At 41.4% G+C, this 144,179-nt stretch overlaps 2 protein-coding genes and 1 long non-coding RNA gene across 6 annotated transcripts; 2 read left to right on the forward strand and 1 right to left on the reverse strand.

The window, feature by feature from the left end:
* The first annotated feature begins 6,421 nt into the window (after nucleotides 1–6,421).
* ACSL3 (acyl-CoA synthetase long chain family member 3) lies at nucleotides 6,422–60,165 on the forward strand. Of its 4 annotated transcripts, none has more exons than XM_055817078.1 (15): nucleotides 6,422–6,627; nucleotides 26,054–26,475; nucleotides 32,850–33,027; nucleotides 39,127–39,236; nucleotides 40,522–40,660; nucleotides 42,446–42,596; nucleotides 43,193–43,316; nucleotides 43,571–43,642; nucleotides 44,072–44,211; nucleotides 44,927–45,099; nucleotides 46,190–46,264; nucleotides 47,258–47,449; nucleotides 48,708–48,822; nucleotides 53,142–53,335; nucleotides 53,534–53,671. In XM_055817078.1, exons 2-14 carry the CDS (start codon nucleotides 26,125–26,127, stop codon nucleotides 53,332–53,334), a joined length of 2,013 nt encoding a protein of 670 aa, XP_055673053.1. In that variant the 5' UTR covers nucleotides 6,422–6,627; nucleotides 26,054–26,124; the 3' UTR covers nucleotide 53,335; nucleotides 53,534–53,671. The 4 variants fall into 4 exon arrangements, with proteins under 4 accessions (XP_055673053.1, XP_055673051.1, XP_055673052.1 ...); XM_055817076.1 differs by lacking the exon at nucleotides 53,142–53,335 and adding an exon at nucleotides 55,927–60,165 and having other exon boundaries at nucleotides 6,433–6,627; nucleotides 53,534–53,691; XM_055817077.1 differs by lacking the exons at nucleotides 6,422–6,627; nucleotides 53,142–53,335 and adding exons at nucleotides 7,020–7,039; nucleotides 55,927–60,165 and having other exon boundaries at nucleotides 53,534–53,691.
* A 24,860-nt stretch (nucleotides 60,166–85,025) lies between these two features.
* KCNE4 (potassium voltage-gated channel subfamily E regulatory subunit 4) lies at nucleotides 85,026–86,783 on the forward strand. Its single transcript, XM_027779472.2, has 2 exons — nucleotides 85,026–85,240; nucleotides 85,661–86,783. The coding sequence occupies exon 2, from the start codon at nucleotides 85,687–85,689 to the stop codon at nucleotides 86,176–86,178; it is 492 nt and encodes a 163-aa protein (XP_027635273.1). The 5' UTR covers nucleotides 85,026–85,240; nucleotides 85,661–85,686; the 3' UTR covers nucleotides 86,179–86,783.
* A 24,194-nt stretch (nucleotides 86,784–110,977) lies between these two features.
* On the reverse strand, nucleotides 110,978–113,359 carry LOC114010729 (uncharacterized). Its single transcript, XR_003552331.2, has 4 exons — nucleotides 113,273–113,359; nucleotides 113,060–113,161; nucleotides 112,825–112,963; nucleotides 110,978–111,062 (listed from the first exon to the last, which is right to left on the reverse strand). It is a non-coding gene; the product is annotated as an uncharacterized LOC114010729 (long non-coding RNA).
* Between the last annotated feature and the right edge of the window lie 30,820 nt (nucleotides 113,360–144,179).

Consider the following 144,179-nt stretch of genomic DNA (forward strand, 5'->3'; position numbering starts at 1 on the left):
TGTACAAGCAGTGTGGAAAGCTCAGACATGGGCTCAGACCTGGACTCAAATGTTTTTATGGTCTATTTGATTATTAAATTGTTGTAAGACACTGCTCACTCAGGACATTACTGTCTTTGGACCCCATAGACAACCACCTTTTTTTCTGCAAGCTCGCGTTAGTGTTTATTGATGCTTTTGATTCCTCTTGGCTGCCTTTGACACTGTCAGCTCCACTGTTAGGTTCCGTTGGCCTAGAAAACAACAGGCAGCTTTTCAGCAAGAAAGTTCAAGAGCAGAAATAAAGTCTATTTTTAATCCTTTCTCTGATTTTCCATGGGTGACACAGTTTCTCATAGCATGGCAGTTCCAGGGTGCAGCAGTGTTGCAGAGCATGCCTTGCAGCTTGTCTGACAGATCCTAACTCACTTACATGCTTTCCCCTAGTTGGAAATTTCAGGTTTGGGGGGTTATCATGCTATTAATACCTGATTGCACGCTGATATATCGCACTGGGTTGGTAACATATTTGTGTTATGAGAAAATACAAGCGAGGAATTTAAAGAAGTACTCAAGTGTTAACAAACTGAACTGTGTCAAGTGGTGATAAATTTTATACTATACCCTTGATCACCTTATTATTAATGTCATCAATCTCTCTCTGCAAAAAGTGGCTCTGGGCATGGCCATATTATCAAATGTTCTACTAAATAATTAATCATTTAGGGCATGTTGCCAGTTTGCTGCTTTCCAATTTAATCGTAGCAACTTACTCATTTGTTCCTTTATTTAGAAACAAAAATTTTCAAAGATATAAAGATGAGTCAGATGTATTAATATGTACATGGAGACTATTTAGCATTGAAACCTCACGCTGCTTGCTCTAGAAATGTTTCTCCATCTTTTAAAACAACAGCCCAAAATTAACAGTTCTGACAATGATCACTTCAGGAACACAAGCTGTTTCTGCTGCCAGAACTCGCATCGCAGCTGGCTCTACCCACCCATTCAGTATTAGCTCAGCCTTCTCTGCGTCTTAAGAGGGCATCCAAAATGCCACACTAAGGATAACTTCAGAAATAGAACATTAAAATGCCAGTTTGATTGCTTAATTAAAAATGTCCAGGGATATGAGTCTGTCTTCTTGTTTGTAGCTAAAACAAACTAAGTTCTAAGCAAACCATTTAAAAATGTTATCTTTTTTTAAATTAATTTAATTTAGAGCAATACTTTATTAATTTGTAGCATTCAGTTATTTAATGAGTCATGGAGAAAGTTATCTAATTATAGTCATTTATTTTTCACAAATTTGAAGGTGTACAATGGAGTATGTTCTATCCAGACCACGACCTTTGTCCTACCCAAGCCCTTCTTTAATTGCCTCTATTATTTCACATCAGAAGTCAATTTGGGTTTAATTTAACCATATGTACCTTCCTGAAATACTTGATTTTGTTTGTGTCCCTCTAGGGATTTTTACCTAAAAGATCTCACATCTGTTATATCTGTGACACTGTTGTTTTTCTTCCCCCTCTAGCTTCTTGCTGAGTATCAGTAGGCAGCAGCCTGCTCATCAAAGATTAATGCCAACCTTCCACACTTATTTACCCATTCATAGGCTCTCCTCTTTCAGTGCATCTCGTGGTTTTGTTTTTATTAATTCCCCATGGATATTAGTTAGAATTGGCCAAATATAACATTGGCTTTCTGTTCTCCTTCCTGATGAGTCAGTTGATTGTACTTCCAAATCAGTATTTTCATAAGATCACTTGCAATCTTCCCTGCTATTTACTACTTGCTATTCATTCTCTGCTGTTGATCAAAACATATGGCAGTGGGTTTTTTTTCCCCTTGACTGCATGCCTGAAACTTTTTAAAAGGGAAAGTGAGAATAGTTAATGAGCTTTTCCTGCTGGAAATTAAAAAAAGAAACCCAACCAAACTCAAGTATTTGTGAATATATGGATGTTGTTAGTAGGAGCCATGAATGTTTTCACAGATACTCCTTCTCTGCCTGAATGCTTTAGAGTGATACAACTTCTTTCCTGCCTTTAATTGTGCTATTGTGCCTTTTTATTTAACATATAAATCAGGTACTATTTTAACTTGTCATTTCCTATCATTGTGTGTAGCTTGTATAGGAAAGGTCACTGTCTCCCACAGTCGCTAGTGTGTCTTGTGCAGTTTAAATTCCCAATTATAAACATACATTATCAATCATTTTATAGGTGACTATTGTGTCTACTGTAAATCCCCAAATTCTTTGGTTTCCTTACGGGATACTCAGCGTGGACTCGTACAAGAAAAGTGTTACACTGTGAATGGCACATTACTCCAGTATCTTCCAAACCCCTGCTCTGCAAAAAACCTACATTTAAGCAAAAAGGTGTGGTAAAATCTCTGATATCATGAAAAGCTTTGCCTATGCTATATGGAAACATCAGGAATCTATAAAGAAGGTCGAGAAATACTGAATACATGTAGGAATCTGTTTAAATCAGTATGTTGTTGTTTGTGTACATATGTACGTATTTTTAAACCTTAGGTGTCTCTAAATTTGAAGCTGCTTAATCAATGTGGGCTGCAGATGATGTTTCTTTCACCTCTGATGCTGAGCTGAATGAGAAGCTGCAGGGATTGCCAGGAATCAGGCTATCCAGCCTGCAGTACTGTCTCCAGCAGCTGCCAGCACCGAACAGTACAGGGGAAAGTTTAAGAAATGTCACCGTAGGCTAATGGATTGGACACAGTTCAGCCTTTTTAATCTAACTCCTTGGAAATTGGTTTAAACATGAATGAATGAAAGCTTCATAACCTGTTAGGATTTACTGGTTAGTTCTAAGATTTTTGTTGTTATTTGAATGGCTTACTGCTGTCTAAATTGTCTTCAGATATGGAATGCACTGCACAGCTTTTCGGGATGTAACAAATGCTCTGTGATGAATATCTGACACTCGGTCCTGCACTGTCACGTCCCACCAAGAGGGAGGGAGAAGCGACTCAGATTCGCTAATTCTCTTGGTTGGAATAGAGTATACACAATACCAGAGGTCTGTAGGTAAACAAAGACTTTTCTTCCATAGTCAGGCTCATGGGTAAATAATTGGGTAGCAGAAATGCTTATCACTTGCCATGCTTATGAAGTTTTATGCTTTACATTACTTACTAGAAAAAGGTAAAATAACAAGAGAAATAAAGAGGGCAGGGGGAGAGAGACTCCTGGATCCAACATCGGGCCTGCTGATGGGGGTGTGTGTGTGTTTGTGTTTGTGTTTGTGTAGGAGCACTTGTCCAGAAGGCCTTTCTTTTTAATTTTCATTCTTATTCCCTCCTAAAATGACACTTGCCTTCCTCTTTTATACTTATCCTTCAGTCTGGACCGCCTCTTATTAAAATCAGCCTCGCTTGGCATGTAAATTAGCATGCATGCTCCTCATAGGCATGGAGGGGCAAGTCTTTTTAGTCTTGAATTGTCAGTGGTCACGATCTTCCCCTGCCGCATTTACCTTTCCCCCGGTTGGTGCAGAAATCTGCTGACTCTGCTGCTTCTTGGGCCATTATTCACCCTTTGGCAGGCTGTTCCCTCTTATCAGTCTTCAGTGCATACAAAGTAACCTTTCCTTTGATCTTGCCAGTGTTTGAGGCATTCCTCCAACAGGCTCAGGGGATCTCCACCCCCTATTCCCTTAACGAGTTTTGTCTCCTGCTGTTGTTTGCACCCTTCTGAACTTTCCTTGGTGTTAGATTGTTTGTTTTCCCAGTTGGTCTCCTACACTGCACACAGGAAGATCCTGCTGGATTTGGAGGGTTGGTATTTGCAGGGCAACGAAAGTACTTGGGCTGCTTTGGTGTCTGTAAAATGCTTGCACGCTCTTCAGTTAGAGGCATGGAGTACTAGTTTGGGTAACATAGCTGTTACCTCGATCCAGACAAAAGTCAGTAAGAACTGGGGGACATAAACACCAAAGGCCTTACAATTTTTCAAAAACCTTCTTGCTGGGGTGGTATGTCATCATCAGCTCCTCATTTACCCTGAAGACCTGGGGATACAGCCAATAGCTGTGTCTGTCTGGAATAAATATGGCTAGTTACGCAATTAGCTTTTGGATTTCAAAGAACTCAGAATTTCAGGCAAACTTAAAACACACACATCGATGCACCCTGTAATAGACATAAGGCTGAAATACAAAGTTTACAACAAATCCATGTTTGGAGTTAAAGTTTCTTCGGAATCTCCTGCTCGTAAAACTTGATAGTATTCAGATCTAGCAGTTTAATAAGGGTGACATGTAATTTCAAGTTGTGGATTCCATGCATTTCTCAAAGTGAGGCTTTTGCCAAAGTATTTTACTGCTCAGTCGCTGGTGACTACGCAGGAGCAAACAAGAGCAGGGAGTTCAGCATGAGATCTGGTGCTGAGCAAATGAGCTCTGCACTGTCCGGTGCTTTCTCTCCCACCTCCTTTTATGTAAAATCACTTTTGTATTTTTATCCTGAACCTTCCTTGCCTTGAATGAAATGTGGAAGATTGCATGACACAAATCTAGGGCTGCTTTCCTTGTGCTAATATTCACATTGTACTTACTAAGTTTATTCTGCCTCTACCAATGTAAGTAAATCCTCTGGAAGAATGCCACCTGAATTCCCTCCTGTTGCAGAAATACCTACATTTTCCATCTTTGAAAAATGAGTCTCTTCTCCTTCCAAGTCTGCTTATCCTTTCCCACTTTTTCCACTGAGTGAGAAACTGTTTTAAATATAACCTCTCCATACTCCTACCCGTATTTCAGTTAGCATCACTTTTGCTTGTGTAGTTCATGATCTTTACAGCTCAGATAACTCCTGTAGATAATGTTTTCCTGCTTTTCAGAACTGTCAGTGACTGTCTCTTCTGTTCCAGTTCTAAGCATGTGGAAGCAATTTTTCCAGTAACTGAGGTGACTGACTTGGTTGATCTTTGGATTAGAAATACAAATGTATTTGTAAATATACATTTATAACAGTGTATCTTGTTAATCTGCTTTTAGTAAGAGTGATTATATTCCATGCCTCTTGAAGACCCTGCAGAGATAACCATAGGTACCAACAATGCTTCTTCCTCTGAAACGTAGTATCTGTGAGGGGAGAGGAGGAAAGACTGTTTGTAGGACACATGGTATGGTTAGCTGCATAGTTTCTGAATGGTATGTAGGACCTCAGTGCCTGACGATCTGTAGGTAAGGGTGTGTTCAGACTGGTGCCCTCAGCGTTGCAGTCCTGCTCTCCTCTTTGTCGTGCTGTGCCGCTCAGATTGCTGGGTTGTTCAGCCCGAAGGGCTGCGTGACAGGAGCACTTTACCTGCAGAACAGAGGAAAACAAGCCTAACCCTTGCGGCAATGGTGGCTGCCACCACTGCAGGCACAACCCGCTGTAATTCAGTCTTCTGGGCTTTGAAACCTTCTTCCCATTTGTTGTTTTTATTTTGCTTATCTTTGGCAGGTGCTCATTTATTTTGTTCTTCAGCATTGTATTAGGCCGCCAGTTAAATTAAAACCTTTAATTTGGAGGAATATTTTCAGGATCTGGATGAGTCAATACTGATAAAAGATGTCCTCGGTAACTGCTAAATAGGAAGGAACCAAGTCTCAAGCAAAGCAAAGCTTGCTCCAAGTGCCGCCAGCTTTGAAGGCAGTCAGCTGAGATGATCTTCGTTCCATTCTGTCAGCAGAGATCCACGTCACAAACCTCTGCAGCAACCACCGCTAATGACACCTCTATTTACAACCTCAGACTCCATAAAATCTTGAGGGCAACCTCAAACGCTGAAGCCCTTGCTGCAGCCCTGGATTTTGGGCAGAGGGCCGAGGCAGCCCGGCAGGCGGAGGCCAGCGGGAGGCCAGCGTGCCTCACCAACTCCTCTGAAGGAGCTATAGAAGGTCAACTTTCTACCCAAGTTACTTTGATCTGGAGTTCTGTACCCCTCCCCCCAAAAATATAAAACTTAACATGCACGAGGGCTCCTGCCAGGATCGGGTAACTGCGTATTCCTGCACCCAAGGCAAAATTAACGTTTGACACCACCCACGCGTTTACGCCGTCACCCGTCACTGCGGGAGCTCCTGTCAAAGTAATGAAATTAACGGCGGACCAGAGGTAATTAACAAGGGTTTTAATAGAGATGGATGACACCCCGGTCCGGGTAGGAGGAGACCAGTGGTTGGCAATGGCGGTGCCCCGCCCCACGGCCGCCCCTCGCCTCAGCGCGGCGGGGTAGCGGGGCGGCGGGCGCGCAGGCGCGGCGAGTCTGACGCGCGGCAGGGAGCCCTCCCGCCCGCCCTCCCTCCCCTCGCCCCGCCCCCCGCCCCGCCCCCTGCCGCGGGTGACCTGTAGTAACCCCTGTCCGGCCGGGCCCGCCTCCCCGCCATTCCTCGGGAGCCCGGCCCCGCGCGCCACCCTGCTCCGGCCAACCAGGAGGCGCCGTGCCGCATACGGAATGAGGGCGCCCGGCGGCGGCGGGCTGCCCAGCCGCGGCTGAGCCCAGCCACTGGCGCGGCGCGGCCGGGCGCGCGCACTCGGGCCGCGGCGGCGGGAGCGGCCGCGCCGGGGCGGGTAGCGGGCGGCCCGCAGCGTGCGGACGCCGGCCGCGGGCGTCCTCTGGGCCGGGGCCCGGTAAGTGCGGGGCGGCGGGGAGGCCGGCGCGGGGGTGGCTGCGTGGCCCTGCGCCCGCCGGCAGCGAGCCCGGCCCCGCCGTGCTGCGGGGCCGCCCGAACAGGCGGCGCCCCGCAGGGGCCTCCTGGGGCCGCGGCCCGGCCCGGGGCGGGGCGGGCTCCCGCCCCCGCAGGGGCGAGCGCGGGCGCGGCGGCCATCCGGGCCGCGGTGGTGCTGAAGCGGCCCGGCGGGGTGGGAGCCGCCGCCAGAGCCGCCCTGGGCCCGGCCGGCGGCGAGGGGCGGCCGGCCGCGCGGCGTCGAGCACCCAGCGGCGGCCGGCCGGCCTCCACGCCGCTGCGAGGCGGCTGCCGCGTTCGCGGGGCGCCGGGGCGCGGGGGAGCGGCTTGCCGGCTCCTCGGCGCGATCGCGGGCGGTAACGGGCGCTCTTTGCTGCTTTTCTTTGTGTTTCGGCTCTTACGGCCCGGGAGGAGGGGGAAGCGCGATGTAAGGCACCGAGCGGGCCGGGGGCCGCCCCCCCCCCCCCCCCCCGCAGGTAGCCGCCGCTAGCCGCCGCCGGGCCCCGGCCGCCGCGCCTGGGGTAACGGCCCCGACGGGGGGGCCGGTCCCGGCAGTGCGTTTGCGCGGCCTCGGCGTGCGGCTGGCGGCGGGTGGGTGCGTGTAACGTGAGACCGGCGGAGCGGGCGGGGGCACCGATCCGGATTGACCGGTCGCGTTGTACCGTTGTCTCTCCGGTTTGTGGGGCTGAGGGGCGGCCCCTTGGTGCTGGCTGGCGCGGGGCGGCGGAGGGGCGAGCGTGGAGGGGTCGGTTCGGATCGCTCCGTGAACGGCGTGAGGGGCACCTGGAGAGACCCCGCCGCAATCCTTGCGAAGTGAGCAAACGGTGAACTTCAGGAAGAAATTAAAGTGGTGGCTTGAATAAAAATAGCTTTAAGGTTGTTTGAGCGCTGCTAGGTATATTTTTTTATTTAACTTGTTGAAGAAATAACCCCCACAAAACATGTTATAATTAGGTACGACAACTGGTAGGTACTTTTTTTAAAATGAGAAAATGAGAAGTACTGCATTTTGTTTAGAACTACCAGATCCTAGAACATAGCTTTTTTTCTAGATCCTAGAACATAGGAGGGTTTTTTTTTTTGTTTTGTTTTTTGCCTATGAAAAGGGCTTGATAACACCAAGTGTGAAATTTCGATGTTTAAAGAGCCTCACTCTCTAACTTTGATAGTGCTATTACAAATACAGACTCTGTGGAAAAAGAGCAAAACCAACAGTAAATGACTTTGAGTACTTTAAAAAGTCTGTTAAGGGTAAGGGCACGAGTTTTTACTTGGGATGTTTTAGAATATTATGGAGGTCCTAAGGAATATTTGAGTTGACATAAAGCATTTTGAGTTATATTGTTCGAAGTATCGTGTAAAGAAAAAAGCACAAAGTGAAACCAAAATGACTTAATAGGATTTTTGTCCGGTTACATTCTGCTGTAGAAATAATCTTTCTTTAGAGTGGACTCAGCATCTCATTGCACAGATACTCACTATGGCATATGACCTCCCCCCCCCCTCCCCCCCGGATAAAAAGTAAAAGTCAGAAATGGTAGATAGGTTATCAGGTCTTAATTATGTCCTAAGAGCAAGATTATCATCTGGGTGCACTCATAAGACTTAATACTCATAACCATCTGTACCACTGAGAGAGCAAGCACATCTCCTAGTATTTGCTTGCTGCGTGCTTTGAAAAGTTAAGGGAAGACATTGTTAAGCCCGGTAATTCCTCCTCGTCCTGTGGATTTATGCCTCAGGAATGGTTGAAGTTGGACATTGTGGCTGAAAGACTTGATTTTCTTTGTAGTTGTTCAGTGTGTTTGTTAGTCCCTAGAAATAGGAGATAGGTCCAGATCTCGCGGTTTGTATTTTCAGTTTTGGTGACTGGCAGACAGATTTGAGTGGACATGCTGATCTATGTGGTCAAAAATTATGAAGCACATAACATGCGCAGCCTGTGGTATGGATCCAGTCCCTGTTGGCTGGTCAAGGAAGCAAGCTTCTGACTAATGGAAACAGAATCCCTTGGAGAAGCAGACCTAATGAATTTATGTTAAAATAGCCTGTTTGATCCTCAGTAGCCTGTCAGCTCAGAAGCCTTTCAGCCTTCTGAAAGTTGTGCCATCCCTAGCTGTCCAGTTCCACTCAAAGTAATCATGAAGATGACAAACCTCAGCCTCAGTAGTATTCTGCATATTTTACAATCTTGTATCTGTTGGTGTACTGCGATATTTTGAGAGAGAGAGCACTTACAGCTGTGGACGATGGTAGGTTGTCCATACCTGTGCATCTGGAGCACTCTGAGGCTTTGACAGAAGCGCTGTTCATGTCCTAAAAAAAAGGTGTCAGGACTGTGGTGTGTTGAATCTTGTTCCTCTTTGCAGAAGTGTTGATGGGTGGTTCCTGTCTTCCCTGCCCCATCTCTCTTGCTTGGAGGATTCTGATTACGCAGGACCACTAAGCAGAGCATGTTGGGCTGAGTATGCTGGTATGTGTAACTTCTTGATTTATGACACTGTTATAAAACCATAATGTCTATGAGAAATAAGTTCTTAGATCCAAGAGATGTGGTTCAGCCTGGAGCCTAAGAAAATCAGAATGGTATTCGCTGGAAAACTGATAGCCTTTGAAGAACTAGAGGAAATGTCTTCACGCTTGACTTAAAGCATGGTGTGCTCTTGCCAAACTAGTGAGCAATTAAGCCATTGATTCCCCCAGCCCACATTTGGTGCTAATGTAGAGCGTTAATTCCTGCTTTTTGTAGACCAGTGAATGGTAAAAATTAGGTCTTCAGTATGATTATGGCTCAAACCAGTGAATTGTCAAGACATCTGGAACAAAGCATAACACAGAGCTCGGGACAAAATGTGAGCGCGCAACGGATAAAGCGTTCTTGTTCAAAGAGATCCAGCTAGGGAGTAAATTTCCAGAAGGTAGTGGTAAGAACTGAATCCTGAATTGTTTAGAAATCTACATTTTCTTTGAAAATACATCTTCCAATGAAAGAGTAACTAAACTAAAACCTGTTCTGACAAAGAAGCTGCTGGTTACTGCCACGGTGACAAAACTGAAGGAATAATGCAGTCCGCTGCAGTGTTACCAGACCTTAAAGACCAAATCCAGGTGGCCTGAATTCCACTCAAGCCCCTTTTCTCAGCCAATGGAGAAATCTAGTTGGTTTTGGAGAGCAGTTTGGATAATTTATGTAAGATGCTGAATGGGTACTGCCTGAAAGCCAGCTAATAAGAAATAGGAGACAGAAGGATTTATGTGGAATTTAGGCCATCTGAATATGGCCCTAAGATGCGATTTAGTGCTACTAAGTAAGGTGTATTAACACTAAGACGACTTGGCTTCAATTTCTATCCATTTCATCTGCTGCTGATTACTAAGCAAATTTACCCTTTAAACAGCTATTTAGGGGTGGGGGCTGCCTGGCCCTGTTCCCTGGCAGCAGCAGGGCCTGGGACTGGCCAGGCGGGGGGCAGCCGTGTGCGGAAGGCCCTGGGGGCCATGGTGGACAGCAAGCTGAGTGCGGGGCAGCCGTGTGCCCTCGGTTACAGGAGCACAGGCAGTAGGTCAAGGGAAGCGATTATCTTCTTCCACTCAGTGCTTGTTAGTTAGACCATATCCAGAATACAGCATCCAGCTGTGCTGCCTGCCCCCCCCCCCCCCCCCCCCCCCCCCCGGACGAGAGATGTTGATAAACTATGCTGAGCTCAGTGGAGAGCTACCAAGATGGTGTAGAGGTGTGAGCTTTTGCCATGTGAGGTGAGCAGGGGAACTGTGCCTGTTGTTGAGCCTGGAGAGGAGGCGGCTTGGGGGGCCCTTCCAGCACCGATGGGGAGGCTTTCAAGAGAGTGAAGCCAGGTTCTTGACAATGGTGGGAGGACAAGAGTCAGCAGGTGTGAACTGAAGTTGAAGGGGTCTGTGTCTATAAGGTATTTCTCACCATGAGGTCAGACAGGCAGTGGGACTTCCTACCCAGAGAGGTTTTGCAGTCTCCTTCCCATGTGATTTTCAAAATCCGACTGGATAAAGCCCTGAGAAAGCAGGTATGATCCCATGGGTGCCCCTGCTTCGAGCTGGAGGTTGACCCAGAGGCCCCCTGAGGTCCCAAATTATCCTATGGCTCTGTTTAGTTTCTGCCCACAGAGCAGTTGCAGTGGAAGTTGGTGAGCCAGCTTATTTAGGACTGCATGTGGTCTGGCAGGGCAGGTTTACTCAATATACTTGGAGGATTATAGCAGGCACTCAAGCCAGTCTTAAGCAGCTCTCAAGTGGTGGGACTTCACTTGTTTAATTGTGCAGTTAGAGTTGGAAGAACTGCTCTTCATCCTGAGATCCTGATCTGTATCAAGGTTTGCCATGTAGTAAGGCCTGAAGGGCTTTCGGAGGTTTCGGTGTTCTGAGATACAGTTTGGGATCTAACGGTTTTGAGGATGTTGAAGGAAATCATCTGGACAATGCCATATATATCATAATTGTACCTCCTGAATGGCTGTTACTAAATCCAGGACTATAGGGGGGGGGAAATGTACATCTCTCTGAAGGAAGCTCAAACCTTAGTATGTTTTACCTTCCAAATCAATTAGAGAAAAGCTGTTCAAAACTCAAAATGGTTTTAGCATCAGCCCGTTTCAAAACTTGCAGCAGTCTTTACTGGTATTCCCTTAGGAGGGAATTACTCGAGTGAGCCTGCAGCTTGTGGGAAGTCATGGGGCTGGCTTGGTGTCTGTAATCTGGGAGGAGGAAGAGGAGGTGGCAGCAATTTGTCAACACGTGTGTTGGGAAGTCTTTTCCCTTGGCATTTGTGAGTCTTGTTAATTACGGAGGTGTGTGAGTTAGTTACAGCATCTGAAGTGGGACAAGCTGGCTTCTTAGTTTTCTAAGTTTCCTGAAAAGCAGGGAAGATAGGATTATTGCAAATTACCGACTTGCAGTTTTTCACTGTTGATAGTGGAAAACAGCAATAACAAGCTGCAAGCCTTTTCCAATTTCACTTACAATTGGAAGCCTAGTGCTGTGGGTATCATCCTTATCCTGAGTGCTTGTATCTACAAGGGGAAACCAGTATGAGACCTGGAAGGGGGAAATACATAATGAACGTTAGAAGTGACTTGGTGAAGATTAAGCACCAGAATAGAAGTAGTACTGCTCTGCCAGATCCAGTTCCCCATCTATTTGCTGTGTGACGTTACTGTCTGTGTAGAGCAGTCCTGTGATAAACTCATAAGGGTGCTGTGAACTGAAAACCATAAAATCAGGTTTTCTGCATCTTTGTAGGAAAGGCTTTTCTGCCTTTCCCTTACTGCTGGCCAGGACAGCGTACGGAGTGTGCCTCATTTTGTTTAGATTGACTACATGTGAGAAACCTTGACCATCTGCAGGATGGTTTTGCATGGGTCTGGGTTCTTTGCTTCTTGACCAGAAGACTTCAGAGCAATTAGTGCAGTGTTACACATCAGTGTGCGTGGTGACATAAGCTGCGACATACAGTATGATTTCTACCAACCAAAGTTTTAAGACAGTATCTGATGTGGTCTGTGAAACAGTGGAGCATGATCAGTGGTTGTTCCACCAAACTATTACCAAAATCAAAGTTTATTGGATCATTCTGTGAAAACCTATGAAAAATGTGGAAGGAGGAGCATCGGTGGTTAGTTTTTAAAAGTTAGGTGTGTATGTAATTTGTGTTTAGTAAAGAGGGTGTCTGTCTAGTTTGTGTTTTAAGTATGTGGGTATGGAGAAAGGCAGAAGGGAACAGGAAGAGCAGGAGTTGATGGCTTTGCAGGAGGATTTAAGTGGTTGTGTGGAGCGATGTGTCTGCAGATTTTATATGTTTGGTGAGTGTTGAAGAGTAGAGAGGTAAGGTGACAGGTATAGGAGGGAGACTGGTCCCAGTAATGTTCAGGCAGGCCCTGACTATGTGACAGAATGTGTGTTCAGTATGTTCCGCAGCAATGAGGTCACAAACAACTTGGAAAGTTCTGTCACCGGGGCTTGTCAGTCATTTATAGCTGCAGTTAGGTTGATCTGATGGAGTACTGCTGTACTGTATTGTTTCAGGGAAGCTGTGAATAGAAAATGATTTTTCCTAATGAACAGCTTTGAGTTGTCTAGAAAATATTTTACAGTTCTGCAGTGCTGATAACTGTGTACATTTTATTTCTTTTTTCCCCCCGCATTGTGGGGGCCGGGGAGGAGATGCTTATGGAGATTTTTATCTAGTTCTCTTACAACCTGCACAAATAGCCTAACCTGATAACATCCAGTACTTTCAAGAACAAGGTACAAATCTACTTCCTAGTCAAGCATGGCAGGGCTGTGTCGTGTGTGGCTGTCCTAGCCACAAAGCCAAGGCTGTTAGTGGGTGCTGGAAGGTGGTGTGAGGGTTTTTGATCAGGCATGCTAACTAAAGTAGACATTCATAAAGAAACTTGTGACAAATTTTGTTTTAAAAAAATCATTTACCAATAAAATAAGTTTTATTAAAAAAAAAAAAGATAAAATGCTCTGTCAACATCCTGTGTTACACATTCATTTATGCAGTTCTGGTCAGGTCCAGGGAGTGAAAGAACAGAGAGATCTGCTAGCCTGACTTTTCTTCTATACTCTGTACATCTAAGATAACGATAGTCTGAGTACAGTGGTTGAAATTGTATGTATTTTAATTATGTTACTAACTTAATCTTTCGTGATTCTTTTGGGGATTATTTTTTTAAAATGCAAGATGTGATTCTTCGGGTTTTGAAATGTTAGTGGCTTGTGAAACATGAAATATTTTGTTTATATTCTTCTAGAAATATTTAATAGTTTATTTTGAACTTCCAGCTTGTCAGTTTGTATTAATCTAATCTGACCATCTGTATAACGCATGCAAAATAATTTTGCTGGAGAATATTCACAAAATTCCTGGAAATGCTGTTGGTACTATGGTACCTTTCTTTTTAAGAAATGTTCTTATTATAAAAACCTAGCATTGAAGGCTCTACCCAGCCAGGTGCTTCAATAATTTGGTCAAATTTACATAATCGGAGTGTAAGGTTGTGTTTGTTTTCCCTGAATAGAAATACAGGATTCCCTTCTGCCAAAAATCCCATCTATCTGTAATACTTGTATACTGATTCTGAACTATTGACTTGAATTATCTCCTGTGAGGACTTAGTTACCTCTTCACCTTCATCCCCTCCAGTCCATATCTGTGGGCACTGGATGTTGTCCTCTGGTTTTCAACACCTGCATTTGTAAGTTTTGGTTTTAAGGGTGACACATAAGGACTTGGATCTGAGGACCACGCTCCTTTAACGCTTCTTCACATAGAATGAAATGGCCTCTAACTTAATGAGTCCTTGTTTTGTGTTTGTTTCATGTTATGCAATTGTTGGGCATGTTCATAACTGATCCTGTCTTGCTTTGCTTACAAAAAAGAGAGAATAATAAAAAGAGAAAAAAACATTACTCATTCTAGTGTGATGGAGGAGAGAGGTTGTCCTGATACTCTTCTAACTAAGGTTAGAAAACAGGTTGATAACTCAAACGAGCAGGGTAGGCATCCTTGTGCCACGCTTAAATAAATTCCGGTGCTGGATTTTGAACAAGGGAGCCATTTCCCCAAGCAGTGGAGATGTAAAACCTACATAAAGCAAATCTTTAGGAAAACACTGCATTTGAAATACATTTTTTTCCTTTGCTGTTTCTTTTTTTTGGGGTAATATTGTATTCCCCGCTGTCCCTAGAATTTCAGAGCAGCCAAGAGAAATAAAAACCTTTATAAAGTGGTTTGCAGTAAAACAGCCTGCTTGCTAGTCTTTCTGTAACTTAAGCTTTTGAGTGATTCCCCATGGGTCACCCGTCATTTTTTGAGCGCAAAGAAAGAGTGCTATCTGCCCATAAATACATGGGGGAACGAGGTGGAAGCAGCAACAGCTGAAACCTGCTTCTGTGGTAGCCTTCCTTGGACCTCATAAAGCGCCTAATTCAGGAACTGTTTTTGGCCAGCTTTGATGTTGCAGAGAACAGGACTGTGCATCTGTGACAAAAGTGGAGACGTTCCTAAGTAGCTTCCAGGTGACATTCCTTTTGGGAACTTGGCATTTATGGTGTCATGCTTGTATCCATAGGAGACATTTGCTTAAGTCCTATTTCTACTGATTGACTTATGTGTGCAGCATTCCTAGTGTCTTATAAATTGGTTTGGTTTAGTTTGAGCCTTTCTGAAATCTAGAGTTAAGTAAGCCAAGTAATTTTTTGACATTAGATTCTGAAAAATACTAGGAAAGGCAATTTCTGTGCATTGCAGTATAGTTGGGATGTATGTTCAAATATAAATAATCTTAGAGTATTTATGTTATACAGCTTTAGGAGTCTAGAATAATCATCTAAACCTGTGTGTTTAGGAAGTGGGATTTCACAGATACTAATGTAGGCACTGTAAGAAACAAAGACAATGCTTTTGACAAGAGATTTATAACTTTTGGTAGAGGTAGGATTACTAAAAGTGGACTTAAAAATTGCATATTCACAGAACTTTGAGTGAATTTCATTTCTCCTTTTCTGTTTGTGCTCAGGAAAAGCTCCACAAGTTATCTTCTGCATATATATATAGTTGCTGGGGTGAAGTACTGCTTTCGGTATGTCTCGCTTAGTCCTTGCAGAGAGGTTCACTTCATGAGGTATGAAAAACCCATTGAGTCTTGTGCAAGGGTTGGCTTGAGGCAATGCTTCCTGGGTCTGGGACTTCTACAAATCGTGTTCATGTTGCTTCTCTGCTGTGTGGCTTGCAGGGGGGATCTCCTCATTATATTGAAAGTGAATGTTAACAAAGCACAGTGTGAAGCACGCATGTGAGCTTGGGAGTGTTAATCTTTCCCTGAGAAGGCAGTGGTCCCCTCTGAGGGAATTGTAACTTCTGCGGCTGGCTGGAGGGAGAGGGTTTGCTCCTGTTCTGGAGATGCGGTCACCCCAGTGGAAAGTTGCAGGGGGTTTGTGGTGGTGGTGGTAGAGAAAAGCAGATGCTACCCTGGGAGCTTGTTCATCAAACTTTTTTTTTTAGTAAATCCTGGTAGATGATTGGACACGGTGGTGTTTAAAAAACTAACAAACCCAAACACACCAAACCCCAAGCAATTAGAACCTGAAAATGTATTTATCCTTCAAAATAGAAAGTGTATTGACAGAAAGTGTATTGAAAGAGCTGTTGACAGATTAATTGGTGATATATCCCGCTCTATCAGTTTGATAGCTTTCATCAAGCTGTGGATGTCTTTATTATTTTGAAATGTATTGTAAAATTCCCCTGGAGAGTGTTGCTCGTCTGGCTGATGTTTTTCTTGTGAGGAAGTTCTCTAAAAACTTGGAATAAATACTTTACTTTTTCTTTTGAAGCCTGTATCATAATTTTTGTTTTCTCAGATTTGTGTTGTTGCTTGAGTGTATTCGTTTGCCACTTGCTCTTTAAAGAGGTTCCAGCTTAAAGTTGTCCCTAACAAAAGCACATCAAGTAAAGAAGAAATGTTGCAGAAAGAAGGTGAAGACAATATAAATACATGGGCTTACCAGATTTTGGAGCTGGCCCCCTGGTAATTTAAAAAAATGAATATAGGATAATGGGTAATAAATTTTTACTGTCACGCTACATGAACTCTTAATTAATCTAAAAGTAAATGTGAATTTGTATGCATGTATAGCCTCTGCTAGAGAAAAAAAACCAGAAGCACCTTTACTGCTAAAAAATTTCTGCTGTTGTTACATAAGTTTTTTGTTCTGATGTGCCGAATGCCTAACTAGAATACAGCACACAACCAGACAGTATATGGCAGCAGAACGTCTACTACTGTTTTGATTTCGAAGAAACAAACAAGCCAGACCTGTTCACTTCTTAGCATTTCAGATTTCCCAGAATTTACAAAACTGATTTGAGGCTGTGTTTTGTGGTAGAAAATGTCATATCAAACCATGGTCCTTCCTTGCATTCAAGTGGAAAGCAGAGTCTGCCTCCCAGTGGAGGTACTTGGGAGGATTGTCTTGAACAATTGGAAAATGATAGGAGTTTGGAGAGTGATAAACTGACAGCAGTAACTGCGCTGTTACTCCATTTTTCCAGTAGCCAAAGGCTGAGGGTAATGATGGAACCTCTAGTTTATTTTTATGCAGTCATTTTTCATACTGTGTGTGGAGCAGTATTGGTTTATTTTGTATCTGTGGTTTAAAAATCTAGCGGTATACTTGGGAAACTGGTGTTTTTGTCTCTGACAGTTAATTTGCAGATACCAAAGTTACTCAGAGGTCTTCTCCAGTAGTAAGGTACTTTATCCATTGACACAATTGTGAAAACATTTAGTTTAGTTTGGCATTAAATAAATCTCTTAAATGCTCTAATAAATGCTTATGAGAAGGAATAGAAGCAGTGTATTGGCAGTATCTGATAAATCAAAGTGCCTGAAACGAGAAAGGCACTTGTTTCCCATGAAGCAGTATTGTGTAGTGGGAGGAAAAGGAGACAAAAGATGTAGGAGCACTGGATTATGTTCCTGGCATAGCTGGTACTTTGTTGAGTGACTTTGAATAAATGTTTTTATCATGCCATGTTCTTGTCCGTATTAGTAGTAACAGTGATGTTAACTTCTTGGGAAGTGCTTTTGAGTTTGCTGACAGTAATATTACTCTTATTAATGGAAGATGTATTAAATCATTAAATATTTAATCTGTCTTGTATAAGTTAATTTTTAAACTTAAGGAAAATAAATTTTAGAATGTTTTTAATAGGAAAATTCCTAAGATGCAGAGTTGCAATGGGGTTCGCATTTTCAGCTGATTTTGTTGTCTTGGAAGGGTATTTGTGTTGTAGGTAACAGTAGCTTTAAGGAGTGCCTGTTAAATGTCGCTCCTGAATTAGTGCTGAATCCGTTTTGATTTAGTTTTACTTCCCTTTACCTGTAACAGAGGTTTAAACTTCAGTTTGTAGCCCTTGCATTCAGACTGTGTATTGGAAGTCCCATAGTTTTTAGGAAAATAAAGCTGGCTGGCTGCTTTGCGATTGTCACTTTAGCTTTCAGGTCCTCATGCATATTACTGTCCTTTTGTTGAAAGCAGAGGATACATTTACAGGTGGGAGCCTCTCACTCTCCTGCAAGGTGCAGTGATATTTCATACAAGTGGGGCATGGAGGTACCTAGAAGAGGTTGATGGCAAATGGATGTTTTGAATACCCACTTACCATTACCTTTTTATCAATAACTGGATATACCAAGGATCCATTTAAGAGGAGGTGCAGTCTTTGCCCTCAGGAAGTGTCAGCTGCTTCTGTCTAATTTATTTCTGTGCTACCATCTTTGTCTCCCCGTTGTCTGTCACCACGAGGTGTGATTCCTCGCCTCTTGGTGTAAATGGGCCTACTAAGAGGAAAAGAAAATAATAATGTTTTGCAAACCTTTCTAGATAACTAAACCAAGAGAAATAGTTTTATTAATATAGTAGAAAGTTTCTCTTTAGGGTAAATGACTTCTTTGGTTCACGTAATTCCTACCCTTAGAGTATGTTGATGTCTGACAAGTACATAATAATGTTTTTGTCCTAATAACACGCTTTATGGCTCCCTTCGAAGGAAATAGGGGTATCATTTTATAAACATAGCATTGAGATGTGAAGGACATAAATTAAACCCCTTTGTATTTATAGGAATTCTTAATAGCCCACATCCAAAGTTTAAAGGTATTCAGGCTGTAGCACTTGAAACCACCAAGGGTGAGCTCCAAAAAAAGTACGTAATGAGATCATTAGTAGTGAGAGCAGAAGGTTAATCCTCCAGACCACAGCTCTTCTCTGATCTCACAGTACCAGTGAGGACCAAGTCACAAAGCGTTTTGCCTGTGGGTCTGTGCTGGTCTTCCTTCTGCAGTGAGTGGAGGTTTGACTTGGAGCATGACTGCCAGGCGCCTTCCCTCTCCTCCTCCAGCTGTGTGTTCCCCCTTCGGGCTGGCATTAACGTCTGTCTATTCATGGTTACCCAGTTTGAGATGGCGGAAGAATAACTTCTTTTGTAGTGCTAATTTTCTGTTGATTTAGCTGCCTGCAGTGACTCACCCTAGGCTCAAGTAAGTTCCAAAGTTGATACAAATGAAAATCCACCCTTCTGCCCCGAGAAGGAGAGGGTTTAAACTGGATCAGCAAGCTAATCTGATTCCTTTCTAGCCACACAGGCACTTGTGTGTTGGTACAATGGAGGGAAAGAGCTGGATTACATTTTGGAGATGAACAGTCTGTTTTTATTAGCAGCCCAGCGTTAAATCTGCTTGAGCCAAACCGAAACCATACCCTTCGGCTGGGGACTTCATGAGCAGCCTTGCCTGCCCCAGCAGCCTCTGGGATGCTGATCTGCGGAACCGGGGCGCTCCAGGTCGTGATCAGTCTTTCCTGACGGTCTGTGTGTGCCCTTGTGCACTTTTTGGAAACACTTGTGCACAGAAGCTCCCGAGGTGCCATCAGGGCTGGAGTTCAGTTGTGGGTTTCATTACGCAGGAGCCTTGTGGGGGGGTGAGCGGTGGGAGCGGGAGTGCGGCGGTGGCCCCGGCAGCCCCCCCCCACCGCTGCAGAGCGGCTGGGGGTGTTGGAGGAGCCCGAGAGTTCACCCAGGGTTGTTGGAGAGCTGGGTCACAGCTGGGGGCTGCAGGGCAGTATGAACAAGGTAGCTCGGAATTACCCTAGGTGTGCTTGCCTAGGTAGTTATTCTCCCCACGTCCTGAAAATCTGTGTCCTTTTGAGAGAAAAGCCTCCCACTATGCCCTGTTCTGTGGAAGCGAGCAGCAGTTTGCAACATGGGTAGCAGCGAGGAGGGGGGAGTCCAGGGAGAGACCGGTTATCTCGTGTTCAGCCCTTGGAGTGAGGAATCAAGGACTGGAGAGGATGTGGGAATTAATTTCATTGTGGTCTGCCTGCTTGAAAACGTTTAGTGAAGGCCTCCGGTGGAGTATAGGTCAGGCTGTTACAGCTATGCAATCCTGTTCTTCTAGATCTTTCTTTAGCAAAGGCTGTTTAATAAACTATAACAAGCCCTGCGTGGTCAGGTGGAGCTGCTGAGGACAGTTGGGCTGCTAGGTTTGTTTCCAATGGGTGGTGGTAAACCACAGCATTCGTGCACCAAATCTTATTTCTTTTTTTCCCCTCCCTGTTGCAGGCAGATGTCCTTTTGGGCAGAGCTGCGGATCTGTTCCCAGCTTGACTCAGCAGAGGCAGTCCATTTTGGAGCAGGACTGCTTCGTGGAGTGTGTTGTGGATGTTGGAGAGGTGTGGGGAAGGGCTCCCTTGCTCCAGAAGCGATGCTGAGACCCAGGCAGCAGCCTGGCAAAGGGTGGCATGAAGGGGTAGGGAGCCTGGAAGTTAATCATCCAGGGGACAAGGATGGTGTTTGCACTTGTGTGGAAACTCCTGGGCCTTGGAGAGACGGGACCACCAGGATGGGCTGGAGGGGAGCTGGGCCCTGGCGAGCAGCACTGGGGAAGGTGGTGGGGAGGGGAGGCGTGCTGCGGTGAGCTGTGGGGGCAGCTGAAGTGGGTCCTTGTGCCTGCTTAGCTGTTGCTTCACATTTGGGAAAATGTGCTGAGCACTCCTCTAGGGACCCGAGACATCAGTTTCCACTGTTCTCTAGGGCTGGTTGGGATTTCTGTCCTCTCTGGTTCAAATGTGTGAAAACACTTGTGCTGTAGCTGTGAGGAACATCTGTTTTCAAATACAGCTGTCTCTTAAATCCGTATTGCAAAACGGATCTTCTGCTTAGATGGGTATATGTTTAGGATTCTTTCATCAGCACTGTTCATTACCTCAGGCGCTACCTTTACCTCACCTCATAGTTGGGGGAGTTTCCTTGTGAAGCCTAGGCTATTGCTTCTGTGTACATTTGGTTTTCTTTTTCCATTTTTTATATAGATGAGTACATGAGTATTTATAAATGAATAATAGTAATTCGGGTTTTTTTGAGATTTTTTTTTTTTTTGTGAAAGAAGAGCTCACTTGCTGAGTGCTAGCAAATAAATGTTTTTACTGGCAGCTTTGATAGCAAATTCCAGATGTAGTAAGAAACCTGCTTCCAAGGGCTGTTAATGTTGCTTTTTAAGTCCTGGTGTAAACTAGTAGAGGCTAATTTCTGATCTAGTTAAAATTCTGTGTTATGGTCTTTATTATATTGTCTTGAGTACTTGGATTGTTGGTTTTTATAATGAAGATACTAGGCAATACACAAAGATACCAAGTTACTTTGTCTGAGAAAGGCTAACCCTGTAAATAACCTTTTTATCCTTTCTGTGAATGTCAACAAATCAGTTTCTTTTTGCAGGGTTTGCTGCTAAGTCCAGTGTGTGTTCCTGCAGCTGGAAGTTGTTGACAGAAATGTGTGTTTTTTTGCAAGGGTATGTTGGAATCTCTGGGTCTTAGTTTGATTTTTATTAAATTAGTATGTGTGAAATTGTGAAAGTAAGTAATGGGGCAGTGAGCACCCTGGGTACTTACCTCAAGCAGCAAATAGTCCATGCACTGAAACTTCTCTGGAAAAGATTATCAGCATGAGAACTGCATAGCTGTTTAAATAATCTCTACAGACAGCTAATAGGTACAAACGGTTACATTTGCTGTGTTTTTTAAATGTGAATTGTTAGTGCGTTTTTTTAAGTATGACTTTTTTTCTGCAAGGAGCATTAAATAAAACCTTGATGTATCATAGAGCAAGGTCAATAAATGTAACTGTTACTGTCTCATGTAGTCTTTTAGTAAAGTGTCCAGGAATATTTCTTACTCTGCAGAAATGTATTTTCTGCATAGCTAGATACATGAAGATAGGTACGTGTTTTTCACCCCAAATGGTAGAACTGGAAGGCACTGGGGAGTCCAGGAATGTCAGGAAGGCAAGTAGCATGAGCTGCTGAATTTGACTAATGCTTTCCAGCTACGTTGGTTATACTGGATGTAAGTATGAGCCATAACTTGAACTTTGTTGTGTGTTACAGTTGGCTTTATTTTAACTTAGATGTAGTGGGCCTAGACTCTGTGAGGTGACACAGTGCAGTATTAGATGACCAACAGGTTTTATTTATTTTAAAAGGCAAGTGAAAGAACGGAGGGAGTGTTTTATAATTGACATTTAATGGGGATTTTCCATTTTTAGATTTCACGCAGCTGCCTGTGACAGGTCTTGTTGAGTAAACCTAGACAGGAACATCTTGTATCGGCTGTTGTACCTGTACTTGCTGCGATGAGAAGTTGCATAAGGTTTCTTCTTCTTGTTAATTCATGCTTTTATTGTAGTGTAATTATTATAAGCAGGTCAATTAGTAAACACATTCCTTCAAGGATTTTTTTTCTCCTCATTTAACAAAAGTTTTCTTCTAAAACTAAAGGTTTATAACAGTATTAGTGTGTCAGGCCAAATCACTGATTATGTATTAAGCAGGATCAGTCCTGAAAACTGCCGGTTTATTTTTCCAGACTCATGAATGAGTGTGCTGGTTGCTTCTTCCCTTTGCTGTTGAAAGAAGTGTGTACCTTTTTACTTGTGGTCTTACTCTTTCCCATTTGGTGACACTTCATGAAACACAATTACATGTAAACTGAACAGCTATTAATGTGTGTGCAGAAAGGTTCACTTGCACAGTTTTTCTCTAAGTTATATTCTTGCATATATTAGCAGCGTTCTCCTCCAGGATTTAACCTGCCAGCCTTTCCTGCATCACTAGTCAGGGTTTGAGCACTGATTCCTCAAAAGCCCCAGCAGGATTATGTGAAAGCAGAATGGATGTGTGTTCTATGAGAACCTGAGTGTTTACAGCTAATCTGTAGACCGAACCACTAAATTAAAATACTTTCACGTGTCACGTGTTTTTATTTGTCAGGGACTAAGCAGGGGTTACCTAACAACAAAATTCCAGTATTGTTAAAGGCAGTGGACTTTTCTCACAATGTCATAGTCTGTCTAATACTTAAGAAAATTTCTTAGAATCCTGTTGTCCTCTGCTTTCCATTCCCTGGGCCAAAATGTTGGGTTTACTTACCCTTTTTTTATGGTAACAAGCAGTCATATGCTTCCAAAATAGATGAGGTGCCCACAAATTATATTTCAATGAAATTTTAAAGCCCCAGTGTAGTATTTCACTAAGGCTTTCAGAGTTGTGTGTGTGTGTGTTTGTTTTTTTTTTTTTTTTTTGTCTGGTACTCTTTTAAAAAGCAGAATATTAAAGAGCAAACAGTGCATCCCTTTCAAATTTGATGTGACCTTGAAAATTTCTGTATAACTTCTCAGGAAAGAGGTGGAGCCTTTACATTGCCACCAAGGAACTTTCTTTGTGTCCTGGCTCAGTCCTCTTTAGAACCATACAAAGATATTGGAATTTACCTTTCTAATGAGGATGCTGGAATATGTATTTCTTGCTTTTATAAAAAGGGACTGCATTTTTTACATCCCGATTACAATTGTAATTGCAATTACTTACAAGCATAGGTGCTTTGCAAATATCATGGTGTGAATTGCCAAATTCTTAGACATTAGCACAGGAATACTCTGTCTTGCTAAAGTTTGCTACCTGCTAATTATAAGATTTTAAAGAAAGAAAAGTGGAATCTTATTTGGCCCTTAAGGCAAAAAACCACATTTACAAAAAAAATACTTTTTTATCCTTAAAAAAAACCACATTTGAAGAGAAAAAAATATCTTTTAACTGTTAATTTTTAAAAGAAACGTTGAAATAGATGACTTGTAATAGCCTCACTTTGCTGAAGGAGAAAGTGAAATAATTAGCAGTTTACTCAGGGTAACGGGTTGTACATCCAAGTTCTAGAGCTGGATGCCTGCTTTTCTGAACCAGAATGACATTGCAAAATACTTCCCCTTCGTCTGTTCTGTTGGAGTGTTCTTAGACCCTTGCTTGTGATGCAGCCTTTATGCAATGGTGGGCATAGCACAACTGGTAATTAGCAAGTATTTCCAGGTTTGGGGGCTATGTGCAAGGCTTCAGGTGAGCCAGAAGAGGGAGCGTGGTGTGAGACCTTAACGTGGTTATTTTGGAAATAGTGGGAAAGGTTCCTTTCTCCTTCTGAGGTAGGAATAAAGCTGTTGGGGTAACTGCAAAATCAAATGGGAAGTTGCTATTCTAGAAGGGCTCAGTGCATCGCTAACCAAGGAAAGTTTTGAAACCCAGAGAGAATATTTTTTGGGACAGGCTCAGCTGTTTGTCAGACAGGGAAAACAATTTTTCCAAAAGGTATTAGATCAGTTGCCTTAATTTCTGCTTGTAGCAGTATTTGGTTAGATTCTGTTTCTACTTTGTAGGCACAGAGAAGTTCACCAGCTTTTTCAGGAGAAAAAAATGTGCCCTCCCTGAACTGGGCCAGACAAAATTAAAGTAGATTGTATAACTTCTTGAAAATGAGTATACTTGTTGCATGAACACAGGGTTCACCTTTAAAACACCATGTTCTATGCTGCTATCAACAAGAGCATATTTTTTCTGGAGTGCAGTAGTGTATTGGCTGGCACATGTTTATTTCCGTTAAGTATCCTTCAGTGACAGCCTAAGAACATAAGTCTCCTCAAATGATTAACGAATTTTCCCTTTAGCCTATTTAAGTTTTTTTATGTCATTGCTTTTTGTCTTTGATCTGAAAATTAAAATACATACAATTCATTATTTTTTTTTAGGTGTTAAATCCCTTGCCCCCCCCGGCCTCCGCCCCCCCCCCCCCCCCCCCCCCCCCCCAGCTGCTTGATCCAGCAAGTCCTACCACTGAAGAGCTCCTGTGCTGTATTTGAATGTGTTTCTCTGCGTGCTTTGCAGAATAGACCTTGACGTTGCTTGGTTCCTTCAAACTGTCTATAACCATGTTAACAATGAGGTTATGGCAGCTTGTTAGGGAAAAAGTTGATAGTGAAATCTTTTTGCTTCAAGTTTTAAGAAATTGTATGGTTTAGAGAAAGGTAGAATTAATTTCATCAGTCTTACAGATGAAGGATATTGGACTGATCTGTTCCTAAAAGGACCTGCAAAGCCAAGATTCGTGAAGCAAGGTTTCTTTCCATTACTACTGAAGGATCTTGCATGATTTGAATACTACTTTTTCAACTAAAATATCTTTTCATTAGTATTTTCAAAGAGTCAGTGAATGTAAGACATCAGCAAAGAATAATATGGTATTGGCACTGTATCTTATGAGGGAAAACTCAGTTTAGAAAGAATTACCAAAGTTGTGCATCTGATGTACACATCATTATTAGTTGCTTGATTTATGTTACTGCTTTTAATACAGTTGTATCGATACATCTGAAAAGTTAACTGGGTGAAGTGTATTTATAGTTCATCTTGCTTTTATGTGTAGAACACTGATTTTTGTAACTGGTGGCTTATTCACCATTGTGGAAGTTAATCTTCAGCTGTTATGACAAGTGTCCCTGTTTTCCATAATGATTTAGATTAATTTACTGATTATTGTTTTTTCCCTTCTAGACAGATGGCATGATTTCTTGACTGCACAGTAGAATACATTAGAAAGTTGCATCATTGCGTTCTTCAGATATGATGAGGGACACTTTTAAATGTCAAAGTGAATATCCTGGCATCATTAGGGACCTTGGAAAAATTACATATCTTCATAGTACTGTTGCTAGGATTTGGGGGGATGTTTCTATGCTATTTTCCAGTATTTTCCAAATATTAGTTAACTTACTGTCATGTTTGTTTGTATAACAAGTGTGCCCATTGCATACTGGCACTGACACTGAAATCATAGGACTGATGTAAAGTCCCTGGGAATAAAGGAACTGGCAAAGTTCTGTGGCATACAGGGCCTGCATGGGGGAAGGCGACAGTTTTCTTCTTATGTAGGTGTCCCGCTTGTTAAAATGCTTTCCAAACATTATACCATACTTAGTGGTGGGGGTTCCGATGTGCAGAGTGGTGGCATTACATGTGTACTTAGGGCTTGTATGGAAGCTGATGATTTACACTCAAAGCTGTAAAGATTCCTGGTGAAGGTACACGCATAGATATTCTGATGTGGTTGGAGAGAATCTTTTAAATTGTGTAACCATATAATATTTTCAGATAAACACATGCCATTTGCGTGTCACTTATTTCAAAACCCATGTCCCAAATCCCTTAGGTTCTGTGTTCGTGTTGTGTAGTATCCAAAGTAATCCAAAATATTAGTAAGTACTGAGGGCTGGTAAATGGGAATGGAGGGGTTTTTCCTCGTCTGTCAGCATCTTGTTTCATTTGTGTCAAAAGATTTCTAGCTGAATTTCTGTATAAGACGACCGACTGGGACATGGATTGGAGTAATCTGTTTGAAAATACCCTCCCCTGCCAGCTGCTGTAGAGTTTACCACTAACCTTTTCTTCTCTTTTCAGATCTTACTGGATCTCTGTCTAATTGATCCATGTTTCCGAACCCTTCCTTGTAACCTTCGCAAGCAGCCAGAATGAAGTTGAAGCATAACATCAACCCTGTTCTTCTACAGCTTATAAACTTTATGATCTTTGTGTACACCTTTGTAACATACATTCCATGGTACATATTTTCAGGATCAAGGCAGGCTATAGCAAAAGCCAAGCAGGTTAAAGCTAAACCTGTGAATAACAAGCCTGGGGGTGCGTACAGATCTGTTAACAGTCTACACTGCTTAGCTTCTGTTTTGTATCCTGGGTGTGATACACTCGACAAAGTTTTTAAATACGCTAAAACTAAATTTAAGGACAAAAAACTCTTGGGAACACGTGACATCCTAAAAGAGGAAGATGAAATCCAGCCATCAGGAAAAGTTTTTAAAAAGGTAAGTCTCTTTGCAGTCTGCCTTCAAGAGTCTTATTTTAAAAGTACGTTTACTATTTTGCAACATTTTTAGTCTAGTAAAGCAAATTGAGGGGGGGAAAAGTTTATCTACGTAGATTAAGTAGTCATGAGAAGAGTTAAATTACCTGATTCGCAATGTTTCATTACTTAGCATTTAAAACAAATCTAAACCTTCTTTTTGCATTCTTGAGTAGATAGCCTTTTTTATGGTTTCAGCCAAAGAAAAATGCACATTTGTTTTTAATATTCAGCTGATGATGTAACTGGCTTTCAAGTTTTCCTTTTAGGTGAATTTAAAAAAGAAGTCTCCCTCTGTGTTGTTTTGAACTATAATCAGATAAATATAGAAAAATTGCTAGGTGCCTGTACTCAGATGTGCCTTTCCAGTAAACTTAATCATAACTTAATGATTTATTGTTCTGCCCTGTGAATTCAGGGCTTAAATGAAATTTTTTTTTTTTGAAAAATATTGTGCAGGCTTTAATTGGAAGAGTTTTTTTTCCTCTTTCAATTTCCTTTAAGGTGAGCTACAGCTCTGCTACTCTGTGATGATGGGGTGTGCACGAGATGTAATTTCAATATAAAACTCCATTAATGGGTTTCAAGGGACTGACTTTACAGTCTTTTCAGTTCAGGCCCGTATTGTCAGTTGCAACTTTGTATTTGTTCAGAGGCATTTAATAATGCAGCTTTACCTGAAGAAGCAAGTCAAGATACCATTGACAGGTTGTGTGTGGATGTGTTAAAGGTCTGTGCTTCCGTCTTAGAAGTTGTTAACGATACGCTATGAAGGCAGTTAAGATCAGTTTTCCTGCAGAAGAAAAAAATTACCTGTTTTTATAATAAAGGATTCCTTAAATACTATGAGTTTTAATTCTGATGTTTTAGTGTTTAAAGTAGAATTTGGTTAATATCAATACATGGCAAAGTTTAGTTCTGTTAAGAACCTCTAATTGTTGCAAAACTCCCTCCCAGCTATAGAGTTATTTTTCAGTATGGATGAAGTGCTGGGAGAAATGGTGACATACAGTCCCTCTTGATGCACATTTTGCTGCCTCGTTGCCCTAAAAAGAAACAGAAAGTTCATGTCATACAAAGTGGGCTTCTGAGCATAAATCAGAATTTTGGCACTGTGGTCAGTGCTTTGTTTTTTAAACATAATTGGTAACGTAGGGCTTAAGCAACTTAGGAGGTTTAGCCTTTTCCATTATGCAAGCAAAGTGTTCTGAATATTGGAAAGCTGAAGAATGTTGGTGTTGACCTACTTAAATTACTTGTTTCTAAGTATTTAGACTTGGAAATTGCCCAAGTTAGGTAATTTTGTCTAAGCTTGACACAACAGTTCATTATGGTCATTGCCATACTTATCCTGGTGTTACTTTGTTCCAAGCTGTGGCATTATCACGTAAGTCTGCTTTTAATTTTCTTTTCTTTTTTTCCATTAAGGAATACAGTGTTTCTTAATACCTCATAGCATGTTTTAGCTAGTGAGGAAAATCGGAAAATTTCACAAGACACCTTGTTGATTATAAAGGTTCTTTTCCTTTGATTTTTGTCTTTCATACCATGCATCTTTTTATCGCTTGGTTCTATTTAGTGAAGGCAACTTGTTAAAGCTTGTTCGATGCAACTTTTCAAAGAGATGCCTGACAACTTTAAATCTTCGATATAATGCATATAACTTCTGTACTTCACGGGAGTTGCAAAACTTGTTAGGTTTTTTTTTTCCCCTTTCATAAATTGAACAGAGTAGTGGGAATGATTGATGCATTTTTGAGGTAATCTGCAAGTGACAGGCAGATTGGAATATAGATCGTGGGCCTGTGTACTGAGTTGCACTACCTATTTAGATTTCTCTCTATGCAAATTGTAATGGGCTAGATTAGCATAATTAATGATTTATTAATGGAGCATAATGTATATAATTTATGATATATATTAATTGAGTAAATATCTCAAAGTAAAATACTGAGCTTCTGATTCTTAGGAGAACTAAGTGTGTTCACACTTATAGCTAAAATTAATTAAAGCTAGATATCTAACATTAAGTTATTCTGAGAGCAGCGATATCCTAGGTAATCTGTAATTTCTTGAATCTTTATGTTATTATATTGTTAAAAAGATTAATTCGTTCCTGTGTAGTTGCCAGAGTAGCAGAAATTTATGGATGTTAATGAAATACAAATACTTGCTTTTGCTCACTTTGTTGCATCTTGCAGTATTTCTCGTATGTAGTTGCTTTTTCTGTTTTCTTCTGTAGTGTCCTTGAATACATGGATTGGAGAGCGTACCTATTATTTAAGTCAGGATAAAACACTGTTGAAAATACTTGAGAAATTGAGATGTAATTAATTGGAAAAAATAATTAATTTAAGCAGAGCTTAAATTTTATGATGCCAGAAAGATTAACTTCATTCTGCTGGTTGATCATTTTATGTTGTCTTATTTATAGGTTATATTGTCACGTGCTTGCTTTTATATATGTTGGTATGTGGATTTTGCTTTGGTTGTGTGTGTGTGTTCTGGTTTTGGTTGTTGTTTTTTTTTTGTTGGAAGGGGGATGTATTTGTTTTGGGGGTTGGTTGCTTGTTTTGTTTTGAAAAGAGCTTGTAACAAAGAACAGAATTAATGGAAGCTTAATAAGTAAGACATAGTGGGGGAAAGTAAACACCTTTTGGTAGGGGAAAGTGATGTGTCTAAAGCCTGTGAGACTTAAGGTGAAAGAGTAAGCAAGTGGGCAAGCACCTGGGAATTCAGAACGTTACTAATTATAACTGAAACTTGATGTGAAGTTGCAGGAAGGTTCTTGCCAAGTTACTGAGCAGTAAAAGGATAGCTTATGATACCGAAAAACCCAGGGTGCTATGTAAATAATGTTTGAAGGTGGGGGGGTTCAGAAGTGTTCACCTTCAGTCCATGTTTTCATATGAGAAAAGCCAAAAATAGATATTTCAACTTCCTTTTGTATTAATACGGTTTCAACTTCTTTTGTATTAATACAGTTTCTACAGGGAGATGTATTTAATTTGTGATCGCTGGTTCCCACATTGTAGTCAAGGTTCTTCAAGCCTTATAAGCCACTTGAAAGGTAACTGAGGTCAGGTAGTTTAACGACTCCACGTGTGCCTGCAGCTTTTTTGAGAACATTTAATGACACCTTCACACTAAAAATTTGTATTTGGTTGCCCTAAAATACAGACTAAAGAAATGTTCGCTGTGCGGCAAGTTTTTAGTCTGTATACTTTGCTGGATTTCCAGTACGGATACAGTATTGATATTTACTAGTATTTTCCAATGCAATTAAATATAACCGGACTTATTTTTAGTAGCTTTAAGTGCGTTTAAGAGCTGGGGCGCTAGGGGGCAGTGTTCTTCTACGTAACGTGGTGCTTCCCAGCAGGCGTTCAGAGGCGCTGGCTGCTCTGAGATGCAGCTTTGGGTTTGTGTGTCCATTTAATCAGTTCTCAATAATCTTGACTTGCCCTTTGCTTGCAAGCTCTTGGGCGCTTACTTTCTGCACGTGTGTAAGTAGTTATCTAGCAGAAATAACTTCTGAAAGTTGTAAAATTAAATGCGTGTGAACATGTAAAAGGTTATGGCGCTTCACGTCAGTCTTAACAGCTGTTGAACGTAGAAACTATCTGTACATTGGAAAATACTAGCGAAGGCTACTGAGGGGAGGGCCGAAATGGAGATGGATTTGGAGACATACTCAAACATAAGGAAGGATGGGAGAAACCGTAACCTGCTCTGTGTCCTGCAGAAGAAGCATATAGGAAAATGCAGAAGAAAGGGACATATGGACAGAGGCAGTATATTAATATGTCATAGGGAGGGAATAGAGAGGAAACAGTGGGCATGAGGAGGAAGGGAACATGGGAATTTAAATACATGGAAGGCAGTAAGAAAAGTAAAGCTCAGAATAGCTGCATTGGAAAAGGTCTTCTCATCTGTTTTAACACATCTGTGTTAATAACACATATTTCTTTCTATATAAAAATAACTACAATAGTGCTGTACTTCCTTTCTATGGATTTTCTAACCCTCTAGGAAAGGAAAGCACCGATAAGGCCGCCTTTCGCTGTTTTATATCAAACTTGTTTAAGCAATGAGGATAAATTATTTAAGATAATAAAAAAAGGGAAAAAAAAGCAGAATCACAAGTGTTATTCAGAAAGATTGAGTTTTGACCCTTTAATGATATATTATTCCAACTTCAGTGAGGTATGTAGTGAATGGTGGAAATGACCCTGTTCACTTACGCACTGGCAGATTTACCAGAAACAGTAAGAAGAATCTGCTTGTGTTTCTTGGCCTAATTATTTGGGAGCAGTATCCCTGAGGCCGTGCTCTAGGTAGAGTATAATGATGGAAGGGGTGTCACCCGATTTACTGCTATAAATTATTTTCAACTGATGAACTTGTCAAGAATTCACAAGTCTGCCAAAAATACTGTTTTGGGGGAAAATGCTCCAAATTTGAATTAAAATTCCAAATTACTGAAGTTTGGATGGACAGGAAGAGATGCAGTATTTTCTTTGGAAGCAGTAAAATTTTTCCACACTAGAAATATCTTGGTGTGTTGAAACCGAAAGGAACTCCCAGGTCCTTCTCCTTGGGGGGCTGTGGCTGTGAGCGCCAGCAGCGTGTGAGCCCTCCGCACACGAGGGCAGGCAGCAGTTCTGCTGGGGTTCTCTCACCGGTGCCAGCAGAGAAATTCACCGTGATCTTTCTTCTCCAGTAAAGTTTTTCGCTCTGAAACAGCTGATTTGCCAACGGAGCTGAGTTTCTGTAAAGAAAACAGGAAAACCTGAGCAGATGCTGGTGTGAGGAAATGTTTATTTTCTGGTGAAATTGCTAAGTATTGCTATTGTTGGCAGGTATTTTTGTTTTGTTTTGTGAAATAATATTTTCCCTTAAAAACATTTCTGAAATTTCCAAGCACAGTTGCACATGTACCTGTCCAGAGTTAAAAGATTTGTCCTGCTAAACAAGTAGGTTAATGAGCAATATGCCGCCAATATGCAGCAAGGCTGTAGTAGGTACAACTCAATTACCCAATAGTTTACTATATATAGCAGTTTAAAAAGCGTGTTTTGATTAAAAAAACTATTACATTTTATTTTTCTTTAATTATTCATTTTATTCAGGAAGTGGATGTAGAATTACAGAATTGTTAGAAATGTAGTTACATGCCAAAGAGTTGTTAGGTTTTACAGCCCACAAGTTTGAAATTTAGTAAAAGATGAAAAATGAAATGTGGAAATCGGAATGGGGGAGGAGGGAGAAGTTTGCTTTTCTAGCTTTTGTTTTTAGTGTTTGCTTGCATGTGTTACTAATGCTGTGTAGTCAAAGGAAATGTCTGAAATACTTGACTAATAAAAATCGCATTTTTTAAAAAATTGTCAAGGTGCTTGTACAAAACAAGATGGATAAGGTATAATAACTTAGTCTGGATTTTCAATTTAAGACATGTTCATACTACATCTGTATATGAAAATATCTAGGATATACTCAGAGATACCCTATTTCTCTCTCAGTAAGAAAGTGGTACTGCAAGGTGTACGTGCACACACAGAAATCTGATAAATAGTGACTTGCAAAATTGGATTTGAATTTACTGTGCACCAGCTTTCCCATATAAAAGAGAAGTGAGATTGCTTAATGTTTTCCATGACTTTTCAGTACTGAGACTTGCCAGCAATTTCAAGTCTGGTCTTCTGTCCCACTTCTGTTTGACAGTAAAAAAGGGCAAAAAGATTACTCTTCTTCCCCCTGAGCATTTGTTTTGGAACAAACAAAGGAAAAGGGATCTCTCAATTTCAGACTGAGGACTCAATGATACACTGCTTTCTGGATTCCAGTTTCACTGATTTTTTTTATTTTATTACTATCTTTGAAGTAAGAATAAACACTTAAATATCATATGTGTGTAGGAGAATTGTAGCCCAAATCTCCCAGAAGCAAATAGAGATATGTACTAGCTAGTGCTTGTCAGCCTTTACTTAAAACACAACAAATCTTTGTAAAAATTAAAGGCATATGGGTCAGATAACCACGGCTGTTCAGAGGGCTTCTGAAGCTACAAAATACGGTGGGAGCTGTGTGCTTTCCTAATGTGAAAATAGAAACTGAGGTGATAACATGTGTGGAGATATTGCAGTATTTGTGTTGGAACTTCCACAGTCCCTGTAGTTTTTGGCAAGAAGATTATTCATTATCTTGAGTAAACTGCTGTCATAATTCAAGCAAATATTACTTCAAACATCTGTGGTTTCTTGATGTGGATGAAGATGTAGTAGGACATGTGTTAAGAATTTTCGTTTTCTAAATTGAATTTATTATTCTTATTAGGTCATCCTTGGCAAGTACACCTGGCTTTCATATGAAGATGTATACATTAAAGCTGTTAATTTTGGAAAGGGCTTAGCAGTATTGGGTCAGCAACCAAAGACTAACATTGCTATCTTCTGTGAGACTAGAGCCGAGTGGATGATTGCAGCGCAGGCCTGCTTTATGTGCAACTACCAGCGTAAGTATGCGTCTTTCCTAGAATTTTTGTCTTTTGATCTTACAATGCAATCTGAAAATAAACCTTTTGCTTACTTTACATACTAAGAAAACTTTATACAGAATGTTTAAAATTACAAATAAAAAATGCCATGTAAGGTAGAGACTGCACTTTGTAATGTTTTGCTTTATCGAATAGAGAAACCCGTATGTGTTTGCAGTTGCAGTATGGTTTTGGCGAGTGTAGCTTGCTCAATGGAATTCGTGAGAGGTTTATTTTCTTTCAATCTCAAATCGGTACAGATTCCCAAGTTCCTAAAAACAAACAAACAAAAATCACACATGAATTCATTAAATCAGTTTCAGGAGCTGATGTCAAACCTTCATCTGTGCTTATAAGTTTTAACTGGATATTTTATCAGTTCTTCAATTTTGGTTTTGGTTAGAGTTTATTGTATTGTTATCTCTAAAAGTGAAAAGGCATGAGTAAGTCCTGACCTTACTTTGGAGACCTTTTTCAATTAAAAAGTTGCTAAGCAACCTCTTTACCAACCCGTAAGTCTTTCCTTAACTCAAACCTTAGACTGAGCTGACTTTTTTTTTTAGTATTTTTCTTTCTTCTTTCTGCCTCTTGACTTTCTCATAGTCCATTGCATGCCATTTAATACATCCTAATCTAACCTGAGTGCTGACTTGAGGTTAGGCTCGAGGGCAAGCTTCAGTCCTAGTTATTGCTTCAGAAACTTTTAGTTTTGATGAGCTGTTTAAAGTCAGTCTCTGTCTCATTCATAGTATCCATTTTAATCATACGCTAACTGGATTCTTAACTGTGGCAGTGGACTGAGACTAGATTCTCTGACCTGGATGACACTTCTGACTTTCTCATGGAGTGAGCGTAAGAGAAGTCTTTTGGGCTTTTCTGTCTGATGACAGTTGTAGTCCCATTCGTAAGTTCCAGTTAAATATCCTTTAGGTTTCTGCTGTTTTACTGTGGAGACCACTACTCCTGGGCCAGGGCTGAACCTGCTGACAGAGAAGGTGCTTTCTTGGCAGGATGTGTGCACTGGCGGTGGCAGGCTGTGCTGGAGGTGCCTTTGAGGAGTGGAGAACAGGGCAGGCTGGCTGGAGGTGTCATTGCACAGCTTCACAGCACAGGGCAGACACAGATGCGAAGCCAGGTCAGCTCCCCTTTCACTTGAGCCACAGCTGTGTCCGAGGCACATCTGCATGGTGGAAAACCGCTATGTACCCAGCGTAGTGTGAACCTGGGCACAAGGATATGTGTAGGAGCTCTAGGCCTATTTTTCTTGCTGAGAAACCTATTGAGTGCTGATCTCAACTTGGTATAGGAATTGTTTTCCGATGTCAGTTTCATCATCACTCCCTAAATATGTCATTCGTGTCACTGGAAGCTCAACCTGGCTGGGTTCTGTGATGCACCAAGGGGGATGTTTCTCGTTTTCCCACAGGGCACTCTAGGGGCTGCTGTTCCTCACAGGCTTTGGCCTCTTCTCTTGCATGCCCCATATACATATACATCTGCCAATAAGAGATGGACTGTAAAAGCCAGATGTGCAGAAATTCCCGATTTACTACCTACCCACACTAAAGATGTGTATCAGTTAAACTTTTTTCAGATTTTGGAAGCAAGCCTAACAAGAAAATTGTATCTGAGTGGTCCCTCTCTGCTCTAAGCATGAGTCTGTTTCAATTTGAGAAGCCATATGTTCATGAGAATATAGCAATTTTAATTTAAATAAGTCTTTACTGCAGGTTTGTGTGAATTTTTTTTTTTTTTGGTTTATACCCTTACGCTGTAGTATTCCCTCAGTTTTAAAGGTGGAATTGGTTGCAAGATGGTAGTGCCGCATCCCACATGGTTTCACAGTCGGGCTGTTTGCCTGGTGCGATAACAGGCTCTGTGGACAAGGACAGGTGGATGCTGCGTACTGACTTCAGCCAGGCCTTTGACATGGTCCCTGTAATATCTGTACAACCACACTATTAAGATAAAGAATGGATAAATAGGTAAGACGGATGGAAAATTCATTGGACCATTGGCAGAAAGGATTGTAATCAGAGGGCAAAGTTATTTGCCAGCCCTCAGGGACTGGTGTTGAGCCCAGTACTGTTTAATGTCTTTATGGAAGGCCTGGGCAGTGGGGCAGGTGCAAACATGGGAGGTCACAGCCCGTGGCAAGTTGTGGGGAGCAGCCAGTAGGCTGGAGGGCAGGGCTTGTGTCCAGAGGGGTCTGTCAGCTGGAAAAGTGGGCTGTCTGGAACCTTGTGGAGTTTAGTGAAAGCAATTACGAGTTCCTCTGTGTGTGCTGGAATGCCTTATGCACCAGTATAGGCTGGGGGACAGCTGGGGAGAGAGAGAGCAGCAGCTTTGCAGAAAAGGACCTGTGGGTGCTGGTGGACAGTGAGTCAACCATGAGTATGCAGTGCCACCTTGCAGCGAAGGCCAACAGCATCGTGGGTGGTAGTAGCATGAGTGTAGCAGGTAGGTGCAGGGAAGCAGTCCTCCTCCTTTCGTGATGTGAGACCACATCTAGGGTTCTGCGGCCAGTTTGGGGCTTCCCAGTAGGAAAGAGACATTGACGTACTGGAGTGAGTCCTGCAGAGGGCTGCCAAGATGCTGAACGGGTGGGAGAATGTGACATACGAGGAGAGGCTGACAGAGCGGGGGCTGTTCATCATTAAGATGAAGGAATTGATATCTTGTTGCTGTCTACAACTATCTAATGGGAACATACAGAGAAGACGAAGCCAGACTCTGCTTAAAGGTGTGTTTTGGTAAGGCTGGAGGCAACAGGCTCAAGTTAAAACACGGGAAAATTTGATTACATATTAAAGATGAACTTCATTGTGAGAGTGGTTAAATCTAAATCTCTAAATCTAAAACTCTAGAACAGGAGTCTAGAATGGTTGTGAAATCTCCATCATTGGAGATACTTAAAACCAGACTGGCCATGGCTCTGAGCACTCTGCTGTAATGAACTGTTTTGTGCAGGTTATCTTCCCAGGTGCCTTCCAGCCTAAACTCGGTGGTATTTCTTGTTCGTTCTTCAGTGAGTGGCTGCTGCTGAGGTCTGCTCAGGCTGCTGTTGGATGAGATGCCTGTGTTGCTTTTAAACTACGTGTCTTCTAACACACTGTATCAGTTCAGTTTTATCACTTTTGGGATGTGTTAGATCCCTAGTGACTATCCTGGGAATAAAATGCAAAGGCTTGTATCAGTTATTTTTCCTTTGGAAGTGAAGTACACTTAGAAATCCTAGGAAGATTTTATAGTTTGGGTGAGGGGGGGGGAATACATCTGAGATAGTGGATGGATGTTGTATGCAGAATAGTGTGCATATGTTTTTGATTTTGTTGGATTAATGTTTTCAATTCCCTTATTGAGACGTGCTTCAGCACACTGTTTGACAGGGTATTTAGCATCTAAGCTGTACGTCATCTTACGTGAATTTGGCTGACTTGTGTATTGGCAGATGATGGTGATATGCTGTATTTACAGTTAGTTTGCTGAATGAATTATAAAATTGTGTGGCAAGACATTGCTGAAGTTCTTCAGTTTACGACTTTCACAACAACTAACTGCTGTGGTACTGTTGTAAAATTCTTTCTGGTTGTGAAGTGCATTAAATCTGATGGTATGTGCCCAGAACTGATGTCAAGAGAGCCAGGTTCATCTGCTTTGTACATACATAGTGTTGGAGAGAATGCCTTTTGCACTACAGAATTAAAATGGGGAAAGTAATTTTTGTTACTGATTACTTGCACAAAGAAGTGGGTTTGTGATTAGAAATGTTTGCCTGATTGTAAATTTTACATTGTTTGGAGCTGTCTTGTGTTTGCAGGAGGTAGTGTAGGATTGCTAGTTCAAAAATGGAAAAAAAAAAAAGTACTAACATGAAAACAGGTTTTTCTTCCAAAGTATCTGCTCTTAATCTGTGTGAAGAGCTCTTCATCAGTGTAGGCAGATAAAACATCTATGTGTATTACCAAATAATGAAATAAATAGGAAAGGTTGTTTTGTTTTTCAGTCATGCTTTCCTGAAGCTTGAGCAGAAGTGATTTTGTCAGTTTATTTGGCTGAAGCCTTCAGAGGTAGATTTTGCTTTTTGTTGATGTACGATGGATGCTGAAATAGTGTAGCATTTTAGTTAACTTTTGCCATTTTTTTCAAATTATGTTTGTTTCTTTAGGGCAAGGCTTTGTTCTTGTGGATTAGCTGGCAAATTCAGTGGTGTTGAGATCTTTCTTGTTGTCAGACTTTTAGAGCAGTATTCCTAGCAGAAATTCAGGTATCAAAGACTTGCTTGTACTATTGCATGTATAAAGATGAACACACAAGGTAATCCCTTGTCAGTATGTTTTTAAGAGAACGAGGAGAGGAAAATGACCTAAACTTTCAGATTTGCCTGCAAAAGGTTGAGGTGACAGTGTGGAGAAGTGAGAATTTCACAGATCAGAGTCATTGCTCAGGTTTTTTTCTCTCTGTGACATCCGTCCACCATCATATAAATGGTATCTCCCTCTTTCTCTTCAGCTCTGTCATATACCTCTACGTTATCCTCGACGTATTTATTTATAGCTGAGTAATTAACTGCATAAATGGTTATTTCAGAGATTATGCTTTTCTTTCCAGGCAGTGTGTTGTCTTGGTTGTGCTTGTTGGCTTGGGGAAACTAAATTTCTGCTAGATGTTTATATAACAGGGGTCACTGCAGTAAGGAGGGAGAGCTCGTGGGAACTAGTAGAGGCACTCTTCTGGACTTTGCTCCCACCAAATTAAAGAAAACACAGTGCATGTGCATTTGCCCTGCAACAGTTCTGAACTATGATGGACTGTTTTAACAAGGAAAAAATAAGTAGAGGTCAACTATTTACTTTTCTGTGTAAGAAAACTGCTTTTGAGTCCTTAATATGCTGCACTGGATTAGTAACTCCCTGGATTTCAAATCTTAGAACACAACAGAGTTTGACTTTTATTTTATTTTTATTTTTGCTGCAGTGAACATCGTATAGGTACAGCCCTAACATATGAGGGAGTGTCTTGTTTTAATAATTATGTTGTTTAAATATTCAGTTAAATCCAGACTAAAATACAAATACATTCAGATACCTAATGTGACAAAACTTCCAGCTCTGATGTTGTAATTGCTGTGGTGATTGACCTTACAACTTTTTTGTGATGCCCCTGTTCAGCATTCTGCTTGGAAAATAGGAAATCACTACTTTTTTGAGAGCAACACCTCTCTTCCTTTTTTGAGCTGCCTTTTTCTTCCCCCATCTCTTCCTGCCTTTTCTCATGCAGTTCCCATAAAAACGGCAGGGAATTAAATATGACTTTAAAATCGTTTATACGAAGTAATTGTGGCGTACACTCTATTGCTAACAAGCTGCCCTTAAATGCAGGAAACAGTGTTTCAAATAGTGAATTTCCTGAATATTTTCCTTCCTTGCTATTCTGTATTGATGTCAGTTCAATGTCTAATGATTGTGATGATTAAACCTCTACTATGTTGTTTTAAAAAGATGGGAGAATGTAGTAGTTACAGATTTATTGAGTGTGAGAATTAATCCGCTGATGACAAGTATTACAGTAGTGTTCTATTAGCAGTCAGTTGTAAAAGGCTAGTAACAGAGCACGTGAATTCTGAAAAGAGAAGTCATAAATGAAAGCTGTTTCTTTCCTGTGTACAAGAGGACAGTTAACAGTGTATTAAACTGAGAACAGATGCCTACTTTTAAAATGGTAAAAGCCATGAAGGTATGAGAGCAGATCTAGAAGGGAGCGATATGAGGTTCCAAAACCACATTACCTTTAGTTAGACAATTTTACTGCTTTTCAGGGTCTAACTAAAACGGTCACATAGACAGTGGTTGTTCTCAGTGGTTGTTCTTTATTCTTTCTGGGAGTAAATGAAAATTATGCTGTATTTAAATTCACATAATATGGGTTTTTTTGTAAAGCACAAAACTATACCACCTTTGTTAGCTGACAAATATTTTTACTGTTACCCAACCCAGATTAATCTCAGCCCCTTATTGTAAACTATACTTGAAAATGGAACATGGAGATTCACCATTTTACCCCCATTTTCTGTTTTAGTTGTTACTCTATATGCTACTCTGGGAGGCCCAGCAATAGTACATGGCCTAAACGAAACGGAGGTGACCACCATCATTACCAGTAAAGAACTGATGCAAACAAAATTGAAGGTCAGAAAACTGTTCTTTGTCTGTCTCTTTCCAGTGTATCTGTTCATTATTGTTAAATGGCCTGGTTCCACTGTACGGAACAATGATTTACTGCCTTTCTATAGGGCAGGCACTTCTTCTAGAATAAGATTTATGTATCTGTCTTAATGTACAGAAAAAATGGTAGTTGGTCTTCAGTGGGAATTAGGCTCCTCAAAGACTGGAGAACAGGGCAAGCACTTTGCACTGTTGAAGAGCTCAGTGCCACCTGGAACACCTTTACAAGAAACTAGGTGGACTTAGTGCCTAAATTTAACAGTTGAAGCAAATGGGAAGAACAGAAAAAAAAAAAGTGTGAACTGTATATGAATAGCTAAATGTGATCAACCTCCTGATTGATTGATGGATGTTTTCCCAGCAGAGAATGGCTCTTAAATCTAAAGATGGATGCTTGGAGAGTTAGAACTGGTTTCCAGTACAGGGAGGAAACCTACTAAACATTAGAACAGTCAAAAAACTTTTCCCATTACTGACACAGATTGAATACACAGATGGAACAACTAATCTGCATGAATTTCATCGTCATGTGTTTTGGGGGAACTAGACCTTTCACATAAGAGAATCGTTTTAATGAAAAACTAAAACTATTGCTGAATTTTGAATGAGAACTTCCCAAACTTTAAAGTTGCTAGAATGACAGTATGTATACAATGCACATTTATTTCAGTTTGCAGTAAGAGTATGAGAATCTTCTGCTATAGGTGGTAATAATCTCTTCTAAAAAATTTACCAATGTTTAGTGGAAGAATTCACATTTTGCCTGAAATGTTTAACTAGTGCTCAACTGATAATTTTCTGTAGTTTTGTTAGTTGTTGCTTATTTGAAATAGCATAGTAATCAAGGAGCAACATAAAAATTGTTGAGAGCTCAGTATCACCATTTTCTCTGTGTTCTATGAGTGGAAAGTAAATTACCTCTACAAATCATTGCAGTCTTATTTGTGGGCTTTTCTTGAAATAAGACCCAGATCAGTAAATTGTTGGAAAAGTTTTTGGACTTCTAAGTGGAAGGTTCAATCTGTCCTGCAAATCTCGATATGAGAAGTTTCAAGCTTTGGAGCTGTTTGAGCTAGACAAGTTTCTCCTCTAATATTTTAAAACCTCAGATACATTGCCAGTACTTTTTTTTTTTTTTTTAAAATGTATACAGTAGATAGTGGGTGGGGTTTTTTTTGGTGGTTGTGTTTTTTGCTTTTTTTGGCACAAACCTCATGTTTAATTTCTGAACACATGTTCGTGTCCACAGGAAATTGTTTCTCAGGTTCCACTGCTGCGACATATTATTACAGTGGATGGCAAACCGACAACGTGGTCAGAGTTTCCCAAGGGTGTCATTGTTCACACTATGGCTTCTGTGCAAGCAATGGGGGCCAAGGCAGATATGGGTAGGTTATCTCTTCTTTTTATTTGGATCATCTAATTTGTTGTCCTGCTTTGACCCTGTTGACATAACCTGGGATAATTGCATATCCCCAAAAATTATGCAGTGATTAACCTTTTATCATCTGCTTTTTCTTTAAATAAAATCTGTGGAGGTTTTTTAGTTTGGTTGCGGTTGGAAGTGGGGTGGGGTGTATTTTTGTTTTGTTCTTTCAATGGAGTCAGATGCTTTTATTAAAAAGTCTTCTCAACAGCCGTGTGTCACAGGTTGAAGAATATGATCAGACGTATTAGAACCAGGTTATTCAGAACACACAGAAAATTGTTGTGTATTTTATAGCAAAAGACATCAGTCATCAGCTACCATTAAGTTTTGTTAAATTCACAAATAACAATGTAAAATAGCCATTTAAATCTGATAGAACTTGGCCTCTTGTATTGCATTTCTGAAAGTATCAATAGATTTCAAGACATTTTCTAGTAGATTTCCAATCTGTGTGAAATTTTTAGAATTCAGAATTTCAGAAGATGTTTTGACTGTTATGATAATTTTTTTTTCTTGGCTCTGAAGAGCTGCTAAACCTAGTATCTTAAGATTTCATTATATTCAGTAGTTGCTTTCTTCTGTTTTTATTCTTTGCACTTTCATTTAACCACTGAAGGCACATTAATGTTGGATTGAATTTTCTTTTAGGACTAGGTTAGGTAGTTAATCCATGTGCTGTTGATCAGGGCAATGGCAAGTTTGCTCCCAATGTTGTGACCTCTCAATTTCTTTAAAAGATCGTTTTCCCTTTTTGATGTATGAGTTTTATGCACTATTAAAACTGGTTCAGACAACGCCAGCGTAATATTTTATGGCTGTTATTAATTAGGTCATTGAGATCTGTTTGTGGTATGTAAAAAGGTGTCTAATGCTCCTTTCTTCAGTCTAAATACCACATCCTATATGCTGTAATAAAGGAATGTTATCTTTGTCAAGTTAACCATTCATAAATTGTGGAATACCACAATGAATTGTTTATGGTCAAGCCTTTTAATATTATATTAAGTACTTGAGTTGGTGCTGATGCTTTTTTCCTCCATGGTGTTTATCATGTAGAATGGACAGGCTTCAGTGAGTGGGACGTTACTAAATACGCTTTCACTCTTCTCATTCAGCATGTATGTTGTGCCGCATGTGTCTGTGCATTATGCAGTTTTCCCTAAGCATAAACACAATTGTTTTTGTATTTTCTTTTTGTCAGTGCAAATATTTGACAAACACTCTAATTCTTTTAAAGCTGTTTAATTTCCTCTAAATATTTATGGAAACTGGGTCTCATGTTGGCTCAGCAGTGCCTTGCTGCAGGTGTTGCAAATGAGGCAGCGTGTTGTTGCCCTGCCAGGGAGCACATGAGAAAGTAGCTTTGCCAGTGGGGATTGACCGTGTGGCAGCATGGAACCAGTGTGGCATGGCTGCCGAAGGATGCGAATCTCAGCCGCATTGTGGAGAAGCCGAAGCTCTGGCCATTTCTCTCTCGTCTGCAGAAATATGGGAAACAATAGAAGTGTTGCTGTGGTAGACTGGAACGATCGCCGAAAGAATTGCTCAGCTAATACAAAGAAATGCCTACTCTTTGTGAAGGCAATTAAGCTTGACCACAATCTTTTTAACTGAAAGCGAAATGTAATAGCAGTAGTCATGTAGCGTTGCATTGCAGTGACTGCTGAAACATGAGTGTATCGGATCTCCCAGCACAATAGGCTCTTCACATGTTATGCCTTCTCTTCTGTAACACAAACTACAGGTAACAAACAGCAGGCTAGGCCTGTGCCCTCAGATATTGCGGTGATCATGTACACAAGTGGATCCACAGGAGTTCCCAAAGGAGTTATGATCTCCCATTGCAACATCATTGCTGGGATAACTGGAATGGCTGAGAGGATTCCAAATCTGGGGTATGTACCAGCAGTTGCTTACCAGCAAATAAAGAAATCATATAGTTGCATATAACTTTAATTACTGTGTAAAATATGAATTGTTTTATATTGCTTTGTCTGTGACACATCGTACTATGCACTGGTGTCTGAGCATCTTCCAGTACTGCATTAAATGACTACTTCAGGTGCTGCTTGCTCTCTTGTCTTCTGTATGTGGGCAAGACTGGGACACAGAAGCCCGTGAGGCTGCCTTGCATGAGAGAGGTTGAAAGCTCCCCTAGGCAGTACTTCTGTGGTTAGTGTTAAATCCTGTGGTTTGTTTCTCTTTGGTGCAGTTTTTTATCTTGTCTGCAGACTTGCCTTTGCAACCGTAACACATGGTTAACTGTCTTGGCATGAGTAGACATCACACTTTGGTCATGCCTTAAACCTATAGTACGTGTATGCAACTTTTGAAACAAACCCCCATATTATTTGAAGTACGTTCTCAAGCTCAAAGGCACTTTTCCACTTTCTGTAGCTCTTCAGTAAGCTCTGTGTAGATTTAGCTTAATGACTCATCTGAGGACCCAGGTTTACGTTGTACCACTAATCTGTTAAAAAATTCTTTACAGGGAAAAAGACATCTATATTGGCTATTTGCCTCTGGCCCATGTTCTGGAGCTGAGTGCTGAACTTGTGTGTTTGTCTCATGGATGCCGCATTGGTTACTCTTCGCCTCAGACATTAGCTGACCAGGTATGTTGTAGATGTAAGCCCTTATGGTTAAAAAAAAACAACCATCAGATCTTCGTAATATTTCTTAAAAAATATAACCACAAAACTTTTCTGCAGTTCGTGAAACAGGGTTGGTGGTTGACTGGGACTCTGGACTAGTTTTAATTGTTACAGTATAATTTAAATGAATGTAATGGAAAGATGTGCTATGTTGTTCTGTTTCTTATGTTAAAAACCTTGAATGTGTCTGCTAGTAAACTTGTTCTTTCCTTTAGTCCTCTAAAATAAAGAAAGGAAGCAAAGGTGATGTTACCACACTTAAGCCAACCTTAATGGCAGCTGTTCCGGTAAGTAACTGAAGGATAAATAATTTTAAAAATTATTTAAAAAACATAATTCAAGTTCTTAACAACAAAATCAATGCAATCATAGTTTAAATAAAAAAGGTTGGGGATAAACATTCATCATTTGAGTGTCAGCAGTTTTTCAAAGTTAAAATAGCTATGGGGATTAGATTGCAGTTTTAATTAATCATCTAGTAAATGAGTGGAATAAAGATAGTTGGCAGCAGGCAGCTTGGGGTTAACTGGTGCTTCTGCTCTGGTGTCTGGCTTCCTCATTTCTGTGAACACCTTGCTATCTCTTAGCAAGTGAAGAGGAAGCAACCTGGGAGTGGGTTGTCATCTGAAATGTACTGGAATTTGTAAGTCACGTTTCCTTTTTGTTGTACTGAATTTAGGATTTGTTTCTTTGAGTTAATCTTTTTATGTAACTAGGAAATTATGGATCGGATCTACAAAAATGTCATGAATAAAGTGAATGAAATGACTAGTTTCCAGCGGAATCTATTTATATTGGCCTACAACTACAAAATGGAACAGATTTCAAAAGGTTACACTACCCCACTCTGCGATAGGTAATTTTATTTTTAATGGTGCCAAAAAAATGTTTATCAGTCTTGCCACAAGAGCAGTATCTGATTTTTTTGTGCTTTTCTTTGTTTCAATGTTGACATTTTGAACTTGAACAAGTCTGTAATTAAGTGTAAATTGAAACAACGTGTCAGTAGTCTGTGATGGTTTTAAATATTTACTGACATAATTTAAATAAGTGTTACTTCAAACTGTTTGGAGGTTTGTATTCATTGCATTATTTTCATGAAACTTTAATAATGGATTTATACAATTCTGGGGTAAGGTGGGAAGTCTGTTCCTCTAGGTAACTGTAGACTTCACATTTTCACAGAAGTGAATCATAAAATATCTCAGGTTGGGAGGAACCCATAAGGATCATCTAGTCCAACTCCCAACTGTAGTGACACTAAAGGATAATATAATTTCAAGATTTATACAGCTTGTTTAAATTATTTTCGAGGAGAAAATCACAGAATTCTGCTGTCTTATAAATCTGCATTCTCAAAACATTTAACTCGTCTTCAAATCAGAAAATGTGGAAACAAGCTTAGAAATCTGTGCCTGTGTTTTCAAAAACTTAAATGTACTCCTTCAAAGTTTACCTTGAATGCCTTAAAAGTTTATTTGAAGATGGTGGAAACTTTCAGTTCAGATATAAAATTAGGTACTCTTTTTGTTTTTAAGCAACAAATACATACTCTTATCTTTGCATTTTAGCCTTATTTTCCGGAAAGTACGAATGCTGCTAGGTGGAAAAATTCGCATCCTGCTTTGTGGAGGAGCTCCACTCTCCGCAGCAACTCAGCGGTTTATGAACATTTGTTTCTGTTGCCCTGTAGGACAGGGGTATGGACTGACTGAATCAGCTGGAGCTGGAACAATCACGGAAGGTTGGTGTCGGTGCCTCCCACTGAGCGCCGTGATCCGTGATGAGTGCTCAGCGTGTATCATTTTTGACAGTCTATTTCTTCGGTGCATGCCACCAAACATAACTGGGGAATCCTGGGAATTACTTGTAATCATAAATGTGTAAAACAGTAGGAGTACTAATTCTGACACATTGTGCTGAAGCTGCTGAACTACCCGTCATGTGAATGTTCTCGTTTGTGGTAGAGAAACCTGTAGTAGTGTGAATGGGATCTTGGCATTATTGCACTTAGCAGGTGAACTGAAAAAAAACGATTTCTAATTTTGGTGAGTGTGTCAAGATGTTAGGAAAATAAAAAATGGAATGCAAAAGCCTGCACCGGATTTTAATTTCATGTCACAGAACTTAGTGGTTTCAGTTGCCTTTTAGTCCTAAAATTTCACTCCTATTCAGTGGTGGCAGAAACTGTCAGACCTGCTGTTTTTTCCTACCTAAGGATCGCATAAGAAGTGTCTAAGGCTCATTGCTAGATTATGCCGGATTGTAGAACCTGTGTTAGGTTCCTTGGTGATCCACACACTGCTATGATGTGGGTTTTATGCATGAGGTCTGTGGGAATGGCTTCTTCGGTAGCTTGGAAAAAAAAAAAGTGGAATTGCAATACAAATGATGTAGTCTCCAGTTATACTCTTCTGGGAAGGTGTTCAGATGCAGAAGTATTTGGGATTGGGACTTTAGGAACATGCATCAAAACACAGACTCCTTGAATTGTTATGAAATATTGCTGCTTATTTCAGAGTCCTGCAAACACTAAAGTTCTTGTGCTGCTTCTGAAATATGATCCGCATGGACAGCTTGCTATCAAAGCTGTATTGATATGACTGGAGGTATCTGTAAATACAGCCATCTGTTCTCCTTGCAGGATAAGGATTTTATCTGCATTACCTTTATAGATCCATTGCTTTTTCTTGGAAGTTCTGTTCCATGCATTAAATCTCAGAAATAAACAGCAGTTACTTTTCACTAAATAAGATGCATGACAACCAAGGTTTTTTTTCTAATCTGTTTTGGTAAAAAACTTTTCTGAAAAGTGCTCTTTTTTTAAATTCTAGTTTGGGACTACACTACAGGGAGAGTGGGAGCACCTTTGGTCTGTTGTGAAATCAAGTTACTGAACTGGGAAGAAGGTGAGAATTTCTGTATGTGATTAAATTACAGTGTGTTTGTAGGAACTTTAGCTGTTTTTATGTTGGACTTTACTCAGTAGTAGTAATTAGACAATTTCTTGGCTTTTTAAATTTTAAATGCTACTTTTACCTATAAAAGTTTGAACTTGGGGGAGAAAACAGGTAAAATAAATTCCTTGGTAGCTTTTAAACTTACAAATACCTAGACAGAAGCTATCAAGGAAAGTAGCATTTTGACTGGGCTGTGTTATGACACTTTCTGGCTACATCATTTCTTTTATTCCAGTCACTATAAATATATGTGTATATTGTCTAAATATATACAGCGTTGTACCTGTTTCTCATTTAGATCAATATTCTTGCAGGAGAGTGTGCGGGTTGTGTATGTCGTGTCTTGAGAGGTGCTGGATTCAGGAGACTTAAGTGCGTGCGTGGTACCTGCTGCTGCCATTAAGAAATTAATATAGTCTTCATAATGTTATTAAATAATTAAAAAATAGGCATATGGAATGGAAGCTTAATGGATGCCATACAAAATATGTTTAATGGGGTTTGAAATGTGTTTAGGTGATTTCCTTTCACTGTAGGCTTTTACGTATTGTAGAATAGAAATAATACTTAAGTGTGTTTTAGGCTAATGTGAAACCTTAGGGATTTTTTTCTTTCTTAAAATGTGAGGTGAAATTTATCTTTTTCTATTTGAGCCTGTATGAAACTGATAGCGCATGTTAGTCCAGGCAGAAAGACCGTGTAGAGATGGCATTTGCCCTCTGCATGTGTCTGAATTTCACTGTTTGTAAACACGTGTTAAATAACTTTTATATGCTGAAAAGAATTGGAACCACCTCTTCTTTTACCGAACTACTTAGGCAAGTGGTAACTTTGGCTAAGGACTGACTTAAGTGTTTAGGCCTATCTTTAAATATTAAAAATGATAGCAATTCTTACTTTGGAATGTATTATAATTCTTGTATGTTAATAAAAAACTTTTAGGTGGATATTACAACACTGACAAACCATATCCTAGAGGTGAGATACTTATTGGAGGGCAAAATGTGACTGTGGGCTACTACAAAAATGAAGTACGAACCAAGAAAGATTTCACTGTTGATGAGAATGGACAGAGGTGGCTGCATACTGGAGACATTGGAGAATTTCATCAAGATGGATGTCTAAAAATTATTGGTGAGTTAATAAATTCAGGTGAACACCTATATACATTTTTCAGGGCTGCTAAATACTGTAATGAACAAAAAAATCCCCCAAACACATTCTCCATGTCTTGACAAGAGGTCTAAAGCCCTAACATGTATCCCAGGGAAATTCTGGTATGTTAACATAAACTTGCTTGTGTTATTAAAAGCTAATTTTTAAAACAATTGCTTCCTTTTAAAACAGTCTTAACATTGACTCCACGCTGTTAGTGTGACTGGGTAGTAATTAAAGAGTTAAATATGGGCTAATTGAGCTAGGTAAGCTGCCTTAAGTTTTATAATTTTGTAAATAATGCAGTTTGATTCAGTGAAAGGGCTCTTTTGGTCATAAGTGCTCAGGGATTAAATAAGACTTTTTTAAAATCTTTCCAGTCTTTATAACAATATCTCCTTTTCATAAAGGAGCTAGGGGGAAAATATACTAAGGTAAAGGTGTTACACATAAGCCTGTGATAGGCTCATCATTCTTTGACACCTGTAGGCACAAAAATAGGTGCCCTATAAACTACCAGATGTGTCTCTTGAAGTCAGTGGGTGATTCAGGCAGCTCCTGAAAACTAGGCTTTCTTGGTTTATTGTATGAGAAAAATCATAGGTCCCATTGCAGCAGCCTTGCAATGGTCAAAAGGCCATACAGCTGCAAAACTATTGCCGGCTTGCACAAAGCAGTGTGAAAGTATATAGCAAAGGAGAGTATATAGCTGCCCTGACAACCAGGTGAGTAAACCTTGTGGTCACCTTCGCCCTCTCTGGGCTACGCACAATAAGCCTCAGTAATTTGGGCTTAATTTTCAGTTCCTATGGTTTTTGTTTCAAATAACAGGTGAATGGTTGCTCTTGAAATACGGATTTAGCCTGGGAATAAATAACAAAATGTCACTAAATGGTGCATCCTGTGCCTTAAACTCCTAGACCAGACAGCACAAAATGTGTGCTTCTAGCCAAACTGGCTTCTGTATATTTCTAGTTGTCTTCCATTCACATGACGGTGCCGTCACGTAGGAAATGCTGTTCTGAAGGCAGAAAATGCGTGGAATTGAAATCTGTCTCATATTTACATGAGGGACAGATTGATAAAATGAATAGTCTGGAAACCTGATTTTAAATATTTCCAGACATGAGTCAGTTTACCTTTTAGCATTTATACGTATATTTCAGAAAAGTATAAAATCCATGTCTAAAGTTTTGTGTTCTGTAATCTAACATTTAATTCCTTTTTTCCTCAATAGATCGTAAAAAAGATCTTGTAAAACTCCAGGCAGGAGAATATGTTTCTCTTGGCAAAGTAGAAGCAGCTCTAAAGAATCTTCCACTGGTAGATAATATTTGTGCGTATGCAAGCAGGTAAGAGGCAGCTGATACTTTGCTATTCCTGTATTCTTTGTCTGTCCTGCTGAAGCTGTAAGCAAGATTTTTTGCCACTCAATGTGTGGAATTTTTTAAAACCAGTTGAAAAAGGATTGTGCTTATAATACAATGGAATAACTTCATCAAAACTAAAACATCTGAAGCTTTTTATTTTTCTTCTCCTGTGTTTTTGTCACTTGTAAGAAAATGCCAAGAATGAGTCTTTCATTCCCTTTTCCCCAACCTGAAAAGCAGCTAGGCAATGACTGCATTCATAGTGGACACCACTTAAGCACTTCAGCGAATATTACCTACAGAAGCCCTAGGACACCTTGTTCCTTGCTGTGTTTAGCTGTGATCTGTTCTTCAGAGGAAGTACTGTTGTCTTTCAGAGGAAGGCAGGGGGGGGAAAAACCGCCAACAGCCCAGAAGCTGGCTTGTGCATTAAAAATACTTTTATTTAACCCCTGCACTACACCAGCAGAAGCCTTGAAGCTTGAGAGAAAACGCTTTGCAAATACTATGCAAATGCACAATTAATAAATGATGATCAAATGTCCTTTCTACTTGCTTTCTACGTGTACTAATCAATTAGGCATATAAGGGCTCAAACACATCTTAAGTTTATATTTTTGGAATTTCTTACCTGTGCATAATATAGACGTACACATATAAATATTCTTAAGATGATCTTTGTTTCCTGTTGTCATTTTGATGTTTGGAAAGTAATTTTGGAGCTTCCGAATGATCAGAAATACTCTTATTGCCAGTATGGCCAGAAAAAGCCCCATTTGATAAGTGTGATTGAAAGAGGCCAGGACAAGCGTACCAGAGAATTGCTCAGTGGTAATAAATAGAGAATTAACTTTTGGTTTGTTCACCTGGTTCTCTGTGGTATTTTCTTTGTGTTAAACTAATGGTAGTCACCCTGTAGCTTCAGTTTTGACAGTTTAGGATCAATAGACTAATGCTCACGTGGCATGCCACTGCTGAGAAAACTTCCATTATATGAAGTTTTATTTGTGGTTTTGACTTGCTGCGTGAGTCTCGTGTTTGCTTGTTTGACTGCCTGAGATTATGTGCCTGTTCTGAGCACCTTTGCAGTCTGTGGATAAGAAGGTTCCTACAGATGGCAACTTCTGCTTTCTAGGATTGAAGTACACTGTTGGAATTGTACTATCAAATGTTGTGTTAATTTCGCTGGGTCAACATAACATTGGAGGCTAAAATGCACTTGTCAGACAGGCACATGACTCTGATAGTCTGTGTCTTGCCTATTACTTAAAAATAGGAAAACCAATGAGCAATTTTTAAAGGTAATTTACAAACAGAGTCTAGGTATCTTCCACATGGGTTTTTCTGCTGCTGCTGTATTTCTTCTTAATACTTTCACGTGTGTAATTTGGTGTAAGTAGCCATGTAATACAGATTCTCTGAATGATTGTCCATATACACACTACACTGGGGTTATACACTCACCTCAGCAGTGTGAGCTCAGAGACTTTTGTTAGCAGTGCCTATGCCCTCTCTTATCCATCCTGCCTCTCCTTGTACTTTGCCTGGGTGATCTTTGTATGCAAGAGGAGTCCTTCATTTGTAGCTCTTCTGTCTTCCACATGCAAAAGGATAAGGAGGGCAGACTTCTACAAATGGGTTAAATCTGTGATTTGACCTTAGATCTTGGGGCGCAAAGCTCCTCTGAACGTGTTAGTAGGGAATCAAAAGTGATTACACGGTGGCACTGCTTCAAAAGCTGTATTAATAGACCACTTCAGATAAAATATTAATAGACCACTTCAGATAAAATACTTGGTGAGATAAGGAATAAAATGTTTGCTGAAAGAAATCACGATTAGAGCTCCTTCAGAGGTGAGTCCTACTGCTTTTTAAGCACTTCACCCATCCAAGACTCATTCAGTGGGTCTCAAGCATCACGCCAGGAAAATGAGTAGCTCAGTTGCCTGAGGAATGAGCAAACTTGGCAAAAAACCCCAAGGGAGTTCTCAGCAGGATGCTCCAGGAGAGCTGATAAGGACCAGACTTCACAGGACAGAAACGATGCTGTTGACTTGTAGTATAGGTCTCTTACCACAGGTCTGAGGGCTGTACTGGTAGGATCTCCAGCACAGCAAGGGAATGAGGATACCTAGTGTAGGAGAGATGTTTCAGCAAAATCTGTTAGCGTGGAGGAGATGACTAAGGAGGTCCTGGGGGCTGAATTCTGAAAATGTCTTTCTTTGTGCTGTTATGACCTCCAAGGCCGAAGAATCTAGCAAATTCAAAAGATCTGCAAAAAGACCAGTAGTGGAGAGGGAGGTAGCAGCGCCAGAGGGAAGATGTAGTCTTCAGGATATTTCGCAAGACAAACAGTGCTTTGGCATTTGAACTGCAACAAGGGAAGATTTCACTTAGTGGTACTGTGAAAAGCTGTGAGGAGGAGTTGTGAGCTCCAAGGTGCTCTTCCTAGGAAAAAGCGTAGTTGGATGAACCTGTTTGTCCAGAGGAAGTATGCTTCTACTCAGAAGGCTGAATTTTAGATGAACTGAAAGTTTGAGGCTTGGCTGGCCAACTGCGAACTCCTGTACGCTGTTTCTCCCTGGAGACACTGGTGGTATTGCTGGACATGACCTTAAGCGTGTCAAAAAACTACAGGAACCAGGGATGAAAGTGCCAGAGTCCTTTGTGTTCTGGATGCCTTCTCGTACATAATGCATACACATTACAGAGCAAACTCTAGACAAGGTTACAGTGATTCAGTACAGAGTATCTCATGAGTATGTGTGTGTGTTGCGGGGGGAAATCGGAGAGGCAAAGACAGAAGGCGAGATGCAAGCAGTAAGCGGTACTGAGGCTAATCTGATGTCTTCCTGTAAGTACTTTCTTAGAAAAATGAGAACAGTTTTGAGTCAGTCAACAGGCAGAGCTTGTTGAGAGATGATGCCAGAAAATCCTGTATTTGTAATGGACTTCAATGTAGTCTTCGCAGCTGTTGTCAGATGCCAGTTATAGTGCATACCAGTAACAAAGGAGAAAGTTGCAATGTACAGTAATCAAAAGGGCATTTGGAGTTAGTATTTGTAAATTATCTTGGAGACCTTAAAGGACAAGCTAAAGTAATTTCCATACCAGGGTTAAAATTCTGTTTTGCATCAGTGGTCTGTCTTGCGAGAACCTTTATTAAATAATAATAAATTTAATTAATAAAAAGTTGAAAAGATTTCATAAATCTCTAGATGATTAAGGTGGGACAGGAGCAAAGGTACAGTGGATCACAGGATTAGAATTCAGAGCAAGCTTGATTAGGTGGAGATCTGCTTCAAAACAGCAGTCAGTTTAAAGAGAGGAAATGTAAATTATACCTAAATAAACTGTAAAAATACAAGACTAGGACCACCAGCTGGTAGCAGTTCTGTAGGAGCTGATGTGAGTCAACAAGTATCAGAAGAAGGTAAATAACATGGCATAATCAGGTGCCTGCAAGTTGTACAATGATCTTTTGCTCTACCAAGCATTAAAGGGTCTGAGTTCCACACGCAACGCTTGGGAAAAGGTGTCCCTCTTGACAAGAGTCCAGGAGAAAAATGAGAGCGTCTAGGCAGCGATCTGTGATGTATGACTTGGGAGGAAAGGACATGGCTTAAATTCCTAAAGAAACTTGAAATCTGGAAGACTAGAAATGTGAGAAGGGGGAAAAAATAGTAGCAGCCTGTGAATGAATAGAGAGCTTCTGAGGAAAGGAGGGGAACATCTGACCATCAAGCTGTATGAAAATACAACTGATATAAACCGCAGAGAGTGAGCGAGTCAGGAATAGCCATCATGAACAGTTTACTGATGCTAAGAATAATGAAGCGTTGACTTTAGCATTTGCCTTATGTTTAAGAACGGGTTAGACAAATACTTGTTAGGTGTAGCTGACCTTGCTTGGTGGCAAGTGAATGAATTAAATGAACTGAGATCGCCTTCAGCTCTCGGATTCTGTGATCTGCTTTGTTAGAGTCTCTTTGCTCTGTGAGGTTCTGTTCACATTTTCCATAAGCTTTGCACCATCTGAAAAATCTTGAATACCTGTTTCAGGGTGAACGGTGCTTCAGTGTTTTCCAAGACTTTGATATCACAGCTCTGTATGTTCTAGGCATATCAGGAGCAGGCAGAGATTGCCAGCAGTAGAGTGAGTGTATGGCCAATCACTTGAAAGAGAAAGAGAAGTCACTTCCCTTACAGAAGCAGGCGTTCTTTGAGATGTGTTGCACATATGCTCATTCCACAACCTGCTCTCCAACCCCTCTTCACTGCAGTCCTCTACTCCTCTACAGTAACTGGATTCTGCAGTTGAGAGGAAACTGGGGTAGGGAAGCCGCACACCAGTCTTCATACCGGGATGCAAAACATGAGCAGAGGCAGGGCGCATTGACATCGTATGGGTACTGCTTCCCCAAAGCTTTGAGCATGAGACACAGTGGAATATGCATATGGACAGCACACCTTGAAGCAGTCCAGTTGCTGTAAGGTAAGTAGCTTCTCTTTCTACTTATTTTTAAGCAGGCAAAGGTAACGTGTGTGCTGTTTCAGAAAGATTATCAGGTGAACAAAAGCCAACTGTTAAGAGCAATATCTCTGTGTAAAGTACAAACCCCCCAACTCGAAATGTTATTTTTGAAGACTTGTTAACTTTACAATTTATACTAAAGTACACTATACTTCTCAGTTTCCATTCTTATGTCATTGGATTTGTTGTGCCAAATCAAAAGGAGCTCGCAGAACTAGCTCGAAAGAAAGGATTTAAAGGAACCTGGGAAGAGATCTGCAACAGTCCTGAGATGGAAAAAGAGGTACTGAAGGTGCTAGCTGAGGCTGCCATGGCAGGTGAGTAGCTGGGTAAAGAGTATGAACCTTGTGGACCATATTACAGATAAGCATAGACTCTAAAAATACTTCCCTTGAGCAATGTATATTTCATAGAACATATATGAAGTGAATTTTTCATACAGAAAACCAACAACAAAACATGAGATATGTCAGTCCTCCTGGTTTAGGTAACCATTTTTTTACCGTGGTCATTAGCTGAGGAAAGAATATAAAAACAGGTCAAACTTAACAAGTTCAGTTCCGTATATGTAGAGATGTGTGTGTCTGGTGCTCTTTAAGATGTCCTGTAGCGCCTTTTTGGCCTTAGCTGCTGGCCCAAAAGGGGGCGAGTCATCTGTAGATCCATGATATGTGTGTTGGGCATCATACAGTCCCACCTGCTACACACCTGTGCATAGCTGAAATGATGACAGGTGACAGGGCTCTCCTAGCTTCCAGTGACTTGCATCTGAGGGATTTCCTAAGCCAAAAGCAGTGTCTTTGTAGTTAATAATTTTCCATAGACTTTTCTTCCATTAACTCTTCTAGTCACATTTTAAAGTCTCTGTATCAGTACCCGTACTGTCTTGTGGCGGAGTTGCACAGCTCAGCCAAGTTTGTGTGAAGAACTCTCTGAAGAACCTGCCATCTGCTAGTTCAGCCTGATTCTGCTGAGCTCTTGTATGAGAAGTGGACAGTCACAATAGCAGTTGTCATTTTTTTTCCCATGTCTGTTATACTTGCCCTCAGCTGTATTTTTTTCCATGCTGATTGGTTGTAGTCTGTTTAGGTATTCTGGTGCAGAATGAAACAGTAGCACAGTGATGCTTTGTTTACTCTTTCATAAGAATTTCTGCCTTGTTTTGGCTTTTGACTATTATGAAGCACTGAGCTTTTTTTCAGTCATTTATGACCACAGAATGTTTTTTTAAATGGTCACTGTGGATGTTAACTCTGTTTTTCATATGCATTCTCTTCTAAGTTTTTCTGCAATGAATTGCAATCACTTGGTATCGTAATGTTCTTCTGCACCTGTTTGCAGTTTGTCCTCATCTCTCCTACAGATAACTTTGTGCTTCCAACAGTCTTTGTCTTGTTAACCTTCACTTCTCCACATTACTTGTGATTATATGAAACTCTTATGATGTATACTTGCATACTTCTGTTGCAGGAGCATGCTGTTACAATGAGTACAGTCTCAATACTGCAGCAGACTTTTTTTTTTTTTTTCCTTGCCCCACATCTCCATTTTTTTTTTTTTCATCTGCATGGAACATACAGGCAAAGTCATTCTAAGAAGTGCTGTGGTGGAGAGTGCTTGCTTTCCTTCTGGTTTTTTTTGTGCAGCACTATTTTAAAGAGAATTAAATATGTTGTTAAAATGGATAAAACTAATACTTGATTTGATCCTGAGGCACTTCTACACATTTTGTTGTTATCATATATTTGCTTTTGTTTTTCACTTTAGTATCATAGCCTTTACTTTCAAAGTAATATTATGATTTTTAGTACTAAATTGCAAAAAAACCCCCACAACCCAAACCCAGTGATTTAATATCAAGGGGAGTAAAAGGCATAGGAAGCTCTAAAAATTGCCCAGGGTAATTATACATTTGTGGATTTGAAAATTTTTATCTAACCTGAAAGTAGATATTTGTGTTAATATTGCCCATCTATTGATTAGCTTTTAGGGTTTTTTTTCTTCTTGCATCTGAAACCATAGGAGGAGCTCCTGCAAGTGGTACAGCATTTTGTGCTCAAGGTGTCACATGCAGAGCACCGTGCTGTTTCAGTAAGGAGAACAGCCACTGTATGAGCTTGCTTTCCTTGAACAGTTTAGGGCTATCAGGAAAAAACACAACACACCCCCACCCTCGTTTTTTCAGGCTTACAGAATATGAATTTTAAGATTCTATCTCAGAAGATGAGTATCATAACAGGGCTACAACAGTGTGTATTTTGGGGATGTCACTTCCATGCACTGAGGCTTTCCTGAAGTTGGGTACCTAACTTTAACTGTTCCTAAAAAGCTGGGAGTGATTTCAGGATTTCTGTGTAGACTGGAGCACAGTTACTGGTGGATGCTGTCCCTCTGCTCGTGACCACACAGGTTTTCAAAGCTAACCGTGGGGGTTTTGGGGTGCATTTCTTGGTTCACACTTTTCTGTGTGAGAATACAGTTTGTACTTGTATGCTTAATTGTAGAAAACCGGTTATGTTTAAGTTTTGTATTAAAAATGTTTATTTTTACAGCTAATCTGGAGAAGTTTGAAATACCAGTAAAAATTCGTTTGAGCCCTGATCCTTGGACCCCTGAGACTGGTCTTGTGACAGATGCGTTCAAACTAAAACGCAAAGAGCTTACGGCATACTATCAAATGGACATTGATCGAATGTATGGAAAAAACGTAAAATAATTCTTTTTTTCTGCACCACTTTGCTACAATGAGCTTGGATCAAATAGGAAATACTTGAATTGCCTGTCTCGACACTTGAGATCAACACAGAAAACCACCATTCCTCATTTGCAGCTTAAACTGTTATTTCTGATAACATCACCATGATGACTGGCAAGTTTAGTAAAATGTTATGGCAGCAAACTTGTGTCTGTCTCCTTTTTTCCAGTTTTCTTTGCTACCTTGTCAGTCTGTGGATTTTCCCGGGTCTTTTTGGGAAGCCATGATTCTGAAGCCTCAAGTTTTTAAACATTTATAAATCCTGTATAATGTTTTATTTGTATCTTTAAAATTTGGATGTATATAGAGAGAACTTGGCTATATAAGAAATGGTTATACTGGGGCCTTTTTTTACCTAATTATTTAAAGTTAAGAAGGTATTGATGTTGTGACATTATGTACATTGAAAATGCTTGTAACGAGATCGTTGTTGAACGGAGCACCAGGTTATTTGCTGCTGTGCTATTTTTCCTGTGTAAATCTGAGGGAAAAAAAATGTTTTGACATTCCAGGTCGTGTAACACACCTTCAATATGTGCCTAATGGTTACTTTTTGTTTTTATCTGAAAGTGAAAAGATGGTCGTGGCACAGCTCTGCATAAAGGCAGGTACATTTGCAGGTGTTAGTTAAAGCTTGTTTAATACATAAGATGCTATTGACACAGCAAAAGCTAAATGTAAGAAGAATCTTTCAAATACAGAAACTCCTTTTTTAAATAGCTCATGACAGTTTTATCCATTAGAATTGTATAGAGCTAGTAAGAGCTCTCAGCATTAATTTCACTTAAAACTTTGTACATTTAACAGTGTCCTTTTAGCAGAGGGACTGCAACAACTTCAGTGTTTTCTCATTAGGTTTGGACATTACACTGGGTTTCCTCTTTCATTGCTTGTGAAAGTCTGGTGAGACCCCTCTTCTGCCCTAGCTACAACCCAAATCTTACTTGGGGGGATTTTTAAAGACATAATGACAGTTATGTTCTCAGCTCACTTGGTGCCTAGCTGCCCTTTGTGCCGTTAAAAATCTCCCTTTAATTCTGTGGGTTTTTTTGTTTAGCATTTTTTGGTTTAAAAAACAGATATTTGAAGTATTTGTCGGCCAGAGTTAAAGTTGCTTGGTTTGTTACACCCAGTTCTTACTTTTTGGGAAGGAGTCTCAATTTCTGATCTACTATAGATATGTGAATATTGTTTGAAGAGCTATGGGGGATCTTTTCTTCAGTGAGAGTGTTTTGATCTTTCAGATGTGAAATCTATTTTCAAAATATTTCTGGAAAGACTGTTTTAACCAGTTACATGAGAATGTGAAAATGCATACATCAGTCAACTTTGTGATGGAGCAAATATTTTAATAGCTTTAGTTTAGAGATTATTCCCTCATGTGTATCACAGTACTACAAAAATTGAGGTCTGATGCTTGCTGTAGTACCCTACTGTGGTAGCGTCTAGCAATTCTGAATGGCAGAAGTGTTTGGGGCAGAGTTCCTGCTGTTAGCGTTTGTGACGTGGGAGTTTTGGGAGATGATACACAAATTCTCAAATAATATTTTGGAGGGTTTTTTAAACTAAGTTAACACTTCCCTGTTTGTGAAAAGCAGTTTCATAGGAGTTGAAACTTATCAAGTAGGTTCCCTGTACTTTAGCTTTGATGAAATGGTGAGAAGGTTTGTGCTGTATTTTGTGACGTTACCATCTCTCGCACTATTGGTGGATTTCCCCCACTGCTGCCTATGAAAAACTGTTACCTTTTTGGAGAATTTGGTGTAACTAGTCAAATGGAAATGTAAGCAACAAAAAGAAATCAAACCACTTTTATGAGATTAATGCCTATAGATATCTAGATCATAAATTAAAACCTTCTGGCCAGTAGAGATAAGACTAATGTTGGAAAATGAAGAATCTGAATGTGGAAATTGCCAAGTCTGTAGGAAAATGTCAGATCATATATTAGACATTACTAATACTTAATCTGTGCTCCATCAACATGTTCTTAAATAGCTGGCAGTCAGCACAGGATGTACTTTGTTCAAGTATTTGTGTGATTTTCAGTGAAAACTAACTAGTTGCTGAAGTACTATGTATATCACTTGGTGCATTGTGCAGCAGATTTAAGAAAATCTGCTTTTGGTTAATTCAGGAGAAATCTGAAGTTATTATTCTGCTAAGGGTCTAAACCCACTTCTGGATAAGTTGCACAAATTTAAACTTCTGAAATGGTTTGGAAACAGTAGTTCTGATTTTTCCTCTAATCCAGTCACAGGATTGCGTTACAGTCTAACTGTACGTTTCATTTTGCAGTTCGGTTTTTATATTTAAAATGGAAGTTGATAAATATATAGTTCCTCCTACTTCAGCAGTCATATTCATTGTGGACATTTATTTCTTCTTCCAAATGTGAAAATACAGCAGTTCATTAATTTTAATCTCAGCATTGGAGATAGACATTTACAATACTTGTATGGGCTTAAAATATTTGTGATGAGTATGTGTTTTCTTTTGATTTATAACAAAAGACAGACTTTTAATACTGCTAGGTTGAGTGCTTCCGCATCCCGTTGAGGCCGCTTGTCCCATGGGTGCCCGTGCTTCTCGTTAATTGCCCAGGGCTGTTATGGGATGGTAAGTCACAGCTGCTGCTCAGATGTAGGGCTTCCTTGCTCCGGCAGTCGTACTCCTGTGGGCTGCTATGCCTGTCAGATACTTTTGGCTGCCACCGTCTTCTCACCTTGTGTTCTTGCATTGCTGAGCAGAAAAACAGCATCAGGGAGGTTTGAAACCCTGTGTAGATGTGCTACATGCCAGCCAGGAATGTACCTAGTCTCGCTCCTTTTTTGTTTTCTTTTTTTTTGTGTGTGTCTTCCCATGCCCAGTGTAACAAGAACAACAGAAGTACCTGCTGGAATGTATTGCGTGTGTCCCAGAGGCTGTGGGCAGCTGTAGGGTAAATTAGGAAGAGTGCATGGTTGGAAGTAATGGTCTCTGTCACGTGGGGGATTTTGTAATGTAAAAAGCCGGAACTTTTAAATAGTCTTTCTGAGTTCAAACTAAGAACAAGGGGCATATATCTCATCTGAGGGGCCCCCCAAAAGAGGGGATTTTTAACAAAGCTTTTGTAAATATAAATTTCCCAGGACTGAATCATCAGAAATTGTAACTATGTATTCCGTTGTGAAAATTTACATATTTCGTTATATAAACAGCGACTGACCGAGAAATTCCAAGGATGCTGTGAATCTCCTTTAAATTTCCACAGTTATTTAAAAATATTTCAGGACTTCAGGCTAAGTTCAATCTAGATGATGTAAGTGTTCTTTGCAGAGAGCAGTGTTTCTGGAGCAGGTGGGGACATTTAAAAATCACATGTCAGAAAAGACCTTGCAGGTTTACTGCTGCTGCTACTGCAGTTCGCACACAAGCAGGACCATGCCTCAAGGGGAAGCTGTATCTTAGCAGTAAAATATTTCTCCCTGAAACAAAAGCAAAAAACAACGTACAGCTGAAACTAAGAACATAATGCATACACCTATGGCCTACTGGTTTTATAGATAGGATGCGGACAAGGGTATGGAATTGAAACCATACATCAAAAACGTCCTATAAAACTTGTAACTTTATACAGAAATTACTACGGGACGCAAGAGTCCTTTGTAATAACCTTTATCCAGCTAAAAATCACAAGCTTTTATTCTGTACTGAAACTACATTAAGGTGATGCAACGCAGCGTTTTTAATTTTTATTAATGTGATGTATTAACTACTTTGGACTGGGTATAAAACAGTGAACATCTATTTCTTTACTGGTAAGAGAAACAATCTCCAACTTGCATACACCGTGGACCAGGCTGAAACGTTAATTGAATGACCAGTTGTATATTATTGTAATTGGTTATTTAATGTAAACTCATTTTCGATGTGATCTTGGTTGTTGCTATGAACTGCCTGAACATTGTATATCCTAATTGAGTTTTATTGTATGAATTATTTATTTGTAATTGGATATCATATTTCAAAAATAAAATTAATTTCACAAATTGGGCCCCATGCGTCCAGTTTTTTTAAGCAGCGTTTTATTTTTATCTGAGTTCTAGATCAGTTGCCATTGTAAATTAGTGCACGTAAATCCCACTGTTCAAGGAGGGTAGAGGGTTAGGGTAGTTCAAATTGCTGCATTGCCAGGGAAACCTGTTTGGTGCTAGGCGTATCCTTTTGTTTTGCTCCCTGCCTCACCTCGCTGGTAACCTTTTGCAGAAGGTTCCATTCTCCTGCTGCTGGTGTTTGGCATCTTGTCAGTGCCCTGTGTCAGTAGCCATGTGTTTGTGCTTTGCAGGTGGTGAACATTCTGGGGGGCTACTCGGCCGTTTGTGCGGTAAAAATGTCACTGGTGTCTTTTTCTGTAGGTAATATTGTTGGTAGTGAGTTTGTGTATCTGGACTGGGTAGTAATCGCCCTTCTGTGCAAGGCTCACTGATGCAGGAGTAGAAATGTTACGGAAGACAGTGGGAATTCAGCCAGCTCGTGTTTTTTGAAACTATTCTTCCAGTCTTGTCAAATAGTCAAAATAAATGTAACGGTTCCAAGATGAATGCAGGAGCGTTGGTTGTCAGGTCAGCCTGGTTTTCCACTACAGGAAGGTTACCATCCTGCTTTATCTTTTATTTGCATATGATTTGTCATTTACCCGTTAAGAGCACCAGCTATGATAATGCCATATGTAAAGCTATAAGCTTCTGCCATGTTTTTTTACTGTCCAGGTGCACTAGGACTTACATTTGGTGTTTAATTTTTTTTTTAAGTTTATGGGCTTGAAGGGTCAGATCCCAAAGACAAGTTAGATGCTGGCAACTTAAAAGATCTTGGGTGCTTCAAGGTTTTGACTACAAGCTTGCAACCCCCTTGCTGGTAACCAGCCATCCTGGAGGCATCTCAACAGATCTATTGAGATCCTCTTTTTGTGTTTTTGAGGGTCTTTATTGCCAGGTCCCCAGATGCCTGGGGTCAGTAGTGCTGGCTAAATGTCAAGCCTTCCCCGCTGTATAGCTGATCTTGATTTTTAACCCTTTCATCAGCCATGAGAAAGCTCCAGCTTCCTCCTGATTTTCAGCTACGTTCAAAGTAGTTTTTTGTTTCTTCCCTTCAAAAATACTGGGTGTTTCTAAGACTGAAAACTTTCTATTTCAAATTCATTTAGGATAATATGACACGCTTTAATTGATTTTTTTTTTTGTCTGTTCGTGGAGTTTTTTCCCCTTAGGCATCCACAGCTTCTAAAATGCCTTTAGGTGTCTCCTTAGTAAAATAAAGAGAAGTAAACAAGTTCCGAGCTATTGTAGTAGGTAATTTATTATAGCAACTAATTTCAGAAAGGATAAACATGTAACCATTTTAGGAGCCTTAGTTTTCAGAAAATGTTATGTTAAGAAAGCCATCAGAGAGGCATAGGATCCAGAATAATAGATACAATAAAATTACAAATAAAAACATTGAAGTGATGAGTTGCTATCGTTGTCTACACCAGAAAAATCTAGGGGACAGCAGGGAAAGGGAATATGCAAGTAGCTGGAAAAGTGAGTGGTTTGTAAAAAATTATAAAATTTTAATACTTAAGAATAATATTTTTAAAAATTTAATATTTTTGTGTATACACAATTTCTGCCTTGGCAGTAAGAGGTAAACCAAGAACGATGCCTGTGCTACGCTGGCACGGCTGGACTTGGTCTTGGGTGCCATCGCAGGGCAACGGTTCAGAAACAGCCTCGCTCTTCCCGGGGTGGGGGGCTGTAGCTGGGGGTCCCGGGCAGCTGCGGCAGGTGAGGCAACGCTGCCTGCCCTCCCGTGTCAACAGTTCTGCAGGCGAGAGCAGATGGTGAATGGCGTGGAAAATTACCACTGTCTTTCCCTGGAAATCGTACGTATAGAATGGATGTCTGCACTTGGCAAGCTAGGGGAACAGATGATGGATATGCCTTTTCTTTGTGCTGGGGAGCCAGCGGTGGAAATGCTGCTTTTTCAGGATGAAAGGGTTGAGTAGTTTTCCATCTGCCTTTTGAGGTGCCAGCGAGAATTGGGAAATTACTAAAAGTTCCCAGGAGGGACAGCTTTTGCATATCCCAAGCCAAACTTCAGGGCCAGAGCTGACGGTGGTGGGCACGTGCCCATGCCTGTCCGGGTGGGATCCAGCTGCTGTGGCTGGAGGGACAGCAGGTGCGGGTAGATCACATTTCAGAGAGTTAGTTATAAATGCTTTCTCTGTTGAAGCTACTAAGTTAACTTTCAGCAAGTAGCGTCTGTAAGATTGGAATCCCTAATCTCATCATAGAATGCTTTAAACCAAGTATTTCAGCGCTTCATTCCTGCTTTACATGGAAACCACTGCTTGGCTTTAACTGCCTACCTAATGTAAAGACCTTCCCGCAGGGTTGGGCGTTGGACCGCCTGTATGTGCATGTATGTGGTCCCAGAAGGGCATCCCCAGGCTGCTGTGTGTCGCCCAGTACGAGCTGACTGGTAGGAAAGCAAACACTGTTTTGTTGCTGGGCGGGTGGGTTAAGTTTTGCTGTGAACACGCGTACCTGAAGGAGTGGTGCATTCCTCTATAACAAAATATTCTGTGCATGTGATACCAAAAAGGTGGTTTATTTCAGATTTCAGGGTTATGCAGCACTGCCAAGTGCAATAGCAGGAAAAAGCCACATGCCACACTTTAATCCCTGGCCCCTGAATACCCATGTATTGCGATATGCCCTTTCCCACTTTATGGCAAGTGTGTGCTCAGTTTTATTTTTTTCATCTAAGACTGTAATACTTCCTATTAGTGGTGGGCTTGGATTTTATTTTTTAAATTATTTCCAGATAATTGAGAGACAACTTTATGAACATAAATGGTTTTAATGGAAAAATTCATATGGGTTTCATCGATACGCAATCACAGTAACAGTGTTTGGCAACAGGCCTGGTGGGTAGTGTCCTTAATCCTTCTGAAATGGCAAGATCTCGACAGATCCTTATGTTTCTGTAGGGTTTCTGCTACTTCTGGCTCCTAGAGAGGGTGGTGGAGAAAGTAGCATAATTTTGAAATATGAAAATATTAATAGCCAAAGAGAGTGTCTATTGTATCAAGTTGCCATAAAACTCCCTGTATCCCAACCTGGTAAAAATTCCTGGATGCTTAGCTGCTTAGTGCAGACTTTGATTCAGAGATTTCTCTGTGCGGATCAGGTGCACTTCAGTTTTTTCTAAGACTTGCATCATGGATCTTGCTGCAAACTCGCAAATTTTGTTACCTTTCCTAGTACCATATGTATCTATAGTTGTTTTTAAAGGTTAAATGCGTTAAGGATGACTTGGAAAGTAGAGGTTTCCATTCTTCAGGGTAGCTGGAAGGGTCTGGATGCTTAACAAGCTGTAAGGAAACCAGTTGCTAAAACTCGGTAAGAATTTCATGTCTCATCAGTTCTCTTCTCTGGATCTCACCCATGTTTACTGGGTATTTTTGCCAGGCTTCTCGGAAATGAAACTGTTTTGCTTAATTTTGTTGCAATTCAGGACTTAGTCTGTTCCAGCTAAAGCAGCATAACAAAATTGCCAGGCAGACTGAGAATGCCAATGAGCAATCTGGCCCATTCAGCATCACATCCTCTTTCCTCCTCCTTGCCAAAGTTGCACAAGAGCCACATAACAAGGTGGGGGAAGGGAGGAGGTAGGCTTTCAAGAATAACTTTATCAAAAAGAGCTGATAAATTTGTGGCGTAGTGTGACTCTGCTGGGATATCTGCAGGCACGCGTGCACTCATGCTCATTGACACGCACAGGCAGATGTTATGTAGGTGGCCTGCAACAGGGTAGGATCGAGGGCCAGAAGATTTTTGGATTGTCCCTTCCTGGTGTAGACCAGGATGGGCCTTCTGGAGGATGGTGCTTTCTGCTTGCTTTACATCTCACCGAGGATGGTATAAGCAAAATGTGCTAATACTTCTTTCAGAGATTTTTTTATTATTATGATTTTTATTTGAAGTCTTCATAAGCTTAACAAATCTTTCCTTGAAAATATTTCCCATGTAGTTATTTCTCCACGTGGCTAGTAATGGATTATCGGATGTTTTCCAGAAATGGCAGGTGAGGGGTCTTGTCACAGGCAGGGTGTTGCTGATGGGCAGTGCCTCCCCAGGGCTGGCTTCCTTCTGACGCTGAACCCACGGGGCTGCTGTGGGCTCCGGATAGGTGGCTTCGGTCTGCTCAGGTGGAGTTGTCCTTCCAGTCGCAATGACGGTGTTTCCACTGAGCATGCAGAAAAGTTTCCCTGGCCTAACATGCTCTCCAGTACCCCAGTCTGCTTGTTTTGTATTTGTTTCTGTCTATATTCATCAATGTGCCATTGATAATGTGTTTTGCAGTGGTTTTCCTAATGTTTTCATAAAATGAGAGTTGGGACTTTCTCCAGGATTTTTCCCAGTGGTACAAAGGGATACTTGCTTTTAAATAATTTTTTCCATTTACTATTTTCTGCCTGTAACTTTTCATTATACCACGCACCAATCAGATCTTTGTGGTACAGTCTTTTCCATAACAGATGTTTTGACTCTGTTAATTGTTTTACAAAATTTGGATTATATTTGATGTAGACGCGATGGATTGCTTCCAAAGGAGGCATGATACTTTCTGGAAATCTTGACTGGCAAGTATTTCTAGAAATGGGGTTTTTTTGGGTGTTTCCCCCCCCCGCCAAGGTCTGAAGGAGTGAGCCTGTGTCTGCTGCCTGCCTGGAGCAGCCGGTGCTGAGGGCGGTGGGCAGGTGTGAGCCCACCTGCCTTCGCTGCTCCTTGTGGAAGGGTGGGTGGAGACAAAGGAGATCCCGCTGGGAAGTGCCTGCCCAGGAAGCCAAGGCCGGCTTACCCTCTGGCTCGGGGATATGGGGACAGCCAGTGCTGCTGGGCCAGGGGGAAAGGGAAAGCCTGATTAAAAAATAATAAAAAAAAAAATCCCTGACACCTTCCTTTTTGTCTTGCTTGACTATGGAATATTTAGACTAATGCAATGAATTGGCATGTGACGGCTTATAGTTCAATGGGTGCCGAGGCAGGCTGCTGGTGAGCAGGTGCTGCGCCCTGGCCGCTGTGCTCTGCGCTGAGGGGGCACCAGCTGCTGGAGGGGTGGGTGTGCAGGCCCTTGGGGGCCAGTGCGGGCCCTTGGGGGCCAGTGCGGGCCCTTGGCCCCTTGTGTGCCTGGCCCTGAGGTGCCCCCCGGAAGCTGGTGGCTGCCGCAGGCCTGTCCCATGTCCCTGCAAAGTGCTGTTACCCCCGCTCCGTCCTGGCAGGGTGCACGGGGAAAGCTGCCGCATCCCGGCCCGATGGAATTTCAGGAGCGTGGCAGGCTCGTGGGCAAACTGGGAAATGGCAGGCAAGAAACGTTAAATCACTAAATTGTAACAAGTGGCTGATATCGAGTGGTAAACCAGGTGCCACCACCCCCTCCCCTTCCTTCAGAGCTGCCCTGCCTTTTCCACAAGGGAAAATACACTTAAATAAACCTTTCGTTATTTATAATTAGATTAGCTACACGTTATTTGTTTATTTATTTATTTAAAATAAGGGGGAGAATTTGCAGAAAACAAGAGTTATCCAATCTTAAGCAGCCTGGAAGTTACCCAGCCATATGGAGATCCTTGGAGGGAAGGCTTGGCCAAGGTGCAAGAAGAAATCTATTTTATTTACACCAACTCTCTTTTCCTTGGGGAAAAGATAAAAAAGCTGAGATAATTTGAATAACAGAGAAATCTGTCTAATCCCACCTGCTGGGCCGTGTCACGGTACACCTGGAGCACCCTGGCCCTGGGCTGCCAGGGGTTGGCCCGGCTGGTGCTGTCCTGCGGGGTGCTGAGCGTCAGGGACACCCCGAGGCCTCAGGTGCAGGGACCCATTGGTCTGGTACTGCTGGTCAGCCCGTGGAGTGCTGAGCTGTGCCCATCTGGTGCTGCCCACGGCTTCTAATTTCTGGGGAAACAACAAACCCTTAGCCCAACGGTGGTGGCCAGCGAGCCCTTAGCCACCAGGCATGCGTCTGCTTCTCTCTGTATTGCAGAGCCACTCACCACCTGACGGCACCTGTGACTTTGTGGAAAAGCCACGTGAAAACGCTGATGTCTTGGGTACTTTTTGGAACCGGTGTCATCAACAGCAGCAGCCACGGCGATGGGTACCGTGAGGGGGATGGTTTGGGTGAGGAATCTGCAACGTGGCTTTTTCTCCTTGCATGTGGAAAGAAGTTTCAAGGTGTTTCTTGAAAACTTTTATTATTAGCAGTTTACTTTTAATTTTTAGTTTTCAAAGTGTGACGTAACTGGAGGAGATGCAGGTAGGTAGCTTCTCAGCCCTGCGCCAGGGATGACCAGCAGGCAGGAGGAAGGGAGCAGCTTTGCGGGGTGTTTGCCAGAACTTCTGTGGCACCTGGCACGGCTTCCCTGGGTTTGACTTCATCCCTGGTGCAGGCAGCAGCATTCTGCTCCGTGGGCTTGGCACTGTTCAGGGGTGGGGGTTGCAGGGGTCCCGGGCTGTGCCACAAGGGCTCCTCGGCAGCCCCACACGTGCCGGGACGGTGCCCGTGCAGAAGCCCTGCCTGTGCGCTCACTGGGTTTTGCCGCTGATGGCAGCTGAGGGCCAGAGGCTCCACTGGTGTCTGAGAGCCCAGGAGCCTCCCACCTGCTTCTGCCAGGAGTGAATTTTTTCCCCTTTCATAGCTTGGGGTAGGTTTTAAGGGCTAATCTAGGATAAGTGCAAACTGCACTCCAACAATTCCAAGCATTTGGATTACAGTTATTTCCATCTGTCTGTGTTTATTTACTTCTTCAAGAAAGCTCCAGTAGTACTCAGAACAGCTTTATTGTGCTAGAAATTTCTAACCCACTGTGATATGTAGATTCCTGTGCTGATTCAGTGCAGCAAAGCCTTAGAACGGCTATTCAAGACCACTGACTGACACTGTTTCACGTTTCCTTTCCCACCATGAGCTGAGGCTACAGCATACTCCCCCTCTTTGAAAGAAGTGTATGGCTTCTTTCAACTTTTATTTAATTAACTATTATTCCCCAAAGTGTTTCATTGTTTCTCTTGTATGCTCTTATTTTTTTCATTGCGTCTGTCTGTGTCTCGAGGTTTCCTACTGTATCCCCTTCCCCTTCCTGCTCTGACCAGAGCTGGCTGCGTTGGCATCGTCACATGGAACGCCAGCGGTGGATGGACTCCTGATCCTCTCTTTTTAAGGAATTTGTCCATGTGTTTGCCTCCATCACCGCTGAAAGCGGCTGCGTGGGGTGATGCCGGCCCTCTGGCAGGGAGAGCAGAGCTGTGACATGCTTTCCCATCTGAAGTGCCACAGCCCACGTCACCAGTGCAGCCAGCTGCTGAGTCAGGACTTGCATCAAAGCCCAGCAAGGCGAAGGGAGCTTTTCCTCCTAACATCAGGAGCCTTGGGATTAAGCTCTGTAAGGACTTGTTCCTTATAAACAGTGACTTTATGCAGTAAAGGTTGCTGCTGTGGTAACCTTTAGCAGAGGCTTCTGGCAATTATACCCAGTTTCCACTGTTAAATAGTCCCATTTTGGTTTTTATCCCAGCTCCACGTAAGAAACCCATCAGTGACTTGTTCGCCCTACATTTTTCTTGCTATGATTTTTTGATTTTATTGCCAAGACCTTTCTCATAGCTTTTGGAGGCAAATAGCTTTAAAGATTGATACATCTAAAACGCTTGTAGCATCTCCGTGTCTGGTATTTACCTATAATTTATAAATATTTTGAGATTAGGAAGCACGTGTTGACTGCAGGAAAAGACTTTCTATATTAACCAAGCAGACAGAACTCTTGTCAATTTTTTCTCATAAGTACAGTGAAACTTAATTCTCTTTGTTATCCCCTCTATTCATCTGTTGGCCTGTTTTATTCTGGAGCTGATACCTTAAGCCATCTCTGAGAGATTTGTACCTTAAGCCATCTCTGAGAGATTTTTGATGTGACCAGGCATCACTTCTGGAGGTGGCTGCAGAGGTGGGAGCTGTGGGCCGGAGCATCCCAGCTCCTCTGCAGCTGCAAAGGCTTATTTGTAGTGAGGTCCCCAACCAGTGTGTGATGCTGGAGAGATGAGCAAATAAGTATCACAGAGCCCCTTGTCATTGCAGCTCCTCTGGGAGTGAATACTCCTGTAGTGCTGGAGGGAACAAATAACTCAGCCCATGTGAGCCTGGCATAATTAACTTGAATTTTGTTTTTTTAATTAATTTTCTAGGCTAATAAACTGAGGCACTGGTAGCTTCAAAGCAAAAAATCTCTACTGATTTTTCTCTGCTGGTCCATGTGATGATCTTAAATGGGAGCTGTATGAATATCTTGGGGTGCATACCCCATGCGTTCATACCCTGCAAATGCACTGTAAGAAAATACAGCTGACAGTAGGCATGAAGGATGGCAATAGATATTTATACTATTTAGATATAATTTAAGTGATAGTTAAAATGTTACTCAGGGTAATTTTTATGCTGCTTTCTTCACAGCTTTATCTTGATTTTTAGCCTTGGCTGTGTGAGCGGAGGTGTGTGTGCAGTGGGATGTGCCAGTGTCCCCCTGCCAGGGGCTGGCAGCCCCAGGGAGCTGCTCACCGTGGTGCTTGGCAAGCAGTGACTGGCTTTGCCCCGCTCCCATGCACAGCATAATGCCTAGCGTCTATCGCCCACTTTGGTATGGTTCGTTTTACTTCGAAGAGCAGCATTTGTCCTGCTCTCACCTTGCAGCGCAGTCCCACGGAGCGTGGCGGGTGCGTGGCAGAGTGGGGTCCGCGCCCTGGCCCCAGCCCACGCCATGGCTGCAGCCCCGCTGCATGTCCTGCCACCCCTCCTGCCCACCTCCGCAGAGCCCTGCTGCTGGGTACAAAGGCTCCTGCTTTGGTTGTTGACCTGTTCAAACAGCGTTTGCTTTTCTCCTGGGTAAGATCTCAGTTTCTCTGCTGGTGTTGCTTTGGGGTAGGATCTTTGCAAGTTGCCCATAGATTAATGTGTTGACGTACACCATTTAGGATCCTTAACAGCTTATACTGTGTTGCAAGGTTGAGGGGGGCTTATGCATGCATAAATGAGAATAAGTTTTTTTTGTATTCACCTTTAGCTTAAAATGCCTGTAAACTGAATACTCCGATAGCTGCGAGTTGCCCATGAGACAGAGCCCTCAGGGCTCGGCGATGGTCCTCGGAGCACCTCCAGGAAGACCCCCGGGCATGGAGCATAACCAGCGTGCCTGCAGGTGGGACCACTGCTGCAGGAAGGGGGCCTGGGGGGCACAGGCTTCGAGAAGGGCATGTTTGTCTGGGGGCAAAGGAAAATGGTTGTGTTACCCACACCAGGTGCTCAGGGGACTGGCTAGTGGGGTTGCATAAACTGGGATGTGGCAGTTACTTTGAACCAGCGATGCCTGAGAGTGCAGGAGAATCCATGTGGGAGGATGAGTCATAACCGTGATGAGGAAGGGAAAGGGTGGGCAAGGCTGGTGAGCTGATGCTCCCCAGACGTAAAAAACATTCCCAGGTGCCTAACTCCTTCAAACCAGGCATCCTCCTACAACCTCACCAAGCATGTTCTTGAGGGTGGAGGAACATATCTAAATATTAAATGTACATTAACATCCAAAAAAATGAAATATCTTGACAAATTCTGAATGATACTGAGTCTCATGAGGAGACAGCTGAGCAAGAAAGGCTGCGAGCTATACAGGCAACAACTTAATTGCTTCTAGAAAAACTAGCTTTAAGAATTGCCGTCAAAGCAAGCAGAATGTATCAAGGGAGGAAGGAGATTTGAATCTGTGGAGCGTGATTCCCTCTCCACTGCCGGTGGAAGAAGGCGGTGAGGATGTCCCAGCACTCTGAGCCTGTTGTAAGAAAGGGGAAGGCTCAAGCGCGACCAACATGGATCTTCTCACCCAGACCTGGTAGGTCCCACTTAACATGGCTCTGCTTAGGAGAGCAGGCGAGTGACTCTCCTGCAGAGGAAGGATGCTTTATGCTGCTGCAGCCCTGTCCGTAAAACCTAATCGTCTGCAGTTTGGGTGAGCAGAGAGAAGCAAAACAAATGCTGCGCAGACGGATGCAGGCAGCTCTGTTCTTTCTCCAGCCAAATTTGTGAGTGCATCACCAATGTGAAGCTGCACCCAGCCAGTGCCGGCAGCCCAACTGGCAAAGGGACCGTGGTCGTTGGCACCTGCCTTTGCAGAGCTGCAGACCTACTTCCTCAGGGTAAATAAAAAAACCCCACAAGGGCCGACGTCTCATCCTGTTCACTAGCATTTGATTTTTGTGCTGGAGCTGACTCAGGTTTATTCTTTTCAGCCACAAGAGAAAAAACCCAGAACCTTCCAGGATTAATACATTGTGGCAAATGTTTGTAATTTGTCAGTGATTCAGTTACAATCATGCTTGCGTGCAAAAGATGACTCGGTGAAGAACAGTGACATTTGTTTTCCTGTGAATTTGAGAAGCTCGTGCAAGAGCAAAAACCCACGGTTCTGACCCGATTCCCTCACATTTTGTATCTAGAAAAAAGCAATACCCCTAAGCGTTGTAAAGAATTATCTCTCCAGTCCTATTTTATTTTGAAAATATTTTTAGTGTCTTCACAATAGCAAAACAAAGTTTTAAATAAATTATCTTTCTTTCTTTTTAATCTGTCCTTTATAGTTTTCCTGCTGTAGGGAGGAACTCCTGACCTCTCTCGGAGGCCATCTCCCCCCTGGGCAGTGACTCAGTCGTGCTTTGCCTTTCAGTCCTGGAGCAAGTGACAGAATGAAGGGTGCAAATCAGAAATCTCCACTTCTCAAGCCCATGTACTTTCACACCAGACTCAGAACAAAATGTGCTGGTTTGGGCTTCTCATACCTCTTTCATTTGCCTCCAACATTTCATAGATGTAAGGATTTTTTTTAAAACTGTTTTTAAGGCTAATATCAAGTTAAGCTGAAATAAGATCCGAAACAAATTTCTGCCTGAGGGTAAGGATAGTCTTGTTGCTACAATAGAGGCTGAGCAGTTGGACGTTTATTGTGTCATTGGCTTCCTGCTAGCCTCGACGTTTAATCTCTGCCACCCTTACCTTCATTGCTGAGCCGTAAACACATGTATCGAGTGTTACACCGACACAAAGCCTGGAATATACAGCCCTCGCAGTAATGGTGATTACTAAATGCATTTAGCTTTTGCTGAGGCTCTGAGACTACGGGGCTGATTTCCCCACTGTGGATATACTGTTGCAGAGGCAGCAGCATTGCAGAAGTGCTTTGACTGCATCCTCGAAGGAGAGTAGGGTCAAAGATAGCAGGGTTTCTGTTTCAGAGTGAAATAATGGGTGAGATCAGGCTGGCTGGAATTTTTCTGTGTCTCTGACCCTGTCCATGCCAAGCCCACCACCTGCATGACACGGCAGTGCCGGTTGGTTTCTGCAGCAGGGCTTCCCCCAGCCCTGGCTCTGCCATGCAGCTCCCCAGAGCTTTGCCCAGGATGAACAATTTCTGTGCCCTTGACTGAACCTGTGCTCAAATCATTTACGTTTTGAACATGGGAAAGCAGCTGAGAAATGTCGGGGCTGTGTTGTGGGCTTCCAGGGACGCAGGAGGGACCCAGCTGTGGATGTAAGCAGGGAGAAAGCTTGCTTAACACTTGAGGGAGAAGGTGGAAACAGGGGAACTTGTGGTTATGTCTGCTTTTTTCAAGCTTTATTGCTTTTGCTAACTCCCAAGCAAGCTGTGATTTAAAAATCACAACTCAGATCCCCAAATGATGAGACTTAAGAAAGTAATGAATTTGGGGTTTTATTGTTTGGTTTCCTGGTTATCTGAGACACAAAAGCCGTGGGCTGAACTTCTTCCTTTGACTGCAAGAGCAAGCAGCTTTTCTTTCTTGCCTTGTTCTTTTCTTATAGCAGCTTTGAATCCTTCTGGAGCTCTTTGAAAACCAGGCGTCAGAAGTTTGTTAGCTGATGCTAATGGGGAGTCAGAAGTGTGAATGGTGTCTTGGCAACAACTGAATAGTATGAAATGAGTATCTTAGTACAGCCTAATTAATGTGCCTAGCTAAATGGGGGGATTCGATAACTCCCTGCTTAAAGGTGCCTGGCATCACACAGGGTGCGGCCTGTACACCCCCAGTCATGGACAAATTTCCAGTATTCAAAATCCTGGTACAGAGGAGTTTGTTTCTTTCTTGGTTTCTCTTGTTCTGTAACTGCCTCGTGGGAAACCTTTACCTTTCAGCTTCAGGAAGGCAGTAATACATAGTTAATATAGATATAAGGGATCCTCATTTGGTTTTTACTTATATTTAGGGCATATTAATTGCCCCCACTTTATTGCTATAATAGAATTCTAATGTATTTTGTAATTTTTTTTGTTAACAAGATCTTGCATTTTTGCCATTTGTTTTTAAAGCTAGATTAAAACCTCCTAAATTTAATTCAGCAGAAATGCTACTGAAGTTCTGCATTACCTATGTGTAAGTGGCTATATTATATTCCTTTACTAATTAAAATTATGACATCCAGAAATTGGAGTGTGTTATCTGCCCAGCCCCAGCGTAGCCTCCTGCTTGCCTTGGTGTCATGGCAATCTCATCTCCGTGGCAGCGTTGGTTTCTGAGCATCGCTTGTAGCCATGGCAACATAGGGTGACCAGGAACTCCGAGCTGGTCTGTGCTGGGGATGTGGCAGCTCACTCCTGCTATAGTTGTTATTTTTAAGGGCGCTAGTGCAGTCTATAGCACTAGTTTAGCACGTGGGTTTTTCCATGGTATAATGAACCTACTTGACTGAAACTTAACTGGCTCTGAAATGAAGGGTTGAGTAAGCTAAGAGAAATGAAATTGAAGTGCTAATAAATTACGGGGCAAAGCCTGGGCTCGCTTCGCTCGTAAGACTTCTAAAATCTTTAATTTAGCAAATTGACTGCTTTCCTGAGCTAAATTACAGAAAGGAGCTGGGCATTTTATTTGAAGTGTCTGAGTACTGGATACCTGAATCAATGCCTGTATCTATTTATTTTTTTTTCCTTTTTGAGATTCATCTGGCCCTGAAACCAGTCATGAGGGGGAAGAAAAAACCCAAAACCAAACAGCAAAAAACCTAAAAGAACAACGGGGTGTTTTGGCAGTGACCTAGGATTGCCCCCACTGAGCTTTCCAATGATGAGACAGGACCTTTTATAGCTTTCCTCTGTATGAAGTATTGAAGCTTGTTGTGGTCTGCTGGGTGCTGAGGAGAGGGTCTGGATGGGATGTGTTGGAGAGGATGGGGATGGCAGGGTTGTACCAAGAGACCAGCAAACATGAAACCCTGAGACCTGGAGGTGTTACAGCAACGTCTGCAAAGGGGACAGATTTGTGGTAACACAAATATGGTGTTTGGGGGCACTGTGAAGAGGTGACCAACCCTCCTTGCTGTTGATATCGATGGGATATGAGGTTATGAGGCTGGCAACATACAGAGCAGAGTTAGTGGGAATTATCTAGAAAAGGATTTCAGTATTAAGCCTAAAGAGCAGAATATGATTCATTGTAGAAAAGCAAACCGACCCAGTGACTTCAGTGGGAAATGACCCCTGTGAAGATTTGCTGTGTCTAATGAAATTGAGCAGTTCACCGGCTGAGCCTGGACCTGTTGATTGGCTGTAATACAACAGATACTTTCTTGAAAAATCAGATGTAGTGGGTCCCTGTGAGAGCACTCCTGAGGCTGTGAGTGTCCTACCTGGTGCTTTCAGGATCCAGTAACGTCATGTAATACATGACATAATCCAGCCTGTCCCTGCCTCCAGAGGTTGCTGCAGGAGCCGGTGTGGGGTGCAGCAGAGGCAGGGCAGAGCCCTGTCAACACCAAGGGTGATTGGCCTCTGCATTGACCCTTAAATCTGCTGCTTCTCTGGTACTGAGCTCCCAATTTAATAGTGTGCTTTTCAAGCTCGACAGCAACAACAAAAGTCTGACCCCTAAGAATTTCTAGAAACTGTGGTTCAAAAATGGCATGGCATCCTCAAGGGTTTGCAATCTGTGTCCAGTTCTGAATGATTTTGCATCTCTCTTTATCCTTCTGGTAACTGGAAGATGTTATTTTTTTTTTTTATTTGCTCCCACATTACACAGGAGACCAGAGCAAAGCTCCTCTGCTCTCACTGCCTCAAAATCGCAGCCTGGCACAGCTTGTCACCCAGTTTCAGGATGCTTTTGTACTGCCTACTCTTTAGTTAACTCCTACCGTAGTCTTCACAAAGTCAGCTTGATGTTTAAAAAGAGACTTTATAATAGACCAAAACATGATGGGAATTGATGGAAATATTTTGGTTTATCTTGTTAGTTCTTGGGTTTAGGAAAAAATAATGATGAATTCAGATGTGTTGGTTGCTTCAGCAGCAAATCATAAAGCTTAATCGCCAAGACTCCTTAATCTCAGATAACTTTTTTGAGAGTTTTTGGATTTTTTGCTTATGCTGCTAGCTAATCCTAATGCTGAGATTATTACACTCACAGCAAACAAATCTACATCCTCTTTTTCATTTTAATCTGTTATTCACAAACAAATTAATCCAGAGGAACGTTTTCTAGGTCTGGGCTCTAATCCAAGTAAGCTATATCAGGTAATGATGACTTGGGCAGAGAACCTTCCAGAACAGATGCACCCATGTCTCATTGAGAATGAGCAACTATTTAAAAAAAAAAAAAAAAAAAAAAAAAAAGTCTGACTAAGCCATGTCTGAATGTTTAGGGAAAGGAGGAGAGTTAGCAGCACAAGGGGCGATGGCTGGAAGCATTTCTGGAATGCGCCTTGCACCAGCCCCAGCATCAGCACCGGGCAGAGGCAAGGGGCTGAGCCACACAGCCCCAGGGAGCTGCAGCAAAGAGAGGATATCTTCTGGGAGAAGGAAGGAACTGGTTCTGACAGCTCTTTCTTCAAGGGAGGTATTGGGAAAACACTTGGAGCTCTGCAGAGCTGTCCCAGCTGAGTGCACTTCACAAATGTATGGGGTGTGATTGCTATTTCAGGGCTCAGAAAAATGCGAGGTATCTTGCTACAGGCAGCGATGTGTTTTGATATGACATTGTTTGATATAAACATTATGTTTATAACCAGAAATGTCAGCGAAAAGCCATAGGTGACATGAACAAGTAATATGGATCTGTGGTGCTGAGTAACATGTGCACGTATTTTTTGTTGTCTTAGTGTTATTTAGACTCTTCTTAACATCTCTTTTCTTTCTCCCTTCCCTCTCTGTCCCTACAGGCAAGTAGGTGGATCTTGGAGGGTTTTGAAGGAGATGCTTGGCAACTTGGTTTGTGAAGGACATTGATGGTGAAAGCAAAATATCATGGGAGAAATCAAAGGAGAGGGACAAGAGTCACAGATGGAGAAGGTGGCGGGAGGTTTAACTCAGAAGGAGGTAAGCTCTGCAATGTGGGTAAGGACTACACGAGTTCCATTTTTGAAGCAGCGGCTTCCAGTTTGCATTTTCAGTTCACACGATTTGATAGATGAGAGTGGTCTGTGTCCACGTCCCTTTGCAATACATGGAGCATGAAGTGGAGCCCGTGGGGCAGAGGGAGCCAGCCAAATCATGTGGAGGTGGCTGGGGGTAGCAGACCTCCTCTGGGTTTTGGCTGACCTGGGCTGAATGGCTTGGCGGGGTGGAGGTCGAGACCATGCAGAGGAAGGGTCAGAGAGAGGGGGACGTGGATGGGTCACGTGGAAGAGACATAGTGTGGTAGGGAAAGGGAGCGACACTTGGAAAACACACTGATTAAATGGTTTGTGTGCATCCCCTGCCATGATGGGTGCAGACAGGGTGCCCTGGGGTTGAGTGAGCAAGTGACGGTTAAGAAAACCAACACAAAGTTTCCACACCCCATATTCTTTTGTAAATGGGTAGCAGCATGTTACGCAGTGTCGTTCTTCAGGATCCTTGCTGAAGAAAGCAGCAAACAGATTCCTTGCCTGCAGTGCAACAGCAAAGGGAACACAGACCCTGCTGTGCTGAGCCCTTTCATCTGCCGGAGCGCTATTTCTCTTCCCTAAGTGGATGATTTATGTGAGCAACCACTGCACACCATGAACTATATTTACAACTAGTACAGCAGTTATGTTGCTTTCAGGAATTCCTTTAACACTTTAGTTTAAGAATTGATTAGTACTCCATTGATGCTTGAACACTCAAATGCTTATGGGAGAGTTGGGAAATTCTGTGAATATGGCTACATCAAAATTCTGTAGTTACGTGACTCAGAGGAGTATTAATTCATTCTATGTGTCTAGGTGTATTTTTTTTGTATTTCCCATATTGAACAGCAGTAATTTTTTTCCCCCAAACACACTGCGCTTCCAGAGCTTGTTAGGAAAGTGCAGAATCCTGTATCTGTGCAGAACTCCGCATTTCCTGCTGCTTCCTACAGATGAGCAAAATACCAGCCTCATATGAGGAGCAAAAAGACCACACAAGACCACATGTTGTTTACTTTGAGCAGCCAAGAGAGGAGAGTGTTTTCCCCTGAGTTCTAAAAGCATAATTCCATCAAACCAATGGTTGCTTTTGCTTTAACAAAATGCATTCAAGAAGGGATGGTATCTCACCACAGAGGCATGAATGCCTGCACTCAAAAAAGTAAGCTTGCCCCTGATTAGAGTAGGAATTTACCTGTTACTAAGTTCCTTTTCTTGGTATTACCTTTTAAAAAATAATTTGGGAAGTTTATTTTGATTTTTTTGATGTTGATCAGTATTGCAGTGTTGTGTGCTCTCTCGCTCTTTCTGTTCAACACATGGCATGGGAACAATTTTCCACAGGGTGATGTGGCTGTGGACCTTATGGGGACACAGCAGTGGTTCCCAGAGGGCTGCACACCTTCTCTCTGTTCTGTTTGATGCCACATGCACCCATGGGGCACACCTAATCTGCAGATTGCAAACTCGCTGCGCTGGTGAGGAGAATGTCAGGAAAGCTTTTCCTTGGGCTTTTCCAGGTCTCTTGGAGCTCTTGTGAAACTTCTTTCATGTGGGAGGTTGTGGGGAGCTGTTACATCGATCAGGTTCCTAGTAATGGAAGATTACATCCTTTGATCTCCATCAGATGTCCACGCAAGGCTGGATTACCAGTGCTTATTTTAACTGGAAAAAATGAAGATTTTCTGTCAGTTGAAAAGGAAGAAATCCTGTTCTGTTAAAGCTGGCATGACCCTGTATTGCATACAACCCATTCCATACATTATGCATTTAGGGACTCATCCTCTGCATACTCACAGCTGTGGCTCTGTGGACTAATACAGAAATATAGCAACGGATCTTAGCTCATTTTCAGGAATAGTTTTAACTTCTTGTATCCAGGCACTAAAAGGGTAAGCCAGACCTTACAGGATCCAAAGGGAAACTGCAGATGGGTTCCTCATTTGAGACTGGGAGTTCAGCCTTGGATTTCAGATTTCCCTCCTTTACCTTGCAGCATCCCTCCCTTTGGAGAGGGTGGATGTGCTGTTGCTTCTTCTTTTGTATGCTTTCTGTCCTCTTTGCTGAGCACCTGAGGTTCATCCCAATTGATGCTATTTACACCCCAGATCACTATTTTGTGTGTGTTGTGTTTTCCAAAGCAGACTTTTGGAATAAGAATACAAATAGCTGTTCTGAATATTTTATGTTCTGAAAGTGAGTACAGTCAACAGATGCCAAATATATGTAATAAATCAAACTGAAGTGCTGTCTCAGTTGCTTCAGCTTGAAAGGGGACTGCTGTGGGAAAAGGCAGTGATGAAACCTAAACTGCTTTTGCAATCCCATGAAGATTCAGGTCAACAAGGTTGAGAGCAGAAATTAACGGAGTGTGATGTTTGCTGCAATAGCTACAGAAAATGTGGAGGTTTCACAACAAAAACTCAAAAGGAGCATTGCAAACGGACACGATACTAAGTGCCTGATGTAGTACAAAAGCCTGAGGGCCTTGAACATCGGAGGGAAAGAGGGCTTAGCATCTGGTATCCATGTGAAAGTGAAAAATCTTGTATGTGCTGAAGGTCACAGTGACCTGGGATGCTGTGCTGACATGGCTGTGAAACAGCACGGACTACTTTTTACTTTGCAAACAAATTTTCCAGGATTGGAAAAAAACAATAATGAAGAGAAATGTAGCTTCTCTTCTAAGACCTCGCAAGTGGTTTCACTTCAGCTGGGCTGGATGTGTGCCACTGAGAAAGCACTGTCTGTCCCTTTCATCTCTGCTCTACACCTGTTTCTGGGAGAGGAGAGTGAACTTACCTTTGCATGCGTTTTCCCTCCTTGGGAGGATGCAAAGATCACTGTGACACTTGTTGTATTCTTTGTTGTGTGCTGTCACAAGTTCCTAAAGGGATAGAATTGCTTTTGTGGTGAATGTCATAACGATCTCCCTTTTTTCAATCTCTTTTGAACAGTCTGTATTCAACCCTGTCCTCAAAAGCAGTGTTAAAGATTAATGTGAAATACCCCTTAGGTACTGGCAGGTACTTTAATCTCAAGGTAGAAAACTAGATGCAGCCCATGGAGGAAGCCAGGCTGGTACCTTATTAGAGGAGTATTCCTCACACTCAGCAAACCCTGCAGGATTCAGTGGGAGTTCTGGGCATGTGTCTGTGGCAGAACTTGCTTATCAAGATGTTGGGGTCTTTAACATTTCTTGATATACGAAAATTAAAACCGCAATGCTGTGGCTTAGTACGACTAAGCACCAACTGCCTCCTGGACTTCAGAGTCTGTTGTTTCCCCAGTAGTTAAATTTTTGTCTGGTTTTTTTTTCCTTCTCAAATTCTTTGAAGTGTGGTGGACTTTGAGAGCTGTTACACCTCTGTGCCAGTGCAAGTGAAGTCACTGGGTGTGTGAGCCTTGCCCCGTTCATTTCATGAGAGAGCATCCTGCTCCCCTGTTCTTGGTTTCTTATGCTTCTCCTTTATTTCTTATGCTTCTCAACTGCTGGCATATGCTGAATTTTTCAGATAATGAAAAATCTCTAAATGAACAACAACAAAAAAAAAAAAAAGAAAGAAAACTGAGGAGAGATCTTCATGCTGCCTGCAGAGGAATGTTTCAAAACCCCCGTAAATATTCATTCATATCCCTTCACCTGAGATTTGTCAGAAGCCTTCTCTAATGCAAATCAAAATGCTAATTCTGAGCAGATTAGTCAGAAGCCCTTCAAAGAGGAGAGGATGAATGGTCCTACATAAGGCACCTTTCCATAGCTGGAGGAGTGTAAGTGCTGTCTCCTTGCTGAAGAAACAGAAATGTGTGTTTGGATTTGTCAGTGAATTTCTTCTAAATACTGCTAATCACATTTAGAGATTCTTGTTTTGGTTTTTTTTTTTTTTTTTTTAAATTTAGTATGCTGCTGTTTTAAACCCCATGTAGAGTCAAATGTATTGAACACAGTTGATTGCATACAGTGCAACTGAATCTAGCATTTGAGAGCAAAGAAAGCTTTCAGTTTATTCTGTTTTTAAAGGTAGTGCATCCAACAGATAATTCTATTCGGGGTGGGGGGTGGGGAAGGAATAAGAAAAGAAAAAGCATTTTCAGTTCAAGCATACCTATGTCCTTTGTGCCACATGAAAGCCAAAAGGTAAGATAATATGAAGTATAAGTTTCACAGAATCACAAATAAAATAAAAATAAAATTTAATTTTATTGTACAGAAATGTATGTTGACAAAATAACTTTGTAACCTGTTTCAGCTACAGGAAAGAGAATTGAGAGTGTGAGGACATTGGACTCAGATTGTCATATCAGGCCACTGAAAGATTTTGATTTTTTTATATGTAATTTCTTATTATTGCTATCATGAGTTACCTGTTTCCACTCTGTTTATCTTCAGTCACTCAGAGCTTTCTGAAATTCGGTTTAGAGGTTGAAAAGAAATGCCCTATCCCAAAACACCAAGATTTGCACAATGCATGCCCTACAGTTAAATTCAGTATAAACAGTTATTACAGCTATCATTGAGGTTTTCTGTTGCTTGTCATCTCTCAGGATCAGAAACCAATTTGCGTTACAGATCTTTGTTGTGTGCTTGGAGTGCAATTGCAATACTCCAGATGTGACTTCTGGGAAATCTCTTGCCACTACTAGAGTTGAGAGCATTAGGGCAGATGGCCACCTTGGCTGTGAGGTGCTTCTGAACCCTGTATTTGCTACTATTGATGAAAATGGAAAGTTTTTGCTGCTCTGGGTGCAGGGAATGCCTGAGAAACTTGAAGTTTCATGATATGGGGAATTGCTATGAAGGTTAAATAAAATTTGAATTAAAGAAAGCTAAACCCTGAAGTTGGAGAGAAGGCTTATTGTATGCATCGTCTGGAGTTATATTTGCATGTGAAAGACTGTAAGGTAGCAAGGCAGAACTGTAGCATTTTACTAAGCTTTTCACAGTTAATAACTGGGCAGAGCGTTACTTCCATGTTGTGGATGACACTGAGAAAACAGCCACCTTCCTCTGGAAGTTGCTTGTGTGAAGTATATAAAAAATCATCATCTATTTCTGCAGTATGAAAAATAAGGAGGAGTGATGGAAAATGACACTGAACCTAGAGCTGTGTGAGAATTGCTCAGCTGCCAGCCCAGCCGTGTGCTCCTGCTGTTGTGCTCACAAACGCGATGGTTATTTTACCTTTTCAGGTAGCAATCTGCAAGTGCGCTACCAGGCTGCACCCTCACAGCACATGCAATTTGGAGATATTCTTAATTTCACAAGTGGGTGAACTGAGGCATAGAAGTGTTGAAAGCATATAGTAAAGCTCATAAATTTCATACTGTAAGTAGGCTTTTTAGCAAGGAGACACATGACTTGTGTCAGGCTGCTACTCATTCCCTACTTTAGGAATGAGTGCATGACTTGCTGCTTTTGAGCGAACCCTTTTATTCCAACACACTCACAAGCTTCACTTGAAATTGACTCTGCGTTGTACAGAACTTGAAAGGAGCAGGGACCGTGCCTGATCTGACATTCACTTGAGGTGAGAGACTGCCATTAACTTTAGGAATCAGGTCCTCAGTGAGGCGTGTGTTTTACAACGGGACCAAAAGTCAGTATGTGCATCTCAGCATGGCAGGTCTTTAAACGCAAGACCAAATCAAGGGCACAAGCATCCCATTCATTGTGTCTTTCTTTATGGGGTCAAACCCAGCTCTTGACGCCTAATTTTACTCTAACTGAAATCTTATATGAGAGTGGAAAATATTTATCATCTTTGCTGTCCTTTCCCAGCTGCTGTGCCTGGAAAGTTTAAATTATAACTAAGTCAGTATTTGCATGGCAAAACTTTCCCTCCTTTTTCTCCCTAGTGGTAAATACCAAACCATTACTTCCATTAAAGGTCCATGTGCAGGGAGAAAAAACCCCAGCTCCTCTGTTCTTCCCATTTCTCTTTTCTTTCCTTTTTTTCAGATGATTACTCCAAAAATGCATATGCTTGGATACTCCTTAGAGTGAAACTGTTAGCATACATTTACTAGACAGGCTCAGCTTCTGGTAGGAGCTAGCCCTTTATCAGTTGTGTCTTGTATCTTTATTTTTATTAACCCCCTAACTGCAAAAAGAAAGATAAATGCAGCATCAGGCCATGGATTAGCCTGTAATGAAGGGTTAGGCATGTATTTTCCATGGCAGGGAATCTTCAGGGAGTCATCTGAGTGTCTAAGGATGTTTCATGTTGTCCTCATCACGGATTCTGTCCTTGTTCAGTTTTCTGACTATCTTCACATTTTGATTTGGAGAAAGGGCTCACATTATACTATCCCTTAGGCTGTGTTGTGAAGAATTCCTGCCCCATGGGATGCCTCAAGCTTCAACTTTTGCGTCCTTTGGTGACGAAGGTTGCTGCCACAAAAGGCTCTCTAGGAGACAAGGACATTGAGAAAAAAAACTGGCATCAGCAGCTACGTTGTGACCTTTTCATCATTGCAGTGCCTGGCTGTTGCTCTGCTTTACTAGTCTGAATATTTTCCAAAGGGGGAATCTGAAAGGTGGGAGCAACAGCATGAAGATTATTCTTAAATGTTATAGCCTAGGTTGGGATTCATTTAAAGAAGGTGAAGAGGAACATGTGAAAGGCAATTGCAGGAAGTGTAAGAGATCTGTAAGTGAAATTTCAGGGAAATTCTGTGAAGATTGGGGAAAAAAATTGATCTGAAAGGAAGAAAGAAACCTCAAAAAAGAAATAGCTAGTAACCTTAACTCTGGGGGGGGGGGAGTGTGGGGGGTGTGGGTGTGTGGGGGCGTGGTGGTGCAGGCAAAGAAAGACTTCAAATTAAGCAAGTATTTTTGCCATGGTCAATGGTTTTACAATACAATTTGCAACAAAAGTAATTTTGAAACACAAACCTAATAGGCTCCAGTTTTCATTTTTTTAGGTCTTGTTTTTAGATGAAAGTATAGTTTCTACAGGGTACAGCTTGAGAAAGCAGACTTATGGCACCAGTAAGCAAGTGGCATATGTTTTTCAGGTGGTTAATCCCCAGTGTTTTCCTATCCCTCCTCTTCATGTCTATAGAAAGCTCAGGGATTCCTTCCAGGCCTTTTTAAAATTAAACTGTTTTTCAGAGTCATGGGCTAACAGATGGAAAAGAGTTGGTGTCATCAGCTAGCCAAGGTAAACAGAGTTTTCAGCAATAACTGCATAAATATGCAATTCAGTCATCTTTCAGTTGAACTTCAGGGGATTTCATAGATCTATGGATGTAACTGACCCATCTTCCTGTGCTCCTGTTGGGTGCTGCAGTTCATCGTGGTAACCTTGTACTGGGCTTCACCTACATGAAGAATATGAGGCTTTGGAATAAATAAGTGATTCTATTCACTCTGCTGGCTCACTGGTGGGAGCTGTGGAGTGTCAGCACCTCTGGGTGTCTGAAAGCACTTTTCATGTCAAGGGGAGTGATTACCTGTACATAACACTGACCGCAGGAGGCAGCAGGACAGCCTTTAGGTGGTCTCATTCCCAGGATCAAGCAGCTTCAGAGCTGGTTTCATAGGGTGTCATGAGCACAGAGAAGGGATTTCTCCTTGTACTGAGCCAATTTTCATTGACCCAACAATGCTGGGCATTTCCTCAACATTCTGTGAAAGTCCTGCATAAAAGGATGTTGATAAAACCTGACATATTGTCTTTAATTTTTCAGATTCCAAATTTCTGGAGCTGAATGGGGGAGCAAATATCACATGGAACTGAGAAAGATGTGAAATAAAAATTCCCCAAAGTTAGCTAGTAAATCCAGAGACTTGCTCTGCGTTATGCTTTAGCCTACCAGTTACTGTGCTCTTGCTCCCTGCTCAGTAATTTGTCAGGAACAGGGAAGAAGAATCCAGACTTGGCAAGCTGGTGCTGCAGACAGATTTTGTCAGATGAAATCCCAGCAGACATTAGTCCAACATCAACAGCTCCTGAGCTATCACATGGGAATGCGCAAGGAGATAAAACCAACATCCTAAAGGGTGGATCCTCTATTTTAAGGGACAGAGAAGGGAATCTGGCTAATGTAACTTTTTTCCTTTCTTTGTGGAGTTGTTCGGAGAAAAGATGGAAAATGCTGGTTCTAAACACAGATACAATTCTGTCTTTCCTTGAATTCTTCATTTCATTTAAAGTTGCTGAACTCCTCCCTCTTGCTTTTTCCTACATGTGAAGAGTGGTTAATCCTATCTCTGCCTTTACCTCAGAGGGATTGTGAGGGCAGAGCTTGGAAAAGAATTTGCTGTCTATGCAAAGAATCCACAAGTGGCTGCGGGGGCAAAAAACCCCAGACCTACCGTTGGGAAACTCTAGCACCAGTCAACTACTTTCTGGAAGTGGAGTGTTCCGTTACATAAACATCCTTGGGACTTTGCAAAAGGGGTGACATTCACATGTGGGGCCTGACTAATTGGGCTTTGTGTGTGAAGAACGGGGATGGAGAGGCTAAGGAAGTGAAATCCCCAAGGTGCAAGCTGGGCCTCCTTCTTCCCATGGCCTGTGCTGTTGCTTACGTGTTGAAAAGGGGTCTCAGAGCCTCCTGTACTACTGAGCTGATGACTGGGAACTTTGCGGGCCCCACAACCCAGCCTGCGTCCTAACTCTGCCCTGCCCAGCGGTCTAGGAGGCATCCTGCTCAGCCCAGAAACCAGCTGCAATAGCCTCCAGCAGGCACTTAGAGCGTCCCTCTGCCCAGAAGCTGTGAAACTCCTCTCATACTAAAATCTGCATTAACTCAGTGGTCGCGGTCTGTTTAGGCATAAACAGCATGCAGACCGCGTAGCTCTTGGCTGCTTCTACAAACAGTGGGAGAAAGGAGCTGCTAACTTCAGGAGCTCCGAGTTGCTCCCCGGAGCAGTCTGCACCCTTCCAGTCATGTGGGGAACCAAAATGCCATAGTTGCTGCTTCGATGGCTGAAGTTATGTGGCACCAGCATATCCATCCAAAACTCACCTGAGACCCAGGGTGCAGTCCTCCCAGCCCCATACCTTGTGGCAAAGGAGCTGCAGCATGAATGGAAAGTCACCACTTTGTTTTGTACGCACTTTGAAAGGCTTTGTCACTAGTCCCAGGCAAAGAAAATAACCTGTTTCGGCCCCTATCTCTTCAGGAAAACTATGTATAGCAGGCATGTAAATAACTTGATAGTGTCTATTATAAAATTCAGATGTATATTTTTCCATATTTTATGACAAACAGAGAATAATCGTGTGCAGGTTTTCCATTTTGCATAGCAGTTCTCAGGGTAACAGGTCAGATTTAGCAATTAGAATGGCAGTGAGAGGAATAGATTCCCAAGCTGAAAGAGCCAGTGCTGAACTGGTTAGGAAAGAGTAAAATCTGAATTCCCAACTCTTTTTCTTTTCACAGCTGTTAAGAGTTCAGTGGGTTGAACTGCAATCCTTCAAGTTCGTCTGTTGACTCCAACACAAAACTATTATAAACTGTGCCTCTAAAACACGTGATGAAACATTTCTTGAGAGCTATTTATTCCAACTGCAGCAGAGGAAAGTTTTCAGAACACCCGGCATTTGGTAGAGGAAAGGTCTCTTGAGCTTTGCAAAAGGAGGAATTATTTGCATACCGAAGTAAGTTGCTTTTTGATATTTTTTTTCCTGCAGCACTGAATAAAATAATACTTCTAACTTCCCCCTCCCCATGGAAGCATGGTCAAGTAGCACAAAACTATATTTAAGTGCCTAGTGGAGTATTTCTGTATGGTTTTCTTTCTTTAATCATGTGGATTCAGGGCTTTATATTTCAGCATAGAACTCAACATGATTTAATATTATGCATTTTCTTTCCTTTAATACTTTCTGTATCTGATTAACAGTTCATTCACTTTAATGTTAACGCAGAGGTATGATAGACTGCAAGCTTCAATCAGGTGTCTGTTTTGCAAGCTTGCAAGCTATGAGTAGCAAGGAATCGTTTGGGGGTATCTTTTTTAAGATGTTTCTTTTTTATCTTTGAAGTTTGATCTTACATATACCCACGTTCTCCTCCAGGCTTTAGCTGTGGTAAAACACTTTCCATGCTGAAGATGGACCATGCAAACATAACCCAAGCCATGCTTGATGCTGAATCCCGCAACACAGAGAAGAGCAACAGCAACGAGTATTTTTACATTTTGATCGTCATGTCTTTCTATGGGATCTTCCTGATAGGAATAATGCTTGGCTACATGAAATCCAAAAGAAAAGAGAAGAAGTCCAATTTGCTTCTGCTTTACAAAGATGAGGAGAGAGAATGGGGGGAAGCTGTGAAGCCTCTACCAACCATATCGGGGCTGAAATCTGTTCAGATCCCCATGATGCTGAACATGCTGCAGGAGAGCATGGTGCCGTCCCTGTCCTGCGCCATCTGCTCAATGGAAGGCAGCAGTGTGAGCTCTGAATCCTCCTCCCCAGACGTGCATTTCACCATCCAGGAGGAAGTGCCGGATGCTGAACTGGGGGAAGTGTCAGAAATGCTCCTCAATGAGAGCAGCGAGGGATCTGTGGAAAACATCCACAAGAACTCCTAGCACTTGCAGGGCTCCCTTGATCAGCTGCCAAAGTGTGAGTGGAGCTCCCACTAAGAACTTGTGGTTCTACTTTCCTGCTCTCCAATGAACTCTGAACAGGTATCCGTGCCCCCGGGCCCGAGGTGTTCCTGAGACTGGCAGGACAAGGAAGCAGTGGTATCCAACTCCAAAGTGTAACTTGCACATAACTGGGATGCTTCATTTTAATTTTTCCATTATTATTTCTTACCATAAGAGCTAAGAACAACGAGAATATATATATATTTATATTTATATTTATATATATATATATATTCTCTAATGGGGTAACTATTACTGGCCTGTCTCCGCATATTTCAGAATTCTGCAAATATCTGGGAAATGGTTAGGGAACCTAATGCAAGTGCCTGGCTGTTAAAGACAATGGGTAATGCTCATTCACAGAAAACTGTGATAGACTAGAAGTACTTTTACTGTGTTTTCTTTATAACAAACAACAGCCAACACCCGATTTGCTCAATGAGGCCATAAAACCTGAAAAATTGTTGATGCTGCAGTTGAAGGGAGATTGCAGCATGGTTGTAGACTAACTTCAGGCACAGAAAGAATGAAAGAAAAAAAATAAAGGTACCAAATTTCTAGGAGGTATGTAGAGCCCAGTTTCAGATCCATGCCACTATATCTATCTTTGCTTAAGTTGTACCTGTACTGACTGGGTCGGGTTCACCAACTTCTGCTGCAATCCAGTCTTTAAACTAGCCAGTTGCTAGTAGGAAAAGTGGTTTTATTATTTGCTTTTGTATTTTTATTATGTATATGTACATTTGATCACTAAAGGCAAAGATCTGTAAGTTACAGGAGACATTAAAAGATCTTTGTTACAAGGTGTAAGATGTAGAAAGGCTTGAACAAATGCTGCTCTGTTACTCCCCCTTGAAAAATAGGTGGAATTCAGAATAGAATTTAACCTAGCAAGGGTGGAATCCTGGCCCCACCGAAGTCATCAGCAGAGTCCTCCTGATGTCAGGGGACATGCACAAAGTTTTGTGCCTATCTGTTGGACTTAAATTCTCCATTTGAGGCCAGTACAACTGTGCCCATTTACATCATTAAAGAATCTCGACTTTCTGCCCTATTTAATCCAGTGTAGATAAACATTGCATTGCAGTTTTTTTAACCAGCTTGCATGTGACACATGCATTTCTATAAAGTCATTGGTAACTAGTTTTGGAAACTACCACAAACTACACACCCCTCGGCCCCTCCCCGCCCCCCCCCCCCCCCCCCAGTTTAATGGTACTGTGTTGTGTTTTTTTTAAATGCTCATGAAATTAGTTACTAAATTATTGCACTGTTAAAAGAAGTAAGAACAAAAAAAAAAAAAAGAATTAATAATTCAATCATACCTTATATTTTATAATAACTTATTACAATGTTTGATTCTGAAGCATGAGGGCTGAAGAGCCTGAATCTAAAGCACTGCACAGCAAAATGTTTGCAAAATGTCTTCACCTATTTCCTGTGCTAAAATAGCTCTGTGATTTAGCCACTGGCATTAGAGCTTGAGAGACAGCTTGAAAAGTATGAATGCTGAACAGCAGGAACAAACTGAGGCAAGAGGCTGCTGTACTTCTCCATTTGGAAGGGAGAACTCTGCTTTTGACTTGGAGGGTTAACATGATGTAGCCTGCAGAGGTATCACTGTCTCTCTCTAAAGGCAGCAGAACAAAGGCTCCATTGTGCTCAGAAAGGGCCTGATTCAGTCCAGACTGAAGGCAGCCGGAGTTTTTCCATTGACTTCAGTGAACTTTGGATCAGACCATATAAAGCTTTTTGGTAGATTTACTCCAAAAGGGGCTGTTTTAAGTTTGAGAGAAGCCAAATTAAGTTTGGCACTTTGCCTGGAATCACTTGAATCCTGAAACTTTCCAAATGAGACTGACATGCGCAAGTTGTCACATTTTCCATTGCTTTCTCTTTCGTCCTTTTACTTTTGGTATATATGTATTTGTATCTGTAAAAAACCGATGTATATAATTCCTAACATTGAGTTGTATATAATTGTCTCATGTATTTAAAGTTTATTGTTTCTACTGGCACTAATTTTTATTTAAATAAAGAAACACGTTTCCTGGAAAAGTTTCCATGTTTGTTCACTAGGTCAAATAGATTGCCAGTAACAAGACTGGGCAAAATATCTACAGAATCCTTTTCTTAGGCTCTTTTTCAAAATGATTCTTTGTGTTTGACAGTACTGCAGTGTTGTGGGCTGAATGCAGGGCTGAGCTGCGCACTGCAAATCTGCCTTGGGTCCGCACTGGCTCTCTGGGGCACCTGGCATCTTCCTCGTGCTCAGCTCCTGTCTGTGCGCAGGCAGGGCTGCGGGGTACTGAGCCCTCCTGCAGGGAGCTGGGGGTGCTGGCCACCCGTTGAGGAGGCTGGCAATACTGATGGGCTGCTATGAGAAGTTTTCTGTCATTCATTCAGCAAATTGGGTGGGCTAGAGTTGAGGGTATGGGCAAGTCTCTGGCACAGGGCTCAGCTCCCACTGCATTTCCAGTACTTGGCCATGGTACATCGCTGGCTTTGTCACAAGCTTTGACCCTGGGTCTCACTGCTGCTCTGTCATTTCCAGTATTAGGGGTAGGGGAGGTTTCGGGATCCTGGCTCCCAGTGCAGTGCGGAAGTGTTTAGTGGCAACTTTGCACATCCATAACTCCTTCAAGCTGTGACAGTATGTGCAGGGTCACAGGCACTGGCTGAGGCCTATTTGCATGGGGTAATTTGAGGTTGTTTCAAAAATCAGGTTGCTATAAAGTTGCGTCTGCTCACTTTCCCACAAAACCTGTTCCTCTGTGCTCTGTTCTCTTCACTCACTCCCCATTAAATAATTCTGGGGCCTGTTCACAAGTTTCTGTGGACCTAAAGCTCCCCATCAGCAAGACTGCGTTTCCCTCTGGCAATGTAATCTCCCGGGACACCCACAGTGTCCTGGAATAGCAGGTCAGTAATGTTGCATCTTCCACATTTACACATGCTGCTGTCTCAGTGTTCCAGTGTTTCCATTGCCACAATAATGAATCAAGAGACTTCTGACAGTGCTGGTGATAAGAAGGAAAAACAGAACAAAATGTAAATTACAGCTCTGCTTCATGGATCAAAAAGCTAGCTTATTCCAGTGGTTCCTTACATTAAATTGAGCTGCTATAAAGGGAAACACTGTGTGCTTTGGGGTTTATGTACACTGAAGTGGGCTAGTAAGCATGAGAATGTGACCACCTTCTTGCAGACTGTGATGGAGCTATCTGTGGCCCCTGGGATTTGAGAAAGCATGTGATAGTTTGGTACGCATTTGTCCGTCCAAGAGCATTTGTCTTTGTCCAAACCAGTATTTTGATGGCACCAGGGGAAAAAAGAAGCAAAAATATATTTTGGCTATAAAAGTTGATTGGATATCCAACTGAAAGCAATGATGCCTTGAAGACGGCCCAGTGACCCAAGACTACCAGGTAGCTATTATTCCAAAATGGAAGAGATGCTGTTAATCTTGAAAAGCTAGAGATGGAAGGAAGAAAGTTTCCCCTAAGAAGTTTGTTTCAAAATCCTACTGACTACTAATGAGTAAAAGGTAATAATTCTTTTTCCCCCCAAATGACGGGTGTTTCCAGTGTGCTTCAGTAACTGAGTTAAATCAGACTGAGAGCCAATAGATCTTGGCTTGAGGGCAATGATAACTGACTGTAATTTGACAGAATAGAGATTTTTTTTATTTTTACAAATGCATTCTTTCTTAAAAGAACACAGCAGTTAGGCTGCCATTTCTTGGCAGTGCTATAGCTCATATGTTCTCTGGAATAGTTAACACATAACACCTTTGGAAGAACGGGAAAAGATGGCCACATGTGGCATGTGTACATGGTCTGGCTCCAGGATCTACTGTAAATTTAAGTGCCAGCTCTCAAGATTACCACACTGGGATCTGTGATAGTAGCTGGCTGATTCACTGTCCTAAACCCTACCAGTGGATTGCATCCAGAGATGCACCTGTGAGGTTACTCACTCAACAAGCTGAACCTGCTGAATAACTGAAGTGGAAATGCAGAACTCACCTCTTCCCCAAGCACAGGATCTCCTCTGTCTGCCATGCTCTGGACCAGGGAAAGAGTTAACCAGGGAGGGAAGGTTAACAAATATGAGAGAATCCACTTTCCTGGGACTAGAACGCAGGTTACAGATGATGGTAAGTAAGGCCAGGAGCCTCATGTGTTACAACTCGTTGCAAAACTTCTCTCCTCAGCTTGGCCCTTTCACAGCGGGTTCCCCTGCATCTGTCCCTTTCTCAGGCTTACGCCCACACCTACCCAAATAATCAAATCAATTCTCACAGGGTTGGAAAGGAAGAAAGCAGATGAACTCTAACAGTCATTTTTGTTTCTAAGTCCTCAGTGCACAGTGTGGGACAAGGATAGGTGTACTGCTCAAGGACAAGTTGCACGCAGGTACCCAATGCAGACTGCACTTTTATCACAGCCATTTCAACCAAGAGAAGATTAAACCATCTGCCTTTAGTTTTAATCTAAAAATTTCAAGACCCTGCAAAGATGGACAGAGTCCCTGCCACATGATAGATGAGCATTCTCAGAGGTGCTCAAAACAGGGTGCAGGATGGTATAGTTGGTTGCGCCAGATACAATTGTGCCAAAGCTGGGCCACGCTTTGTCTGGGTCCTGTGGTTGTCACCCTAACACAGTCACATTACAATCTTTCTGGACCTAGTTCTAGTGGGAAGATGATTTCTCTCTGAGCTCACAGTTGCATTTTAGATTTAAAACAAGAGTTTGGATCTAAGAGGCGTAAAAGTTAATGAAATTGTTTAGGCTGGTTTTTTTTAAGCACTGATCGTATTTGCCAGTGTGTATCTGGTTGAATTGCTTTTGTATTTTTTCCGTTTTCACACACCTCTGCAGTTCCTACTGCATACAGCCAAAAGTAGCTGCGAGATGAGCCACCTTATTAGTGTATTGACACTTCTGTATCCATCTTAGCTAGCAAAGAAAATGGAAAATAATACAAAATCAATGAGCACCAGCGATTTTCAAAGCTTAATTTTGTTTTAGTTTAGGTAGAGTTCCAGTTTGTATTAGGCCAGGTTAGGCTGTGGCTTTTAGCATACAAATAGGTGGCTAAAAGAAGGATAATAAGAGCTATGGAATGGTGCATTACAAGCTGGGTAATCTGTTGAACTGTCCTGTGTTTCACTTGATTATCAGATGTTGCTGCTTATATTCCTGCCTGTGAGAATATGGTGTGTTCTTGATAGACATGAAATGCTTGTGATTGTCAGATAAAAGATACGGTATAAATACAGAGCACCTTGGAACACCAAACTTTTTGCCCTCCTTAATACTATTAGGTGCTAGAGCAGCCACTGGCCACAAATGACAATTGCTGGCATCTGTGACTATCTGGAAGAATGCAGCTCATCCTGCAGGACCTCCTCAGGTCAGCAGAAGCTATGCAACAGGGCCTTTTTGCTTGGCTGATAGAAGAGAGTAGGTTCTGGTGAGCAGGGCAGTGGGAGACTAAATCCAGTTCCCACTTCTGCTCCAGGTTCGCGGTGGTACTCTGGAAAATTACTTGCTTTGGCTAAGACCGTCATTTATAAACTGTGAAGAAGAACACACCTTTGCTGCCTAAGGCTGATGTGAGAATAACTACACTGAGAATTTCAGGCTGCTGAGCTCTGATGGAAAGTGAGAAAAGATAGACGACTTGTTACACTTCGTACTCAGAGAAGGAACCACAAAACCGAAGAACTTCCTCTGGTGTGAACTCCAGCTGTTTAGCCAGAGCCAGCATGTAATGCCTCCATCCCTGGCAGCTTACCTATGAATGCTGGGCCTGCAGCAAGCCTGCTGTGGTGCTGGTCCCCAGCCTAGCCCTCCCTGGGACAGCTGTGTCTCATCCCAGCAATGAGCATGTTAGCTGAACAGCGCAGGCGAGAGGATGGGAGACATACAACGTTCGCAAGAGATTTTGAATTCTGTCCTAGAGAATACACAGAAGACTGGTCTTTCCTTCTCTTCAGGAAGGAATGTAAACCATATACACCTCTAAGGATGGGTATCCCCCTTCTCTCTCTTCAGAACATGATAAACTGATCAAGCAAGACTTCCTGTAAGAGTGAAGGTAAGAAAAGGTGTTGCTGCTACTATTTTTTAATAACAGTGTAGTAGCAGAAAGACTACCCTTGAAAGATATACATACAAGCCCCAGTGGTGCTCCTTTCAAGGTCTTAATGGAGCACCACCTCATCATTTTCCTTACAAATACCTGATGCTACAAAAGGACTCGTTCTTATTGCTGATCCTGTCAGCAGCAGCAGGCTAGTGAGTGTCAGTAATTGCTTTCCAGCATGCTAGCACCGTGTTTCTGCTCCACCAGGAAGCAGGGAACACTCCTGACACTTGTGAAAGCACGGAGCTGTGCTGGGACTGCTGAAAGCCCCAGCACCACTGGGACATTTCTCCAGATGTGACTTCCCACACACAGCACTGTATGAAAGCAGTGTGGAAAGTCTGGAGTTGTGCACGCACCCTGTGCATATGTGTTCATTTTGATCAGTTGCACAGGATTTTACACCAAAGGATGCTGTTGACTTTGGTTAGAACGGTGAGTGTTAGCTAAGAAATGACAGTGAGGCACATGGGTGATGTGATGGTAACACCTACCCATACTTAGTGAGGAACTGCTTGTTGTGCCTTCACCAAAGAGAACAGCAACAACAGCTCTGTCATGTTGTGTTGCTTGGGGTCTAGCTGTTCAATATTAAACATAATTAAGTTCAGTCACATCTAATTAGCTTCTCTTTGGTCAGGGTATGTATCTCAGAGGGATTCTTGCTGTAAATTTTTATTCTCCTATGTTCATCAAGAATGAAACACCAGAAGAAAAGGATTGTGCAGCTTGCCTCTGTGGGGAGCCATCATTAGGGAGGTGCGAATGGCTGCTGACACAGCTAACCATCTTTGGTGGTCAGCCTGCTGCAGTGGCAAGCAAAAATGTTGCCCTAGGGCTGGCTGCTCAAGGTTTTAACTGCTTCAGGTGATCTGTAGGTACTATACTGAGTGTTTGGGAGGATATTTACATACTTAGTTATGCATTACTATTGTAATAAAACTGATGAAGGACATTTAAAATATGGCAAGATTCTTTTTTGTCAGTGAAAAGGATTTTTTTCCAGAGCTTCTCATCCATGAACTTTAGTTTGTCTTGTAAAGCACTGTCACCAGGAACGAAGAGAACATTATATTCATATGGAAAGAAAAGAACATAACATTCATATGGAATAGGCAGAGCTTTGGGATTAAATGTGTCCTGTATAGGAATATTTGTGAGATACATGTGTGCCAGGGAAGGATCACAGACCCAGGAGTTTAGAGTAAAAGCACTAGACTCTTTGAGACCTTGTATTTATGATGTCTAGACAGACAGTGAATTTTCCCCCATTTTTCTGTTGAGAGCTGTGCCAGTCTGAACTGGGAGAGTCCAACAAATGGACTTCTATCTGTATGTATGTTCCTGATGTGCCTACTTTTTCCCTGCTCACTACCATTTTTCTAGAGGACTGTAGCCCAGGGAATTTATTTTTTCATGTCTCTCCTTTTGTTCTTTTTCTTTTCTGCATAAAAGACATAGTTTAGGGCACTTAAGTCAGGTTGGATATGATTTTTTTTATTCCTTGGTACTTTCTAATGCTGACTGCTACCATCTCTTTTGAGTAGTGCAGTACGTGCTTTCTTAACAGCTATGCACAATTCACACACTGACATATGGTTAACATCAATTTTACAGGGGCCTGGAAGCACAAGGGATTGTGTTAATTTTTCCTGTTATAAAGTGGGACACAGAATCTGTTACTTCTACTGTGGGTCACCAGTTCAAATGCAAACCCAGGACAGGACTAGCCAGGCTTGGCATGAGGATTTGATGGCTTTTGCAACACTGGCTCTGTGAGACTGATACCCTCAGCACATCAAAAGCAAGTAGCTTGAAGACAGAGACATTTTATGCTTCAGTCTGCAAAAGCAGCAGCAAGCCTGTCAACTGCGTGATATGAGTTAACTACTGAAATCACTGGCTGGTGGGGAACCAGTGGAGCCCCCTCACCACTGACTGCCAAGCCAGGTCTGGTGTGCTGGGGGGAGCAGTGATGAGCACTGACTCTCGCTGACGGGTATCTCCTCACCAGAGCACAGTCCCAGCTGGCACAATTCACAAAAGGCTTCTGGGCCATCAAGGTGGAAGGTACAGGGGGTGACCGGCCCCTTTCTTATGCTGACCCTGGTTTTGGAGGGGTGGACCTTCTTCTCACAAGTGTTGCAGGCAAAGTAGCATCAGGGGTTTGTGAGGGGAGAGGCAGGCTCCAGGTAGGATTTGGGGAGATAACCCTGCATGACCCCAACCCCTCCAAGCCAGGAAGTTGTCTTTCAAAAACAATGTCACTCCCTTTCACTTTTTTTTGTCTTTTTGTTCCATCTGGGCTCTGGAAACATGCACTTTATTGCTACACAGCAACTTCCCTGAACTCTATCTGGAAGATTAATGGTTTATTGAAGAACAGGCAGGATTTAGATTGTCATCAAGAGACCCATAAAAGTAAGCATGTAAAAAGTGTTATGGAAACAGCGTGGCCCTTTGGAGTTTTCAAGGGTGGAAGCTGGGCTGTACACATGCTCTGCGTCCAGCTCCTGCACCCCTTTGCTGGGAGCACACATGGAAGGGCAGTGGGAGTCTTGGTTTGTCCTGGAAATTAATGAGTCCCTTGTGAGGTAATTTGCTCAAAGTGCACCTTTGCATACAAGCTGATTTTTTTTCCAGGCTAGCTGCTACTTTGTTTGTGTGTGTGTGTGTGCGCGCACGCGTGTGCATCCTGTACGTCACTGGGAACACATTAATGGCCATCAGGAATATTTCTTTTGGAATCCTCACAGATATCCCTAGTGATCCAATTTGAAGCTTTGCCTGGAAAATGATTAACTCCTCTCTTTGGTCTATATGGGATAGGATTACACAAATCTGCTCCGCTGCTTCGGGCCACAGCCAGCTCATTCCTGTAGACATCCTCATGTCCCTCTCCAGGGACCTGCGCTCTTAGGGAGTCCTGCACGTAAGCTATTGTTGCATCTGAAGGCCAAACTGTTCCATTTAAGCACAGGTCCATAAAAGTAGCTGTGCTACAAAGCCCTAGGGAAAGACTGGGTTGTGAACAGCCAGCTGAGCCGTGACACAGTGAAAACAGCACCCTGCTCTAACGTCAGCTACCCCCCTCAGCCTTTTTCTCCCCTGCTCTCCTGGTCTTTTTAATGAGATTTGTTATTGGTGATATTTTTTGAGTGTGTAAATAATAACTTCGTATATACCCCAAGTGTTGTGACTTTACCTATACAGCTAATACACACAGTTACTGTCATTATTCCCCTAATTTTTGAAAACTGGCTGACGTTCGCTATTTCCCCGTGCAATTGTGGGACCTGCATGTTAAGGCACAGACAAAGCTGAAAAATGAATGCTACAGTTGTAATGCCACAGCTTGCTCATTTAGGAATGAGTTTCTTTGGTTAAGGGTTTAAAATAGAAGCTCTGAAGATTTATTAGGACAGCTCATCCTCACACATGTACCTCTTCACTCCATTACCTTCAACCCAGCATCTTCCGCCTGCTTCCATGGGCTCCTCCCGCCCCCAATGCCGTGGGTCTCTTTCTGTATGTAATAGTAGAAGTAAAAATAAAGTAGTAGAATAAAACCTATTTCTTTAGCTTTGTATACTTCTTGTCAACCAGATAAAGGAGCAGGTGTGCTCTTGGCTAGTCTCACTGGAGGGGGCTCCCTTATGAACGGCTGCAAAAGAAGTCCAGTGGCCCCAGACCCCTGCAGCATTTCAGGCATGGCGGAGGAGTCTCCTCACGCTGAACCTGTGGGGTTTTTTGTCCAATTCACACCAGTGTCCTTGTCTTCAGCCATAGGTGTCCTCAAGGGTGGGTTAAGCTGCAGCCTGCCTTTAACCTGCCTCTCACAGAGGCTTTTATTTTGGACTTTTCTCCTTGCAGCGCCCTGGCTCAGCAGGACAGGGATTGGGCTGCTCTGCCCCATGCAGGGTGGGTTTGGGGGCCCTGGGGTGCCCCAGCACCCCCTGTCACCTGCTATGGGGGATGATTCTGTCAGGGATGAAGAAAACCATTACAGAGGGAGGGCAGACGCGTGTCATGGCCACACGCTTGCCTTCGCACAGCGTTCCCATGTGGCCTGCTGGCTGTTCTGTTTATGTGCACGGAACAACTGGAAGTTATTGCGAAACTCCCTCTTAATTACACCAACAGATTCTCAGAAGAAACTGTCAGGTGAAAAAAAGCCACCAAATGAGAATTACTGCCTCTGAGCAAGGGTGGCGAGTGGCGTGCAGTTGGACAAGGGGCTGTGAGTGCTGCAGAGGGCTTGCAGCCCCCCGTGGGGGATCTCTAATAGGTTTTTGTGGGCTGGAGCCTGAGCCAGTGGGTTTTTTGTCCCACAGCAGCCCACCATGGCAGCCCAATGTCTCCACCCGAGGCATGTGCGCTGGGGGAGCCTGGGGATGGCGGTGGGCCCAGGCCCCTGGGGTGGGCAGCAGCACAGGCCTCTCTGGGGGCTGAGGGAAGGTCCCGCCCGGCCGGGGTAGAGGGCAGCATGCAGGCCCACCAGCTGCCAGGTTCACAAGAAGAACAACAAGCCCGTGATTTCCTCCAGAATTGCACCTCTGAGGTGCTGTGGCTGATGGCTTTATGCTTTTTCATACCACCTGAAGCACGTAATAACCCTCAGCAGCCACAGCTCAGTAGACTTTATTGCTTAATTACATATCCCTGGTCTGAGTCCCGTCTTCGGTTGCTAGGCTTGTCAGGTCCTGTTAACGGATACCAATTGCCTTCCAGGTCTGGAAAGCCTGGTGAAAGATGAGCTGAGTTCATCCTCTGGATATTTCATCTTTGCTGCATCTTCAACAGAGAAAGCCCTGACATCTACTCATCCTTTACAAAGCTTCCTTTTGAAGGACAAAAACGGATGCAGAGGATCTGGTGAATGCCTGCCCTTGTTACTGGGGCCTTGCTGGCAGAGGCGGAGGCGGAACGTGGCCAGGCTGTTGTGGCGGTGGAAGTCATGGCTGTGGTCTCCATCATGGGGTGACCGAAAATTGATTCCTTCCCACAGACTGAGGTCTGCTTCAACTTTGCCTTGTTGATATTTGTGAAACCTCTAATTAGGTGCCCTTGCATTTTGCTTTGTGTCTGAAGATGATACCGTGTTGTCCTCTTTTCTTGGGAGTCCTAGTATTTCCAGTGACTTACGAAAAGGGCAATTCTGTCAGGCATTTTGTGACCTTTAATGTGGGAGGATGGCGTTCTTGAGGATGGCTGTGGTCATTTTGTCTGCTGTGTTCCTGTCAGTGACAATTTTGTGATGATGGCCACTCTAGAAAACCAGGCTACAGCTTTCTCAGTGTGGACTAAGGAAGCTCATAGTGAGTTTCTTTCCATCCAAGCTGCATAAAAAGAAAACCTTACCTCCTTAGGTTTACTGTTGTTTGATGCCTATAGTGAGGCACCTCAAATGAACCAAGTGGCCTGCAAAAACCAGAGAAAAAAAATGCTGGTGAATAATAAATTTGTTGGGAAAATGATATTTAGGTCATCCCAAAACTATTTATGAATTCAGGTCAAATTCTCTAACTAGTTACTGCCAGGATTTTATTTTTTTCCAGCAGTGGATTTTTCTTCACAGTCATTTCCCCCTTTTGCTTACTCAGGGGTTAATGCATTTGCCCAGAAACTGGGAATCCCTCATCCAGTTCCACTCTGTGCCTGGGTAGAGCTGGATAATCCAGTCCCACTGAATTACCAGCACTTTTGAATATATTAGGAAGAAAGGGCAGTACACCCTTAGTTTTTCCGGAGCCCAAGAAAAAGAGACAAATACTCCCTAGGCCAGTGGTTAGCAAATACACAGAAGCAAGTATATATTGGATTTCAGTCCCTGCTCCGGTGACTTGTATAACATTGTATAAGAACATAATGAAACTGTAAGATTCAGCTGTTCGGTAGCCTCGCAGCCATAGTGCTTTCATACGAGAGGTAGATTCTCTCAGGCCTGGGTAGAAATCAGACTGGATCCTTTTGCTTCATGGATTTAATCAGGAAATTAAATACCCTACCCTCTCCTTTCTTTTGCTGTTTATAAGAAGCAAAAGCCTTGTTGTAACAACAGTATTTCAAGTTAAAACCATGTTGGTTTTGCTTACTTTGGTGAGGAAACATCAACTTATTTAAATTTATAATTGTCTTTTTGACTAAAAGCAGTTGCTGTCATGAATCTGTTAAGGTGGGCCCTCATTTGCTAGCTGCTAAAGGGAAAAAAAAAAAGCAGCTCAACTCACAGAGCTTTCAGTCTAGGAGAGATGTGGTAAAAAAAGAGATGAGACAAAGTAATCTGGTATGCAGTTTGGGTGACATGGGTCATGTACGTAACGGACTATAGGCAGGTATTAGTCATTTGGCAACTGTGTTAATATTTAAAAACAACCTGAAGGCAATAATTGGATCTCACTGACCTCTTCAATGTGTTAAAGGTGCTGCTAGCTACTACAGACTTCTCTAGTGCAAGCATGAGGGAAATATTTAGCTCATGAGACAGAAACAAGCATCTGACCTCTTTTCTCCTCAGTCTGTCCTGTGTATAGAAGAAAAGGTGGGGCTAGGCTGACATTTATTTTTCTGAGAAGAAACGAGCCGGTCTTTAAATTGTTCTTTGGGTTTTTCCATCTGGTTTTATAAATGACATGTTATTTTACTGCACCCTTAACTGGAAACAGACCTAAGACTTTTGATGAGAATATGTCCTCTCTTTTTCTTAGTAGCTCCTAGTACTGGGGAAGGTGCAGTGGACAGACTGTCAGGGAGAATATCCTACAAAACACCCACTGTTAAACACAAGCTTTTGGACCAGTTTGGGAAAAAGAGATTGCTCACCACTGTCTCTGCAAGTTTGCTCATTTCCTTATACATCTCTTTTTACTGGGAAAAATAAAATTCTTGTCAGAGTTAGGAAAGATGAAAATACTGGGCATAACCTATAAGAAGACCTAAATTTCAGATGTACCTCTACAGGTGTTTCTAGTTAGCTAATGAAGCCATCTAATAGCGCTGCAGCAACATCTCAAAATGTTAGTACTTTTCTCACCTGCCCAATCTGATCTGTGCAGCAAACAATTGAAAAGTTGCCGCATGACAGGTGTGGTAGAGACTGAATGGAAAGTTCACAAGCAGATTTTAAGAGGACTGTTGCATCCCTGCAGAGTCTTGCCTGCATACTGATACTGGGAAGAAGAGGTAGAATGGCCCAGAGCATGGTAGCAAAGCAAACAGGACACTACATGGTGAGTTATATATTCTGCATCCCTGTATGAAGGATGAAGATGTTCAGTCTCACTATGGGATAGAAAGGAAGACACCGCTTTGAGCTGCCAGATTTGGAAAGAATATTGGGCATCTGTGAGGAGATGGATCCCGTGATTGTGAATTGGTGGTGGGGCGTAACACAAAAGCAGAAGTGTGAGAAAAGTAGTTAGGGAATCTGCTCTCATTTTCATAGAATCATAGAATCATTTAGATTGGAAAAGACTTTTAAGATCAAGTCCAACCATTAACCCAGGACTGCCAAGGCCACCAATAAACCATGCCCCCAAGCACTGCATCTATGCATTTTTTAAACTTCCAGGGCTGGTGATTCCATGACCTCCCTGGGCAGCCTCTTTCAGTGCTTGAAACATGCATTTTACAACATGCTGCTTCATTTTGAGGTCTTCTATACAAGTGATGACCTCTTCTAGCTTGATGAAGCTGTAGTGATCAGGACAAATGTGGGTCTTAGTTTGGACACCTTGGGTTGAGACTTTGGAACATCTCAGTCTTTTCGTCAGTCAAGTCTGATCACTAGAGAAACCAGGAAGTTGAACCAGAGCCAAGAGAAGCAGACTCCAGTTTAAACAAACAGCCCCTGCTCTGTCCTTGATAGTTAACAAGAAACAGAGGCCATCTGTATGTGTCAGGAGCAGAACCATCTTATCCCAACTGTGTACAGTAACAGGTTTGTATCTGGCATAAACAGTTCATTGAGATACTAAGATGCTCCAGAGCTCATCAGTTTGGATATTTTGCATACGAATGTCTTCAAGGAAACTGTTACACAGTTTTGACCTCAGTGGAAGTAGCAGGTGCCTGATTAGGTGGGTGTATGCCTGAATTTTGCGTACTAATTGCTATGTACTATTTGCTGCCTCAGATTTGTTGCAGGTTAATGCCCAGTCATTAAATTCTAATTCCTGTGTATGTTAGCATGTGCTGATGTTTGAAGGGAAACATGTAATATTCTGTCTTTGCATCTGTAAGCAAATGCGCAGCTTGCTTTAGTTGCTGGTTGACAGAGAGAGCTCAGGAGCCAGCATAATTAGCAGTTCAGGATTTCTCTGTAAACAAATACAGGCTTGAGAAAATCAGCATCTTGCACTGGAGATATTCTCATAAAATCATTGAGTAAATAGATAGGATTTGCCTTGTGAGCTGCCAGACCACTGACAGTCCCCAGTCCTATGGCAAAGTGTCAAAGCTCACCAAATGCATTTACCTGCTAGCACTGTGTAGTTAATATTCCTGTCTAATTAAAAGTACAAACCCTGCTGGAACTGCCATTTACAGGTGCATCACAAAGATTGTGCAGGATGTTTTTAAATGTTGGGGGGTTTATTGTTTAATTCAAGAGAAGCCTAGAACAGGAAGCTACTCTAAGAGGAATTTTAACGGGATCGATCTCAACAGAAAAGTTTAACCAAAGACACATGGCTCACAGAAAATATCAACAGATGAGATCCTTTCCCTTTTTGTCTTCCAGAGGTCAAAGCTGCTTTTTTCTTCTGGGGCCCCAGGGCATTAATCACCCTTAATTTCCCCAGCCAGCCTCCCTGGGGACCTTCCCCACAGCCCTACCAAGGACCCCCCAGTGCAGCCCTAGCTGGGACCACCAGTCCCTGCACAGCTCTGGGCTAGGCTGTGAGTGCTGGGCTTAGGACCTGCGGCAGCCTGGGCCAACTGTGGGAGCTTGTCCCTGTGGTGTGCTCAGGGACTAACAGCCCCAACCTAGGCTGCAAGGTTGCTCCTGGGCCATGGATGCAGGTGTGGGTGAGGTCCCATGTGGGGCTGGTCAGGGTAACTAAGGCTTATTAGTGTCCTCGGGGCTTTGAGATCTTCTCCTGCAGCTCTACTGTTTGCTTTGAAGAGATGGAGAGGAAGAAGCTGTTGCTTTTGAGTACTGCTGCTCTGGCTTGAAGGTGTGTTTTTGGTTCTTTTTTTGTATCCTGCATTTGCAAAATTTTTTAACTCGGCTCTTCTGGTGGAGGAATTTGTAAGCATCATGAGATTCCTAGTTCTACTCAGTTTTAGGGATATTTGGCTGTAGGTGCCTGTGACACATCAGGAAAACATGCATTCTGTCTTGTGGGCTGCTCAGAGAGGTTGGAAGGGGTCACCCTGGTAGCTTGCTTAGGGTGGGTCAAGCCTAGGAGATCATGGAACTTGAATTCTGCTGCTGGTTTGTCTGGGGTGGGTGGGAAGTTTCTGTATTGCATGGCAATGTGTTCTTTGTGCTGCAAACCCATGGTTTGAAAACTGATATGACTCACTGCGTTCAAATATTGTGTTCAGTTGTTCGTCCCACATATTTGCTGAGTGACCTACAGATCAGTGTGTGGGTGTGTTATGTGGTGTGTATCCCCAGCTGTGCCCAGTTCGCAGAGGATGCGTGCATATGGGACGCATTTACTTGAGAGCCTAGCATTTTAGCAGCAATAGCTCATGCTTTTGAGCTTTGTGGCTCACTGCTTCAGTTCTTGATATGGCCAGAACATTCCATGGTAGCGCATTTAAAGCTCTGAGGTTTACTCCATTTGAGTAGTGAAGTGCAGGGCAAAAGGCAGCAGGAGTCAGCCTTGCAGATACCACAACATAGGCATGATAACCCTGCTGCCACAGCTGCACTAAGTCCAGTTTCAAGAAATTGAAGATAAACCTTAGTGGGGTTTTTTTGGTGATTTTTTTTGTTTGTTTGTTTGTGGTTTGTTCTTTTTTTTTTCCCCTGAAAATCCAGAAAGACCTGCAAACTTACTGACAGGAGTTCTCTTTCATCAACACAACAGTCCCTGCTATCATCACTAAATCTGGACAGGGGCTTTGTGGATAAATATTTCATTAATCTTTAAAAAGACATTAAATGTTCAAAGCAGGAAAGTTAGTAAAAGGTATTACAGTTGGATTTCAGATTCTTCAGTAGGTTTTACTCAGCTGTGTTTGCACATGCGTGTGTGCACTTGTCTATATGTATGGTCATGTGGTGCATGAACAGGGCCTCAAACAGCAAAGAGAGTTACATCAAAAAGCTGAAGGGTGGTCTGACATCTGAGGTGGCAATTTAAGTATTCTGTCTTGTTCTGATGTTTTGTATGGAACACTAACGTCTGTGAGAATGGTAGTTCTTCAGCAGAGTGAAAATCTCTTGAGTCTAGTACATGCTGCCTATGGGAGGTTGGAAGCAAAAGTCTTCTGGAGCACAATGAGCAGAGACACCAAGATATGGCACACTGAAGGTGGAGAGAATGCATAGCTCTATTTTCAAGTATCTGTTCCTTGGAAGTTATGGGGCATATTAATAGGGCCTTCCTGTTGCTTTGTTTCCCAGGTTTTTGTGTTGCTTCTGTCTCGGGGCAGCACCTGCCACCTGGAACTGTAGGGACAAATTGTAAAGAACAGCCATCATTAGTGGACTGGCCTTTGGGCACTGTTTTCATAAAATATACATGAAAAGTTCCCTGGAAAAAACTGCCAAAGCATAATTATCACCTGGGGATCTGCCCATGAAAAGCAATGCGTAGGAAGAGATCAAGTCTCAGGATCTATTGAATTAGTAGCAAAGGAGGCTCAAGGAAATGTGGAAATTCACTAAAAATTTCCCAAAGCTATTTTTCATCAGAAGTTATGAAAACGATGAATTCTGCTCAAAGTTCATATTGTCTTCCTTTTATTTGTTGCTCATGTTGCCATGGCAGTGGAGCAGCATGTCGAGGTAAAAGAAGTAGGCTGTACTGCCCTTGCTGATATGAACAAGCACAGTGCCACCACATTCTCCCCCCTCCACGTCCCTGCAGATGGGAGAGCTGCTGCTTCATGCAGGTATAAGCTGGCATCAAGATGTGCTACATATGATGTAGTAAAATAGTCTGTCGCTGTTGTAACCTCCCTGTTCCATGTCCCTTCCACTGTATAATGGCAGTACAGCCCCAGCTCGTGTTTTGTCCCTGTCTAAAGTAGGCAATGCCACCAAGACTTTGCAGTCTAGGAAACTACTGCTTCTCATAGAGGCCAGGTGCTCCTCCTGACTTGTATTTGTGGCTTTCCTCTTTTTTAGGCACTGCATAGTTTTTGGGGACCATAATCACAGCTGAAATCCAGCTTCACACATTCCCCATTTTTATTCTTGTAATCAAATTTTCGTTAACATTTAAAGTTATTAAACTAACTACTGTGATCTCTGGCTGAGAAAGGTGCTGAGCAACCAATATCGGGATGGTGAGAGGCTGTTTTGGGCAAGTATTGTTCTGTTTCCCTTGCTTTTATTCTCTTCCATACACATCCATTATAGGGTGTTCTTGGAGGTACTGTGCTAGATGGCTTTTCTGGTCTACTAAGTAATAGCCATTTTTATCTTCCTAAGCTTTACAGACATACTTTATCTAGGGGAAGAAAACCTACTGACACACTAAAAGATTATTAAAGTATTTACAGTAATGGACCAAGATATTGTGTTACTGATGTTGTAAGCTGCTAAAATTTCTTGGATAATCACATTATGGTATTACATTTAGACTTTAAAGGGATTATTCTCCGCTAGTGCAGTTTGCCGCCTCCTATTGTGCAAAAATGGGAGGAAGAATTTATTCTTTGTGTTGTACTGCTAAGCTGAGCAGAACTTGATGGCTGAAATTCTTGAGGTGATCTGCATGGCCACACAGACTGGCGACCTTTTGAGTCACTCTGGAAAAGGCTGAAGGCTCAGCATGTGTGAGGCAGTAAAATTGTATTTCCGTGAGAAAGAGCTTGTGCAAGCACTGCTCTGCACGAGCCAGAGACTTGCAAGCTGTTACTGGGTTTGCAAGTGAATGCTTGTGTGAGGAAGCCGTGACTTTCAAACAGTTCGACCTTTCGCAGGTACACAGAAATGCAGATGCAACATAAAACAGGTCATGGTGAGAAAAAAGCTAGTCACACTTGTCGTGAAAGCAGGTAGTCCATGACACTGCTAGAGTTTAGCCCACTGGTAGGCCTGTGGATAAATGTTTTTTTAGAGAAAGAGCTTTAAAGGTGAGAAGACTACTGTCTGAATTAAGAACTGATTTTTAGCTTGCCTAATTATGAAGATTACCTAAACTGTTAAGTTCCTTTTCAGTCACTTTTTTCCAAAATTTCCAAAAAGGGATGCGGTTCGCTTGTGATGTGCCACCTTCAAAAACAGGTCAGCTTCTAGAGATGCAAGCCATAAGGAATAGCTGAAGCTTATTGCCTTCAGTGTGACTGAAATTGTTTAAAAGTGAAGAAGAATTGTTTGGGTTTGTGTATCACAGGTGCATGTAAATAAAGGACCTATATATCTATCTTTGCTATAAAAGGGGTTTATATTGCTACAGTCAAAACCTTCAGGTCTGCTTAAGGACAGAATTTAAGGAGATCTGCCTCCACAAAGGATCTGAAATTGCTGGTCAGGTTATTTTTGAAAGATCTTGGCTTGCTTAGACTACTATAGCAAGAAATACTGCTAAAATCTGCCCTTGGTCACAACTTTCATGTTTTCTGGGTTTATTTGTCAAGTGCTTCATGTGTCTTGGCACCACTGCAAACCATGGCATGCTGAGGGAAGTTCTGTGTGGTCCTCTGGAAAGGCTCTCAGGTGAGCAAAAGGGCTGAATTTAGGCGGCCATGACCTCTTCAAGCTCTGGATACTCACAGAACAATAAACTGCTGGAGTTATAAATGGCACCGGGCAAGCAGGATGCACTGACTGTGCACTGTGTAAGCACAAGTGCTAAGTGCAGAGTCAGTGCTGCCTTATTTCATTGGCATGGATTGCTAGTTCTGGCTGCCTTTTAAAATTTAACTGTCTCTGCAAATATGTTTTTCTTTCTTTATTGTGTTATGACTTGGAGACTTGATTAAATGTCTAAAGAAAACCTATAGATCACCAAGGCCAGTCAAGACTGGATTGCAGGTATTTAAATGCTTAGCCTATAAAGAATTACACAGGAATTCAGCACACTAGCGTATTTGAAGGTCTGAGTCTTAGTGCTAATGAAAGGAGCTAGATGGTGCTTTTTTATCTCCAGGTATTCTGTTTTCCACTGCTTGCTCAGGTCCTGGCCTGATCACTGATTTCCCAAGGGAGGTGTAGAGAAGGGTGTCGTGCATGTCATAGGTAGGCACATTGTTGAAACAACAGCCTGATCACCTCTTCACTGCCAACTAGCCAATGTAGAACTTTAAGATGGCAGCTCTTCAGGTAGTCTTAATGCTTGTAGAATCAAACTTGAGCCTTCTGCTCACCAGGTCTGTCACATAAGTGCAACAAGAAGGAGTAAGTGTGGTTGGTTTGCACTCTGTACTCCCTGGCTGTTCTCTGTCAGAAGGACTGTAAAAGGCTAGATGGATTCTGTTTGCAGGTGGGATGCTGGTCAGCACTGAGTTGCTGTAACTTTAGCTTTGGATTTAGTGAACTCTTATATGAAGCCATTTATTTGGGGCTCTAGGTTTTAGAAAACTATCAGGGAAGACAGTGAGAGTATATGAACTAGGGTGGGAGATGGTGCTTTTTAAGCAGCAGTGATTGAGAAGAATCTACATCGGGCTGAGGATGGCAAATACCTTTAGCATATGTACATGCCTGATGGAACGGGATATTCTGTGATATTCATGTTCAAAAGATCCTTTTTCTTCTCATGAACTGTCTGGCTCCCTTTCCCTTGGAGCTCTTGGTGTTTGCTGTCTGAATTGATGATGTGGGTAAGATCAAATTCAACCTGACAAAATAAGTCAGAGGATGTGATATCTTCCCTTTTCTCAGCCTCCCCTGTGGGCAAACAAATGTCACTTCACCTTAGTGAAAAGTTATTTTGCTAAGAATTGAGACTTTTAGATTTAGTAATATTATGCAGTTTTCGGCATGTGGAGATAGTTCTAGGGTTTGTTTGTGTGCGGGTTGGTTTGGTTTTGTTTTCTTGCATGGATCTACTTGGGATCCTTAAAGTAATATATTAAGAAAGGATTATTCAGTGCTGGCAACCCATTCTTTCCTGCCCTTCCTGGCAGTCACCTTCTGAAGACTGGCCATGGGATCAGGCAGGGGGACAGTGCTTTAAAAGTAGTTCCATTTTGTGCAGGGATACTATGGCATTTGGAGAACACGTACATAGGTGAAGAGATAAAGCCCATTGCTGTCTTTGCTTCTAGATAGTTAACTATTATCTGTTAGCTACACTGTCCTCATTACTTTAGTCTCACACAAAAATAGAGCTAAGAGCCATGTTTGCCCAGGAGGGGTAGGATAGTTATCAGAGTAAGCGACTAAAACATCAGTAAACAGCAGCGACAACACTAAACTGGAGAACCTGTTGGGAAAACAAGAGCTCTAACAGGAATTGTTCCATTAACGAAAACTGTAATGAGCATAGCTGTGGCTCTGGTTGTGCTGGTTCTTTCTATCCAAATCCTCTGACTAAGCAGAAGAAACTTAAATGAAAAATAGGGGGAGGTGGAAAGAATGGTGTGTAAGGAAAAGAACAATGCCTGTTGGAATTAAGCTCCGTTTTTGTTTGGGTCCCCATGTTGTTGTCATCCTGTGTGTCGGCCACCCCCCCCATCTGAAATAACCTCATTATATAACCTTAAACTTTGCTTTCATATAACAAGACATTTATATTACAACATAAACTTAGACCTGAAAATGTGTGGTCTTTGGCTTTACTAGATGGTTTTAGACAAACACTCTGTTAAAGCTGAACAACCCCTTAAAAACAAACAAACAAAAAAACCCTCCGTGGACAAACGAGCTTGTTTGCTTACCTTTGGATAGGTACTGCATCATATCTTGATGTTCTGTACTTTCCCTAGCCCCAAGTAACGTGATCCTAAGAGGTATTGCTTCCAGCTAAATGTAATGTTTACTCTAGGAACTCCTATAGTACATAGGACCAGCAAAAAAAATTTCCAGCTAGCCTGGAAATTTCCTCTGGTGAGTTACAAATGTTGTCGGCATTAATATTTGCGTGGGTGAAGGGAAAGATCTTTGACTCTTTCCAAATTTGGCATTTATGCTTCTAAGGTTAATGTTGTCTTTTAATTGCATAATACATCACGATGGCTCCAAGGCGCCTCTGTGTATCCTTTTCTGTGGGACAACCTCTGCTCTTTCTCGCATGTATGCTGGTGTGACATGGTCTAACTGACTTAGAGTATTTCTCACAGAGGTTTTGTGATGCTTTCAAACTGTGATGTCAGTAGAAGTTTTTGGAACAAATCCATAAAAATGAGTATTAATAAATTGTCAAGGCCAAATGGTATAACCCAGGTGTTTTGAAGGAATTCAAACATTAAATTACTGAGCTGTTAACTGTGGTGTGTAATATATGACTTCAATTAGCCTTGATGCCAAAGGAATAGCAGATAGCAAATGCATGACTGCTCTTATGGGATCTAGGAAGCTTAAGATGGGTAAAGATGACTTTCTACAGGGGGAAAATGATTAGGCAATTATAATAAAAAATAGACCTAGTAGACATATGGATATTTTAAAGAGGAGAAGTTCACACAGCCTTTATACAAAGAAGCCATGCTTCACATCTATCACTTTTGTAAGGTCCCAATAATTAAGTGGCTAAGTCTTAGTCTGATTTACAGTATAATACTAGAACTTCTTAAAAAACTACAAAACCCAAAGCACACTCAAAATTTCTCACTGAGATTGATTTGGGCATAAAGCATTAATTTTTCACAGTGAAGTGATTGACAATAATAAAAAGGGGGGGGGGAAGCAAAAATAAAATTAGTGAAAATACTAGGAAAATAAAAGAGAAAGCATCATCATGCCACTAACTTCATAGTTTGTTCTTGTCTTCCTTGGTCTGCGTGGTTTTGGTCCCCTCGTACTGTTCAGAAGTTTATGTGATGATGTAGGAAGTGGTGACATGCAGTTCTTAAGCTTGGAAGATTATGATGTGAGTTAGAGGGTGGGAAAGGCAGATCATAGCAGTTCATAAAATTGGAGGAGGTATGGAAAAGGTGACTAGTGAAGGCACAGTCAATATTTCTCATGACATGAGGACTAGAAGTACATAATGAAACAATCAGCTGACAAATTCAAAACAAAACAAAAAACCCATTACTTTTTCCATAGAAACATAATTAAATGATGGCATGCCTTGCCACAGGATGTTTTGAAGGCCAAATAGTTCAAACCATGATTACACAAATCAATGGAAGAAAAAAAAAATCCACGAAGAGCTCCTGAACAGTAGATAGTTTCTAGTTGAGGAAGTTCTGAGCTGGGAGGATACACAAGGGAAATGTTATTGTATACTTGCACTACTTTCTCTAGGCATCCCAGCTGCTGTGGGGGAAAATCAGCAGATTAGATGGATCTTTGACCTGACCCTGTATGTGCAGTGTTGCTGAGGAATCTCCCTGGTATATTCCAAGGAGGCCTCTGTCCTTCTCCAGATTTCTGCCCTGTGAAGGTCTGGCTCCTGTGGATGTATGTAAAGACAAGAGTAAAAGCAATTTTCTGACTTTCTGCAGGAGTTTTCCAGTGTTCTCTGCCAGGTCTCCTTACACATCAGGACCAAAGAAGGCAGCTCATCTCATCTCTTGATTTCTTAATACAGTGTGATAAAATAGGATAAGCCTGGTGGAATTTTGTTTAGTCCCTCAACTGCAAAACCAACCTGTTTTCTCCTGGAGCACAATTGCTTAGTGCAGTAAGGTAACCGTTTAAGAGAGAGTATACTGCCAGCTGATTTTTCTGTTTACCCCCAAATAATAGATTCTCAGAGATGCTTATCCTCGGAGTGAGGCCCAGCACAACAAACATGCCAAAATATTATTATATTTCTTGATAATAAAATTAAACTATTAACTGAAGGGTATGCAAGATATTTCAGTTGCTTACAATGCTGCTTTTGTATCCAGCATAATTTAAAAAGGGTATTTTTGTGAGTGGTTGTGTGTGTGAGTGTGTTTTGTTTTGTTGTTGTGGTTGTTTTGTGGGTTTTGAGGTTGTTGTTTTTTTGTTGTTGTTTTTTTTTTTTTAACAGGAGAATTTAACTCCCACACATTTCTGAAAAAACTGAAGAGTTTTCTCAGACTTTCCAGAAAAAGTTCTGCCTCAATATCCAAAACTGGAAAGTTTCAGAAAAAAAAGGTTGAGTGAAGTTAAGCATGGGTGAACATGGGGATTTTGCAATCTTCACAGTAATGGTGTTTATATTTATACACACACGATAGCAGCATGCAGCACAGTAGGGACTTCTTGAAGTCCATTACTTCTAATGTTTTCATGCACACTTGTGGTAATTAATTATGCAGATTTGTTGAGGCAGGTGACTAATTAGACTGCTTTTTGTCCCTAACTTTTGAGGAAATTGGCTTTTATTTCCTATGTGCTGTTCCTTAAAGAAACCCTAATAATATTCAAATATTCCAGCTTCAAACTAAAAGAATACAAGCTGTGTAGTTGGATACCATATGGAAAATGTTTCAGTTGGTAGCTTACAACTCATCTGTGCTCTGGTTAGAAACTTGGTGAACAGCTGTGGAAATCAGAAACAATTGATCTGCTATCTTTGGGAACAGAATCCAGTACACAATTTTAATTTACTATACATTTGAATGCTCAGCATGATGCTGATGAGAACGCAGCTACGACAACAAGCAAGAGTTTTAATGAGTGTAGTAGTTGTGCTGCCTTTCCAGGCTGGTAGCAACCCTCCCAGGTAGTCTTTGATACTTTGCTTGGAGTTGGGCTGAGGTAATCTGTACTACTGCTGTTCTTTCTGAAGTCCCCTGGGCAAATACTCCAAGCTTCCAAAGAATATTAGCCAACAGGAAAAGAGTATCTTTTTGATTGTCTGTGTGGACTAGCTCAGTATGTGACTGTGCCTTCAGATGGCAGCTTTCAGGTGCTGCTGCCTGGAAGCTGTGGTGTTCTTCCTGCAAAGGGCCAATTCTGTGGTTGGGGTCTCCAGCTGGAATGGGCAGGATAAGCTGTATGTGCTGTGCTCATCTCTTGAGTAGAAGGCCCTGGAAACTCTGGACAGGTGTAAACTAGGGAAGCTTGGCTGTACCACCCACCACAGAAATGAACTGACTTAGCAGTGAAAGGCCCTACTTGCTGGTTTCTAACTGAAATCATAAATATCATAGTTTGGGAGTTTAAGGAGAGATGAACAAGCAGAGCAGGTTTTCTTTTGGAAGCATAAAAAAAGTTTTTACTTTGGATAGGTTTTTGTTTATATAGCATCTCTAAGAGATACTTGCTCACTGATTATTTGATTTGTAAAGAATTATGTATATTTAAGAAGATATCTAAACTGCAAGTGGCTTTCCCTAATGAGGTGTATTTATGGAATGAAACTTCTGTCATACCTTGAGATATAGTCTGCAGACAAAGTGTGTGTTGGGGAGAAAATGGGCACCTTTACTTTCCTTGTGTCCATCTTCCTAGCTGCATGCTGAAAGGTAAAGGCAAAAGATAAGAGTTTCCTTTTGTTGTCGGGCACCCCCATTTTATATTTGTGTGTCTTGTGTTCAAGAGCTGTGGCCCCTGGCTTACTGCTGCTTCATAGCTCTCCATCCTGCATTTGCCTAGGTAAAAGGGGGACCAAGTACCTCTCCAAAGGATGTGTGATGTTACTGACCTGTAATCCTGCTTTGCCAGTAGGTAAGCATGATGGTGTAAGAGAGCTGGCTGTAATCATTTTTGGGCAGCAGGTGAAGACAGCTCTGTAAAACAGCTGGCAAAAGGCCAGTTTTGGTTATCTAGATCTAAAGATTGCATGAAAGGTGAACAAATCTTTCCCAGCAAAAAGCCATTATGTTATGTGTTACTCCCTCCCCATCCATCTCTTGTGCTGTCATACCAGACCCCTGATGAGGTGCCTGAACATAAAGGTTTCAAATCTGTTCTGACTCATAACTCAGTCATCATGGCTTTGAGTGCTCTGAGATGTGTTTTAGCAATAAGACTTGTATTTGCCATTTCTTTTGCTCTTCTTTTTGGTGTGCAGGGGGTGGGAGCTAAGGTGGATGTATTCTGTGTTACTGTACTGCTGTAATAGTAGTATTCACAAATTAAAATGCAGTCTGGCAAAACGATTCACTTGAGAAGCTCTGGTGTATTTTGATTTACTCTATTGGTAGTGTGGAAAAGTGATGCTTTACAGAACTTCATCTGAAGTTCTCGGAGACTCTCAGAGAATCACGGTACCTGTGCTGTGGCTTGGACCTGGCTGAGCTGGGGGTTTGCTGAGAGACTTGGGAGAAGAAAGGAGTTGGCTCCAAGCACTTGAGGTTTTGCTCAAATTTCTAAGTGCCTCTGGCTCCACTATGAGAGAGCTCATGTGGCAGGAATGAAGCTGTAACTGTCTCTGAGGACCATAATAAACCTGATTTTTATTTCGGCTACATTTGATGGTGGTCATTTGGGCTGGGAAGAACTGCATGGATAAGCGAGATTTGGTGGGGCTGTGATGTGGCTCAGGGGTAGTTGCTTGTGGACAGCTAGAAAGCCTGCTGCCAAGTTATTTGAGGAAGTGCAAGCTATCTGTGTAACTGCTGTACTGCTGTGGTTTTCCAAAATTAAGGCTGTGTTCCCTTTCCTCTACTTAAGATTTTCATGCATGCTCCTTATCCAAAGATGCTTATGAATTAGAAATGCTGAGCTTGTTCAGGGAACCAGAGCTTTTGTGGACAGTACTCTTGTGATTTCCAAGATTTTTTGGCTGGTATCTTGCACTGATTTGTTTACACCAAAATGCTCCAGGAGCTAGTTTGTTTGGAGATGGTGATAACTGCTTTTGGCTCTGTGCTGTATGAGTTGCAGTTTGTGTATAAAAGATGGTAACCTTTGAAACACATTGGTTTTTATATTGCTAAGGACCTTCCAGAATATCTTTCTATATATAGAAGAAACCCCTGCCCACACCATCATATAAAAAAAAAACCAAAACAACCCAAACCAAACAAACCAAAAAAACCCCACCTGAATCCTAGTAAAGCCAGCAGTGCAGAAAACACAAAAGATGTTAAGAGATGTTTTCACAGTGCTATGGATTCTGGCTGTCTGTCCTAGTCATAAGTAACAATTTGCTATTGTGAAAAGAGGCTTTTAGAACTTGTATAAACTTAATATATGATAAGAGAATTAATCTCTTGCTATTTATTGGTTTAGAGAAATAATTAAATTTCCGGATGATATCAAAGAGCAGCGGGTACTTAAATGCAGTGCAGGTGGAATCTATTAATCTCATAGTATATGTGGCGTATTTATTTGCTTGAAAATGCATGGAGTCAGAGGGGGGCCTTGTACCAAAACTCCTGTCTCAGTTTGCTCAGTAACCCTTAATATAGGAACCTGATCAATAACAAAAGGAGAAATTCCTTTCTTGACACACCCCACCTCCCTCTGGAAGACATATTTGGCAGACTAGAACTATGGACTTGGCCATACCTGTGTGCATGATCCAGAAAACTACAAGTGGGGCATTGGTTCTTCATGGCAGTTCCCATCTCCCTTGCCTGGTGTCTTCTGATGACTGGAGGGAATAAATGCCTGTGGAAGTAGTATTTTAAAAAACACCTAACAAAAAAACCATCCCAAATCCAAACCAACAATAAAACAAAACCGATCCCCCTGCAAGGCACATACTGGGCTATCCCCTACCTGAAATGCGCTCCAATTCCTTTTCTCATTCTTCTGTTCCCTTTCTGATATAAGGGAGAATAAAACAGAAAAGAGAATATTGAATTGAATATAATGTGCAACATGTGAATAGTGGATTTTGAATAGAAGAAGCTTTCTACATCTTTATGGAAAGAAAAAATATTCCTAATACTTGCCTAGGTATTTTAGTTACTTTCTGGTAATCTATCTGCTATTTTAGGTGTTACCTGCAGCAAAATTTGATTAACAGATATGAATAAAAACAACAAAAAGAGAGATGATCACCGCACAGGAATGCTCAAGGCTTCTTTTCCCCAGATGCATTACTTTCTTTTTATTGACATTAAATTCATTAAATTCTGTTTTCCTTTTAGTGACCTAATTGGCTAAGACTGGGAAATTTGTGATCCTTCATCATTAGACTAAAGTTTTAAGTATCCAGAATGAGGTGGGGGTTTTTTTTGTTTGGTGTTTTTGTTTTTTTTTTTTAAATTATCAGCAAACGCTCTTGCTTTGTTTCTCTCCCCATTTTACCTTTTCAGGTTGTTTAAGAGAATGTTGAATAGCACAGGTCCCAGTGTAGATTCTTGGAGGATACTTCTTATAACTACTTTCAACCTCAAAACTAAATCTTTCTGTCATTTAACAACTTACTAGTTCTTGAAAGACACTGCTTTATCCCTTAGCAAAGGCAGAGAGCCCATAGAAAGGTAGTGGCTGTCAAAACCATTCTGAAATCTAAGCCAGCATCTCTGGGGGAAAATCCTAGCTCAGCATGGGCCGTGGGTTACCTGTATTAACACAGTGAATTCTTCAGGGCATTCTGAGGGATTTACCTAGGCATCACTTTGCGTTCGGAAAGCTCATTGACTCTTCCTCGTGAAATCATATTTATCAAAGTATCTATTGATTTGGACCTTTATATCTTACTGGCCTGCATAAGCAGACATTAAAATCCTTGGTCTGTTACTTGCAAGAACATCCTTGATTTCACAAGATTTGTGAGACATTTTCCCACTGCACTCCTCTGCAAGTGAGGGCAATTTACGTGACGACTTAAGTACTGTAGTAGCTTGGCAAAATTTCATATTAGGAGTTCCCTTAGAACTCCAGGGTGAATACTCTGGTCTTGGCAATTTATGGCTACTCATTTTGCAGTGCTGGGAAAGAGCCACCTCTTTAACACTTCAGTTTGAGGCAGTTCTTCGGGCAGACTGACTTAGCTGGTGAACCTGCCTGACCTCCTCTGTACTGCACACAAATGGAAAGAATTCGTTAGCTTTTCTGAAACGGGCTTATCTGCTTAGGTGTTTATATCTTTTTGATCTGTTGGTTTCAGAAACTTTCAGGCAGGCTTCTGGCTTCCAGTATGTTTGAAAAAAGTTTTTATTAATAGTCTTTATACTTATAGCAAGTTGTACTTCATGCCAAGGAGGAAAAAAAAAATAATATGTTTTTACTTGATAGCATTAATTCCTTTTTCTGTATTCTTCATCTGGCTGTATCTTTCACATTTTACAATGTCTTTTTTACTTCTAATAGCAGTCCTTAGTCAGATGTTTAACCACACTGTCTTCTTATTGTTCCTTTCAGAGTCTTTTTCTGTCAGGTAGCTGTGAACTGACAGCCTTTATGAAATACTTTTGAACAACCTCTCTGCTGCATGTAATCACCCTACTCTTGCAGCTGCTCTTTTAGGCTTTATTTTAACTATGATTTCCATTTTTCTGTAATTTCCTTTATAAACTTCAGCATTCCTGTGGTGGAATTCTGAACTGTTTTCTCTTGTAATGTTGTTATAATTGACTATATTGAGGTCACCAAACAGCAATTTTTCTGGGTTTCGCCTTGAACCAGATCTTGTGTTGATTTGGAAATCACACTTTATGAGTTTTCTAACGTTATTTCTAAGCTTATTCAAAGCTCTGAATCATGCCGCCACAAGAGTATCATCCAATTAGTACCAGGGTAGCCAATGTTTCCCAATCCTGTCAGTCTTTGTGGCTTCTCTAATCCTCAGCACCATTCTGTGGTCACTTTTGCCATCCTAACTGGGCTTGACCTACAGTTTAGTTGGATACTGTAGACAAAATCTAGGAATAGTGTTTCAAACCAGAGATACCCTGTGGCATGGATGGAAGCATCCATTTTCTTTGATTTTTGTAACTGTTTAAAATACACTGTGACCTCTCCTGCTATGAAGTTTTGTTGTCACCCTTAGAAAAAATGTCACTTAATGTTATAGTAGCCCAAAATGCTTTTGAAATATAACGCCCTGCTTCAAATATGATAAATATTACATATTAAGTTTAAAGTTTGGAAGTTGCCTTGAATATCTGCAAAGGAAAAAACCCAAAATATCAGTGTGGAAAATGCCTGAGCTTTTGAGAAAGCTCAGATCAATGCATTGAAGCTCACCCCATCTCCACAGGGACAGTTCTGCTAGTGTTTATCAGTTAAATAAAGCAGAAATAGAACTTCTGCAGTGGAGAAAATGAAAGGCATTTTAGAAAGCCACAATTAGCTGCTCATCTTATGATCTCTGGCAAATGGATCCTGCTGGAGAGGACATTGCAAACAAAGGCCAATTTGCTTGCTGACTTTCTAGCATAGAATAACTAATTTACATCATTCAACAGAGCTGAAAGAAGCTGATGTTATTAGGAAGAAGGAGAATTTAACAATTATTGTTGTGAAATGAATTGAACAGTGTCTTTTGCCAGGGATAACAAGACTGAACTCTGACACTTCTCAGGCAGAATTACAGTGATAGTAATGAAAATTGCATAATGGACTAAAGTGCTGTGCAAAACATGAAACACATCCAGCTTTTATGGTAGACATTGTGTAGCTGAATTGTTCATTATTGGCTATCTCTATTTTCTGCAGTCTTGGAAAGGCACATGCATGATTTTGTATTGTGTACACTGTCTGAAGCAGAGTCCAGGAATAACATCTGTAGATACTGTTTTTCATTATTTCCTGATCAGGACTTGTGCGTAAGTCTGTAAAACAGTTTGATAATATACTGTATTCATTATATACCCAGCAGTCATCATATATCCGATAGTTAAATGCAGAAGCCTCTGAAAGGAATGTAGATTTTGAAATGGTATATAATGGCAGTAAACAGCTTAAGAAAAGAGCAGGTGAAGAAATCCCAGTCTACAAGAAACAAAAACTGAAGAACTTTCATGTCATTCCAAAGACCTACCCAGCCCACCGTGTTGTCTCTGACAGTGACTGGAAATGGATAACTGTCTAGGGAAGAGTGTGGGAGCCAAAAGAACATATACAGTTTCCCTGCAAGTGCTCTCTCAGGCTCCCATCATTTCCAGCTCGGAGACTTCCTGAGCCAGACAGAGCTTCTATGTATTTAGTAACATTCAATAAATCTTTCTCACGAACATGTCCAGTTTTCCCTTAAACACTTGTAAACTTCTAGCAACCATGATGTCCTACAGTGGAGTTCCTCAGCCGGACTATTCGTGTGAGGAACAGTTTCCCTTTAATCTATGAAGGAAAACCCTGACCTCTCAGCAGTATGACTAGATCCGTGACTTACAATGACCAGAGCTCTAAAATCCAGTAGCAGAGAGGCGTTATGGATGCCGATACTCAAGGTGAAGCTGGAATAGGAAATGAGATAAACGCCTTCTATGCATTCAGAAAGTGTCACATAACCATAGTTACCCCCAGACTGACACTGTCATTCAGAAGAGTTGTAAGTAGCCAGTCCTTTGCAGTAATTGCTGTGTGGGGCATTCCTTGGGGGCCAGCCTGCCTGCCAGCTTTAAACTTGGTCTGACAGGTCAGCAACACAATCTAATTGGGTTGTGTGTTGTGGTGAGCACATGTTATGTACACTTGGAAATGTGAGAAAAAAGGGAGTGAAATGAGCTAATTTGCTAGGAAAAGCAGAATTATTTTTATATTATCTTGAATTAGACTAGTCATCAAAGTCTTATATAGCAGGAAATCGGTAGTCTGTAGACTTGGAAACCAGTTGTTTTGCACATGCCTTCTCTTCTGTTTTCAGTGTCTTATGATTGTCTGTGGGTGTTCTTCCAAAAGCGGTTCAGTTATTGCTCTGTGCTTGGCTCTCGAGACCCTGCTGTTGAATCTTGATTTGCTTGTCCTTGTCAATTTGGAAATCTTTAGGTAGGCTTATTTTTTTTCTAGTCAGCGGTAGCTAACCCATTTGGAGTCATGGTCTATGACCAGACTCTAAGCTTAATTAGTAATAAATGAATAAAAAAAAAAAGTCAGAAAAGCTGGCCCACAGTGAATTAATTTGCATATTCTCTGTTGGCTTGGAATCTGAATGGAAAGGTATATCCATGGCGCACAAGGCAAAAAGTCTTTGATAAATTAGCAGATGAAACAAGATTACCTGTGTTTAAAATCTGCCTCCCTCCTACCTTAAACGCAAAAAAAAAACCCAACTCATGTATCTTGTCTTTACTAAGATTCAACTTGAGTTAGTTACCTTACCGTATATTCAGAGGAGCTAACTAGAATGATACAGCCTTTTTTATACCTTTCTTTTTCTCTATAATATAGACATAAGCAATATCTAAAAATTAAGGAGAAAATAGCAACATTTCTCTGCTCAACCAATTAAGGAAACTTTACCTCCAATAAGAAATTGTCAGCTGATTTCTGGATATTCTTTGGCCGCAGTGCATGGGCTTGGGTGTGTGAAAGGGAATTTAACTAAAGGGAATAGTTACGTTGGGTAGGACTATGTAAGCAGTGCTTGTTATATATTCACATTATCTGTGCTTTCAGGCTTAGCTAAAACTAGTATTAAATACAGCTGAGGCACCACCACCACACTACTGCCCACTTCTGAATCAATAACAGGGTTCAACTTCCATGTTGCTTGACTGAGTGCATGTATGTTTTCACATTATTTTATATTTTTTAAGGCAGAAGTGAGTAAAGATTTTTCACATAAGGTCTACTGGTATCAGATTGTCAGCAAATTTCTTCAAATCCATGTTTGCAATTAGCTAAGAAGTATTTCTTCTTGAGAAGAAAGCAAAAATAAGTGTTTTTCTGAAAAAACAACAGCACTAAACAGCTAGCAGGAAAAAAAATCAATAAAAATACTAAATTATGCAAAAAGAAAAAAAAAAGGCTGGGCTATCCCAGAAATTCTATTTGTATCTTTTATTTAGCATACTAATATATTTTAAAGTAGAATTAAATAAGTAGCTAGTGCCTTTGTGTTTTGTGAAAATATGTAAAATTGGCTAAACTGTCAGTGTGATTTAACAATTGATTTCCTGGATGTACTTTAGTTTGATCTTTCCCTTGCTCAGTGAAAACATTTTATGCAAAGTAAGTGATACTGCTTTTCAGTGTCAAAATTGTGAAACCTTTCTCTCTGTCTAGGTAAATGTTTGTGTTGTAATTTGTTACATAAAACGCCTTAAAAAGTAAAGAAGAGAAGATTGCTTTGTCATAAACTTATTCATCTCAGCCAGAAAAATATTTTCTGCTGCCCAAAGTGCCTAACTCCACCTGTGTGGAAACCAATGGAGTTATAGGGCAAGCAGGCTAAAGCACATAAAGTGTGATGCCAAAAGCTGTGAGATTTATGACATTTTAAGAAACCCAAGAATCTTGGACCTAATGATCCTCCCAAACTGAATTTGGATGCATGTCTAAATCTTTTTTTCAGTAATGCACTGAGTCATAACTCTTCAGTTTTAAATTGAATCAGGCGTCATTTCTGGACTTAAAACTTCTCCACCTTTGCACCTAGACTAAATTCAAATTTCTAGTGCAGAGAAAGGATCAGACTTTCAGTTGGTTTGAACTAACTCCATTTACTGTTGCAAATTTATCCAGACTTGTAACAGCCCAGAGTATTCAAATCCTGGTTTTGGAAGAGAAAAGCATTGACCATGTAGGCCAAGCAAAGATGGGAACAAATTTAGCTTTCTTGTAAAGCTAGAGAAAAGGCTAACTTACTCATGTTGAACAACTGCTGAGGTCTACCAAAAGTTTCTTTAACATGCTCCTGGACTGCCCTAGTAGCAGGACAATCTCAAACAGGTAAAGGGCATTTGTATTTGTGTTAACAGTCATTGAAGGCTGACAGCTGGAAAGAATTCTTATACAGATCAGATTAGATTTAAACTATCTTGATTTTTATTTGCCAAATTTACAATTAATTTTTTTCTTTTTGAATCAAAGATCTCAGATGAAAACGTTTCTGAAGTAAGGACTAAGTTAATTGTCTCCCTGTGATAGCTGTGGAGATCTTAAAAGGAGCTGCTATTCCCTCTTTTGTCCAACCTATTCAAGTTCGGTTCACAACTCTTCTGAAGGAGTAGAACTCAAATCATACATTGTACATCCTTCACCACCAAGAGAATTAAGCTCTTTGGTTTTTCAAGTATGTTATACAAAGCAACATGGCTCCCATGGGAAGGGCTAAAAGAGGTGTAGAATACTTTGTAATGTTTAGGAAACTTCTTTGGAAGTTCAGTTCCCCTCAGCCAGCTGAAGAAGTTGAACATGGGTCCCTTATAAGGTGGCAAAATGGTCTAAGCTAATCCTTGAACTTCCAGATCACTGATGTGAAAAAAAGCAAGTTCAGCATTCCACCTTCTCCAAACGTTTTTCCAGTCAAAACTGTTCTGCAAATAAGTGACCTGCATATAAAGCATCTTCTATCTGATAAAAGATTCTATAGCAATGGTTGTACCTTGTTAGTGCAATCGATGCTGGGGAAAAAAGTTCTACTTTTGAGGGTTCTCTTTATCAGAAATTGAGACACTGTTTGACTGTTTCCAGATACTTATATCTATACAGTAAAGATAGAAAGTTTGTTTCCCAGATCAGTAAGCCTGCATTTAAAAGAAATTTAAAATAAATTAGCAACACAGAAAGAAGTATGCATGTCCCGAACTTTGTGAATCACTCATAAAATAAGAGAAACTTTTATTCCCTGGGAATAGAAAAGATGCATATTGCAACTTTTAATGAGTCATTTAATCTCCTTTCTTACAAGCTGTTTTTATCTAAGATCAAGTAGTATTGACTGTACAGTAAACACATCTTTTCCGTGGGTAAACAATTTGTATGAATTATAAATGCACGTTTAGCTTTGGAAATGCTCCTTCCATCCACAAGTCGCTCTTCCCTGATCAGAGAAGGTCAAACTATCTGAAAAAATACTGACGTATTATCTAAGTGGAATTTAAAGCCACAGGTTATTTTTAACCTTATTTTGAGAAGCTGGTTTACAGTTGGTAAAATAAGTACAATTTTTAAAAAAATTAGTAATTTTAATCTATTGCTAACAAGTTAGAAAATAAGGTGTAGCTTTAGCATTTGCATGGAGCAGGTGGTCATTAATTAGAACAGCTGTTATCAAGCATACTGTGTACCTGTCTGGAGTTCAGTAGGCTTGGATTGTGCTTGCCTGGTGTGGATCTTTCTCAGCTATGCAAATAACGGCCACAGAGGATGTGGCAATTCAGCGGGCAGGAAGGCTGAGCTGCCCTCCCTTACAGTCACTTCCCCAGACCAGGCTTGACGTGTACTGGTTTGTCAACAGAAAAGAGCACGTGGGTCTACACCAAGTCTAGGGAGGAAAAAATGGATTGTCTTGCAGGAAGTCATGGCGTCTGCCTCTTTCATTTCGCATGGTGGTAACATTTTCCTTTGTAGCTTATCCTACCATATATAGGAATTTCTCAGTGTTTTCCAGTAGTGTCAAATAATACGACTGCCATCTGCCACACAATAATGTGTCTGTTTTCCCCTTCCTAAAGGGAGACGTTTATGATGTGAACTCTAGGTTGTGTTTGTCCCTTATTAAGTACACATTGCTACACATTTGTGGTTGTTTTTTTTTTTTTTTAAATAAGAAAAGTGGTCACAATAGGAAGGAGGGAGCCTTGTGATGATCCTGTGTTCCTAGGGGAATTTTCTCTGTGGTCTTTGACTGTCCCTGACAGGTGCCTGACTCCAGAGAAGATGAACTCTAGCCTTTACTGTAGAGATCTCCACCATGGATGAGGAATGAACATGTGGACCGCAGTCCTCCTTACAAGACCTGAATAACCTTTTAGACATTCTGGGCATAACCTGTGGACTGTCTGAAGGCAAGTGTTCAGGATGTTAGACCTCTAATGCATGTTTCTCAGTTAAACATCACTCTAACGTGTACATGAATGCACATGTGGAGATGATAGTTTAATGTTAAAATACTACAGATATTTGAGCTGTTACTGTTCGCTAATTGCCAGTGTAACTTTTAGTGGTTCACAACTTGTGAACATTAAATACGTTCTTACATTCTGTTGCCATGAAAGAACTGTTTAGCTGTTTAGAAACTGATGCAATTCTTGTTGGAGGTGGGAGGACCAAATTTACTGAAAAACAACAACCACCGTTTGGGGGGAGGAAAAAAAAATGCGGCTTAAAAAAAAAGTAGTAATGAGGAGTACCACATAAAGTATTTGTATTATCAGGTAGTATGTTATTGATATATCCTTTTATTCATCACTGAAAGCACTTGTGTGCTACAACATGTATTTAAAACCAGGTTCATGGTATCTTGACTGAATTCTTCAGTCAAGCTGTAATTACTTTGGAGGTGTGGATTAGTAGTTCTGGAGCTGCTAGCTTGTTGTGCTCTGTGCTGCTGCAGAATTCAATTCTTAAACACAATATATGCTGTTGAGATACCTCTTTCCAAACCTTTAGAAGTGGGGTTCTAGGTCCAATTTTGTCCCTTGAATAAACTGAATTTTTGTAGTGAGAAAAGCAATTGATATGAGACAGTATTCATAGGAGACAGCTGTAGCCAGTCTCCTGTTCCAGGCTCTTTGGTTTACTTGGTATTTTTTTTTGTGGAGGTCCTTGGTTTACAGGTTAATTTGTTTGTTTTGTGGCTTTTGCTTTGTTCGCAAATCCTTAGTGGTATAGTAGGACCTATTTTTGAGGTAGTTGGAGTGAGACATGTCGCTAAGCAACTTTCTTTATGCTGCAGAACATTCACAGAGAGCAGAGCATGCAGAAGCCATGCTTTTGTGCTCACAGGTTGAACTCTGAGCCAACGCTTTCCTATATGATGCAATACGACAACTTTTCCTTCTGCTGTGCAAGTAATGCAGCTTTCTCCCCATTTCAACCTACTATACTTCTCACCATTCCTGCTTCTATCAAGTTGCTCAATCTTTCTGATCCATAAATAAAAATGAGTATAATGTACCATGTGAGAATTTGTATGTGGTCCTTTGATGTGAACAAAAGGCTGCTTTCCCATGCCTAGTCATCTGTCTCCTATGTAAATAGTTCTGGTTGCCAAAATGTTACTGTTGAATTTTATAAGCCATTTGTGAGCAGAGGGAGAATGCATACTTATTGCAGAATGTTTCCCATCGTATTTGTTTGACACAGTTTTTAAAGGAAATATTTAAAAGTATGCTTTAAAGAAATTAACATAGAGATAATAAAAATGCAGTTAAAATACATTATACACTTTTTTTTTTTTAGGTGACTATGTTACATGTTAAACTGAGAGGGGAAAAACCTTGCTTTAGCTAAGACTTTTCTTTGGCTCAATGCATAATTAGTTAATTTGGTTGGATCCTGGTGCAGCTCTGAGAATGTTGGACTAGATGAACTGAAGATTTGTTGTTTCAAGCTCTGTCCAGGATTCTTTACTTGAGTAAAATATCCTTGGATGATGCCTGGGCTCCTGCACACCTTCCAAATTGAACACCTCCCTGCCAGTCACTACAGCTTTACTGTAATGTTCTCTGTTCACAGGCAGGTGTGTGTTACTCTGCTGAGGAGCCTGTACTCAGGGGAAAGAAAATGAGGCTAGAATATAGCATAAATGAAATTTCAGGGGCTAAAATCTCCATCTGAGGAGATGTTGATATACTGTGTTCAGAATGCTTCCTTTACAAAACATGGATCTGAACCAAATTCCTTTGCTTGACTCCACTTCGTCAATTTGTATTTGGAGTGATGGCTCTGTGTGTCTCATCAGTAGTTTTCCAGTACAAAAACCTTCAAACTTTCAGAATATTTTGAGATGTGGATCCAGACTTGAAGTTTCAATATGTAACCACTTTGTGGCTATTCAGGGTTGGTTGCTTTGTTTGTTTGCTTTAAAATCATACCATTATCTAGCTCTCCCTCCATCCTGAGGAGAGACCACTTGTCTTTCATGTTCTTCTAAGTTCAGAGCTGAAACCCTGACAGCTTCCAGGAAGCCCTGAGTATGGTAAACCCAGACCTCTAATAATCTGATTCCAACTATAGTAAGAAAATCCTGGGCATTCAAGCTGGCAGTAGTGTAAAAAGAGATCCACTTCACTTAGCTGCAAAGTGGCTTTGGGTACTGTGTAGATGTATGACCCTGTAGACTATTCTGTCCATTTCCATAGATCATCAGTGGAACAGCACATGGTACTTACAGCTTTGATGTTCTCCGCTTCTCTTTCACAAGCAGATACAGCAAACTGTTGATCAAATCACTCCAACTGTGCACCCTCAGCTCAGCACCAACAAAGCAAATCTGATTGCTGCAACACCACCTTTTTAATGAATGGGTGACATGATGCCAACGAGACTTACGAGATTTTGTTTCTCTCTAGAAAACCACTTTCTTCAGCTGCTGTGAACATTGTATTTTTCCTGTACTATTTGTATACATTTCTTTGATATTTGAAACCACTCTTTGTGTCTGGTTTTGCTGCTTGTTATGAAACCAATCTGTTTCTGGGTCCCCTTCTCTGATATTCCCTCCCATAATGAATTATGTCAAAAAGACTTATTTATTCTGCATAGATAAGGTCTGACTGCAGCACCAGGAAATTTTAGCTTTGTTCTGCTTTCTGTCCAGTTTTATATCTAAATTGACTAAGGCATACAGAAATCAGATTAAGTGACTTCCTTGAAGTCACGCAGTGAGCAGCTCATTTTGGATAGGATCCCAAGAGGATACTTGTGGTTCCCAGCCCTCTTCTGTAACCTCCAGACCACATTGTCTCCCCAATGCACAGTGCAATGAATTCAGTCTGAACATTAAATTACAGCTTTGACAATGTAGTAAGAGTTCCCTGGGCTCCCATATTTGCTGTAATTTGAACTTTCCAGAAGAATTTCTCATTGTGGTTTCTAGTCTTCCCTGCTGACCATGCCCATCACAGTGGGGCCCAGTGTACCTAGAGAGATTTTCAAGGGCCACTGCAAGCTGGTTGCCAGTTCTCATGTTAGCTACCCAACGAAGTAAAATCTCTAGTTCTTTGTTACTAAAAGAGGATGGCAAGTCAACCTAGTGATTTATTCCATTTTTCCTGGCTTTGTCAGTCATCAAAGTCGTTCAACATAGGCAAGTTTATGGTGGGCTGTAGTTCTTGGAACCAATTTTTATGTGAAACCCTCTAGTGGGAAGCTCTGTAATCTTGCTGTGGAAGAAGAGATGATGAGAAGGAAGCTTAAGACCAGAGAAAGATCCCTCTCTTGAGGGAGGCTTTACAACTACACGCAAAATGCATTTGGTCGTTTCTGTGACCAAGCAATCCTTCCTATTATCTGTCACAAGCATTCAATGGGAGGGTGCCTCTCTAGATCGCCTGGAATCAATACCTCACTTTATGTCTATACAGGCCTCTAAGGAAGGCTTCCTCTGATGCATCATGCTGCCTCTTGGGAAAACCAGCCACTTGTATGTTTCTCTATACTACCTAGTTTTCAAAACTCACTCTCGGAACCAGAATAGAAACACTGTAATTTGTGTTTTCAAATGTTCTTTGAATTTCTGTAGCTTGCGGATCACTGAGAAGGGTCTCCTAGCTTGTATGTGGTAAAAATTATGTTCAAAACTCAATGCCTATGTGTAAGCATGCCAGATCCAAATATACACACGTGAAAACTTGAGCTGCCCTATTACTAAATGGAACTATGTACCAGCTGTGCATTGCCTATGTGAAAGTCTTACAGGCTGTTTGTCACTTCTGAAATAAAATTGCTATAAAGCTATTGCGCAGAATAGGAAAACCAGTCAGGACAGGTTCTGCTCTCCGTTGTACTGGAAAAAACCTGTTGCAGCTTCGCTGATTTATTATAGAAATCTGTGGAGTAGAATAGAAATGCCCACCATGCAAAGCTCTATTGCAAAACCCTCCCCTTTCCTCAGAAAAAAGTCATTGAAGTTGCTCCAGATTTGCCCTAGAAGTAGAATAGATCTGTCTTCATGTTACTTTACTTGGTGGTTTATTCATCTTGTGTAGTGAATTATAGATTTTTAGTGGATTTCATTTTCTAACTTTTTCATGCCTGAGTAGAACAGAATTGTCTTTCCCTCTTTTGTTGTGCCTAAATCCAATGTCAATCTGCCCTGGGACAGTCACGTAAAATGTATTTCAGCTCTTCTATGCAGAACTAGGTGGAAAATTACTTTCAAGCTAAATGGGAATAATTATTCCATCAGATGAAGATAAATAATTTCCTTGAAGTAGCACCATTTTGTACTTAGTCTACTATCTGTCATTTCCCTCTTCTTCTTCTGTTTCCCCTTCATATTATCTAATAGAAACTGTAAAGATGCATCAGAATTTTTTAAAAAAAACAAATCAACCAACTCCCTCAAAACTGCAGCTAATAATATCCCAAAATGCTCCTAATGAAGTAAGGCTCCAGTAAGCTGGGAGCCAGAATTAATCCTTCATGTGAAGACAAGAAGTTCCCACACTGAGTGTTAAGTATCATTTTTGCATCTCTGATGTCACAAAACAAACATCTATCTATTTTTTTTTTTTTTTTTTTTTTTGGTGCAGTCTATATAGATAACACATTCCTTTATTCACGGTTGCCTTCCTTCTCCTTCCTCCCCCCTCCCCGGTGATGAGGCAGAGTGGAGTTTACCAGCTCATCTGACTTCTGTGGCCTTATGTTTGTCAGCTGGTGGCCTGCTTGGCTTACATGTAGGGTACCCAGGATTTTAGGAGGCTCCCAGACAAATATTATTAAACTCTTAGTCAGACAAGATTTAGAGAATCCTGCTTAACGTGGATGAGCCCATCCATAGATCTATAGTTTAACAAACACACATTTACCTTCCTTAATTTTGATCTCTATTAAAACATAGCGTATAGTGCTATAACGTAACTGCATAGAGTGCTATAAATCATCATTTAAAAAAAATATCAGAAAATAAAAGCTGCTATATAATGTTGGAGTTTATTGAAATTACTCTGTTTATCACAATCAATATGCTTTACCAGGAGCAAGGTGTTTTGGTGTAAACATCACAGTTTCTTGAACTTTTATTTCTCATTCTACTTGAGACCGTTAACATTTATACGAAGGAGACAGAAACCATACCGTTTAGTTGCAGTAAGTACAACGTGAGGTTGTCTGTTAGCTAGCTTCTAGAATGGGAAGGAGTTGCTTCTGTTTTCCTCCTTGTTCACTTATGTCAACTTTTTGCTTCAACCTTTTTCTGAATGCTGGAAGGGAGGAAAGGAATCCGTATTTACTGATTCCTAAATAATTTGACAGAAATTGACAAGAAATAATGTTCTTGTTTTCAAGGCTAAGCAGCCTAAACCATGGCGCAGAAATGGATTCTGTTAAGCTGGGAGCAGATTATTTTGGAGGTGGAAGAAAAACCTTGTAGTAACCCTAGCAATTCTTTGTGTACACACAAATGAGCGTGATCTTCAGAGAAAACATGCATCTGTCTGCTGTTTTAGCTCAGGCCCATCTCCAGATTGAGATCCCAAGTGAAGAATTATCATAACTTGAACCTTTATTTCCTGGAGGGTGCATGTTTCACACACTGTCCTGCTGTGGCCGGGAATGCGAGAGGCTTGCGTCACCGCAGAGATCGCACTGTTATATAAGTGATATCCTAAGGAAAGGCCATGGCAACAACACATCCCTTTCAGGGAAGATGTCTGTGAAAGCCTGACTGTGACCTAGAAAAGATGGTGGTAGGAGGAATTGCTTACAATAAGCCTTCATTGAATTAGGAATCTGAATACTGGTGAAGTTTTACGAAAGAACTAAGTCTAAAAGAGCACAGCAAAGGTGGAGGCTTTCGAGTATCCCTTGGCCAGCAGCAACTGGTATTAGTAATTCTTAAATAAACAAAAGCCCTCCAGCTCTTATGCCAAGGCAAAGGCTCGATCTCTGGGTTTGTGAGTTCTCACAAAATCAAGAGAGCCAGAGCTTTGCCTGAGAGCTCGATATAAGTTCTTGCTACTCAGCACTTGGAGTAAAATATTGTAGCAGAGCACAACTCTGACAAAACTAGTTGAGAAAGAGGAGGAAGAATACATACACAGCTTATCAAATCGATCTATTTTATAAGTTTTTCCCTAAATTTTGAAACTTGGAAAAAGTTCAGGCTATTTTAGTAAGACTGAGTCAAAGCTTCAGCTTGGAGTTTAATTGTGCCTCAGACCTCTTTCACAGAGGAATTAATTATTTCATAAGTTAGAAAACACTGGTGCAGTACAGAGGGATTTTTTTTCTTTTGAAGTCATGAGGTTTTTATTGATTTGAGTTGGGGGGAGGAATTAAGGATTTGTCTTATCACAATACTTGTATTGCTTTCTCTGCCCTTCAAGGTACCATGCATCATTACATATTAGTTAAAGGTTTTCCTTCCTTGTATGTTTTTAATTGGAATTGTGAAAAGAGGATCAAGTTTATCTGAGCAAGGACTTTATTATCCACTTTAATCAATTTAAGGGCAAGCTGAAAAACTACCTTGGAGTGTCTCCCCAATCCCCTAGTTATACTGTCCTTTTCTTTTGATTGGGGACATCACCAGCTCCTTGTGGTCTTTCTCTATGAAGTTCTAGTTGGTAACAATAACGGCTTATTTTGCTTGCAACCCTTTTTAAGCCTGTAATTCAAAGAGGCTTGTGTCTTAATCCACTTTGTATGTCCCCAACTCTATCTTTGCAGCTCGTCCCATCACTTAATTCTTTCAAGTCTCAAATGTGCCTTGTTAATGACCTGTGATGATAATGTGGTATGAGGCCTATGAATCAAGAAAGCATTATTCAAAACTTCTCAGCTAAAACTTTCTCCAGATTTAGCAACTGTTGAGCATCTTATTTGTCACACCCAGTCCTGGGTAGATAAATGCAAGCATCCCCATGCATATTGTTTTGAGACATAAAACACTGAGATCTAATACAAAGCAAACAAATAGCTTTCTTGCTTTTTCTTTCTGTTGTTTGAAATTCCTTTTTGGCACAGTGTATACATACTTCTTTCAGCCACATAGCAATGCAGCTGAAAAAATTGTCACAAAGTTCAACAAAGGGAAAGTGAGAGCCAGGGCTGAGTCACTGCATGTATGAGAGCTGGGAGGAGGAAGCATTGGACTGTACTGACAGAGATTCAGAAAATGCTGAGGAATAATCTATCCCAGAGGACGTTGGCAAGCTATCAAGAAACAAAACAAGAAACAAAATAAACCATGGCTCCACAAAGGGATGGAAACCACCCCCCACAAAGTCATCCAAAGAACTTTCCATCACAAGATGAATATCAGTCCAACTCTCTAGTTTTCCCAAGATGAGGCAACCACAGCATTGACAGTCTTAGCAGTTCATGTAAAATATTGATCCAGCAGATGTTGTACAGATCCATCTAGGCTGTTCATATGAGCTGGTACAAAGATGCGGTTCAGCAGATGCTTGGAATGGCCATGGTGAAACGCTGTGTGTGTCAGGGAGCTGGGTGCCTGGCAAGGGAAGAGGCCAACAGGTAGCAATCACTTTCTCTGACAAAGTCTCAGTCCCTTAGCACCTGAACGAGGGCCCAGCAGGTCCAGTGAGAACAGCCAGGTCTAGACATGAGTCCAGTGACCACCAGAGAAGTCTAGTGACAAGACAGGTCCAAGGTCATGTGAAAAAGTCAAGGCAAAGTGAAGGTCCAGCTAGGTACAGCATACCTATCGTGTAGCTCAGAGAGGGACCAAAGGCATCTCTCAATCCAATGGTTAGAGGGTACCTGAGTGGAAATCGCAGATGAGGCTTTGCACAGCCCTACTTCTCACGCATTCCCCATTCCTATGGAACTCTGAATCAAGGTTATACATCTGTATTGCCATCACAGCAGACTTCAGGCATAAGCAAATGAAGCTGTAAAGAAAAGAAGAGGTGATAGAGGAGGATTATAGAGGAAGGCGATTACGGAGACATCTGAAGACATCAGTGTATCTTGTACTTAAACAGAAAGAGATACACTGCAACCTGGAGAAAACTGGAACTTGGTCCTGTGACATCTTGCATAAATTTGCAAGATAGTGTGGCTTTTTGGCCTTCTGCTGTCTTTGTAGGTATCCGTGATGGGTCACATCCTCACATCTATGCATAAAGAGATAGTTGTAGTCACACCTAATTAGCTCCCTGTCTCAAATGGAGGACCATCTGAGTGTCAAAGACATGAGGAATCCTCTGGTATATGGTTATAATACAGTTTTGTTTGCTGAGCAAGGTCCTTTTTTGTCTGTTCCTTTTTTTTTTTATAAAGTTGCCATTTCTTTAGAAAATGAACTCTTTTCTTATAGACTAGACTGTATTTTCAAATTACATGCCTATGAGCCAGTTGCATAAAAACTGTCTCGTTTCTGCGTCCTTTTCAAGTTCACTTATGCATTAAAGTACCTGCTGTACTATTCTTGACTATGCCGGTATGCAAACTGGTAAAACTGAGCTCCACTCTATCACACCCTGGACAGCCTAGCTGAACACGTGAAGGAGATACTACCACTTGGGACTTTACAGGATTAGTGGGAACTTCATGTAAGATTGAAGTTTTATGATAATCATGTTCTTCTGGATCACTGTCTGTGAGCCATGTGGAATACTTTGGCCTTAATTATCAGCCAATTTATTTCTTGTTTCTAGTTTACTTGAGGTTACTGTGCAACTGGAGTTGCATTTCTCTTTTCTGATGGATGGATATTTTGATTCAAACAAATCAAGAGCAGCATCTTTAAGTACCTCAATTTGTGTATTTGGGCTTCAGGGTGTCTTTAACAAAAGTTTTTTTTAAAAAATCTCTTTCTAGGGTAGCTCTGCCAGATTAAATGTTCCTTTGATATATTCCCCACCCCGGGTGATTTCTTCCTCAAAGATATTGTGTTTTATTATATGGTGGTAACTGTTTATTAGCAGCTCTGCCAGAGTTGCTTCTTGAGCTGCACTAAGCCAGGCTCATATGTTTTCAGGACAAATGTCAGAACATCCTCTCCCCTGTGTGCTCTAGAACAAGTTGTTCCAAGAAGCAATCCTCCTAAGGTCAAACTTTCTGATATAAGACAAATTTAGAAGAGACTGGTGGAAATCCTACATTATGATTTTATTAGATTGTTGTGCCTTTCATCTCCCAGTGTTTTGTGCTCAGTGTGTTCTTAGTAGAGATCAGTGGCATGTAACTCATGAAAGGTACCATGGTTTTCTGAAAACTAAAATCTGTAGTTTTCACTGTATGGATCTGGCTGTGCAAAATTCTGATAAGATTCCCTGAATCTTTGAGATGTTCCTTATCTCCGTAAGCCCATTATCCTTTTGGCTTCCATTAATGAGTTTCACGAAGAATAACTACAGCTGAGCGAATGTAGGGGTTCCCTCATTTTCTAGTCAGTAGAGAGAAAGAGAGAAGGTTTTTTTTCAGTAGGAAACTGTATGGCTAAGATGGAGAAGAGGAGACTTTTCTGGAAGAAACTTTTGGCCATAGAGGGGGCCTAATATTGACTTGAAGGGATTCATGCCATTGCAGTGGTGCTTTTCTTTGTTACAGGCATCCCGTGGGTCTGAAATTTCACAGTGTCTTAGGAACTCCAAAATATTTTGGTCTAGCCCCTCTGAGATAGCTATAAGAAAATGACTTTGAGGTCTGGGGGGAAAGGCAAGGATCCAGAATACTGGAAAAGGGCAAGTATGAAAGCCTACCTCAAGAAAGAGATACAAAGGAAAAGGAGGAACTGTGAATTAAGCCACCGTATTAATAAGTTGCAGATCCTATTGCTAGGACAAGCAACTAATAAGCTGTTTGATACTGCATATGGCAGTTTTCAGATATATAACGGACTTGTTAGTGCTTCCTAGCCTACATCTCAACTGTATGCTGAGAGTTGCACATTTGTGGGATGCTTCCCTGATACAGGCCGGAGGATTATTAACTACATATAACTCTATTACAGTAAACCCCATTATTGCATCTTTTAATGCACCTGAATGACAAAACATGATCTAATAGCAAAACAAAGCCAGAAACTGCAATTTTTTGTAGGAAATGCCTGTTACTTAAGTCAATAGCATCCTGTCCTTAGTAGGTCTTTGAATTTAACTTTCTTTTTATTTTGAAAGTTCAAACTTCTCCTGTCCTACTAAGGCTAGTGGGTAGCTGGTTTGAGTTCTGGGGCTTGGTGAGCAGTCAACTCCACTTTCCAAAAGCTGGCCTGAATGCCTGTCTTACATAGATATCTAAAGTTGCCATTGATTTGGTAACAGCAATCCTACTCTTGAAGAAGCTGGCATTGTCTCTGGCTTGCTTAGGTGGAGCCTCAGCCACTTGGCGCTCCTGTAGCCCCCTATTGCTGCTGGCTCCCTCTCTGAATAGAACTGTCCAAATTAAATAAAGTGGAAAGATAGAGCTGGATTTCTTGGCATGCTGAGAATTGTTCGCTCCTTCCCTGTGGAGCAGGTAATAACGACTGAATATAGCTGTCTGTGATGGCCTAGTGCCTTGGGACGTATTTATGCATCAGAAGACCTAGTGAGGTAGAAAGCAAAGTTGTTTATATGATCTGCAGAGCAGGTGGGCTCTCACCTGAGTACTGGCTGGCAGATCTCATCACCATAACAAGGACACTGCTTCTATTAGCAAGACATCACCTTTCAGTGCAAACCTTTCGCCATAGAGTCTATATCTAGATTAACAGTGTCAGCTAGATTTTTGAGAACTGTCTTGTCATGACCTTCCATGCAAATTTTATTCCACAAGTTACAGTTACCCAGACTGCAAGCTTCAAGCAGGAAATTTTTGAGCCAAGTCTCATTCTTGCTTTTATTAGTGTGAGCGCACTGATGTTCATGGGGTTGTTGAGGAGGGTAATTGTACTTCTGGGGTTTCCAGAACATGTGTAGCAAGTTCAAGACCTAAGCCCATTTCAGGGTGACTAAACACCTGCAGCTCCCTAATGTATAGTTTTGGGGATTTTTGTGGTAGTTTGACCTATGCTTATACTTTGATATATTTGAATGGTCCTTTCAATTAATGTTATTAATTGAATAAAATTTCCCCACTCGACAGAAATACCAAATATTCTTCAGTTTGGGGAGAAGATCTCTCTGGCACTTTAAGCATTTAATGGTAAAGGGAACGGATCTGAGTGTCTAAATAGGAGTATCATAGAAGAATAATTTCAGGGTGGTGCTTTACAGTTGCTGTACAGAGTTGGTAGCATTTTTTGAGGCAAAAGGAAGTTTAAAGAAACTTTTTTTTTTTTTTTTTTCCAGAAGTAGTGGTAATATGTTTTGTGCTCCATATGAACTTTGTGGGGTTTATGATGTTCTTGTAAACCAAAGATCCTGAGCTTGTCATCCTGGCTGGCAAATGGGGGAAGAATGGGAAGGCAGCAGTGGAACCTCCTGGCCCTGGGGACTGTAGGCATCTACCCTCTCAGGACCCTGAATCCTTCTCTGCTAGCCTAGAAATCCTCCAGGTGAAGTGTGTCGGAATGAGAAACCTTGGAAATGTCGAACACTGGAAACAGGAGCTAATGGGCCTTACGTGATCTTCTCCATGTCAAACCTCTGATTTTTAGTTTCAGGATGATTTTTTTCCCATCTGTGTGGCACAGAGCCTCAGACAAGCTGGCAGGAGCCTGGGCATGTTTCCAGTAGAAGACAGGTTTCCACTGTAGTTGGCCTCTTACTGTTGCTAAATGCTTTGGTTTGATGAATCAGCATTTTCCTATGGAAAAACATTCCTTTGGAGAATTTCCAGTCAGAATGAAACCAAGATTCAACATATTGCAAAATCCCTCCAGAACATGATTTATTCTATGTAGCTACACTTATAAGCAACTTTACTATTCCTTGCTTTCTCTGTATAGTAAAAAAGAATGAACAGATGTAAATATCGTTATAGGTGCTTTTAACAAGGATGTCTATTTTTGCCTCTTGCAAGATTATGCAGGGTATAGATATTTAAATATAGCACCTGGAAAGGAGATGAAATTCTTTCAGCTTTCTAGGTGGTGAAATAGTGAATTTTGAGACCTTATTTTGCAGTGCAGCAATATCAGAGGTCATGGAAAATAAAAATAAATTAAACAATTTAATATTTGCTTTGAAATTTCCTTGTAAAACAGACTTAAAACTAAACACATCTTAATTAAAAACATAAATTTGATCAGACATTTGTGAACATATGTTTATATTCGGCTTTGGTTCATTTTGACTTCGTTTCTTCTGGCTATCTATCCTGGACCAAAACATAGCTCAAGCTGCTGGAAGAAGTATAACCATAAATCAGTGTGTGTATGAGTAACATTCAGAGCGATAAATACAGCCCTTCTCTTGTGCCTCTGTGAACGCAGTAGGTTTGAAGCCAGCCGTTATCTTGGGCTTATAATTGTGGCATGGCAGCTAGACGCTTGTCTTGCAGATTTACATCCTTAATTTCGCAAGTTTGTTGTTCCCTTAATATGAGCATAGTTACATGTTTGATTGCATGTGTAACTAGAGTAGCCCCTTCCACTTTATTGGATTAACAGCTTAATGCTTTTGAAACACCCTGCTCCTACAGGATTTGCAGAGGGTCTTTTCCAGTCCATGTCAGCTGCCTACATAGAATTCGGTTAAGCTATAGCTGATCTTTTTGCCTTAAGGTGAGGCAGCAAGTTAAAGGTGATTCAGTGAGCTTTGGCATCTCTTTCGAAGCAGCTGAAGTTGATGGATGAGCTCCATGCACAGCCTCACCTGGGAAGAATCTCTCTCTGAATAGAATTGAAGCGGAAAAAACGTATCACTTAAACAAGTTGCAATTCGGAGAGAAACTCTTTGCCCGCAATAAGAATGACAGAAGCAGAGGAGGTAATGCAACTTGATAAGCTCCTGTGAAGAGAGATCCTGAAGTTGAGTTTGCCATAAACATGTTCCTGCAAGAGGCATGGTCTGCATCTGAGGAGTATGGAATCGCCACACAGGCTGGAACTGGGGTGAGTTGGTCTGTGACTGCACAGGTTCTGCCATTCAGAAATATGTGTGTTTCAACGGCGATGCAGTTAATGGGTGGCTGTAAGACTGCTCAGTGCATCTTCTAGAGGTGCAAGAAGGTACCATTCTGCCACTAACTAGCAGCCTATTGAGACAAGACTTCTCTAGCATGTAAGACTTTATCCTTTCACACATTTAAAATAGCTTGTTGCTTAACGCTGTTGTACTCCTCTGTATCCCTCCTGTTAGGCCTGCAGTGTTGTTTATGCTGTGTGGAGGCAGAAAAGGAATGCTAGTTAATTGAGGTGTGATCAGGGATGTGTCTGAAAATGAGCAGTAGCAACAGCAAGATGCAATCCCTTTATTTAACATGTCCCAAATGGAGTCAGAAAAAACCTGTCAACTGTAAAAAGGAAAAAACATTTGCGTTATACCTTTTATGGTTCTGAGCTGCAGTAGACAAGCGCAAACATACTACAGCTACTTGGAATTGTTTAAAGTAGCTGTTTGCCACGCTTTACATAGATCTGGAAAGAACGAACACAGGGAACTGTGGGATTTAATTAGCCTTACTTTAATTGGAAATAAATCTGAGGCATTAGTTTCCAGTCAGTTACCTAAAGTCCAAGCATGTTTACATTGAGAATGAATGATTAACATCTTTCTTTAATTGGAGGCTCGTCCACTTAGAATATTGTATGCCAAGAGAGCTAAAACTGACTTTTTCCCAATGTAGCGGTCACATAGAACATCATTTAAAGAGCTTATTTTCCGCACTAAAACCAGTACTCTGATTTCCTAAGAGACTCAGGATTTGCAGCATGGACTGCAACGAAGCTGACTCAGCTTGATCTGAGCCTGAAAGTCACCAAGTTGAGTATATGATTGCTGGGTATCTTTAGACCTTGATTACGAAGACAACATGCCATGAGCCATACTGATAACAAAACCTGCTGGTAAACAACCTATGTAAAGGTGAAGGATAAAGCTGTGAATGTGAAGCTGTGGGAGTGAAAGAACATGGGGCAAGAAGAGCATAGGGTCACAACAAGATGGGGTTTCTCTTCACCTAGATCTGTGAATGTTTGTTGTGTCTGGAAGTGTACCTGCTTAAAGAAGCTCTTCCAAAATTCTGTGCTCTGCACTCTTTAAACACAGATTAAATATTTTCCAGGGGGCAGAAGGTACCCAAACATTACTGGAGAATTTTCAGGGACAGGATTGATTTTACTTCTCCTACTTAAAGAAAAGGTTCCTTTTCAGTCTGTGGTTGAAAGCATAATTTGAGCTCATCTGTCGGGTGCAAAGTTCTCTCAAAACCTCTCATGCAGGTAAGGTCAACTTGTTACAGGACTATAGCTTTCCAATAAAGACCTTGATTATTTGGAAAATGCTAATTCAGGATATCCACTATGGTCTGTGGAATTCGCAGGACATGGTTTGCTAGCCTACAGTGGCTTGGAAGCATAACACAACTGGAAGCACACCACTCATTTCTTCTGAAGACCTAAAACCATTGCAGACTTCTTTAAGTATCCAACATATTGTTTAAGCAAAATTATGTGTGTGAATATTTTTGTAATAAATTGATGTAGTAATTTTGTATGAATATAGATATTCCTAAAATTAATAAAAGATGCCTAAAAAAAAAGACAAAGCCAGGTTTTTCTGATTTTTCTGCAGGCTGTAAATACTGCAGGTACTCCTCTTCTAGGTCAGCATAGCTGCCCTGTGTCATAACAGAGCCACGTTCACCCTGTATAAGCAACCAGTCAAATTGCTTTTCTGCAATAACTTTCAGTAAACTTACATTTTGTTTTATCCAGTTTAATTGAGCCTTTGGCTCACATTTTGAATGCAGATGGTTTTATATAAATCTTTAATGAATGTGTTGAACCTGGGTCAGTTAAGCTGCTTTCAGATGATTTAATGCTGACTTCTGCAGTTACCAAGATCCCAACTTGTGACCAGCCACCAGTGTTTTACTATCTTGCAGAAAAATGATACTACTCAGGGAGGGAAATTAAGTTTGTGTTTGGATAGTAGATAGCTAAGTAGGGAGGTTTGGTTTTTTTTCTCTTTCATGTATATATATGGTTGTCAAATACTTTAGAAAGCATCTTGGTTTCTAAAGGTAATGAAGCAGTTTGTTACTAATAGAAATGTTTAAAGTAATCCAGCTATTCTAGCAATGCATGCAGAAGCTTTGGAAATTTTTCTAAAATTTATTTTTTCTGTGGAAAAACAAGTTCTGTTAGCAAGCCAGCTCCTGCTTCCAGCACTGTTCTAGGCCAAACTATTCTGAATTGGTCCCAGCACCAGCTGTCTTTTTCGGTTCAGATCAGAACAAAGACTGAGCTTTGAATAATAGTAGCTTGAGCTTTTCAGCTGTTTGTGACTGCTTCAATTTTGTGCTTAAATCACTGATGATCAGCTGATGATTACTATTCCATGGATGTTCAAAGTCCCAGTGTCCCAATGTGTGAAATGAATTGGTGTGCAGAGCAGCAGAAAAGTAATCATAGCCTTAATCCTCTCTTCTGTATCCTTTATTCTGTCCCTGATGCAATGAAAAAACTAAGGAGAAGGTGAACGTGAACATTCTACTACTACATTTTGCCTGCTTTTAGTAATAGATTTGCATTTATTAAATTAGTTTTTCTAAGAATATTGACCTATGACACAACAAAAGTATCTGGGTACTCAGAGGGTGGTTCTGGAAGTGGAATGCAAATCCTTCTTACCGTCACAATTTATCCTAATCTTGAACATTGTATCATATTAGCAAAACATTTATAGTGTGAAAGATGTATGAATCAAAGTATTACACTAATAGTTTAAATAGAAGGCAAGCCAGAATTTTTCTGCGGTGTTCTGTGATGTGTATATATAATGGAGTGAACAACCAAAAGGAAATTTGAATGTTGTAAATCATACTGTTGCTCAACCCACCATCAGTAATCAGGAGAAAGTTTACACAGCTGCCTCTCAGCAACTGCTAATAATAAAGTATATTTCTGCCTTCCTGTACCCAATGGTAATATTTTTACCTGGGTGACCAGCAGGACTTGGCTGTCAACGTGTGGTGAAAATGTCACTCACTTTCCCCCCACCCCCCACCCCAAGTAAGGATTTTGTTGCTTTCTTCTGTTTTTAATGTTGACAGTTGTTGACAATATTTGCTTGCTTGGGGTGCATTCTGTCAGAGGTCTTCACCCCATGGTTGCCCTGCAGCTCCCATGGAACTGCATACCTCCTTCCCTGGTGGCAATGAGGATGCTGTGGGGTGACTGGGCTGTACAGTAGGTCTTGCACCGACATGGAGTCAGGGTGCAGCAGACCGAATGCTAACACCCAGAGACTCGGAGCGTTCTTGGAGTGTCCAGTCTAGACTTGATGTCCAAAGGGCAAGGTAGGATTCAGGATGATGCCCAGCTCTGTCCTGGGTCTTTTAGATTACTATGGACAAATCTTTTTACCGTTTTATTTCTCAGTTTCCCCACAATAAAATGGAAAAACACTATTTCCTTTATCTGAAAAGTGTGGTTTTAGTGGCAGAAAGTAGGATGAAAGTTAAGTGATTTTATTATTAAATATTGGCAGTTATTTCTAGAATACTATCAAGAATTTCTGAATACTCTCACTTCTTATAACTAGGCCTATACAACCTCAGTTCACCTCCCTGTGCTGATGCCTCTAGATACTCTTCCAAAGCTGCTGCAGGGATTTCTGTGGGGCTCTGATATTGTTCTGTGCAGAAGATAGCCAGGCTTTGAGATAAGCGGTCTGTGTAGTGAGCAGGCTCTCCATGCGGGTCTCTCTGGTTTGTTGCATGCATTGAAAAGAACATCAGAAGGGAGGAGTGGGGGAAGAGACGGCACAGGCATTTCAGAGAAATAGGACTGTGTCTTTGCCACAGAGCTCTGATATTATGCTACTTTCATCACTTATGACAAAACATTGGCATGTTATAATCCATTCAGTTATTCTCTCAGCGTGAAGCAGTGATTTACAAAGACTTAACCACAAGCTGCAGCTTTCTCTTCCCCTCCCCAATGTTCCATCTCCATTATCCTACCGTGTTTATACAGAGAACGCTGCTTCGTACCAGGTGACAAGTACCCTTTTCCACCTTGCTGTATGTGGGACCTTGCATCTTGGCTGCATTTAAACTGGTCAGTCATCCTGGGATGAGTGTTGGACAGAAAACTGTGCTGAGAATCAGGTGCTGCAAAAGTCTGTATGACACTACTCCCTGAGTATGTCTAGTAGGTGGCTTAGGAGTTCAAAGCTCCTTTCTGTAAGCACAGAAGATGTTTTAATATATTGGGGATGGGGGGGAGCTATCATGGTTAATAAAACTATCTGGAGCCTTTGCGACCACATCTATAATTTGCTTTGGACAGGAAGTAGCTGAGGGTTTCAGGACTGTGTCCCACTGCTGCAGGTGCTCTGTTGTACAGTACTGCTCACCCTACCTGGTACCTGCAGCAAGGGATCTGCGCTAACAGATAAGGTATCTGTTAATGGTTATGTTTGTCTACATTGCTCTGTGCAGAGCTGGATATTTCTACATCCATGGTTCCTTGGCAAAAAGATTGAAAGAGTTAAAAATCTTGTGGTTTTGTTTCTTGGATATCTTTGGCATCTGCCTAATGCAAAGTAAATTACCCAGGACAGAGCTCTGAGCCAACAGAACTGCAGTGAAACTGTCTGAGCTGGCTCTGAACAAGTTAATTTGAGTGTCTCTGCCTACAGGGAAGAACTCCCTGTTGGCTTAAAGGAGGTGCTAAAGTTTTGAGCCGAGATTCTTAGGGTCCCAGATGCAGTTAATGGAGAGAGCAAGCAGCCTCAGAGTGTGACTCAGGGCTGCATCACCCTGCACAGCTGCTCATCTCTCCCCATTGACTAAGGAGAGTTAGGCTTCTGAGGCACTCTGTGTGAATCTGTCATCCCTGTAAGAGCCACAGGGCAGATCTTTTGCAGATGCAGTACTTAGGTTCCTTATGCCCACTCAGACCATGATGCTCCTTTTGCTTGCTTTGGCTAGGCCATTCATTGCTCTTTAGTATTTTTAGTTAACTTGTTTACTAACACAGGGTAGTTAGAACACTGCTTCTCCTTGGTGCTATGTTAGATTAAGACACCAGCAAGCACTTGCTGTAAACATTCCACGTCTTTGTCATGTGGTATTGTGGTTAAGGCTGCAATGAAAGACCAGTCCCTTGCTATTTAATATGAAGCAGGCAAGGATATAATTCAGTACCAGTACTCTGCAAGTTAAGCATGTGATGCTTCTATACTGTAGTATTCATGTGAAGGAAAAAATAATGTAGACCAAGACTGTCAGCTTATAAATCGGTTTAGCTCTGTGGGATTCATATCAGTAAGCCGCAGACATAAGACATAGTGCTACAGCTTCTATCAGCTAATGTGTAACAGTGACATGAAATTAGGGGCTTGGCCCCTCATTATTTGGACAACCCATGCCCTGTCTCTGAATCACTAAGATGTTAGGTTGTATAAAAAACTTATTCTGTGCAAAGACAAGACATGTTTTTCCTTGTAGCTGACATATCATGCTTGTATATAGTATAAGTAGCAACAACACAAAAGCTTTATTAATTTTGACAGGTCAAAGCCTTTTGAACATAGTTCCAAGCAGATAATGTGAGGAACAACAGGGAGGTAGTAGAAGACTGACAGGGGAAAAGCCTATATACATACACAAGACAAATTAACTCTGTAAAAAAAGATGCTTGCTATTCAATCTTTGGATTTTTTTTCCCTCTTCTACCTCTATCTGAACTCATGTTATATCCAATAATGTTTTAAAGAACTACCAACCATCCTGCATTGACTTGGCAGTGGTTTTGGCAGCAACCTTTTTTTTTTTTTCCTTAGCTTGGACAGAAATGGGTGATTTTCTCCTGTGCTTCTGCTGTTACTGATAAATAATCCAGAACACTGATCTGTACCTTGGGTAGATCAATAATCAGGGAATTTGTATAATGCAATTGTTTAACTGAACCTTCAAGCTAAGGATCAGCTGTGATTCACCTAGGCTCTCCTAATTGCTTCATCTGAGGATCGAGACTTTCATCTGTTCTAATCTAGTTAGAATGGAAAACCATTAATGGAACCTTGCATATACATAGACTTTGTTCCGTGACACTTGACTTTTATCTCCAGGTGGGGGTGGGGGGTGGAAAGAGTCTGATAATAGGTTCATGATTCTAATACATTTTTATAAAAATGTATAACTTCAAAAAAAACCTTGAAATATGTAGCCTTGCAGGAGACTAACTACATTTCCCTGTTTCGACGGGGGAGAGGTCTTTTTATAAGGAAGAAAAAAAAAATCCTGTAGAGATGGGGAAACTATTTATCCAGCCAAAGAGAGTCCAGATACAGAACAGTTAGCTAAATCTTCCACACCATTGTAAAAAAAATTATCACTTAATTGTTTCTAGTTTAAAAAGAAATCATAATAAGTTCTTGAGTAATAGCAAGTCAAAATAAGGACGTTTCTGCAAAATAAATAAGATGTTCACATGAGAATCGGTGTTGTTTCCAACTGCAATACAGAACTCGGCCCAAATCCTTTTTAAGCTTTTAAAGACTCATTGTCACTTCCATGTGTTTTCTTCTGTTTGTTGTTTAATCTTGTGTAATGTGCAAGTAAATTAATTCACTGCAAGTTTGTGTTTATGCACCTAAAGCTAGCCTTCTTTATTTGTTGAGGGTGATTATGATTCATTCAGCTACTGGCAAGAAGGCAGATTCCTGTGTAATTTTCACAACATGCTGGTACGTTGGAAAACAGAAAGAAATCTAGATGATCAGGGTGAAACTGTCTAGGTGTTAACATTTCCACAAGGAAGACCACTTAAAGTCTAGTGCATAGTTCTTTATTATTGCAAGGATAGGAATCTTGTCCAAACAAAACTTAACAATTCATCATCCAACCTATGTAAAAAAAAAAAAAAATAATTCTGAAGGCACTTGAAATCAAAATTACTGTGGCTTTTTTTTTTTTTTTACTATATTTTGAGTGTGTGTGTGTAGGAGAGTCTAGTTTCTTTGGAAAAATCTCATCCACAAAATCTTGAATGACATAAAAGTCAAACCCACAGCTGCCCTCACTCCACATTAAGTAGCAAAACTGGAAAAACTAATCTGAAAACAAGTAAATGTAAAGTCAGAAGCATCATTGTGGCAGCATGTGTATGAATTGTAGGTGAAGGCCTTCATGTCCCATTTTTGCCTGGGGGCTGACTGCCATTGCTGGCTTCCCAGTGCCAGAAGCTCACACCTGAGGGACAGGAGCTGGGAGCGTGCGCTAAGGGAGACAGAGCTCTGGAGCCAGCTCTCAGTGAGCCAGGGGTGGGTGTGTAACTGCAAATACTAAAGGTGAAGGTCAGGTATTCCTGAATATGTTAAACTTTTCACTGACCTCTAGAAATCTGTTCCTATTTCAGAGGCAAGGAAAAAATGGGGGGGTGGGGGGGTGGGGTGGGGGGTGGAGGAGCCTGAAACCCCAAACCCCCTTGGATTAAGAAGAAATACTGGCAGACATCCACTCCCTACTGCCATGTTAAATGATTTTTAGCTTCCCTTGTGTGTCTGGCATTTCTTAGAAGGACTTCCTTTGGCTGATGGGAGTAACACAATAAGCACAGAATCTGTAACTCGGGTATCTCATCTCACACCTTCTCTTGCTGCTTAACTGTATGCCATTTTCCTAATGTCTTTCTTATTGATCTCCCAAGGAGTTCAGGGTTGCCACCATCTTCTAAAAGTTTTCTGCCATCTGAGCTGCCGCTCTACCTTGATAAGTGTCCTGCTTATTTGTCCTGTGTATCCATTTCTCTTCCTCTGTTTCTGACTTTTAGCCTCAGTGTCATCTGAGGACTCTAATCTCTTCCAAATGCCTGCAGGAGTGTCTGGAGTTTGGTAGCGCTTTCCTCTTTTGTATTCTTAAAATGAAAGTTTAATCACAACACAGGTTCCCCTCTGAAGTTCACTAAACTACACAATTTGCTATAGGTGGGTTGTACTATAGGTGGGCTGTTGTAGTATTTTTCAGTGACTGTGTGAAGAAGTCACTTACCTGATTGAAGGTTATTCTCTCTAGAGCTAGGTAAAGTATTAAATCACTCTCTTCTGCTGAGCTGGAGCTCAAACAAGTAATGTGATATGGTGAATGGAAACAGTCAATTCTGATCATTCTTGACCTCCAGAGTTTTGATTTAATGATGTATTATTTGCACATTAAACTTGCATTTCTCTAATTAGCCGTCATACCAATTACTGTGGGTTAAAACATACTGTGGTGTTTTGTAGGCTTGGCTAGACATTGGTGTGAGACATTGAGACAGTCAACGGTAAAATTGCTCATTTGCATGAATAAAAGGCTTCACTTACCCATCTCTGTTCCTACAGGATGGACAATTAGGATCAGTATCTCATTGTAGTTGGTCATGGCCTTGGCTAATGGCCCTGTACCTCCTCCACATAACTCTGCTGGTAGGAGCAAACACCTAATCTCTTGTGCAGCAGCTAAATGCGGAATAGTTGGTACAGGAAAAGAAATTAAATTCTACCCGCTCTTTTGTATAAGCAATGACAACTTAAACCACAAAGCCCCACATAGCCCAGTTAGGAAGCCATGCTTGTGCACATCTAGAAAGGGATGTGGTCCGTCTGTCATACAGTTCATCCTGAGGATTTGTATAACAGGACCTCTTTAATAGTGGGTTTCCTGTTTTATTTTCTTTCTATACTTGAAGCTCAAGCTTCCTCCTGAGTCAGTGGGGATTTGAAGTTGGGTACAAGCTGTCTATAGATGAGGAAAAGGAAGGGGGCTTGTTTTGATGCCCATTCTTGAGTGGAAGGGGCAAGTTTCTTCTGGCCTCAAGATTCACCATATAGCTTTGTCTAATATCCATTAGTTGAAAAAGGAAAACAAATGATCTTTAGAAATTATTTGGAGGGAGTTTTAGTAGTGCCTAGATTTCTGGTCTTTCTGTGGGAAAAATGCACAGTAGAAACTCATTCATACATTCCTACAAGTTGTAGGAAAAATTAATAAGACTTGAATAGACTTTCCAGTGGTCAGACCTTTTAAGTGCTGTCTTAGCTTTGTCATGTTCAGGAGCTGAGCCCCCAAAACTGTGAAGCCTCAAGTCCATGTGCCGTTGGATCCTGAGTGTTTACTGGTAGTACTGTTGGTCCATGGAAGACCAACGGAGGAAGGGTTTGAGCTGGCCTGTGGGGCCAGCTGGAGACCCCCAACTTTCTCGTCTAATAGAGAAATCCCACTCTTTTTGTAGACAAGTGTGTGGGAAAGCAGTGCCACAGGAGTTACAGAAAGCATGCAGAGAAAAGGCCTTTTTTCAGGTGTAAGCAGACAAGATACCGTGCTTTAGAAGACAAAGCAAGAGAAAATGATTATGCAGCATTAAGTCCAGCTCCATCACTAACTGGCTTGCGTAAGAGTCCAGCAGTCTTCAGCTCCTTAGCAATACAAGCTTGCGTTTGCTACCAGATCTTTGCAAAGAATTTGGTATATGTTACAGGATATATGATGAGCAGAACTGTAGTCAAGGAGATCTGGTAACACAGCACTGAAGTATCCATTCAGAACTTGATTTCTCTGCCTACCCAAACCC

The sequence above is a fragment of the Falco peregrinus genome, chromosome 12 (assembly GCF_023634155.1).
Source record: "Falco peregrinus isolate bFalPer1 chromosome 12, bFalPer1.pri, whole genome shotgun sequence".
NCBI lineage: Eukaryota > Metazoa > Chordata > Aves > Falconiformes > Falconidae > Falco > Falco peregrinus.

Coding starts and splice junctions, on each gene's coding strand:
- ACSL3 (XM_055817076.1), top strand. CDS start 26,125: ATGAAGTTGAAGCATAACATCAACCCTGTTCTTCTACAGCTTATAAAC. Junction 33,028..39,126: donor CTTTATGTGCAACTACCAGC/GTAAGTATGCGT, acceptor TTTCTGTTTTAG/TTGTTACTCTATATGCTACT. Junction 44,212..44,926: donor ACTACCCCACTCTGCGATAG/GTAATTTTATTT, acceptor TTTGCATTTTAG/CCTTATTTTCCGGAAAGTAC.
- KCNE4 (XM_027779472.2), top strand. CDS start 85,687: ATGCTGAAGATGGACCATGCAAACATAACCCAAGCCATGCTTGATGCT.